The sequence below is a fragment of the Thamnophis sirtalis genome, unplaced genomic scaffold (assembly GCF_051295495.1).
Source record: "Thamnophis sirtalis isolate CommonGarterSnake01/CBP01778 unplaced genomic scaffold, rThaSir2_p1.2 scaffold_4, whole genome shotgun sequence".
Lineage (NCBI taxonomy): Eukaryota > Metazoa > Chordata > Lepidosauria > Squamata > Natricidae > Thamnophis > Thamnophis sirtalis.
This window is the reverse complement of record NW_028261384.1, coordinates 103,409,503-103,548,669: the sequence shown is the minus strand read 5'-3', so window position 1 is coordinate 103,548,669 and position 139,167 is coordinate 103,409,503. Positions and strand designations below refer to the sequence as shown.

At 39.8% G+C, this 139,167-nt stretch overlaps 1 protein-coding gene across 1 annotated transcript; it reads left to right on the top strand.

Moving 5' to 3' along the window:
• The first annotated feature begins 21,374 nt into the window (after window positions 1-21,374).
• Window positions 21,375-89,538, top strand: MPP2 (MAGUK p55 scaffold protein 2). The gene is made up of 13 exons (XM_014061052.2): window positions 21,375-21,572; window positions 31,153-31,262; window positions 49,918-50,036; window positions 54,494-54,646; window positions 67,335-67,484; window positions 69,939-70,166; window positions 75,685-75,816; window positions 77,978-78,083; window positions 80,908-80,976; window positions 82,437-82,598; window positions 86,166-86,368; window positions 86,874-87,002; window positions 88,127-89,538. The coding sequence occupies exons 2-13, from the start codon at window positions 31,232-31,234 to the stop codon at window positions 88,301-88,303; spliced, it is 1,659 nt and encodes a 552-aa protein (XP_013916527.1). The 5' UTR covers window positions 21,375-21,572; window positions 31,153-31,231; the 3' UTR covers window positions 88,304-89,538.
• Window positions 89,539-139,167: the final 49,629 nt, after the last annotated feature.

The following is a 139,167-nucleotide window of genomic DNA, read 5'->3' as shown; positions in this document are numbered from 1 at the left end:
AAAATTTTGTCTCGGTGTTCATAATTTATTTGGTATGCAACACACAAGCTAGAACTTGTTGGTTTTGGCTGACTTGTGACTTACTACATTATTCCTTATGAGAAAAATTTGTTTGGGCTTCTCACTGTTTTTGGTACTCATTCTGGTTCTCAGAGCCAATTAACAATGAGTATCAAGGTACCACTGTACTGGAGATACAACATCACTTTTTCCTGATACAGAATCTTTTTGCATTTCTATATTTGAAGAGATTTTTTCCCCCTTTCAGTTTCCTTCAGATATGGGAAGCGATCCAACTGCCAGAAATGCTGTGGAGGCTTGTATACCAATTTGGATTGTTTGTTCTGAAAGGTAAGTTTGATATTTGAGGCAATTTGACATTAACTTCTTTTCATTCTAAATATTAGGAGCAGTTTTGGGAAACGGAATGGCAGTACATAGGTTCAATCTAAGCTGTCCTCCTTCTTTTTCGTATTTTGCACCATTAGGGAAACAATTATTTTTTCCCATGTGGGAATTAAAGGTCACAATAGAAGAGTCAGAACAGAAAATGGGCCAGGATTTTTATTGTTTGCATTTTCTTTGTTTTTAAAATAGACTAAATATTTTTGTGACTTAAAGCTATGTTTTCATACTTCAAACAATTGGTGAATATACCCTCACTTTTGTCAGTTGTGTCCAGAGATTGGAAAAGAGAGTTTTAAGGTGTAGTTGGGTAGTAGAGAGGTAGGGAAGTGGGTAGCCAGTTAGAGACTGACAGAGAGATGGATAGGCAAACAGATCAAATATAGATCACCTTTGCTTACTGATGATAATTGGGACCAGAAATTATGTTGCTAAACACATGATAGTAAGGTACAACACAGTGGTGGGATTTAGCCAGTTTGCACCAATCTGGGAGAACTGGTTGTTAAGCTTCTGAGCAGTTTGGTGAATCAGTTGTTGGAATCATTAGTTGTTAAATTATTTGAATCCCACCACTGGTGCAACATCATGTGATCACACTGCCCTATAGGCAGGGCAGTGCATAGGAAAATCCCATGTAGCACAGCATCCCATGGTCATATGATTGTCATTTGTACCTTCTTGCTTGCTTCTCAGTCACTATTGCTTGTTGCAGGTCAGGAGTGAAGATCATGAATGCTGATCACATGATTACAGAACTCTGTGATGTCATTATCATGAGGAAACTGCTGAGTATCCAAATTGCAATCAAATGGGAACACGGTGAGAGTCACAACTATGGGGACTCATCCTAAGTAACCCTGGTTTAGCTCTGTCATAAAGAGGGAATGTTGTGAGACTACCTGTAGAGAAGTTTAAAATTAGGTTAGGTGATTTAAAAGGCATTGATTCAAGGTATTCCCAGTGAGCATAAATTGCTTGAAAACCCTTCTCCCAAATCTGTATTAGCATCATGAGGGACTTTGGATAATGTGTGTATATCTAGCATTCTGGAAGAATTAAGCTCCTTAAGGGCTGACACTGAGTGGCAATTCTTTATTGGGTCAGCTCTTAATAGACAAGAACAATTTACTAGATTGCCTGGAATAAATTACTCTTGTATAATTACTAGAAATGGGAAACAGTGCTTCTCTGCCCTTATTGCATTGCTTAAGGTGATTCAGTGACTCCTGGGTAAGGAGGGGAGGAGCAGAATATCACCTGCATAGGGCTCTGCAGAAGAATTAGACATTAGACCAAATAACTCAAATCTCCATCTAGTTGAACTCAAGTCTTGGTTCAGGTCTTAGAGAAGTACCTGGCTCAAAATTTTGCCATGCTATCTGGGAAGAGTTTGATCCTGTTGGGCCTAATGAAGTGGACAGAGTCCTCACAACTGTGAATTCAGTTACCCACCTATTAGATCTGTGTCCCTCTTTGATGATGAAGGCTTTCCAGGAAGTGATGTGTGGCTGGCTTCCAACCTCTATGAACTCCTTCTTAAGAGGGAGGATAATCCCCCTGCCCCTTAAAGAATCCCTCTCCCCCTTCTCAAAAAGTGATCATATACACTATTATACTGGATAATTTTGTCCCATGTCCAAGCTTCCCTTTTTAGGAAAGGTTGTTTAGAAGATGGTCACTCAGTAGCTTTCGGATGTTTGAATAAATGAATTAATTATTTGGACCCCTTTCTGTCCAATTTCAGACAGAGATTGGAACAGCATTGGTTGCATGTCTTGATGACATCTGGAATGAGCAAGATGGGGATATTTCATCCTTTCTGGATTTTTTTAACCTCTCAATTATTTTTAATGCCATCAACCATGGCATTTTTCTGAATTGACAGAGAAAAATTGGGAGTAGTGGGCAGCATTGTATTATGCTTACTCTCCTCATTTTTCCAAAGATGGTATTGTTAAGAAGTAGGAGGTTCTGCCCTCAACCCCTGCTCAGTGAAGTCTCTCTGTTCCTGTCTAATCTATATGAAGCCATTGGATGAGATCATCTATTATTATAGGGTGAGGTATCAACAATATGGTTTATAGCTATGCTCCTGCTAAATTAAGCAATACTATTGATGTCCAGTCTTCATTTCTAGAGACTGTGCAGGTATAAATGGGGGGGGGGGAAAGGCTTCAATTCAGCCTTGGCAAAATTGAGCAGTTTTGGGTTTTGGGGTCTTCTGGTTGCAGAGATTTAACAACTCTTATTCTGAATGAAGTGGCATTGCCCCAAACAGACATTGTGAGCAAACTGGGAGTCCACATGGACTTTGCACAGCAGCATGATATGCACCAGTTGCACACTTTCCTGGACCAGGAAGCATTGGTCTCTGTCAAATATATCCTAGCTATCTCTCAAATTGATTACTGTAATGCACTGTACATAGGGCTGAGCTTGAAGAGCATTCAGAAACTATAGCTGGTACAAATTGTGGTTGTGTGTGCAGTTATGTGCACTCCTTGAGTAGGGCACCATAAACCTTTGTTCTATAAGCCATGATGACTGCCCGTATACTTCCAGGTGTTATTGATGGTGTTGGTAATGCACCTGGTAATTCATGGCATGGGAACTGGGATATTTGGGATATCACCTTTCCCTAGTTACATTTATCTCATCCCATCAGATCCAACAGAAGAGGCATTTTATTGGTCCCATCCACTAAGGAATATCATGTGACGGGATCTAGGAGAATATTTTCTGCCATCAAGCTCATTCTTGGAACATTATTTTCCTACTTTTTGGCTTTTATAAGACTTTTTAGCTTTGCTATCTTGCCTAGGTAACTGATAGTGGTATTGTGGAACTTGCAAAATGGTTAGTAAATTGGATTTCACTCTCACAGAATACATTTTTAATATTTTATTAAGTATGGTTTTTAAGGTTTTAATTATGGCTTTTTTCTATGGTTGTGTTTATTTCAGTGCTTGCTCTTGTGCATGCATGTGTTTTAACATTGTGAGTTCCCTAGATTCAATGTGTGAGACAGATGGCTATATTAATTGGGTGGATGAAAGGAAGGCGAGAGGGAGGGAGGGATAAAGAGACAGACAGATATTGTAGTAACTCTACTATAGTATACACTTTCCAGATGAAACTAAAAGTCCAGTTTCAAATCTGTCAGTGACATAATAGACTTCATAGATGTGGCTTTTAGGAGGAATGTAGAATTTCCTGTCTGTATCGTCTTGTAAGATTTTTTTGTCTCCAGGAACTGATTCTCAATGGACAACTGCAAGAGAACTTGGTGTTTCTTTTTATCCTCCAGCCACCACTGTTGCTACCTTGGAATATCATCTTTTACACACTCTTCTTTTTCTCCTCCTATTGAACCCAATCCTGTCAATAAAGTGAGTAAGATTCCTATTGCAACTTAATTTTCTCTTCTTTTTTTTGAAATATATTTTTATTATTTTTACATTTGAAGAAACAAGGGAGAACTAAGTAGTACAAAATATTTATTGAGTATTTGCTTTTATTTTGTGATAAAGGGAAATACAAATAACGAATGAGAATTTAGTGAGGCTCAATTGTCAGTGTGGCAGCATTATATTTCAGTCTCAAATATAACTGAAATCTTCCATTTCTTCCTGTACTCATTAATATTGTCACAAGTCAACAAGGAAAAAAATATTTCTTCTTTTTTGTCAGGATGTACAATCAAGTGGGTTGTTTTTTAATTTTGTTTGTTTGCAATTTATTTTAATACAAGAACATAGAGGCATATAAAATGTAGGTGTATGGCAGAAAAAAGGGAATATGACGTCTTTGCCCCACAATTACAGTTATAATTTGCTGCCTTGAGTAATTTATGAAAATAATACAGATGGATTTAAAAATAAATAAAAATAAAAGTTATTTTAAAAATAGGGTCTTTGAGGTCCTAAAGTCACCCTTAATGAGCACAGAGTGCCTGCAGGATTCTATTCTTTGTTCCACATATGATTTATTTAGTAAGAAGTCCCTACCTAAAGAAATCGAAGGAATGCTATATTGCAAAAGTCAACGCTGTTGACTGTTTTTTATTTTTAAAGAAAGCCTCACCAGTAACAGCACTTTTGCTTGAAATCTTGGAAAACAATAACAACTGGAGAATATCAGTTTGCATGTTTTCCACAATAATTGTGGTGTTGTAATTTGTTTCAGAATTCCATGCTCCAACCGTTCAGTTCTAATAAATGCCCAGGAGGTGGAACTAGCTGATTATTATTTCAGTCTTCACTGCAATACTGAACCAACTGTATTGGTTAATCAATTGGTAGTAAGGAGGTACGATGGACATTTGTTAATTTCATAGCAGATAGACCATTCAAGCCCAGCTTCCACTGGAAAAGTGTAGACATTTTAGATTAAGTAAGGTCTAGAAATGCAAGAAGATTCTTAGAAGTTTGGCACTCTGATGAAGTATGTATAAAAATAAACTACATTTATGAATCATTCAAAAACCAAAGATCAAAGATGGGGCAAATAGTTCTGAGAATATCCTTATCAGGGGTGAAATGCTACCAGTTTGGACCAGTTTACCCAAACCAGTAATAAAAAAGCTACTGGTTCAGATGAACCGGTAGTAAAAAAAATGCTATTGGTTCAGGTGGACCAGTTTTTCCAACAATTACCTGTGATGCGCAATTTATATTGGCTAGAAAGCAGGATTTCCTGCTTTCTAGCTAATCTAAATTGCATGGCACAGTGGATTCCTCCCCCTTGCTGTTCTACTTACCTTTCAGGCGCATTCAGTAGCAAGCTCCGCCCACCCATGTCATCATGTCCATTTTTGACGCTCTGCACATGCACAGAAGGTCCTGCACATGCACACAGGATCTTCCATGAACCAATAGCAAAGGAAAGTAGATTTCACCCCCTCATCCTTATCACTCACTCACTACACAATAATATGCCCGTCAAAGAAGAAACAATATCCCCAATCAACACATCCTACCCAAATCCATATAAGACTGGTAGAACAAGTTACTAACTTTACTTCCAAACATAGAATATTATTTTAAAAATAATAATATTTTATAGAATATAATTAAATATAATTTAATTTATGAAATGTTTGCAAAAAAACCAACCAAGCTCAGAGAGCATTTCATTTCAATCCTGAGCTACAAATATTCTCCTTTAATTTATGGGCCGTCTAACCACCAAATGATTTTGAGTGACTAACAACTAAAAAAACAATGCAACTAAATTGTGAGGCTGCCCAATTACTTTAAAATATATGCACAATAAATCAACCAATCTAAAGCAATTAAAAATGTGAGCGCGCACACACGTCCAACAGAAGCCACAATAACAACAACAGTTTAAAAATAAAGCTGGGAGCTTCATGGACCTTCACATTCACTCAGTTTTCTTGGCATCAATACATAAGTGCATTGCTCTCAGTGCAGCTTTTTCCCACTTCCTGCTCTTCTTCTGAAACTCCCCAGTCTCCTGTCCCTGCTTGGCTTTGGAAACCAGATAATATAAAGATAGTATAAATGTAGCAGATGTATAAAAGCGACACACTATTTGATCATTCAAAAATCATTTCCTTACATGCCAGAAAAAAAATAGATTGACAAGTGCCTCTAAGGTAACGGTTCCCCTCACACATATGCGCTAGTCGTTCCCGACTCTAGGGGGCGGTGCTCATTTCAAAGCTGAAGAGCCAGCGCTGTCTGAAGATGTCTCTGTGGTCATGTGGCCAGCATGACTAAAAGCCAAAGGTGCACGGAACGCTGTTACCTTCCCACCAAAGGTGGTCCCTATTTTTCTACTTGCATTTTTACATGCTTTCGAACTGCTAGGTTGGCAGAAGCTGGACAAGTAGCAGGAGCTCACTCCGTTACACGGTGCCAGGGATTCGAACTGCCAAACTGCTGACCTTTCTGATTGACAAGCTTAGCGTCTTAGCTACTGAGCCAATGTGTCCCAAGTGCCACTAGAAATACCATAATTTAAGCCCCTGAAAAAAAGAGGGACAAACTGGACACCTTTAATACAAAACATCCCGTCGGTTCTTGGCAATGTTGGAGCACATAACCAGAATTGAAGGGCTGGCTTTAAGCTAAGACTGAACAGGCTAATGAGGGGTGCCATGACTCCCCTCCTTTCAAATCCTTCTAGGAATGCAAATCCTCACATTTTGTGAGACGATTCTATCAGTCAATGTGGCCTAGGGGCATCATGTATCTTTGTGCCCTTATGTAGCATTGCTAAAACATATTGTGGTATTCTGGTAAATGTTGAATGCTCCTTGCAGAAAAATATTTATAAAGTTAAATATGCAGCAAATCAAAATGTACTCTTTTCTTTCACTACATTGTAACCAGGCTTGGCATTTGAGTAGCAATTTAATACATGCAGAACTGGACAATAGCAGAAAAATAAAATGTCTTTTAAAAATAAATGGAGTAGATTAACAAGGATTTAGAACATTCAATCATGAAAATTATCTTTTGGGAAATTCTTCTCTCTCCTAGGAATTTATGGAAAACCCATTTGTTTCAAATTATGTCATCAACTTTTCAACTGCCCATCCTAAGATACACCCTGTATCGCCATCTACCGTTTCGGAGCAAAAAAAAAAAAAAAGCAGATTAAACTTAATCTCATGAAGAGGATCAACGAAGAGAAGAATTTAATGAGAAAGAGGCCATCTAGGCACAGATTTAGTGCTGTGCAACCAAGAATATCCTCAGATCAGTGTGCTTTACTTCAAAGCAATCTATACTACAAACTTTCCAAAATTAGGGAGGACTACAACTCCTATCTCTCTTCCTTGGCAGCAAGGCAATGATGGGGATCGTAGTTTGACGTGTCTTGAGGGCTTTAGGTTAGAGAAGGCAGGGCTCTCCACAGTGTAACTCTGTAGCTGTCTATTAATGGCTAAACCTCCTAGGAAAGTAGGCCACCTATGTGATTACTGGCTAAATTACCTATTTTCAATTCTTGCTCTCGTGTTTCATATTAGAATTGAAGAGAGTATGAATAGAATTGAAGATAGCATCATGCATCTAATTTTCGTTTCATGAAATTTCAGAAATGAGAGAACTCAAGATTGTTTTATATTGTGCATGAAACACTTACTTATACCTGTGCCGGATTCAGCATGAAAAGATATTGGCAATTGGGGTTAAGTCACTGTTTGCCTTTGTTGCAAGACATACCAGAAAACACATTGCAAAACCGAGGGAGAGCTCACTGGCACAACATGATTATTGTGTTTTGGTTTTTATTTTATGCTTCTAAGCTCAAAGCCAAAAGCAAATAATGAGCGAGAATTAAGTGAGGCTCAAGTATAGCTTGTCACTGTGGGAACACTGTTTCTCAAGCCCAAGTACATTCAAACACAAGTGAAATCTAACAGGCTGACTCAGTGCTTCAAAATCCAATCTCAATTTTATACACTTTTATTACAGAAACAAAATCAAGCCCTCTTCTCTCAGATCTTTGAATGACAGAATGACAGGCTTGGAAGGAACCTTGGAAGTCTTCTAAATCCCCTGCTCCAAGAGGAAGCCCTGTTCCATTTCAGATGAATGGATGCCCAATATTTTCTTAAAAACCTTGCATGTCCACAACTTCTGGAGGTAAGTCATTCCACTGATTAATTGTTCTAACTCTCAGGAAATTTCTCTTTAGTTCTAGGTTGGTTGTCTTCTTGACTAGTTTTCATCCGTTGTGCCTTGCCTTGCCTTCAGGTGTTTTTAATCCTCTCTTCTTTGTGGCAGCCCCTTAGATAGTGGAACACTGTTATCATGTCACATGTAAAGGACTACATGTGGCATAATAACAGTGCTCCAATGTCTTTTTCATTAAACTAGACATAGTTTAATGCAACCATATGTTTTAGCCTCCAGTTCCCTGGTCATCTTTGTTGCTCTTCTCTGCACCCTTTCTAAAACAGGGATGTCAAACTCAATTTCATTGAGGGCTGCATCAGGATTGACCTCAGGGTGCCAGGGTGGGTATGGCTAGGGTGGACATGGCCAGCTCAACATCACTCATGTCAGGGGTGCCTGTGGGGGCCCAAGAGCTCTGCCAGCAAAAAGGGGCTCCCGAGCTCCATTTTTGGCTGTAATGGCCTCCTGCAACCATCTGCCAATGAAAATGAAACTCAGGAGGGCCTCACACAGCCCTCCTGGGCTCCATTTTTGCTGGCAGAGGCACTACAGGCCAGTCCTTTGCTGTTTCCAGGGCAGCCTTGTGGGCCAGATCTTAGCACCTCACAGGCCGGAGATGGGCCCTGGGCCTTGAGTTTGACACCCCTGTTTTATATTATGGCAGCCAAAACTGGATGCAATATTTCAAGTGTGATCTTACCAAGGCTTTATAAAGTGATATTAGCACCTCATGTCATCTGGATTTTACCACTCTGTTAATGAAGCCTAGGACTACTTTGGCTTTTTTGGCAGCTGTAGGATGCTGGCTCATATTTAAATGATTGTCCATTAGGACTCCAAGGTCCCTCTCATAGTTATTATTATTAAACCAGATTCCATCTATTCTATACCAGTGCATTTGGTTTTTCTTGCATAAATGTAGAACCTTAGTTTTCCTACCATTGAATTTTAGTTTGTTAGATAGGGTCCAGTTTTCAATTCTGTCAAGATCCTTCTGTATCTTTTGGAGTGTTATTCATGCCAACTTGGTATCATCTAAAGTTTGATGAGTTCCTTCTTCTATACCCCCATTTAAATAATTTGTGAAGATATTGAAGAGTATGGGACTAAGAAAGAATCTTGGGTATCCCATTACATACTTCTCTCCATGTAGATGCATGGAGGACTACACATTGAGTGCAGTTGGTCAGCTAATTACAAATTCATCTACTAGTCCAATCCACATTTTTCTATCTTAAGTAGTGGTCTACTTTAACAAATGCCTTACTGAAGTCGAAGTAAATTATGTCCACGTTATTTTGCTCATCCACTAACTTTGTCACGTTGTCAAAGAATGCAATAAGATTAGTCTGGCATGATCTCGTTTTTGACAAATCCATATTGGCTTCTGATTATAATTTTGTTTGCCTCTAGGTGTTTGCAGATTTATTGCTTGTTTATCTTTTCCAGAATGTTCCCAGGTATTGATATCAGGTTGATAGATGTGTAGTTTTATGGGAACTACATCAGCCCCTTTCCAGTCTTCTGGTAGTTCCACAATGTTCCAGGATTTTCAAAATATGTGGTTCAGTGGTTCTCAAATTCCATCCAACAGTTTCATCAGAATCATGGATGTAATTCATCTGGTCCTGGTGATTTGAGCCTATCTAGAATAAAAGGTTCTCTTATCATTTTCTTACTTATTTTGTGTTCCTAATCTGCATTTTTTGTGATAGCTTGGACTGTTTTTTCCTTTTCGTAAAGACAGATGCAAAAAAATAATTAAACAGTTCTGCTTTCTCCCTGCTACTCATCACATTTTTGCCATTTTCTCCCATTAATGGACCAATAATTTCCTTGACTTTTTCCTTGCTTTTTTTACATATGGAAAGAAGGCTTTTTTGTTATTTTTGTTACTAATACAAAATTGAAACCTGTTGTTGAAACAAAATCAAATGTCTGCAGAACATTGACTTTAAAAAATGCCTTAGTAATTCTAATTACTTTTTGGAAATTTGGATGATATGGTTCAGAAGTAGAAAACTCCATGTTCTAGTAGCCTAGTAGTAGTCTAGTAGCCTAATTAGGAATATGAAAAGATTATGCTCCAACCACAGCTATAAGTGAAATATACATTAGTAGTGAATAAAGTAATAACAGGGAACTGACTATTTTATATCCATGTCCCACTTATGAATATTTTAAATGGATAATAATCAAGTTTAATACTCAATATGCATCAACATAAGATTTAGATTTAGATTTAGATTTTATTAACATTTGTAGGCCGCCCTTTTCCCTGAGGGGACTCAGGGCGGCTCACATAAAATCAGGGAGGGGGAACACAAACAATGACATAGACACATATAATAAAAGTAATAAGCAACATACATTCATCATTCGGGAGGGGCGGCTATCCTTGTCCCCAGGCCTGACGGGCTAGCCAGTTCTTAAGGGCTGTGCGGAAGGCCTGGACGGTGGAGAGGGTACGAATCTCCACGGGGAGCTCGTTCCAAAGGGTCGGGGCTACTACTGAGAAGGCCCTCCTCCTTGTAGTTGCCAGCCGGCACTGGCTGGCCGATGGAATACGGAGCTGGCCCTAGAGATATTCTATGTAGATGTTTAGTTCTCTACTTAGGCAAAATGTCCATTTGAAGATTTTTGATCAAGGTTGTAACATTTCCTCATCTATGTGACTGGTACATTTATTATGAACAAAAAGTATAAACATCATTAATGTAACTCAGCATATGTCAAAGTCCAAAACCATGTAAATATAATAAGTAAAATTTACTTCTGTTTTCAATAGGGTTGCTATGCCAGTAAAAATAAAAGTATTAAAAATAGTAATTTTATTTTTTTTAAATGCAATATTGAAACTAGATATGGTACAAAAATTAAAGATGCTATTTGAAAAATAATTGGGATAAGCACATACCTATTCCAAATATTTGATCATGGCTTTTAATTCAAGCCTCTTATCCAGTTGATATTTCTAATCCTGACAAAACTGGGACTTTCTGAACATTTCAAAATGCTGAGAACAGCTTAAACCAATCAGGGCTCACCTTCCAGTTGACCAAGAGTCCATGTTTACTTTGTGTTTGACAACAACTCCTCTCCCTATACGAGTGCTTGTTATAGTGAGGAAGAGGATGGGAGTGGGAAGAATCACCAAAGTGCTATTTATCTCTTCATTCTAAAATTGAATGGCGGCTGATTCTCTACTGGCCTTCTCATCACCAGGAGGAAGGTACTTTGCCTGCAGCTTCTGCAAAGCATTTTATATTCCACCCCCCCTCCTACAATTGTGGGCATTGTACAGTTGAGCCAGAAATAAAACAGCTCAGCTGGTGAACACAGATGGTGACATGCAATTGTGGAAGTCTGGAGCTGATTTGGGGGCAATAGAATAATCTCTTGTAGAAATGCCAGTTCTGTAGCTTAGAGCAATTAGAGCAATGCTTTCTGTAACTTCACAAACATGCAGAAATCAAAATAGAGCCCCTAGAAGCTGACAAAGGCCACAACTGGGAGACTGTTGGACACCTGACTGCAAGCACTGGGTTAGGGGGTAGGCAGCTGTACCAGGTAAAGAAGCAGCTCTTCTATAAGATTGTCCATTTCTTTGTCATCTGGTAAACACAGATAGTGGCATGCAATTGTGGATGTCTGTAGTTAGTTTTGGGACTATGCAGTGAACTCTTATAAAAATGCCTGTTCTACAACTTAAAGCAGGGTGTCAAACAGGTTGGATTTGGCCTGCGATTGGTCCGATTCAGCCCAAGGGCTGTTGTGGAAAATGTGAGGGATCAGCCCGCGTCACTTTGGCCTGGTCTACCCAATGCAAAGAGGAAACATGCCAGCAGTTTGGGGAGTGGTATCAAGCTGGCCACACCCACTCAGATGGCCTGGTTGCCCACCCAGTCAGCCACCCCCAGTGAGTGATGTCAAGCTGGCCACACCCACCCAATCAGTCACACCCTCACAGCCCCCCTGTGGTCAACCACAGCCCTGATGTATCCCTCAATGAAATTAAACTTGACACCCCTGGCCCAAAGCAATAAAAGTAATTCTTTCTGCAAACTCATAACAATACAAAGCTTGAAAGTATCACCAAAAGAAATACAAGTGAAATCTAACATAGTGGTTCAAAATCCAATCTCATTTTTATACAGGTAGTCCTCAATTAATGATTGGCTATGACAAACCTACCTGGGAGATACTTATCATCTGGATTTGAAGTTCCAATGATCAATTGCTCCCTCCCCATAGTCACATGACCACACTTTGGGTGCTCAGCAACCAGGCTACATCCACAATGTTTTGCAGTGTTCCATATTTATGTGAACCATGTTTTACAATGGTTTGCTGAACATTTTTCCAATTTTCAGCAAACTCAGCTCATAGGTTTGCTTAATGACCACAATATTCACATGACCAACATGTTTTATGATTATCACAACTAAAGACTATAAAGAGCAGGTTGTCCATTATAGTTGTAACTCAAGGACTACCTGTATTCTCCTATAAGGGAAATAAAGGTAAGTCCTTTCAAGGCCCTTAATAATTATGTGGTAATCCTAAAGACCTTTTGGAAATCTGGATGATATGATATGGATACTGTCTACTAGACAGTAAAAATTAATTAAAATATTGATTTCTTTACTTTTAACCAAGCCCCCACCCCCCATATTACAAGGTGGAGCCTGCGTTACAACAAAAAGATTGATTTAAAAAAAACATGAGAAAACATTGCACAGAAACCCTATTAAGAAAGGGTATAGCCAAAATTGGCAATTAAAATAACTGTAGTAACTTCCATTTGTATCCAGTGGAAATAAATGTGTGTGCTTTCTATTGGATTGGGTAATGGATAGGCACACACAGGCTTAATGGTAACAACAGCTCTCTATTGAGTACAACATGTGAGAACAATCCAGCGAAGATTGAGTCTGACAGCAGCCCTTATATAGGGAGCTGGCAGACCCTTTGACCAATAGGATTAAACCTCTGTTCCCACCGGAACAGATGACCTTGGTGGAAACCACTGTAGTTAGAGTAAATATCTAACATCCTTACCCTCCTGGATGGAACAATCCTACTTGTAATGTAGTCATGCAGGTAGGCAGACTTTTGGGTAGCTCTGCCTGACCTGTGCAGTTCAGTAGGAGGGGTTTCCTTGGACAGGTCGAACAGACCTGTTTGCTCTGCAGCTCTGTTTGGTGGAAGCTCCTGGAACCTTTCACAGGCCGCAGCTGGAGCTTCTAGAGTCGGTTTGCTCAGAGCTTGCTGCGGGCCTGCAACAAAAACAGATAAGTTTCCTGGTACCCTTGGGCTTGAGCTGGCCATGGAAGGAGTGAGTGTTTGCTCGTTTGGGTAGGGCTTTGGCTAACTTGTGCAGGAGTTACCTCTAAGAGTGGAGTTGGAGAGGCGGCCACGGAGTTGGTCAATATGCCTTCTCCAATTCCTACCGTCCTCGAGCTCTAAGAGGTAAGAGCGAGGGCTGGTGATGCCTATCACTGTGGCAGGAATCCACAGAGTTCCCACAGCATAGTTGTGGGCATATACCGAATCCCCTATGCTAAATGTATGAATCTTGCTTGTGGAGTCTGAGGGTGATGAGGCAGAATAATTGGGATGTAGCCGGTCTAAGTGGGACCTTAGCCGGCGACCCATGAGAAGCTCGGAGGGGCTTCTCCCTGTAGTAGCACTGGGTGTGATGTGTTTGCCAATCTCCTGGGCCCATCCTCGATAGGGCCTCTTTTGCAGATCTCACCATTCTCTCTGCCTGACCATTGGAGGCCATATGGCATGGCGCGACCAGGGCATGCCTGATTCCCTGAGCTGCTAGGAAATTCTCAAATTGCATGGCCGTGAATTGGGGCCCATTGTCCAAGACCAAGATGTGCGTGGAGAAAAGTCTCCGTAGCACCTTGATGGTCACTTCTGCCATAGTGGAGGTCATCAGGACTACCTCTAACCATTTTGAGTAGGCATCCACAACTACATGAACTGGGCCAGCAAAGTTAATGTGCACCCTAGACATGGTGCTTAGCAGGCGCCTCTGGGGGAGTTGGTCTGGACTCCTGGCACAGTGTGCAGGTAGCCACCCACTCTTCAATCTCCCTGTCCATGTTAGGCCACCACACGTAACTCCTAGCCAACGACTTCATCCTGACAATTCCAGGATGCCCTACTGCAATGCGCAATTTGGGTGGAACAACTATTCGGTCCCCCCACAGTAAACAGCCATTAACAACCGATAACTCATCACGTTTGGCAAAATACATTTTAAAATCAACCCCAACAGGCTCCTTGGGCCACCCCCTCCACACCTAGTTCAAAATTTGCTTGATGGTGGAGTCCTTGGCAGAGTGACGGGCAACATCACTGGATGAGACAGGCCCAGTCTCAAGGCAATCAATGTGGAGGACTGGCATCTCGAGGGTAGGGTCAGCGAGAAGTTCAGGCAGCGGGTAGTGGCTCAACTCATCAGCATGCCCTAAAGTGGAGCCTGGCTGGTGGATGAGGCAGTAGAAATAGGTAGCTAGGAAGATGGTCTACCTGGTCATCCATGGAGAAAGTGACACTGGGGTAGGTTGGTCCCCATCCAGTAAGCCCAACAATGGCTTGTGATCCGTAACCAGTTCAATGTCCCAGCCATAGTCCCGAAACCTCTTTACTCCAGCCACTGCAGCCAAAGCCTCATGGTCCAACTCGCTGTAGTTCCACTCAGTGACGGACAAGGTCCTAGAGTAAAATGCAATAGGCTCTTTGGTTCCATTGGGCATGCAGTAGCTGAGGACAGCACTGATGCTGAAGGGGGAAGCATCACAGGTCAGCACCAACGGCAGGGTCTGGCTGTATTGGACTAAAAAGGAGTCCACTGACAGGAGTCATTTTACTGTAGCAAATGTGGCAGCCTCAGCTCTGCCCAGGACCACTTTGCGGTCTTAGCCAGAGGACGGTGTAAGAGCTCAGTAACAGTGGCTTTCTGTTTAAGAAAGACGCTGTAGAAATTAAGGAGCCTGAGGAATGCCTGCAGCTTGGTTTGATTACAAGGTGTGGGGGTGTCCTGAATAGCTTTAATTTTTTGTGTAGTCGGATGAATCCCAGAACCATTGATTAGGTACCCTAGGAATTCAACCTTTGGCACATTAATTTGGCATTTCTCTTTTTTGAGACGATGGCCTTTGTCTCTAATTCGAGCCAAAACTGTTCGTACACGTTTCAAAAGTTGTGCCTCATTTGCAGCCGATACCAAGATGTCGTCAAAATAGGGGACAATTCCTGGAATCCACTGCAAAAGCCATTCCATGATGTTTTGGAACAGTCCAGGGGCGATACTAACGCCAAATTGCAGACAGTGACATTTGAATGCACCCCTGTGTGTCCCAATGGTTTGGGCCTCCACCGTAGCGCCATCTACAGGCAATTGTTGATATGGCTGCACCACATTCAATTTTGCAAAGATTTTTCCTGGGCCTAATGAATGAAGTAAGTGCTGTACAATGGGTACAGGGTAGGCACTTTGTTGTAGCACTTCTTTATTGTGCACTTGTAGTCCGCGCAGATATGGACAGACCCATCAGATTTGACAGGTGTCACTATAGGGGTCTCCCAGCATGCACGATCAACTGGTTCTAGGATTCCCTGGCTCACGAGCTTGTCAATTTCCCTGTCAATTTTGGGGCAGAGAGCAAAAGGTACTCTCCTGGGTTTTAGCCTAATTGGGCTATGTTGAGGTCCAAACTAAAGGAAAGTGGAGTCCCCACATACTTACCCAGACCGGTGCTTAAGACATCCTCGAACTCCTTAAAGATGGCCTCAGCGCCATCATCTTTCAAGGCATTGATACCGGTCACTTCTAGGCCCAGGGCTTGGAACCAATCTAGCCCTAGGAGGCTCTGCAGGTTGCCGCTGAACCCTGTCACTGGGAGTTTCCCACTGAACTGCTTGAATTTCACCTGGAAGGGTCTTGGCCCACGATGGGGACCCGGTTTCCCTGGTAATCGCGTAGGCGGATGTCAGGGGTGCATAGATGCTGCTTCTGTAGGCTAAAGATAGCCTGATTAAGGGTAGACCACAGCAGGATGGTCAACGATGACCCGGTGTCAATCTCAATCTCACATGGAGAGTCCTCAATGAGGACTGTGACCTTCAGCTTTTTTGGCTGCCTGGTGCGGACTTGGCCGATTCACGTATGTTAGGTGGCTCTATTGTCACCCTCTGAGCACCATAGTGGCTTCTGCCAGGCCCCTGGGTTGGGCCTCTGTTGGTGGCTTGTTACGCTTCTAGGCTGCCAGGTGGTAGCAGGGAATTCGCTCCAGCAAACCTTGGCGATGTGCCCCTTTTGCTCACAGCGCTGGCAGGTTGTGTCGTGGAAACAGCAAGCCGATCTGGTATGGTCTCCTCTGCAGCTAGCGCAAGGCGAGAGATGTGAGTTGAATTAGCACACTGGCTGGGCACGGCTACTGTGCATGCGGCAGCTGTTATCTTCCTCGCATGCTGAGCTCTCGGGCTCTGCAGCCTCGCGATGTACACATGTACTCTTTCACTCGTCTTGTGGTATGTTTTGGCGCTGCAGAATCTCAGTAGATTTGGCAGCTGATTCGGAAACCCTGGCCTCATCCAAGGCGATCTGCAGAGTGAGGTTAGATTTAGTGAGTAACCTTCTCTGCAGGGTAATGTCCTGCACGCCACAAATTATGTGGTCCAGAATCAGCTTGTCCAGGTCTCAGAATTCGCAATACACTGTGGCCTTGTAAAGCACTGCAACGTACTCATTAATCGACTCACCCTCTTTCTGGTTTCTGATATTAAACTCATGCCAGTGAACATGCATGGATGACTTGGGCACATAGTGGGTCCTTAGTGTCTACTGCAGCACGGACCAGGCGACTGCTTGAAGCGGAGTCGGCTCAGAAAGGTTTTTCACCATCTCGAACACTTCCGGGCCACAGTATCCGAGGAACATGTTCTTCTTGAAGCCTTCAGGAAGGCCATGAGGTCGTTTGCCTCAAGGAAGCAGTCAAATCATAGCATGTACGATTCCCAGTGCTCAGTGACTGGGTCATATGGAGTCGGTGGGGCATGCATAGCCATTTTGTGTACAGAGGGCGATTTGAGTTTGCCGCTCAAAAATGACTGCTCGAAGCCGCGCTGAGCTGGATGTACTTGCTGGATTGCTACACTCTTTTTGGATTGCCTAATTGCCTTCCAATCCCACCTTCGTCACCAGTATCAGATTGGGTAATGGATAGGCACACATAGGCTTAACGGTAACAACAGCTCTTTATTGAATACAACAAGTGAGAACAATCCAGTGAAGGTTGAGTACGACAGCAGCCCTTTTATAGGGAGTTGTCAGACCCTTCAACCAATAGGATTAAACCTCTGTTCCCGCCAGAACAGAGGACCTTGGTGGAAACCACTGTAGTTAGAGTAAATATCTAACACCTTCCAAACCTGGGAGTTACTGTATATGAATGGATGAAGATGTAAGCAGGGTGGGGATTTTTTCATACCAATCACTGGGCTGTACTGTGCTTCCTATTTATTTTCTCAGAATGCCTCCAGAAATGACTGTAGAAAGTGCCAAGTAAAGTGTCTTGGGATCATAGTCCTTTACTTCCAGTCAGGTCTTAAACCTGAAACCTGAAATCGAATGGCAAGTATAAAATTGCAATTTAGACAAAGCAGAAAGTGTAGATCACTGGTATTGGGTGAAATAAGAAATTAAAGCAAGAGCATCAAAGGTAAGACTAAGGGAGCAGCGATGGGAATAATACCAATATTTATCATAGCATTTTTTGCATGTTTGCAATTCAGGAGGCAAATCAGCTCCAAGGCTAGAAAAATATCTTCAAGTAGGATATTGAAATAATTCCTGGAAAGCACATCCTTTAATGCAAGAATGTCAGCTTACAGCAAAAGCATCCTCATTTGCTTGATAGTGAACCCAAGGTCATTCTCTCAAGATGGCTCTTGACAACCTTGCATGCCTGGGAGAATATTTACATTTTTCATATGACTTTACAAGATTCCAGCTCCCATTCCACTCCAGCTTTGAATATAAAAGATTTGATCACAAAGAGTACCTATTTGACAAGAAAGGAATTACCAATGACATTTTTTAAAAAAATAGACCTTTACATCTAAATTGAGCTTAGGGTGATTTGCTTCTCTCGGCATGCAGAGTCCACAACTGAATGATCAAGTGACTGTTGGCCTAAAGTGTTTAGCCTTGGTTTTGCAATCAAAACATCAGTTCTTATTATTTGTCCGTTGATCATTTTTTCTGGAATTTAAAAAAAAATCTAAACTGGTTTGGCAGCCTGAAGGGGAAAAAAGGGAAAATCCCTAAGCTAGAAAATGGCTATGGACCTTTGCCTTGTAGTCTTCTTTCAAATGCTGCATAAATTACTGGTTTGTGACTGTAATAAATATATAAGTGCTGCCATTTTATTCAAGTGGACTGTTCAGTTGCCTCAGTTCCATGTTCCAAATTACACAAGTCATAATGTCTTAGGCAATCATGTGGAGCATGTTTCTAATCCTTACTGCTGCCCGCAGAGAAGTTGAGAAATTATCCTTCCCTTTTCTGTTGTTGGGTTATTGTTATTTTCCCCCTACCAGAACAAAATAGATACCAGTATCAGCACCATGGACAGAGTCAGGAGGAATGTATTTCAAACTACCAGTTTCTGCCCCCATTTTACCCACGCCCACCCTTTGGCAGGCACTCTTCCCTCCAATTTGAGCCTTTCCCCAAGAGTTGAGGGGAGATTTTTTTTAACAATCCTGCCTTTATTATTTTTATAAATAGTTCAAGGTATCAAGCATATCTAATACTCCTTTCTCCTCCTATTTTTCCCACAACCACAGCAACCCTGTGGGATGAGTTGGCCTGAAAGAAAGCAACTGACCCAAAGTCACTATCTGATTTTGTGCTTAAGGCCAGAATAAAAGTCACACACCCTGAGTTTCTAGCCAGCTGCTATTAGAAGAAAGTTCTGGTCCATTCGGTGGCTGACTAAATGAGCACAGTGCAATAAAATGGAGGTAGACTTTATCTGACAGCAAATCAAAATTTACAATTCAGCTCTTCAAGGGAACCATGAAATCAGAGCAGTAATATTTATAGTGAAAATTGGCTTTGATTGTGAAGTGTGTAGATACGTTGATTGAAATGTTTTTGTTCTGGGGCTGCATGGTTAGGGAGTGTGGATGTTTTCTAAGTGTGGAATCTTCTCTAGGTGTAGAATTTTTATGGGGAGTGTTGGGGAATCTGACTTCAGGTATTGTGATTTAGGAGGTTTCCATATCAAAATACACTTTTTAAATCTCTGGCTAAGAAAGAGGGTAGGAAGTCTCTAGAGCTATGATGGTGAATCCACGGCACATGTGCCATAGGTGGCACACAGAACCCTCTCTGCGTGCATGCCAGCCGTTGCCCCTGCCAAACTCCACCGCACATGCATGCACACCTCCCGCCAGCCAGCTGGTCTTCAGGTCTCTGCCACCCATGTGTAGAGGCAGGGCACATGCGGGGGATGCATACGTACATTCATGGGGGGATGCGGCACATCCACAGGGGGCACTCATATTGCATTTGAGGGCCTCGTGTGGCACCCCCGCACCCCATTTTTGCTTCCAGGTTGGTGCATGATGCATGGTGGGGAGCGTGTGCATGTGGAGAGGGAGGGACACATGGGGTGTGTGTCATGCACAAATTGCATTATGGGTGAGGGTGCACCCGCCCATGCACACACACTTTCGGCATGCAACAACAAAAAGGTTAGCCATCACTGTTCTAGAGAGTGTCCTCAAAAATAAAGCTTGATAGAAGAGAAGATGCGATTTTGTTTTCTTCTGTCAGCTGGACTGATGGACTACTTCAATATGTCAATCATCTTGACAGCTTTCAATCAGATCAAATTGTTCTTTTCCATGACCAAAGGGTCACAAGAGTCTTATTAGGGAAGTGCTTGTCCAAATTCTCTGCGCCATTAACAGGTAGTCCTCAAGTCGCAACAGTTCATTTAGTGACCGTTCAATGTTACATCACTGAAAAAAGTGACTTATGACCATTTTTCACACTTATGGCCTCAGCTGCATTCTCCTGACCATGTGATCAAAATTCAGAGGCTTGGGTACTGGTTTCATATTTATGAGCATTGCTGTGTCCTAATATCACACGATCATCTTTTGTGACCTTCTGACTAGCAAAATCAATGGGGGAAGCCAGATTCATTTAACAACCATATCAGTAACTTAATAATTGCAGTACTTCACTTAGCAACTGTGACAAAAAGGGTCATGGGGAAAACTCACTTAATAAATGTCTCATTTAACTACATAAATTTTGAGCTCAATTGTGGTCGTAAGTCGAGGACTATCTGTACACATGGCCATGAAACATTTTGCCCCTTGATTTTGCCTTGCATATATCTTCTTTTCAGGTTTCATCTCCAGCACAATTTATTAATCCTTTCTTGCCTGGCCAGTAGCTCATTTTACAGCCTGCTAAAATTATTAAATCTATTCTATCTTTATGAACTAACCACGGACTCTGTATGTTGCCTGGGATTTTTGCACATAACTTTCTGTTCTGGTGCTTTTCACAGCTCAATAACATACGGATATTCAGATGTGACGTTTTATCTCGGTTGGAGCAGAACGACGAATATCATGTAGAGGTCTGCCCAAGTGTCAAAGGTTTAGAGGTTTGGACAGGAGGAAAATGGTGCCAGGGATATTCTTTTCATAATAAAGTTTGTTTGGTTTGGACTCAGCAGTAGGATTTGTAAACTCAGCCAGTTGTGCCTTAATAATAAAATCTTGCTTAAAACAAGCATTAGGCATAACATATTATAGGAATTCAGCCTATTTGACTGTTTTCACACCTTATGCCATACCTCCATTTATTAATAGGTAGACCAATATGATGCAACTGGTTGGGCTTCCACTAAATCAAAAACAAACTAATGTTGGTATAATTGCAAGTGGAACCTTATCTGTGGCTCTCTTTGTTATCCATAAACTTGTTACCCAATCGTTTATAGTACCCACACAATTTTGGATGGTCTTAGGACAAGCGATGGTGAAAAAAATAGTTGGCCAATTCAGGCGTCAATATCCCTGCAAACTCCATGAAAAAGAGACATGGCAACTGTGCCCCCAAGATAAGTTGTTCAAAGGCACTTCTAGACTGTGGCCTCTCCTTTCAGCCAAATTTAATGTTTGAGCGATATCCAATCAAAACCCGATCGCTCGTACTTTGCTTGTGAAATAATAAGAAAAAAGAAAGCTTTCCCCGCAAGCCGTGGCTTGGTGGGGCCCATCGCATCTCTCTGTGAAGTGCTGCCCCTTTAAAGCCCCTAGAGGAGACGTCAAGAATGATCCGAGCCGCTTCCCAGTCAAGCCAAGGCAAAGCTCAGCTACGAAGCCGCGAATCTCCAAGATCAAGAGAAAGAGGGGCACTCGGTATTCCCACCCAGTCTCGGCTCTAATCGCCGCCGTAAACAGGTGAGTGAGGGCTGCCAGCTTCCCCCCCCCCTTTCTTTCTTTCGGCACATCCATTTCCCCCTTTCTCTTTCTTTCTCTCGTCTCCCGGCTCCTGTATTTAATAAGGGGAGTGGGGTGAAGCGGTAAGCCACTGTAAGCCTTCCCACGATTTCAGTGGACCTCGGCGCTTCCTTTTCTATCCTTCCCACTCCGACCCATTTCGCTCCTCTCGGCTGGAATGTCCCCTCGCCGTCGCCCCGGTTGTTCCTTTGCATTGTGTCACCTCGCCTCTAACCCTAAACAGAATCTCTTATCTTGAGATTTAGCTCTCGATGAAGATCTGCTCTCTCCACTCTCCACCCTTCTTCCTCCCATTCCTCCTTCTTTCAGATCGGTTCGCCCCAAAACCACGCGGATCCTTTCCGATCTGTCTTTAAAAAAAAAAAGATTGGTATTAATGGGCGGATTTGCCATACTAGTATTGGATTCTCTTTCCGCCTTTCGTTTAGCCTCGAGTAGCGTTGCGCGCTTGAGGTCTTGAAGGCTTCTGTGGTTTCATTTTTAAACTGTTCGCGGATTTAAGTGTAGTGCAGGTTAGAAGAGACTTGAAATGATTGAATATAATAATTTCTCGGATTCATGGTTGGAAAAAGAGGGGTGGAGATGTGTGTTATCCACATCATAGAGAATAGCTGGGTGTTCGCATGTGACGTATTTAACTATGGTTAATTGAACCACGATGAACATAAGCCAGATTTCTGGGCTTTCATAACACATTGAATCACAAACAAATTGGATTAGGCGATCAGCATTATTAAGTCAAAATATGGGTAGCCAGGGGTATGGCTTAGTTAGTGTATTGTGCAAAATGGCAATCATTGTCTCACTAGGTGGGTATATTTGTAGTGCGATCCACCATGTGAGTCTACTTTGAATTAAGTCTCAGTGGGAATTGGTTTCACAGGAATAGGAGTAATGCTTCGCAGCTTGTTACTGGCATGATGATGATGATGATGATGATGATGATGATGATGATGATGATGATGATGATGATGATGATGATGATTCCTTTCAAATCCAGCTGAAAGATGTTCTGTTACTGGGGCATGAATGAATGAATGAATATTTTCTTTTTCCTGGACAAAAGTATTTATTTTTGTGTAGGGAAACCATAATATGCCTTTAAGCCACCTAATCTTCACCACTCCCTGGGTATTTTTAAGGGTGGTCCCTTTCTTTAAATTGCTTTGCCTTATTTCATCATAGTGTGGTGATAGACAAAATGGATGGCAGGTCTTCTCACATTATTCATCTTGCTGGGTCTCTGCCTTATTTTAGAATACGGCAACTGTGCAGTATTTTAGTGTTTTGCAGCAAATTAACACAAAGTAGGTGGTGATCTGCATTTCTGAATTTGAGATGGATTACCTGTTTGGATAGCTAGGATACCAACATAGCACATGCGCACACATCTCTCCCCCCCCCAACTCTTGAGATTTCAAAAATGCTGGAAAGCTGTTTAGACTTAATGAGAAAAAGAAATTACATTCTATGTTTCCCTTTTTCTCTCACTGTATGTATCTAGGAGTGTAAAAGATGCTGTTTTTTATTTTAAAAAAGAAAATAAAAGGGAAAAAAAGAGAAAGAAAGAAAGAAAACAGTGCCTAAAAATTAGGAGATGTGCTCTTTTGCTTTGTTGCTTATATGGCTCTTTCCTCCCCTCTCTCCTCCTCCTCTTCCTCCTCCTCCTCTCCTTACAACAATCTTTTGAGGTAGGAATTGAGAAAGTAGTACTGAAGTCACTTATTGTAATTAGATTCTTGGCTCAGTAAGTATTTGAACCATGGGCTTCTTCACCCAACACAAAAATTCAGAAGTAACCAAGCCTCTAGTCTCCCAAGTGTTTTGAATCGTCTTCTCCTGATTCTTGGTCAAAGACCATGCTGATTTTAGGAATCTTATCACATCTGGAATGTACTGTATTAAAGTGAAGCTGTATTAAAGTGACTGTTATTGGCTAATGATCAGTCATACACAAGACAAGCTGTGCTAAACGGTGATTTATCTTGCACATTTTTTATTTTAGATTTTTTAATCCTACATTTATTATTTTTATAAATAACTCAAGGCAGCTAACATTTCCTCCTATTTTCCACCAACAACAACCATGAGATGTGCACTGGGCTGAGAGAGAAAGTGACTTGCTCAAATCAGCCATCCAGTTTTCATGCCTAAAGTGAGACTAGAACTCCCAATCTCCTGGTTTCTAGCTGAATGCCTTAACCACCAAACTGATAATTTGTCACTGTTAGATATAATGTAAGGGCCTAATCTCTGTTACATCATTTACATAGTCCATTTAATTCATTTTAGTTTCTGACATAAGTATATAAAGAACCAACATTTACAGATAATGTGTTACTTATTTGAATGATATTCAGCCAGATGTGCTATGCCATGGACCATTCTGAACATTCTGTCACTAAATATTTATTCCAAATTGTTCTGATGACAAAATGATTAAAGTTGCACAGATTGTATTGTTAGGGGGGGAAAAGTAGATGACATTAACTTTGCAGATTCATTTTACATTTATTTGGCATAATAATGAAAAACCTGACTCACAACCATGTGTAAAGTGTCTTTGATTTGCAGCCAGCCTCCCCCCCAAGCCAGTATAATTACTCATGATTATTAAGGCTTAATTCATAATAGTTTATCTATGTCAATGCATCATCCACGAATTCACATTTTTGTGAGTATGAGAGGTAGTAAAAAGTGGTTTATATTGTAAAATGTACACTTTTACATTATTATTCTATCCCCTACTCTCAGATTTTTAGTTGCTGTCATAGCTTTTGAGAATTTCTTTGTATGGGTCAGGGCGAGGGGAAGGAGGCAAGAGGAGAAAAGCAATTTGATGTTTAAAATTTTGGAAGATAAGAGAGTATAGCTATATTTAACATTCCTTTTCAGCATGTGGAATTCCAGTTGTAGCCAAATTTTGAAACGTACTTAAGATTTTATTTTTGAAATGGCCCTGAATGATCCGTATTTTCTCTCTTTTTTTAAAAAACAAATCCATCACAGTAAAAAGACTGTGTCTGTGTGTGTGTCTATAAAAATAGAAAGCTACTAACATTGCACTCCATGGAGGCGGAATGCACAGCATATTACATAATATGAAATGTGATGATAGGCTGGCACACCGAAAAGATTAGTGGTCTTTTTGCCCCCCACCCCACTTGTCACGTGAACTCATTTCTGCACAATGCACAAGTGTGTTGGTGCTGAGGCTGATCATTTTGAATGGATATGTCATAATGATGTTGATTTCCTTGGACTATTGATTTGGGGCACACGAGATTAGTGGATGAATAGATTATGATGGTCTGTGTATGCATGAAAGATATAGAGGACTGTTTTATGGAAGATTGATGCTTTCCTAAAAGCAACATGAGTGCTAGTTCAAATTCCTACCGCAATCTTTCTGTCCCTTAAACATATTTATTACCCTCAGTCAACCAACCATGACTGCCCAAGGTGTTCATACTGGGAACAGCTGCTTTGAATGATCTCTCTTAATGATCCTTCTACCTGCTGTCAAATAGAGGGAAAAATCTATTGTTACCTATGCTATTTACATACAACCTGTACAGGAGATGCAAAAGAAAGTATAAGCCTAACCCTTCTCGGTTTAAGATTTTTGGGTGCTGGCCTTAAGAATGATGATAGCCATGTTTTTTCCTTCTAAATTGTTTAAAATAAAAATGTCTTTTGGAATCTAGATATAGATTGCATTGCATTCAGTGAGGATTTCTGCAATCCCCTATAATCTCCTTCTACCACTCTTTCTCAAATAATTATTTTCAATCTTTCCCTGAGGACACTCAAAACAGCTTCAAGAGAAATAACACACACACACACACACACACACACACACACACACACACACACACACACACACACAGAGTTAAAAACAATAAAGTTAATCATGCAATTTAAAAAGCATAGCTGACAAGGAAAACCTGAAGCTTTGTTTGTAGAAGAGCAAAGCAAGGATTAAGTCCAGCTACCAAGGAAATTATTTCTCTTTCCAACCTTTTTCCTTCATTGAATGTTTTTTCCAGTGATCTTTTTGAGATCATTTTAATTTATTTATACCCCATTGGGGATAGATTGTCATGGGAGAAAAAAAATCTATCTATGAGGTCACTGAAAACAACCTGATGCCATACAATCAATTTACATCCCACATTTCTATCTAACAGGAATGTCATAAGCATTTATCCCCTTCACTATATGAAGTTAAAGTTTTCAAACAAAAACATTCCTCTTTGTAAATATTCCATCTTCCACAAATATATTCCCATTCTACAGTATGAATTCATTGAATGTTTTCCCCCAGATTCTTCCTCCATCTAAATTGGAACTGACATTGGAAATTGGGACTCCATTCTACCTAGGTCATACTCCAAAATTTAATGCCAGACAGGCTCAGAGTTCCCTAAGATTTACTGCTGAACATTTTTTGTTGAAGCAATTCCATAAGAGTTGCTTACTTTGCAACCTAAAAGCTTATGTAGACTACAAGTGCAATATGCTGTATGAAAACATTTTTATTGTAGCAACAAAAGCAAGGATTTTATAAGATTTGAAATGCAGCAGGCAAATAGACGCTATTCTAATTTTTAAGGAATGTATTGGGCTTTATTCTCCCTGCTTGCCATCCTCCTCCTCTTGCTTTTGAGATTTGTGTATCTCTAAAGCATCCCTAGATGATCCTTATATGGGAAACGTAATTTGTGTCAAACAGTTTTCTACCCTGGAATCTGTAGTTTCTGTTTGCCTGTATCTAAGATGTGAAAAAATTAGATCATGTGGAAAGCCTAAAGACCAGTCTAGAATGCTATTAAATGATCATAAATCACACTGCAAACATCTGAAATAAGAGGGTGGGATCAGGGATGGGTTCTGGCAGAGACTACTGTTGGTTTGCTCAGGATGCTCTTGATGCGTGCTGTGTGTGCATTCACAGTACACCTAAAATTGCTCTGCGCATGCACAGAAGCAAAAGACAAGATGGGGAACCAGTTCAGGGGCATGGCAGACCTGGGTTGCTGTCGGTTCCAGTGACCCAGGCTGCCAAGCTACTACTGGTTCGGCCAAACCAGTCCGAACAAGTAGGAACCCACCACTGGGTGGAATATCAAGAAGTGATTGAGCTCTCAGTTACATTGTATGTTTTATAGGTATGCATTAAATTATAATATGTGTCTTGTTTTCACACAATGGTTAACTATTGTAATTTTGAGCATAGTTTTCACCCTCCAGTTCCAAGCATTTTCGTAATTTGGGGTGAGGGTGGGGTTCTCCTGCAGTGTTCTATCTATCTCCTGCTAATCTTGCAAAAGACTGCCTTCAATTTTCCCCACTCTGAAAGAGAATGTAGTGGAATAAAATGGCAAGGTAAAGGTAAAAGTTCCCTGCACTTGCGTGCTAGCCATTCCTGACTCTAGGGGGCAGTACTCATCTCTGTTTCAAAGCTGAAAAGCCAACGCTGTTTGAAGACTTCTCCGTGGTAATGTGGCCGGCATGACTACATTCTGAAGGCGCATGGAATGCTGTTACCTTCGCACCAAAGGTGGTTCCTAGTTTTCTATTTGCATTTTTACATGCTTTCAAACTGCTAGGTTGGCAGAAGCTGGGAAAACGGGAGCTCACTCAGTTACGTGACGCTAGAGATTGGAACCACCGAACTGCCGATCTTTCTGATCAACAATCTCAGTGTCTTAGCCATTGAGCCACTGTGTCCTTAAAATGGCAAGAGAAGCTGGTAATTTTGAAACACTCTCTTCAGGGTCTGAATCCATGCTGCAGGCAGAACCAGGATTAAAAAGGCAAGGCTAAGCATTTGTTGGGTTTCTAAACAGCCTAAGGATGCTTGTTAGAGGTGGCTTCTTTTTCTACATGTAAAATCCCAGAAAATAGATATGTAAAATAGATACAGTAAAAGAAATCTTGGTTTTATGTCCTTGCCTTGTCTCTTCACATTTAGGCTGAGCTATCAATAATCCTTATTTGAATGTTTTTTTTAATTCTTTTGTACAGTTTTATACAGATTCTTTTATACAATTCAGTTTATACTTCCTGTAGGGAACGGCTGCATCTCACCTCTTAATTAGGACTAACTCCATTCCTAATGTATTATTGATTGTCGAATTATTGATTAACTGCTGCTTGTGGGCATGTCAGTTCTCTGACTAATATTTTCCTCCTGTCAGCAGATCTGGCTGAGATTTCTCTTGTGAACAGTCAATGAGGGTTGGGTTAATAATGGAGCACATTAGAGGAGATCAGCCCAATCGGTTCTTTTGTTCACCAAAAAATCATGCAAGGAATGTTGGTTAAAACTTTAGAATCTATAAGAACATATATATATATATTTCAACACATACAGTAGCTGGTTCATTTGCATCACACCTAGGGATGCATCATGAGTTAAACCTCTAGGTCTTAGAAAAAGAGACAATTTCTGAAAAGATATTAATATTCAGTGTAATTTGGTATTGTGTTGGCTTTGAGAGATTTTGGTTCAAATCCCCATTTAGCTGTAAGTTCACTGGATGGCTTGAACCAGTTGCTCTCTGTCAATCTTCACCATCTCCTAGTACTGAAGGAAAAAAATAGAACAGGCCAATTGTTTGGAAGAAAAGATAAATAATAATAATAATGTATGTTTCAATATTTTTCTTAGTGTCTGAGAGTGTGATGGTCTGTGGGAATAGTCTTAGGAGACAGGAGGGAGAACTGCATACTGGATCACCAGCATGTAAAAGGTGTCTCAATTCACCCGAAGGGAGGATGGTGTGGGAAACATTTCAGAAGGGATCCTTCCTAGTCTTCTGAAATGTAAAAGCAAAGGAAGCCTGGGGGGGATGGGAGGGGGGAGAGAAATACATTCAGTCTTGTAAAATTCTGTTAATGTAACTTAACAATAAAGAAAGATAGTATTCCTGATTGTGCTTCTTGTCTGGATAACCTCATGAGTTATTGCTAGCATCAATCTTGCAGAAGAAAGAAAACAGTTTGATTGCTTTGGGAAAATTGAACCAGTTCATCAATCCTTTGGGAAAATATATTTTTAGTTCTTTGACAATGACCCTTACATGAAGCTAGGCACAAAAGGAGCAACCTTTCAACCCAGCTGGAAGGATTTGCCTCAAAGAGCTTACATCCAAACTACATTGTACTCCATTACAGCTATAATTTTAAAGTCCAATAAGAACCAAGACTTCCTTTCTTCTGTCTAAGCTCTATCTAGTGCAATAAATAGTTATACACAGGAGAAAGAAGATTTGGTCTTTACTGGAACTTTAAACTACAGCTGTAGGGGAATATAATGAAATTGGGATGAAAGCGCTATTGAAAACATTGAGACTTATTATGAAATCAAACATAATAATATTACGCTGCTTATAGTCAGAATATATAAAGTGATAAAGTTTAGCATCCTTTCAGAATAATGATATTTTTTGTTATCATGACAGATAATAAAACTGTTGATTGATTACATACCGTTGAGTCAATTTTCATTTCCCCATGATGATTTATCCCTGTAATTTCAAGACTCCCAATAGGATACTTATTGCCACTATAACTGAGTCCTTGTTGCTGCTGGTCATCCTCTTCTTCTGTTTCATTGCACCTTTCCTAGTGCTAAAGTTTTATTTAGGGAACTAGATCTTTGCATCATTGACTGAAGTAGGATAATTTGAACTTGATTATTTGTATCTGGAGTGAGAATACTAAGTTGATTTATTTGATGATTCGTTAGCATGTTTTCTTGGCTGTCCATAGTATCCTCAGGAGGCTTCTCCAAGCCAAAGTTCAAAGGTGTCAATACTCTTACTATCCTACTTCTTTAAAGCCCAACTTTTGCTTCCATAGAGTGTCACAGGATGATTGTAATTAGATGCAGCACTGCATCTGAGTATCTTTTCTAAGGCCTTTATAGTTGCTCTACCAGGTGCTAGTATATGGTGTATTTTTTGATTGCTTATTCCTTTACTATTGATAGCTGATCCTAAAAAGCTACTTTGCTAGTTCCAAGGCTGGTGGTTCTGTTTGTTGTCATTAGTTGGTCTTCTTTATATTTAATTTTAGTCCCATTTGTTCTACTACGTTCTTTTACTAGTATTAGGGCTTGCCAGTGCTTTGCATTTGTAGCTATTGTAAATGTCATCAACACATTATAAGCTCATGGTGTTCCTTTCTCCAATTTTAAAGCATGCTTAAAATTTCCAATTATGCAGTTAGTCCTCTACATATGAACATAAAGGAGCCTGCTGCATTTATGTTGTTGTAATGGTCATAAAACAGGTCAATCATGAAACTGATTAAATTTTATGATCTTTTTTTGTGAACAAAAAGTTGTAAAATGACCTTGGCAAATGTTAAACAAATGCTGCAGTTGTTAAGCAAACCAATAGTCTATTATAGGTATGGTTTTGTCAAAAATTGTAATGCTGCAAATAACCATAAAAGGCACTGTTAGATACTAGCTTCAGTTATAGTGGTTTCCACCAAGGTCCTCTATTCCGGTGGGAACAGAGGTTCAATCTCATTGGTCGAAGGGTCTGACAGCTCCCTATAAAAGGGCTGTTGTCAGACTGAACCTTCGTTGGATTGTACATACTTGTTCTGTTACAATAAAGAGCTGTTGTTGCCTTTAGCCTGAGTGTGCCTTTCCATTACCCTATCTAACAGCCACCATAGTGATGTGTACCTGAAGTTGGGTCACATGACCACAAAGTGGATCTGATCTTCAGACACAGATTTTAAGTCCCCATTTTTGAGTTGATTGTAACTTCAAATGGTTGCTATATAATCTTTCAGCATCAACTTGCAAAAAAATGTCAGCATACAGTTCAGTATATGTATGTGAATAATAAACTATATTTATTATCTGTATTATTGAGGTCAGAATGTTGCGGGGGGGGGGGTGGTTGGTAAGAGAAATTGCATTTTTAAAATATATTGGCCACAAAGAATGTGAGATTAGTTAAATTAGAGGGGATTAAATGTTTATCTCTTACAAGCCTGGCTTTGAATCTCTCTGTGTTTTTTCCACTGTTGTGATGTTTCATTATGGTTGGCAATTCTCTCTTCTTGGATGTAGTCTTCATCGTTCACAGCTGCACATTTGTTTAGTTCTTTTACTGTTGGAAACAACTCCACAAATTTGAATGGGGCAGATGGTAGATTACTTCATTTAGGTGGGCTGTTGATAAAACTTGCCATAAAACTTTGCAAATTCTTCATAACTGGGATGGGAAATTTTCAGATTTTAAAAAATTCGAATGTGGGAGAAAGTGAAACTTGGCAGATGATAAGTATCTCCTTGACAATTTAGCTCTTCTTATTCCTCTTTTTATTACCTAAAGAATAAAATGCAAAAAAAAATCACCTAATTATTTATAAATAATCTCTGAACTTGATATGGGGTTTCAGAATTAAGTGGGTGTATGATACTGTAGGCCATGGGATATTTCTGAGATCATCTTTTGAAGAAATGTTATTCATTTTTTTCTCTCTGCAGGATCGCCACAGGTATTCATTAGAAGAAGAATTAACTATTTTTTAATTCTATCACTGAGAAGACTTCTCTAGTTGTCAAAATGCCTGTTGCTTCAACCAACTCTGAGACAGGTAAGAACTTATTCCTATCTCTGATTCATATTTTTCCAACCTGGTATTCTCCAGAAATCTAAAGCTAAATCTAGAACAAATCTGGAGGGCATTGGGTTGATTATTGCACTTTCTATGAGATAAAGCAAAGGTATTTTATATTGCTCCAGTAATTTCTTGCCAGTGTCAACTGGAGTTACAGGAGTTCAAGTTGAACTTGCCCTAAAACTACAATGTTCCTAATTCTGAGCAAGTTGATTGAGTTACCCTATTTTCTGCATTTGCTAAAACACTGAATCACAGACTAATCCAAATTAGGTATACTTTAGTTGTATCAATGAACTAGTCACAAACTGTTTTATTTCCAACACTTATTGATATTCTCTGGTTAGTAACCATAATAAAGATATGTATAAACTAATAAACTAAAGATAAGATTGGCTGGGTTCAGCTAAAAATTAATCAAATTTAACAGATTGTTCAAATGCAGCTGCTAGGTCTTTGACCTGGATAACTGAGTTGTATAAACTCAGCTATTCTGCTTTTACATTTTGCATTAAGGTTTTGCCCTCCCTCCCTTCCTCCCTCTCTCCCTCCCTCCTGCCTTCTCTCTCTCTCTCTGTTAGTCTTTTTCATCTGGTGGAGGCAGCCAGCCCCAGAACTCACTAGATATTTTGATTTACAATTCTCAATAGCTCCAGGGATTAAGGATTATGGGTTTGTTCCTAAACATAGTAGAGGAGACACACAAGATGGTAAACCCAATCTGTTGCTTTTTAACTAGGACTAGGAGAGATTTGGCCTTAACGAAACCCAAGCAATAGCCAGGGGTAGTGGGCTGCAGAGATTAAGGTTTTTGACTAGAAGAGAGGGAGACCCCACCCAAGTCAACCCTTTGCCATTGAAAGATTTGAGGTCTCTCTGTCAGCATCTTGTAAATTTGTTGGCTGTGGAGATAAAATTTTCTCTGTATAAGCTATTTTCAGGGAGAATATTAACAAATAAATAGTTCTCTGCAACATTGGATCCACAATTAGTTATGCAAACAATTTATGTCTAGATAAACAAAGTGCTGATAAAATTTTGTAGCGGGGTCAGCTTTCCCTGGATTTGCTGCACATTTTATTGTTGACGGTCTTATTCTTTGGATCAGAGGCATATAGCTTTATCTCTTCAAGTTATCATATTTCCCCCTCTGTCTCTTAATTGCTGCATTGTATACTTTGGGTACACAATGGGTAGAATTATTATTGGTTTTTCATCATATACCCATATTTTTTGGAGTATAAGACACACCTTTTTCCCTCAAAAAAGAGAGTGAAAATCTGGGTGCATCTTATACATTGAATACAGCATTTTTGGCCTCCCAAAATCCTGCCCCTTCATGAAAATGGTGATGCATAACCTTTAGGAGGTTTATAGAGTACTCTTGGGGGCTGGGGAGGGCAAAAATGAGCAAAAACAGGCCATTTTTTGCTCATCCCCCCCCCCAGCCCACAGGAACACTCTATAAGCCTCCTAAAGGCTATGCATGCAATTTTTTGTTTTATAAAAAACAGACCCTTTTTCACAAAGGCCATTTTTGGGAGGCCTGCAGAGTGCAAAACCTTTTTGTAAATTGGCCTCTTCAAAATATTGGTGCGTCTTATACTTCGGTGTGTCTTATACTCCGAAAAATAGGGTACCTGTTTAATCTCAATTCATTGACACATGGACACATGCTCAGCCTTGTCCTGACATTGTGCCCCTTGCTCACACACAAGCAAAGAACTTCTTTTTTATTATAGGATAATAATTTGAACATCCCATTAGTTAGAATTCACCCAAGACATCATCATCCAATGCAAACAACTGTTTCCTGCATTTGGGGAGAGCCTTTTACGTCCAGGAACTTAAAATGAGTTTGAGAGGGAATGGAAACCTAATAAGCCTTCAACATGTCTCTGTGCATTCTCAACTATTATATTGGAATTAGGTTATTGTCCATTAGTTTTAAGCCTGGAACAAGATTTGTTTATTAAAGAAATATTTACTTGCCCTTCAGGGATGGGCAGGTTTTTTTTCCCCTTCCAGATAATAATAATTAAATCTACATTTCAGCTTTCTAAAAAGAACTAGCAAAATAGCCCCAATTCAGACACTACATGCAGAAACCAGGTGAAATTTTACAAATTTTTCTTTAAGAGGTAATCAAGCCACTTTCTAAATATGATAAATTGATTGAAGTGGGTTGGTTTTGCATCTTCTGAAGTAATACTGGAATATTGAAAATACTCTCTTCATAACTCCTGATTTACTACTGATTTTTGAAGAGGAAGAAAATATAGAGGGTTAGACTCAAAAGCCAAAACGATCCTTTCCAGATTTATAATTCTGTGAAATTGCTGGTGTTAATGGTAGTGGTATTTGGGATTGCAAAAAACAGACCTGCCAATTGCTTTACTTAACTTGAGAAAGCTTCTGAGGAATTTCTGGTTTTTTTAAAACCAGGGTAGGGAACAGGATACCAATAAGTTTCAATAATGGCATTAGGGAATGCACGAAATAAAAAAAATGATGTTTTGTTTTAAACCTGGAACAAATTGCATTATGTTTTGGAAGGTTTGTCAAAACATCCTGGGTAGGCAGCAGATTGGCAGTTCCAGATTTTGGAGATTCTTAAAAAAGTGAATGGACCTTGTTCTTTTCTTCTATGCTCTGCTGCTTGTCTTGAACATTGACTAGCCTGTCCATCTTCCCAGTGCCTTGCTTGTCCTATTTCTCATTAACCCTTGCCATTTCCAATGAAGTTGGCTTTCAGTACAAACTAGAGATAGTCCTCAACTTTCAACTGGTTGCTTAATGACCATTCAAAGTTATGTTGGAACCTCCAAAAGGCTTGATATCCCCCTCATGGTTATGTGACTGCATTTTGGCCACTTAGCAACCAGCCTGCATTTACAGCTGTTTGAATACACTGCAGTCACATGACTCTAATTTACAAAGATTTTGCTGAAAGCCAGTGTTTACTTTCAGTTTTCAGCAAAAAAATAAAACAAAAGCCCAATAGCAAATGATGGGTTTTCTTAACAAGCATTTGGCATCCCAAACATTTGAGATCCCACTTTAGGATTGTCATGACTTATTACTGTAACGGGCAGGCCAGTGGTGAAATTCATTTATTTATTTTTTACTATCGGCTCTGTGGGCATGGGAGGGAAAAGATACTGCAAAATCCCCATTCCCTCCCCACTTCAGGGGAAGGATACTGCAAGATCCCCATTCCCACCCCACTCCACAGGAAGGATATTGCAAAATCCCCATTGCTTCCCTATTCCAGGGGAAGGATACTGCAAAATCTCCATTCCTACCCCACTCTGGATCCAGCAAGAGGTGGTATTTGCTGGTTCTCCAAACTACTCAAAATTTCCGCTACCAGTTTTTCAGAATCTGTCAGAACCTACCTGCTGAATTTCACCCCTGGGGTAGGCTCCATTACAGTTGTAAGTTGAGGATTATCTATATCCAATTAATTCTCCCATACCTAGCTAGTTTGCCCCCTGCGGTGCATCAAGGATAGGCACACAAACCCCTAACAGAATGAACTAGTAATTTAGGTTGTCAATACTGGATTGTGTTTAGCATGCGTCTAGCATGTTCCCTGACATTGTATGGCATTCAGTCAATCAGTTAATCAACTGCCATAGCAATCAGTGCCTTTGCCTTTTTCCTGCCTAATTCAGAAATACATCTTCTAGAGACCACAAGATTTGGTCTAGGTGGCCCAAATTTACACATTTCAGTTGGTTGTAAATTGCTCAGTGACCATGAAAACTCAAAGAAAGTGGTAACTACAAGCTGTGGCCTGCTCTGGCCACAATAGATCTCTAAGAATTCTCATGGAAACTGATCTGAACTGCCTGTGCTAATGTACAGATTGGTACTTTTCCACCCACACTTTCCAAATGTTCTAGTATGTTTCTTGACTAAAAAAAACACAACCCCCAAATTCTGTCGGTCCATCATTGGTGAAAAAACACAAAAATATAGTAAGGAAGACTTTTCACACAGATTTTACAAAAGTCATAGAGAGTTATAGAAATAGGACAAAATAGATTTTACTTATGATTCTGCAAAAATGGATTGACTAATTTAATCATGTTTTTTGCATTAAATTATAGAAAATAAATTGATGATGATGATGGATGAAAGTAACATAATAATAAAAGAAATACAATTGTCAAAATTCAATATGCTTCAGTTAAACCAAAGGATTTGGTAAAAACAAATATAAAGTCCATGTATTGTTTTTAAAAAAGAGGACAAAAATTTGAAACTATAAATCATTACATTACTTTATAAAAGTCTATTATTTATTTAACTGGATGAGTTGCTTCTCTTATGCTGTAATAGCCATAGCACTCATATACTGCTTCACAATGCTTTATAGCACTCTCTACGTGGTTTACAAAGTCAGCATATTGCCCCCAACAATCTGGGTCTTCAAATAAATCAAAGAAACAGGATCAGATTGCTTGGAAAAATCCTCTTTTGTTGAATCACAGGGAATCAGGTGACATATAAATTTAGTAGCTTAGTTATTATTATGATTACTATCTTTTTAAGAGTTCTTATTAGCTTTCAGGCATGGAGTAGGGATACATGTTAAATTTCTATGTTGCCTATTCGGAAGGATTGGTCCTTTTAATGTTGTTTGTTTGCTTGATTGATTTTTGTGCCATCAAGTTGTTTTCTTCCTATCCTGCTTCTTTGAAATCCATAGAGAATATCATAGTTTGCACAATTCTGATCTTTGTAGGTATGTTGCATAATACTTTTGTTAAAATCAATTGGCTTCATTAGTCTGACAATATGCAACCATGTGTGGCAAAAATAATTAGCACTTATTTCAGTAACACTCTTGATTACTGTCTTTTCCCTCAGGTGTCTTGCAGGCTCTGAGCGTGTGCATGCATATGTCTCTGAGCAATGCAGTGCCCATTAGCCATGCATATAAATAAAAGCTCCAATGTTGCAATTCATTTTCCATGTACTTACCAAGAGGAAATGTATGCCAACTGCAACAATTTTAAAATTACATAGTGTAAGAGACTGGGCAGGATTCGATATTGAATTAATAACACATTAACATACCCTTAAAAAAACATATTATATTGTAGAGTGAATAGATTTATAGAACTGCATTTTGGAGGTGCCTGTATCTACCTTCTGCTTAGGACTTTCTATGTTTGACTTAAAAATCTGTCAATAAAGGTTTACAGTTTGGGTCTCATATTTTTTATTTATGAAATATTTGGAGATGAACTAAGGAATCTGCATTCTAAGAACCATACTGTGAGGTCAGCTCAGTTTGCAATCACTTCTAATTTGGACTGTGATCTTGTTTAACCCAAATATGATTTGATTTGACTGAGGAAATAAATTAGACCTATGAGGAAAGTTTCATAGGTACATTACTGAGTTTAATTTCAAGATACATTTTGAGTATTGTAAGAGATGGGACAGGCTGTACCTTAGTTTGAAAAAGGGGGGTTATTTCAACTTTAATCTAAGTTTATTCAGAATTGTGAGAATAGCTGAATAACCAAGTTTGTACAACCTGCTAAAATGGGATTGAGTAGTTTATAGTTCAAGGTATTGTAAAAAAAAATCAGCTATCATCACAGCATCTGTGAACCATAGTGGCATGTTAAATAAAAATAATGACTTCTTTGAGGTTAGCATAATATAGAAAGAGGGTGATTTAGAGGTGGCTTGGGTGTCAGTTTTTGTGTTTTTCATGACTCATCTATTGTGGGAGCAAATGTTCACTTGTGTAATATGTAATCTAGTTTTGTATCTACTCAGAAATATGCAGCAGAAGAAAAGTGATTATGCGTAAGATTGACACCTTGAATATCCTCACTGCAAGGCATACCGAGTCTCGGTGGTGCAGTGGTTAGAGTGCAGTACTGCAGGTTACTTCTGCTGACTGCCAGATGTCTGCAATTTGGTAGTTCAGATCCCACCAGGCTCAAGGTTGACTCAGTCTTCCATCCTTCCGAGGTCAGTCAAATGAGAACCCAGATTGTTAAGGGCAATATGCTCTGTGAACTGCTTAGAGAGGGCTGTAAAGCACTGTAAAGCAGTATATAAGTCTAAGTGCTATTGCCATTGCTATTCAAAGAGGCTGCCTATCCCAGAACAGCTTCTGCTGCTATTATATTTACAAAATCATTGTAGATCATCCTAAGTTTGACAATGAAAATTGTCTTCAAAATTGTGGCTTCAACTGTCACATTCCTGCAAGTGGTTTGTTTGTCTGTTCCTTCAAATGAAGGAACAGACAAACCCATATGAACCCCATATGAAGTTCATAACTCTGAGGCAACAACATTATTCTTGGCTTCCACTCAATTGTGTCCAATCCTCAGGAGATTGTCCAAGTCTTGCAGTTTTCTTCTCAAAGTTTTTAAGAAATTACTTCTTTTTTAGAGCTGAGAGAAAGTGACTAGCCCAAGGTTACCCAAATTGTTTTGTGCAGGAAGGACTAGAATTCATGATCTCCTTTTTCTAGCCTGATGTATAACCATTACACCAAACAGTTCACTAACAACATTTAAAAACCACATTAAAAAAATCATGAAACAATATAAAACCCATACAAGTATAAACAGCAACCAAGGTATGAGAAACAACAGCAGTAACAAACACAGGCACAGCATTGGTATACCACACCTTCAGACCCCAAGCCTGGTTACACCACTCATTTAAATTTGAAGTCTGACTTTACTGATTACATAGGAAACACAATCTAAAATCCTAGTGATGCTGTGTAGGATTGCCATCATTGATATGTACACAAGCATGAAAGTGTTGGAAAATATGTCTGAAATAAGAATTATCAAACTGAGGATAAAGTTTGTGTGCTAGATTCTGTATTTACAATGTGAATGCATATATTGTCACAGCTGCTATTTTTCAAGTTGGATAATATGTTTTTATCTTTCCTCTCCCTGAAAAAGTTGAAGCCACACATCTTAAAGTTGTTGAGGTTAGGAAACACTGCCCTAAAATATTGTTTCCTTGCATTATTAAAGTCTTCATCCTGATTCAGCTTTTCCTGTCTAGGAAGAAAAAATGCATATCTCAACTCTAATGCACATACAGCTAAATGCTAAGACACCAATTTACGTGTGAAGAGCTCTTTCATATGCTGGTTTATCTCATTAAAAATATTTGAAGATAACACATCCTTTTCCAATCTGGTAACACAGGTGTTGTTAAGAATTGAAGTTGATGTCCAGAAATCTGAAGGGTGAGAAAAAAGTTGTAAAAATAGTTATGCTGCCTAGAAATGATAAAAATTTATCCAAGACCTCTGAAATTATTAGGAATAATGGTCCATTTATTTTGGTTATTTTCCTAAACCTCCCTCTCATCCATTTTCCCTATGCTATATTTTGGTTGGTCTTTTCTTCTGATAGACACCCTTATAAATAATATGTCTTATATTACAACTATAGTATATAGTTTTTTCTTTAAAGACTTCCCTAGGTCTGAATTTGAACTCTTAAAAGTCCTAGACAGAATGGTCATTGATTGGCTGGTAATTAGGTGAAATGTTAATGTAATACATTAAAGGAACACAGGGTTAGAGGGAATAAGAAGCTTCAAACTTGCAAAATGCAAAACAATGCATACCACAGATCGGTATTTCTCAATGTTGACAACATTAAGGTGTAAGGACTTCAGCTCCCAGAATTTCACAGCAAGCATTCTGAGTTGAAATTCAGACACCTTAAACTTGCCAACATTGAGAAACACAGCTCTAGACTGTGCAATGGTAGTGTTCCCTAAAGGATGCTGTTTTTCCTTACAAATAGTAAAACATAAATGCGTCTGTGTTTAAATACCTCATTCCCTCTGTAGAGAAGTACCGGTATATTGCATATGTTAGAACTGCTAGAATTTTCATCAAGCAACAAGTTAGATGAAAGACTATGCCCAAGAATTCAGTCAGTATATGTCATTTGGCATGAAATATTTCTGGGACAAACCTTTTTTTAAGGTATACTGGGTCATTTTAACTGCAGTTTCTTCCTTTGCAAAAAAACCCCAACCAATCTTTGTCAACTACTTTGAAAAATAGTAAAATTATATCAGTTATAGTAAACAGTTTTGACAATATTTAAATGTTTGCTTTCTCCATCCTGGTTTAATATAACCTTAGATGCAAATCTTTTCTCCTGTTGCCACAGAAACGAAGATGTAATTGGGTGAGTGCTGGAGAAAGAGGGACCAGCATCTTAGCAGCTAACACTTTTCAGTGTTAAAATATTGAATCAAGCAGTGCTCAGACAGGAAGCAGCTGAGAATTCTTTGTTAATGCCTCTATTGCACACTAACAGAAATTACTGTCACATTTCAAGAAAAAGGCTTGCTAGTATTATTTTCATGGAACTTCACATTACTGTTGAACTGTTTCAGACTGTTATTTCAGAGTGTCAATTGCCTGCTTAGGATCTTGAAAGGAAGGTAGAGAACACAAAACAAGGACAGTTATTACTGGTTTGGAATAATTTTGTTGCCTGCTACAGTACATTTAATTTGACACCTACATATCAAGCACAGCACTCCTAAATTGTTGGATAATGGTCCCCTGTCATGAAAGGACTATAGATCAGATGTACAGTAAATGTTTTGAATGCAGAGTCTCAAATCCAGTGTTTTGCTTTCCTAATTAAAAGGATGAGATCGCAGGTGATTAGAAAATCCTTTGCTGAACTGTGCTAAGAGTTATGATTCAGCAGATGTTGAGGGCCACTTATTTTTCATCCCTAAAATACAATATACTATGCTAGATAAACTGAAAGTTTAATTATGTACAAGGTAACTTCCTTTATTCTTTTCTTTTAATATAAGCCACTTGATCAATTATCACTTCTATTTGGCAAGATAGACTGTGGTCCTATGAAGAGTTACGTTGATGTGGCTAAGGAAGATATTGTGTAGGACGATGTGGAAAATTATTGACTACCCTTGAAAATGAAAGTTTGATTGAGCCAGGTCAAGTTTGATTTGAGATAAGACAGAAGCTGACCCAAGGAGAATCTTTAGTTAAAGGTGCATTTTTCTTTCTTTCCTCCATGCCACTTCAGTGTCTGTCAACGAATGACTTCTCTTGAGCAATTGATGTAGAATATCAGTATGCCTTCTACATGCTCACATATCATCTTTCATCTCTAATACCATACGCAGAATCAGTGTTACTAAAGACTACTCATATAAAATGGAACTCTTTGGCCAAGATGATATAATGCCATTCTTCACTGCCCAAGACAAGTCTACTAGAATGGAAGTTTAAGCACATTTTGATTTCCTAAAGATAATGAAATGAATGAGGGAGAGTTGATGGAATTCCAAGAGCACAGTGCATGTTGGAAAGTCAAACAGAATTCAGCTCAAACAGAGCAACAATATAATGGAGAAGGAATGGTGGAAAATGAGAGGAACTGATCCTGCCCCAGCAAGATTCTATGGACTCCCCAAGACACAGAAAATAGGAGCCCCCCTCAGACCTATTGTAGTGCTATGAGACACTCCTTCATACAAACTGGCTAAATGGCACAACACCTAAGCTTCCTGACCCAACCCTCGAACAGCACAGTCACATGATCCACACAATTTCTGACAAAACTACAAGGCTTAAATGTGGCTACAGATGAGATCATGGTCTCTTTTGATGTAGTGTCCCTATTTACATCCCTCATTCTCCACTTAGCATATGAAGTAATAAATAGAAAACAAGAAGAAGAACAATGCAACACAGATCAAAACAACTTAAGAAGGACACAAATCATGAGGCTATTCTGTCAACACACCTTCTTCACATTTGGAAAGGTAATATATGAACAAATAAAAGGGACACCCATGGGATACCCAATATCAGGAGATTGCAAAAACAGTCCTGAGTGAACTAAAACTCTTTCAGAACTACACTTCCAAATTTTGGTGCTACTGTGGATGACACATCTGTCAGCATCAAAAGAAATGCGCTGAAAGACTTTCATGACATACTGAACTCCATCCTCTCGGATATACAGTTCACAATGGAGGAAGAAACAGCTAGACCATTACGGTTTTTAGATGTGCTTGTCAACAGACAAAAAGACAGAAGCCTAGAAACCACAGTTTATAGAAAGGCTACCAACACCACACACATTCTGAATTTCAACAGCAATCATCCACTGTGACACAAAAACACTATACTGTACAGCAGAACGTACTGTAACACCCTGCAAGCCAAACAGCTGGAGAGCAGTTATATAATGAACAATTCAGGCAGAATGGGTACCCACAATAATTTGTTACAAGGTATCTGCACAACAACACGGTGTGGAGAGAAAAGAAGAAATAAGACACAAGACCAACTACATGGCACAACCTGCCATATATCAAAAACATTTCAGAAGCAGTAGAATGCAGCTTCCGAGATCTGTAAGTGGGCATTGCACACTGCCCAGAGGCTACCATACGAGGACAAATTATGCACTGGAAAGATTGCTTGGAAGTGGGAAATAATTCCAATGTAATCTACTAGATGCCCTGCATGAATTGTCCCTGAGATTATATAGGCCAGACAGGAAAGAAGCTAACCACCAGATTGCAGGAACATAAACGAGTGGTCAGATGAGGAGATCCAAACTCATTGGTAGTCTTACATTGCAATAAACAAGGATATACATTCAATTTTGCAGCTAGTAAGATTATTGGACAGGCAAGCACAAAACAGGCAGGTAGGTGATTGAAGCCTAGGAAATAGGACCCTGATCCATCAACAGGAGTGCTGATTTACTCCCAGCTTATCAAGTACTTAGGAAGCAGGGGCTTGGCAGCACAAGGAAACAACAGCCAATGACTTAATAGCCAACCATCAACACCCCAATCTACATCTAAAAAACTGCATGCAACAACCACCATATAAATATCACACAGATAATAGCCCAGAGCATACAGAGAAATTCCCTGAAGATGGACTCCAGCATGAGTCCAAAAGCTCAGAAGGCAGAATCTCTGGTCCCAACGACTGGCCCAGATTGGATGTTGGAAAATAACCTTTTTCAATGTCCATCAACTATGCAGAGTATGGTGGTCAATCAGCTCAGGGATAGTCTAGAACAGGGGTCACCAACCTTTCAGACCTCAGGGACCACTAAATTCATAACATTAAATCCCACGGACCACTTGGGTGGAGGTCTTGCTCCAGGATGACCAGTGGGCCAGTTCTGTGATTAGAGCTCTGGAATATGGGACAAGCCGGACAGTCATGGCTAGAAATTTCTGCTTGAGAGGGTGGTACGTGGAACGTTGCAAGGGGTACAACATGCAAGCGCAGTCCTTGCCAGCTGGAACAAAGTAATGGTGCTGTTGTGGCAAGAGGATTCAGTGGTGCAGATGGGCTGAAGCAATGTTGGTGATGGCTGGAGCCTTAGTGTGTGGAAGTGAAGTATTCTGCCTTCATCGCAGTATATTTGTGCCAGCTGGTGGCGCCAAGGCAGCCCTCACCTCCCACTGCTTCAGGTTCGGAGAGGTAAGCCGCATCTGGGAAGCATTACAGCAGAGAGAAGTGGGCGGTGCAGGCTCTGTCTGCACAGCCATGAAGTGGGATTGGTGTGACCAGTTCTTGCCCACAGCATTGGCAGCCACAATTGGGTCAGAGCCGCCACCACGGCTGAGATCAGGCCAGACTCATTGAGCTGGACGCACTACCAATACACCACTGCCTGCTTCTGCTTCACCTTTGCCAGGGTAGCAGGTGGTAGAAGGGCACTGTCCTCAGCCAGCTGATCCCTTCCCACCACCTGATTTGGGGTGGATGGTGCTCAGCAGTCTCAGGTATGGGAGGCAGGTGGAGAAGTTGCGCGGCTCGCTCGAGTTGTGAAAAACCAGTGAATTTGAATGGCCTTTACATGGCTGGAATGCCTGAAGGATCCCTGGTTTCTGAGGCTGGTGAAATTTAGCATTTGGGCTCTTCCTTTTTGCGCTTAAGTGAGAGGCATGCAAAACTTTGGCCGGGGTCCTCAAGAGACGAAGTTTGGAGAGGGCCAATCTAGTGCCCAAGCTGGCTACAACACAAATGTTTATTCTCAGCCGTATTTAAGATTCCTTGCTACCATGAACAGCAAAGCTAGGGTTGACCCTGGCCACTTCTCTCACTGTAGTGCTTCCCAGCCATAGCTTACCCCACTGAACCTGAAGGGGAGAGAGACAAGGGCTGCCTTGGCACTATCAGCTGGATCAAATGTACCACGATGAAGGCAGAATGCTGTTGCTGCACAAAGGCAAGTGGCACTCCACTCCTGCACACTAAGGCTTTGGCTATCGGCACTGCCATTTTGGCCCACCTGTGCCACCACCTCCCCCCTTGCCACAACAGCACCATTACCTTGTTCTGGCTGACAAGGGCTGTATTACTCCTTGCAACATTACACCACACTTTACGGCAGAGAATTCTAGCCCCACTACGAGCTGCCCGGCCGGTCCCATATTGTAGAGCTTTAGTCACCGGACTGGCCTATTGGTCATCCCAGAGCAACTCCTCCACCCGTGTGCACCGGCCTGCAAATATATTGTTTTCTGAAGACCACCAGTCTACAGGGCCACTGGTTTGTGACTGCTGGTCTAGAAGTACTCTTGAAAAAGAAGTATTTTTCAATTTTTGTCAGACTTCATACATACATTTCATTAGCACTTAGAATTCATCCCTCTCTTGTTCATCCAAAGTTAGCTAGTAACCTCATTTTCCAGGTGAAAAGAAATAGAAAGGTGTGTTGTTTATATGTGATAATACCATCTGGTACACTGTGTACTTCTTTGTATGAAGTTATAGCTGAGATCAACATTAGCTTTGTTGCTTACCAAGGGTTGATGAATATTCTATGATTTCCACATAAATGTAACCTATTCTTTAATTATTTCTTGGATAAAAGTGTATTTCCAGTTTGAAACCAGATTCATCTGAATTATTTCATTCTTTCATATAGACAAGACTTCTTGCATTCTTTCATATACATGGTGTTTGGGAACCCATTAGTCACTATATGCTATTTACCACTAAATTCTAAATTTCTTGTGGAAATGTGATCCTGAGAACCTAGACATGTTGAACATACCAAGGTTAGCCGTCTAAAAGTAGGCTGTTTTCAGCAGGTGGCATTCTCACATAACACATGAGGGTATGGTTAGCTTCCTTTCTTTGTGTCTCTTTGTGTCTCCAATGAATAGTTAGTGATCATTGTAATTATTCTCAAGACCTTAGGTGATGCTTTGTGATGTCCTTCAATGCCTTAGGGATAATTACAGTGACAACCATCTGGTGTTCATTAGAGAAATATCCCTCTTCTCCTGCCCCTCCTCATCTTCTTCCTTAGAAAGATTTATTATGCCTTGTTGGAATGTAAGAAAGGGAAAGACAGGATGAGACTGACTGGCAAATGCCATTAGTTTTCTTTGAAGAGAAAACATATGTACAAGGGCCTATGTGCAAGGCAATTCTGGGTTTATGTACAAAGCAATTCTGAGATCTGATCTCTGTATAGAAATGAATGTTGTGCAAAGCCTCTCATTCCCCTAGAACATGGTTGTCTAATATTTTGCCTTCCCTGGACCACATTGAGTGAAGCTGAGTTGTCTTGGGTTGTATATAAAAATATAGTTAATGTATATAAATTACATATTAATGTTAAAAGTTTATAATCTTGTGGGTCCACATTACTAGTTGTGGCATGCGAGCATGGGTTGGACACACCTGACCTGAAAGGAATGGATCAGTTTTCTAGACAGCAGTAAGCTGAGGCAAAAGTTAGAATGATATATAACACCTGGACTGCGTTTTGCATCATAGCTAATGTGCTACCCTCATATTCAGTAGAGAATTCTATTCTGTCATCAGACTTGAAGTAAAATCAACTAGCAATCTGCTTGATTTGGGTAGGTAAAACTAGGAAGAACATCATTCCTTTATCCTTTTTCTCAATCAGGACACCCAGCAAAATGTAAAGTTTAGCGGTTTTATGTTCTCTTTTTGTTATATTTTTATTAACCATTTTTAAGAAAGAAGAAAAAATATCCAACCTGTTGTTAACATTTCCATGTTAGTAATCAGTAATTGAATTATATGCTAGTAGTAAAACATTTTATACCACTTTTCTGTAAGTATATTTTGTGTAATAGATTACTTTCACTGAAATGGTTACAATTGCACACCGATTACATCTAAATTCTGCACCCATCTAATCATACAGTTTTTAACTTGTGTTGTCATTTCATCAACAGTTTATAACTGTTGAAAAATGCTCTGAATTTTGATTTATAAGACATCCAAATTCTATGTGTTTCTTTGGGTTTCTGTATCATTTAAAGCTATTTCACCCATTTGAAGAAATTGAAACTGCATGTGTGATTCTGATAAATTTGCGGATTAAAAAGTTTTCATATTTGTCTTATTAATGAATGTAGGCAATGTGATTTGTTACCTTTCCATTGAGAAAATAGGCATTTTCCTTTTTAGTGAGAATATTGAGGCAAAAGGTAAAATTGTGTACTGATTCTTTTTTAAAAGGTTATTCAAGACTTTAGTATACTGCTTATTATTGCATAATCTCTTATAAACCATATATTTCTGTTTCTATTAGTTCAATGAAATGTAAAATTTCATTCATTCACTCACTCATTTTGTATGACATCCATCTCATACCAGTGACTTTGGGCAATTGACGCAAGAGTTGGTCATGTATATTTTTAAAAATTCTATCTGCAAAAAACACCAATATATATTTACAGAGCAAGGTTAACCATTCTCCTTCAGGTCTGCAGTAGAAAATTTAGAAAGATGGGAACTGATTTCCTGATGCCTGGGTTGGTCTGATTTATGTGGCATTATTTTTTGCCAACTCCTAGCAACCACATAGATCTCCCCCCCATGGTGATGTATCAATAACCTGTTCTTTCAGGTCCACTGACAATATACTCATTGCCACTGTAACACCTTGTTTCTGATCATCCTCTTTCCTTTTCTAAGCCTTAGAAACTTCCCTAGTCTTTGCACAATATGTCTGAAGTAGGATAATTTGAGCTTGGTCATTTGTATCTCAAGGGAGAATTCTGGATTGATTCTTCACTAAGCCATTTGTTTATTTTTTTGAATGTCCACAGTATTCTCAGGAGTCTTCTTCAATACTTTGGTAGTTGTCTACACTTTGGTAGACAGTGTTAGTACTCTTCCTATCCTGCTTCCAAAGTCCTTCATTGGATTTCACTACTTCACACTGCTACAAAGGAAAGACAATTAATACTTCCATACTCTAAAACTGCTCTGAAGAAAATAGAGTATAAGCAGAAAATAGAATATGTGGAAAGTATACATTGCATTGAAATGTATATTCAAAAAGTTGAGAGCAAGTTGCATTTACTGTCAAAAAAGGCAAAGGAGCAAGAGAGTTTTATTAACAATAAAGTGGCTGCCACAATGTATGTCCAGATAAGTCTGCTCACTTCTTTAATCCCTTAAATTTGACTTTCCTAGACTCTGAGGAGCAGAATGGATCAATTCGCTTTGGCCATCTTGCTGCTATCATCTTGCTGTAGCCAACCCAGTGTGGCCATCTCACTGCAGCCATGTCTCCATCAGGCCAACTCACTGCAGGATACATGGTGAGTTGTCCTGTGGTGAGATGGTCACACCAGTTTGGCTGCAGTGAGATGACCATGATGAGATGTATGCAATGAGTTGGCCTGATGAGTTTTCCAAGACCCCCCGGGGAGATAGAAATGCTTGTAAGTTGAGTGATAATCTATAGCAGTGTTTTTCAACCACTGTGCTGCGGCACACTAGTGTGCCGTGACATAGTGTAAGGTGTGCCGTGGGAAAAACACCCGCCGGGTGTTTTTGCCTCGGGACATCTCTGTGTCCCGAAAGTTGCTTTCGGGACACAGGGATGCCTCTATTAAGTCCCTGCAGCCCCGCGTTTACTTTAAAAACGAGGGGACCGCTGGGAGGTAGCGCACGCAGGGACGTCACTGACATCCCATGCGTGCGCCCATAGCAACAATCGCGGAGGACCGGAGCAGCGAGGAGAACGCGCGCTGTCAACTTGGTAAGTGTTACCAGTGGCGCGTCTCCTTCGGTGTTCCGCTCCTCCCTTTTCTAATGGTGGTGTGCCTCATGATTTTTTTCATGAAAAAAGTGTGCCTTTGCATAAAAAAGGTTGAAAAACACTGATCTATAGCCTCTAACTTTCTTCTGTCTTTGGAATGATAATGGGCTCATGTTGGATCCCAGGGCACACTTCAAAGAACAGTAATTTGCCAAAATCCTATGCTTTGTTTGCTACGTCCTAATTTTCCTGTTAATTTTTGTAATTAATGTTTGAAAAATAATCTTTGAAAAAAAATTAAGTGAGGCCCAATGATTCACTCTGGAAATTGCATATGGACAGAAGTGATGCTGAAGAACATTGTTTGGAAAAGGCAAAAAAACAATAACTTTGATTTATTGTCCAAAATGATTTCTTTCCTTTTATTTTTTAGAAAATGCAACCTGTTTTTTTTTGTTTCTTTCCACTGCCTTTGCTGTTGTGCTTTCAATATTAAGATCAAATACACTTTCACGCAGAGAAACAAATGAGATAAGATTAGCAACAGATGCATCACTGGAAGAGCTTCAGTAATTAATACTTGTCTTTAGATGTGACTGTTGCTGGTTTTTAAAAAATAATTTCCCTCGCAGCTTTGGAAGACTGCCCTGTTGACTGACTGAGAATAAAATCTTAGCTATTAAATCCTGTACAGATGAATTTGTGAAATGGAGACGAAGCCAATGCCTGTGGCACTCTGCCAATGTTAATCAGGGTATAGGAAGTGTGCTTGTTTGCATGTGGAAAAAGCAAAGGGATTGCTTATCTTAGTTTCTGCCCTGGATATGCTGATAAGAGGAGGGGATGTCAGTTTGACCTAATTTTTCCAAAAGAAGTAGAATATTAAAAGACTCTGTCCCTCTAGCTTTGGATATATCTCCCATCTGAATCATTCAGCATAGGCTGGAAAGGAATAAATTCAAGTGGGCAGCTTATACATTGAATATGATCTATATATCTTTGTGGGTTGGATAATATGCTGCAGAGCAACTTGACTAAATCTGATTCTGAACCCTGATAATACACCAAGATTTATAAAGTCACTTAGAGCTTTATTGGAAAATCAACATCCAGGTTACACAGGTAGCTTTTGACTGTTGAAGATGCTTAGCGACTGTTTGAGATTACAACTGACCTCAAAAAAGGAGACTTATCACCCAGATGCAAAGCTCGCGTGTTCAAGCCCCCTGACTGAACTTCAGGCACTCAGTAAATGGCCACATTTATGGCCGTTCTCAGCATGCCACAGTCACATGTATTTAATGATGTTTTTATGAAAATGAGAACAACTAGTTTTTGGCAAAATTGTACGTGCAGTGAACTGTTGGCTTGCTTATTTGACCATCATCAGAGAATTGTGAAAAATATTGCACAATTGGAGTTGGTCACATGCCTGGTCTGTTTTACAACCATTATGACTTATGGCTCCATTATGGTTGTATGTTAAGGTCTACCTATAACAGATTCATCCAAATGAACGGGTGATCAGAAAAAGTGGTATAAAACATAGTACTGTAATTATAATCAGCATGGTTGGAAACACAATGTGCAATCTTGTGAATACTTACCTAGCTCTCATTCTTTACTTTCATAGCAAGATTCAAGTCTCTATAGTCACTGAGCTGAGTCATTTATTATTACTTCAGCAATCAGGTGTACCAACCATTTCCAGTGGAGCAATTTAGTAGGTGAGCTTGACCAAATGCAGAACACAGAGGCAAACTGCATGACAAATGATAATAGCAAAACCATGGATTGTTCTCAAATCCTCTTAAAGCAGCTTAATGAAATAGCTTCAGCAAACACACAGCTTTTTCTGGCAACAGAAGTTAAGGGAACATGTTGAGATGAACTATATCCCAAAATGTTAGGTTTTCATTCATTCGGCTAGTTAATTTAATTAGAAAAACATGACTTTTAGAGACAGTGTGATGCATCAGTGAAAGCATTAGACTGAGATTAGCAAGGAAGAAGTTCTGATCTTCATTCAATAGGGAATTTATTTTATAATCTAAGCACAAAGGCATCTTTCTCTGCAGCAGTTCTTGAAGTGACCCTGTAGTACTTGAGAATCATTCTGGAAAAACCTGAAGAAAAGAAGTGCAATTTCTTTGAAAAATCCTGAAGTGCTGCTCAGAGGTGGGGGGGGGGGAGATAATCACAAATTGCCTTCTTTTCTTAGTACTAGTGATTTCAGAACAATGCTGTTGACTGGTAACTTATAAGAAGAGACTGAGTATTTGTGAATGAGTGACTCATAAATATTTATAAAAATTGTATAACTCTTCCTTCCCACCATACATATTTCTAAGAATTACTTCCACTTTCGCCTTGTTTTCTACTGCCTGTGTGGTTTCATCCCTGTTCTACATATACAAGACCTGTTATTTTTCATCTCCTTTTCAGTCTCTTGAAAGGTTAGAGTGGATAGACGAACTCTCTGTTTTTCACTATTTTTATTTTAATAAGACTAATATTAGTACTATCATTTCTCTACACAGCTATGCAGCAGGTCCTGGACAACCTCGGTGACCTCCCCAATTCCATGGGAGCTGGAGATCTGGATCTCATCTTTCTCCGTGGCCTCATGGAGAGTCCAATAGTAAGGTCATTGGCTAAGGTACAGTTAAATGGGTAGCCAGGGACGGGATTGTAGCTGAGCAAAACCTGCACCTTCAGTTCCACTCCCTTCCACAACATCACTTACTCTTTCTTGGTCTTGACCATAACACATTTTTCCAAATAGGTTAGTTGACAATTTCCTCTGTTCCTTTGTCCCTCCTCTATCCTTCCTTCCTCATGAATAAATTTGTATCTGTTATTCATTAAAAAAAATCAAGTCCATTCCACTTTATGAAAAGAATTATTAACTTTGATAACTGCTTACTGAACAAGCACTATTTACAGCTGCAGAATCTATTCTCAGTGGCAGGACCAACCAGGAAAATGTGAATAACAAAACAAAGAAACCTACTTCTTGGAACAAAAAAAGTTATAATGTACTGTCCATATGCAAAATCATGTTTAAATAAGAGTTTCAAAGAATTCAAAGAATCCTGGATGATTCCAGATTGGTGATTCTGCAGTATCTCTTTTCTTCCTTCTCTCCTGGGAAATTTCTGTAATGTTTCAGAAATTCTTCCTAATTTTATCTAAATCTTTCCTTCACACTAAGAAAGACTATTGATTCTTGCTTGCCTTTTAATACTTGCTCCATCACTTCTTTCTGTTCCTTCCTGGCATCTTCAATATTTACCATTAGATTCCCAACATTTACTAGCATAATTTTATTTATTTGTAACTTTAGTGAAGCTTCAATAACTGGATGGATAGTACCAACAGCTGCACTACTTCTAGTTTGTTGGCAACCATATGGAAATGGTTTGCCATTGCCTTCTCCTGGGGTCTGTTTTACACTTAGTTTATTTTATAGCCTGTGAATTCTTGATGGGCTCCCAACCAAGTACTAACCAAATCTTGGTTTTTTTGAGATCAGCCAAATCATTTGGTATGGTTTTAGTCCACGCTGTTTTGTTTTATGTTTTAAAATATTTTAATTTTATATCTTGTAAGATGTCTAGAGTCTATTGGAGTAGGTAGCTACAGTACATTTGATAAACTATCATTTTCCTCTTCTACCATCCTGAATGTTGGCTCATAATTGATTGATGAAGTGATTGTGTGCCATCATTTTTTTATTTCTAGCAATCACAAAGGTAAAGTTTTTCTGTGAACAGTCTGTTCTTCCAAGTCTTCCAATGGTGTGCTCTTCACACTGTAACTAGCCCATCCACCTTGCTGCTGTCTATCCACTTCTCTTTCCTTCTATCTTTCCAAACATTAGAGACTTTTCCAGAGAGCTAAGTCTTCACAAAATGTGTCTGAAGTAGAGTAATTTGAAAGTGGTCTTTTGTATCTTGAGTGAGAACTCTGAATTTCAATTTGCTACCAATATTACAATTAAGATTAGAATGGGAATGACCATCTGTTACGATTTTTAGCAGTTTTCACCATTAAATAGGCTAGTTGGGACTGCTGGAGCTATAATTTAGCAAAATTTGGAGAGATACTAGTTCATACTAGTTCTACTTTCTTAAGATAAACTTTCAAGCAAACTGGATGATTCCTGGCCAAGAAACAATTAGAAATGAATTGTTGTCTCTCCCTCTTTTTCCATTATTCATTTCTGCCCTTCTTGCTTCCTGTAATTAACGTCCCCAGATTTGCACTTATTAGAACCCATAGGAAATACAATATAATGAAAGAAAAATAAACTCATATAAATAATGCATGGTGGAAGGCAAGCAGCAGTTCATGTATTGGTGGGCTTTAAAAGAATGTTTGTAATTCTTAACCTATCAGCCTGAATTCCTTAGGCCAGTATTTCTCAACCTTGGCAACTTTAAGATGTGTGGATTTCAGCTTCCAGAATTTTCCACCAATGTTGTCAAGACTGAGTAACATCCTGCCTGCCTTTTTTGAAGAAAAGTATCATTCTGGTGTTAATATGGAAACATACTAAGTACAAATATTTTGTTCCAATACAATTTTAAAACCTTTTTGTAAGTAAACGTATATAGAGAATATATTTATTCCAGATTTTGTATACTGCTCTCCCTAAGAAGACTCCCAATGATTTACAGTATCATACATAAATCAATAAAGTAAATGCAAAACACTGATAAAACTTAATAAAATCATCAGCCACCCTGATGTCTGTTATTCCAGCATCAATGCTTACAATTCAAAATTAAAAACATGAATGCCTTTTTAAAGACTATCAAGAAAGGGGGGAAATCAAGGGGTAGGCTATTCCAAAGGAGAAAAAAAAGAAAGAAAAAAATTTGTCCCATGTCCCCCATGTTTCCTGGAGGGACCCTCAATACCCCTGCTCAGAATTATCAGACTGGTTAGATCAACTCTGCCTGAAAAAGATGGTAGTTTTTTATGGGTTCAAAACCAGACATTTGAACTGTACTCAGAAGCCTGTTAGTAGGCCAGGTTTTATGCAGTCTTCAGATACAGCCTCAACTTGACTTTGTTATTGTACTCTAATCAGTAATGAGGGAGTATGCTTATTTCCACCAAGGCTTCCAATTCCAGCTCACTCATCCTCAGAGTCTGCCAGCTATGGCTTCCAAACAGTACTCCTGAGTTTTGCAGTACTCTCAAATGTGTGGCTGCTTTTTTAAGGAGAGTGACGCCACATCCGGTGGCACAGCTGAGCTGGGAGAAAGCCATTTGGTTTTGAAATAAACAACACCCACGTTGCAGAGATTCAACTTAAGCCTCTTCCTTCCCATTCAATTCTTCACAGACTTCAGACACCTGATCTAAGGCCCTTCTTGCATTTGGTAGTTTAACCTGGAGTAGAAACGAATATTTGCATATCATCAGCACACTGATACCTCACTGTGGGATGAACTCACTCAGCTTCTTCAAGCAGACATTTGTGTATGTTGTGAGGAGGCTGGGAAAGAAGTGCAAAGGAGAATAAATATAAACAATCAAGGGATAGTTGACAGTTTATCTCTTAAATTGCAGTGCGACATGAAACCTGGAAAGAAGCATTTTAAACCATTTCAAAAAGAGTCTGTCTGTCTGATCTCTCTCTCTCTCCCTCTCCCCCCCCCTCTCTCTCTCTGTGTGTGTGTGAGAGAGAGAGAGAGTGAGTCACATTGTAAGCTTGAACATGAACTTTAGCCCATGTTCAGTCAAGCTCACTTCCAAACTTCCTTTCATTTGATAAACCAAGCAGCTTCTCAGAATAAGCAAAAAGAGAGAAGCCATTTCAGAGTTTGATCTGCTGAATTGCTAGTGAAACCCCTGAGGCCTCATAAAATCTGTCTCAGTCCATGAGGCTTTAGGAATGGACTATTTAATTACTCCTTTGAACTTTCAAATATTAGCAGGGGTGATGGAAAGTGATCCAAATATGGCAAATAATTCACAATTACATCTTCGATTTTCAGATTACATGCCAACTACTCTGAGATGAAGTCTGAATTTATCATCTGGCTACCACTGTGAATCAGGCTAGAGATTACTTGGAACATGTTCATGTTGGCTGTGCAGGCCCTGAGCTCCTAAATCTTCAGGGCATCCATCCTCATCCCAAAGAAGTCAATAAGCCTACACACTAGTATTTCTCAACCTCAGCAACTTTTAAGATATATGGAATTCAACTTGCCAGCATGCTGGAAGTCGAAGTCCACACATCTTAAAACTGCTAGAATTACTGGCTTAGAAGACTCTAAGCCCATCCCAGGAGTTTTCCTATTAAAAATAATGAAAGCGTTCTGACAAAATGATACCCTATGTGTGTTTTAGGCGATCAATTTCCTAATCTTCCAGCATTATATGGTTGGAATGAAGAATTGGTCTTTATTCAGCCAAATAAGTGCAGCATCATTCCACTTCAGTGTATTCCTGCACTGATTCTGGCAACAAAAATGGTTCCCAGAAGTGAGATTGGATTCATATGAAGCCTGCTCTTTTTACCCTCCCCACATTTCCATGAGTGAAGCTAAGCCTCTATTTGCCAGTCTATTATTTTTAGCTCCTTCTCTTTTGTGTCTGTTTCCCTGCTTGAGGCTTATCTAGAGCAGCTATTCATCTTTCATACAGCAAAGACCTGTTTGATTTCTGGCTACATGCCACCGAGGTCCAGGAAAAGCTCTCAGTTGTCTCACTGTTCCCCTTGCTGTGTTTCTGAGCAAGTGGGTTGTGTGTTTCCATACAGAAGAGTAATTACTTGGTTTCTTTTTCTTTATAACATGCACAGCCCAGTCTTTGTCTTCAGAAAGACTTGACAAAGCTTGACGGGCACCCACTGTGTAAAGCTATTTAACTCTAGAGATGTCTATAAGCCTTTTATGCTTATTAAAACAAAAATCAACAAACCTTAAAGTGGTGATCTTGTAATTTTTAAGGAACCCAAGGAACATAACTTAATATCCTTACATTATCTGCCAGGACACAAGTCTGTAGTAGGAGGACAAAGGGTTAGCATGGGTTAATCTGTTTATGTGTCCCTTTAATCCCTTCTTCTTTGCCCTTTCCCCATCCACCTTGCAGGCTCATGAGCGGCTGGAGGAGACAAAGCTGGAGGCTGTGCGGGACAACAATTTGGAGCTGGTCCAGGAGATACTTAAAGACATCACACACATTGCTCAGCAAGATAGCACAGCAGCTGAACTGGCCCGCATCCTCCAGGAGCCCCATTTTCAGGTAGGAGGGGGAACCTTGCTGGGGAGGGAAGGGGGGAGGAGAAAATTGGGGAGCAGAAAGAGAGAGAATTACAGAAATTTTATAAGCTTTTTTTGATTTGTTTGTAGAGTATTTGGCACTGTCTTGGCAGGATAAGGAACAAAAATGGTGCAACTAGGCAAATGTAGATTCTGGACTTCATAATCTCACAGGGGACTCTCTTGGAATTTTATTACATTTAGAAGACTTCTGTTCCTGCTTAGAAACCTCCTAGATTTTGTCCCCAAAGTCTATTCAAAAAGTTTACATCTGTATATGTATTAATCAGAGGGAAATAAAAAAGGGACAGAAAGCAATGAATACTAGCCATTGTGTTTTGTACTAAACTGAGGGTGTTAGCATTGTCTATCATTGAGTTGGGAATTGCAACTTACTGCAGCATTTCGTTTGTTGGGATTTTATAAGAAAGGATACCAGACTAGTTCCTTTTTAAAAAAAAATCTGAAACATCTGGATGATCAAAGTGATTAATGACCTGCATTTACAACATTCTCTTCAGTGGCAATTGCATGTTTCCCCACCCAGGTGCTGAATTAAGAAGAAGTATCAATTTTATGTAACTTCAGGTTGTATCATTTATTCATGCCTGTTCATTGACAAATGTTATATTGCAACTATTTGTTTTATATATATTTAAAAGAATTGGCTAGATTTATGTAGCTGAAGAGATTTTTTATAGATTGTTTATTATCTGGTAAGTGTGTAATTTAAAATATTGTTATAAAAACTTTAGAGTAGATTTATTATTAGTAAATTTCAATCACACCTTTCTCTGAGTAAAGTGCCTTGCAGCTCATTAGAGATGAATGTGTATGGAGAGCTAGATATGTTCAGTTCTTTTTAACGTGGTCTGTTCATAAGGGTCCATGTTTAACCATGATGATGCCAAAAGGATGAAATGTGCATGGTGACTTCATGATGCAAGCTCTCCCCCTTCTCACTTATGTCATGTTGTTGCACTGCACACTTTGTCACTTGTTCTCTCTGCTCCCATTGGATATGTTTAAATCTCTTTAGGATGGCTGTGTGACCTAACTTATACTCTGCTTGAACCACTGTTCAGTTGTCATCTGGCTTTTAAAAAAGATTCATAATAGAAGTCAGAAGATCTTGAATTGTCTGTCAATATTTAGCACTTCAACAACAAGCTACTCAGCTTGGTCCTTCTCTCTATCATGGTACTAAAGTTGTAGCCCCTAATTCTGAATTTGAATCTATGCACATATATATTCATAATATTTTTTTAAAGTAATAGCTTCTTTTTCTGCCATTTGTTATAAGTCTTCTTCTTCTCCTCCTCCTCCTCCTCCTCCTCCTCCTCCTCCTCCTCCTCCTCCTCCTCCTCCTCCTTCTTTTATATATTCAGTTGAGTGGAATGGCAGATTATGTGGATGCATGGATGGATGGATAGATAGGCATGCCTAGATTCTTAATTCTTAGTCTGTGAAAAAATATAGCAGTACAACTTTCTTCAACCTGATGCATTCTAAATTCTTGGACTATGATTCTAATCATCTCCAACCCATAAAGCTACAGCAACAATCACCCACCTTAGTGACACAAATTTTGCCCAAATTTCAATATAACTTCCTCTTCCTTACACAAATGTTAAATAAAAACATTGGGACAAGATAAAAACTTTTATCAGAACTAAAAATTCACAGGGATTCGGCCGGGCGTCTCTCTCAGCAAGACAGATGGGGGAGGTGTGGGCTCCGAAAAACCTCATATAAATTCTGTCTGACAAACCAATGCCAAGATCCTTTTGGATCAGAACCTCCCTGTGGGGTGTGTGTGAAGAAGGGGCAGCATCTCATCAGACCCAGAGGGAGTGCAACAGGTCTCTTTAGGGCATAGATTTGCCCTCTGAATCGGCATCAGGGGAGGCAGCATAGCAATGTGGCTGCACAAGAAGCGGCTGGCTTCTGGCCAAAGCACCAAATAGGAGCATGTAGGAGATGGGAAGAAAAGCCTGGTAAGAAGATTTAATTAACCAACAGACATAAATCAGAATTTGGAAATGGCAAAGAACTTGAGAGTATAAATAATATTGATGGGCAGATTAGATTTTTGGCAGAAAGAAAGAAAGAAAGAAAGAAAGAAAGAAAGAAAGAAAGGGAAAATGAAGGGTTACATCATGAGCCCAAAAAGAACTACTTTCCTTAAATAACTTGGAGACAGAAAGGAGAAGCAGAGAAGTGACAAACCCATTCAAACACAAGCTTGGAATTTGGATTTGGATTTGACAAAACCGTGTCTTTAAAAGAGATAAGGAGGCTTCACTCGAGTTTCTTCTAACTAACATATCTTAAGCAACTCTAATTAATGAGATGTGGAATGTAACAAGGGGAAAAATCAAGAAAAACACTATTTTTTCACTTATAACCTAATCTTGTCTGCTGCAATTAATGGAATGTGAAACCTTGAGCAGGAAGTTTTAATTAACCAATTGTTATAAATCAGAATTTGGAAAAAGCAGGAGGCGAAGAGAAACATACCAAGGAGACTTGTTGTGTTTGAGTTCATTCTAATTAATATATTTTAAGCAACTCTAACCAATGAGAGGTGTAAAGTAACAATGAGCAAAAAATAAAATAAAATCAAGAGCTGGGAAAATATGAAGTTTCTTTGCCGGAGGGAGATCAAAGGATCAAGATGGCTTCTTCTCTTCTTCCGCTCCACATTAGCTGAATTAGCTAAATTTAAGGTGGACCAGAACTCTGAAATAAGAACTGTATAACTAACTGTAATTTTGGAACTGGACATTATAGAAAGGTGGGAATTCGAAGAACTACGTGAAATTATTAAAAATATGCATAAATCATTAAAATCAAGTCTAAATAGAATTTTGAAGTTAGATATTGAGGAAGTGAAGGCAGAAGAGGTGAATGAAGTGATAGAAATGGTGGAAAATAAAAAAAACAGTCAAAACATTTCATTGGATTTGAGAGTGGTATAGGAAAAATTGAAAAGGAGGGATGTGTCCCAACAAAAGGAAATAAAAAGCAGACAAAAGATCTCACTGAGTTTGATAGTGACACTGGGAAAACTGAAGAGGGGGGTTATGCCCCAACAAAAGGAAATACAAAAGATTTCACTCGGTTTCACAGTGGCTTGGGGAAAATTGAAGAGGGTGAACATGTCAAAAGACTTACTAGGAAAAAATTAGATAATTAGAAATTGTTATATGGGAAATATAAAGCTGAGATATGTGGTTTACTCCTATATATGATAATTAAACTGAGTTATTAACTGATTGATAATGATAATGGAAAGATAATTAAATAAAGGTTAAAATATATGGAATATGGATATATGAAACTGTTATGTGGAGAATACAAAATAGAAGTATGTGATTCACTTTTATACATGATAATTAAACTGAGTTATTAATTGATTGATTATGACAAATGGAAGGACAATTAAATATAGGTTAAAATATATGAAATATGGACACATATATGGACACTCTTAAGATGATAAAGTGAGGTTGTACGGCTTGTTATTCTACATAGTAGATTAATGGAATTGTAATGAACATTGAACAGTAAGGATTGTTATTTAAAGACAATTAAGAGTAAGCTAAGTCAAGATATGAAAAAATGGAGGGGGGGGACATGAAATATATTCATAATGAAAAATTATTGAGATTATAAATACAGAACTACAAATTTGGGGTGTGTAATGATGTATAACTATAAAAATATAATGATGAGAATAGCTGGGAATCATAACCAGGTCTACATCCTAGCCAAAAATAGGCTGTGTGTATGTGTGAAAAATATAATTACTATATCTCTATCTCTATCTCTATCTCTATCTCTATCTCTATCTCTATCTCTATCTCTATCTCTATCTCTATCTCTATCTCTATCTCTATCTCTATCTCTATCTCTATCTCTATCTCTATCTCTATATCTATCTATATCTATATCTATATCTATATCTATATCTATATCTATATCATCTATATCGCTCTATCTCTATCTCTATCTCTATCTCTATCTCTATCTCTATCTCTATCTCTATCTCTATCTCTATCTCTATCTCTATCTCTATCTCTATCTCTATCTCTATCTATCTATCTATCTATCTATCTATCTATCTATCTATCTATCTATCTATCTATCTATATACTTTTTTTCTTTTAAAAAAAGAAGGAGGAGGATATATGTTAAAATTAAAGATGTATATTTAAATGGAAGTATAAATACTATCAACATAAAATGGAGTTCGCTTAGAGGCTGAAATACACCAAGTAAATGAGATGAAGAGTGTGGAATAGAGGAAAGAGGTAAGGGAAGAAGAGAAGGATAGGAGAGAGGGTAGGGAGGGGGAAGTGGAAGAGAGAAAGAAGGAGTGGAAAGGGGAGAGAGGAGAAGGAGAGAGGAGGGGGAAGTAAAGAAGTGAAGGATGACAGAGGAAAGAAAAGAGGTAGGGAGGAGGAGAGAGGGAGAAGAAACTGATGGATAGGGTATAAATACAGCATATGGAGAGCAGAAGAGTCAATAATTGTTTTGGGGGGTTGATGATAAAACGAATTGATGTAAATATTTAACAATATAATATAATGTTGGTTATGTAATAGTATATATGTGGCTATTTGTTGTGAAAATGAAAAAATAAAAAAACCTTTTTTTTAAAAAAAGAACCAAAAATTCACACATTGTGATGAATGTATCTTTTTTTATGTATACTGAGAGCATATGCACCAAAGACAAATTCCTTGTGTGTCCAATCACACTTGGCTAATAAAGAATTCTATTCTATTCTATTCTATTCCATTCCATTCCATTCCATTCTATCAGATCCATCATAATATCATCTCCACCTAATCAGACCTGGGCATAGTGTTATGCATTCTGTTTAATATTTATGCATTAGCCATGTACTATGGCCGTATTATTATTATTATTATTATTCTCCCCTCTTATTGGTATTATTGATATCATCCTCATCCTCATCCTGTTGCTTTGGATATTCATTGAGAGCCACTACACCAGAGACAAATTCTTTGTATATCTAATCACACATGGCCAAATAAAGTATTCAATTCAATGCAAATGATAATATACATTTAAACAGTATGACAGAATTCAATAATGGATTGGATGTCAATAACATGTTTGTGTTAATCAGGTCAGGATGGGGAGGTATATGATGGCTTATTGAGTTAAACAAGCACATGGGTGATGTACTTGCCTATGCCAACACCATCTTCCCAATACACTCCCCACTTTGGAGCAACAAAGTGTTCTAGCATCTTCATTAGCTCCAGTTCTCATGTGTTTATTTTTATAGGAATAGTTGTAATTTTATTTTCTTGCTCATTGTCCTATTTCCAAAATTCTCTCTTTTGACTTCTATATTGACTGTTTAAACTTTGAATGAAGTGTGGTGGTTACACATATTTCACAATAGGAAACCAAGATGACTTTGCTTAATAGGAAGAGAATTATATAGCTGCCCCATTCAGAAAGATTTTTTTTCTCATGCCCCCAAAGTAGGGAAAAGTAAGCCATACAAAAATGTTAGTTCTGATGTTTGTAATTTAATGGAAAAACCTTATAGTATTCTTTAGAATCTGAGCATTCTATTTCTATGTTTCCACTTTTGTCTATGTAAAAACATGTCATTGTCCCCTGTCAGTAAATCTAGAGGGCATTAAAAAATACAAGTTGCGAATTAACATAAAGCTTTTATGTTTTATTTTCTTCCTTTCAATCATATTGGATTCTCAGAACTGACTAAACAGGTCCCTGCAGCTTTTTCAGAAGTCCCTCCTTCCTGGGTTTGAAAGAAAGCGGCCAGCCCACAATCACCCAGCTGGCTTTGTGTGTAAACAGGGACTAGAACTCACAGTCTCTTCCCTGGTGCCAATACATCAAACTGGCTCTCAAATCTAATATAAAGCCTGTTTATTTTTGAGATTCCATACATGGAAAAATAGCTCTAATGACTTTGTGAAATCTTGGGGTTTTTTGTTTTTTTTTTAGTTTCTGATATAGGATCCTAACATACATTGTTTTCATGCTCTGTAGGTAAAAGTTCCCAAATTAAATTGCTTTCCCAAATAAAAGCAATTAGTTTTCAGACTAGGGAAGTATTGGAATATAATCACCCAACCCAGGGCATGACTTTGTAAGTTTTATTATTGCAAATATAAAAGAGGGCAAAGGCTTTTATATGTGGTGTCAAGTAATTTATATGTAGTTGCTGTGAGTTAATACAATTTTGACCATGGCCTATTACAGTGATGTTGCGTGCCGAAAGCAATGCACGCACACGCACACACACACACGCACACACACACACACCTGCGCCCCCTGTGCATGAATGCATAACCCCACACACTCCCAATGCCCCTGTGCATGTGAGTGTGATCCCCCCCATGCCCCGTTTTGGGCCTACTAGGTCTCCCTGCAGCCTTCTGGGAGCAGAAATGGGCCACAGAAGGGTTTGTGTGCTGCCCTTCCATGTTCCCCCCACGCTGCCTCTCGGATGTGCAGCAGAGGCACAAAAATCAGCTGGCCAGTGGGACACGGGCAGGCATGTACAGTGAAGCTGAGCTGGGGTGACTGCTCACATGTCCACAGAGGGGGCTCTACGTGCCATCTGTGGCATGTATGTTCTCCATCACGGGGCTAGAAGAGTTGCAATTACGTACATTCTAAGTGGTAAACGAGGCTTTCTATCAAGTTAGTAATGTGAATGCTGTTGTTTTGTAAGAGTAAATTAAGATAATGGTTTGGAGAGGATTGGAGAATCTACTCTGCTTTAATCTATGCAAAGGATATCCTTTTACTTGGGTGGAGTTCAAGAGATAAATCTGGGATACAACCTGGGAGAATCCCTTACTTCTCCCATAAAAGGTCATTTCTCAGGAAATACCATCCCTTTACCCACAATGAAACCAATAGGATTTTAAAATATGCTCACATGCGGTATTTTCATCCACCTATCTAATTTTATAGAATGAATGAGCACAAACCAGGACAAACAAAAAGGATATATTTTTTTCTCTCTCTTTTTCCTGCTGTTCCCCTCCGATAAGTATTTCATTGCAGAGGGTTTTCAAATGTAATGAAAGATGGTTCCTAAGTAATGGCTTCACTATTCTGCAAAATACAGCAATCTACCCCAAGACTCAATCTTCTACTTCATCAAAGAGATTCAAATTGTATATAAAGCCAGCAATCATTTAATATAAGCAGGCAGAAAAATAATTCGGAAGAGCTGAAAGAGTATTGTGTTGAAGCAGAGGCTTCAAAGATTCTGCAGTAAATCTAAACAGTTGAGTGAAAACTACTTAGAAACTAAACTGCACTGAATGCAGTGATACATTCAGGTAGGTCACTGCAATGTGAGTGGTCATCAACACTTGGCAGGTTCAGTCTATTGTGGCCCTAAGCAGATTATTTTTCAAGTATATTTGGAGAAGAATGTCATTTCTGGACCATAGAGCAGTGTTTCTCATCCTTGGTGATTTTAAGATTTGCTGACTGGAGAATTCTGAGACTTGAAGTCTACACATTTTAAAGTCATCAAGGTTGAGCAACACTACAATACGGAGTGGCATGTTGCCATTGCAGATGGAAGTAGTCAGTGGTCTCCAGAACTGGTCAGAACCTGCTGAATACCACCTCTGCTGCAGTGCCAGCAAAAACAGAGCTTGGGAGGGCTGCACACAGCCCTCCCGAGCTCTGCACACAGCACTCCCGAGCTCTGGTGGAGGTTTGCAGGAGGTCATTGCAACTGAAAATGAAGCTCAGGAGCAGGCTTTCTCTGGCAGAGAGCTCGGGCCGCAGGCACCCCTGACACAAGTAATGTCAAGCTGACCACGCTCTCTCCTGGCCACCCCCCATCCCCCCCCAGGTCAAACACAACCTTGTTGCAGCCCTCAATGAAATTGAGTTTGACACCCCTGATCTAAGTTATCTTAGTTTTGTTGATTGAGGTGGATTGGTCCTGGCATCTATTAACTAAATACATTTTCAAAGGGGAGGACAGTTCCCTGCTGAGGACTGTTCTGATTCCCATGTGTGTATGGGAATGTAAGGAAGGCCCCTGGACATTAACAAGACCAATATCTACTGTGATTTTAGTTAATTGAGTCTTGGTTCTACTCTTCAGTTTAATGTCTTGGTTCTACTCTTCTATTTAACTGTAGCCTTTGGAGTGCAGAATTATAATTTAGCACCCATAGCTTTGGTTTCCTGAATGGTGGGATGAGTATCTGTATCGGGGTGAAATGCTACCGGTTCGGGCCAATTCGCCTGAACCGTTCGCTAAAAATGCTACTGGTTCACCTGAACTGGTAGTAAAAATATGCTAGAAATCATGTGGCACAGTTGATTGGCACAGAGCTGATCGTCGGAACTTTTTTTAAGTTTTTTTAAAGCATTTTTTTACTACCAGTTCAGGCGAACTAGTAGTTCCGATGAACCGGTAGTTCCAATGATCAGCTGTGTGACGATCAACTGTGCCACATGGTTTATATTATATTATACTATGGTAGTAAAAAACGCTTTAATAAAGTTTTTAAAAGTTCCGACGATCAGCTTTGCGACAATCGGTTTTGCCACACAATTGATATTAGCTACAAAGCACGAAGTCTTTGTAATGAATATAAATCGCACGGCCCAGCTAGTCCCCTCCCCCGCTGTTCTACTTATCTTTGTAGACTCAGAAAAAGCTTCTTAATCCTCCCTTTTCAGAGCTGCACGGTAGTCCCTGCGGTGTGCGTGCACGAGTAACGAACCAGTAGCGAAGTGAAGCGGTAGCAGACTTCAGAGCATTTCACTCCTGATCTGTATCACAATCTGATAGCAGTAGACTTATATACCACTTCATAGGGCTTTCAGCCCTCTCTAAGCGGTTTACAGAGAGTCAGCATATTGCCCCCAACAATCTGGGTCCTCATTTTACCCACCTCGGAAGGATGGAAGGCTGAGTCAACCCTGAGCCGGTGGGATTTGAACCGCTGAACTGCTGATCTAGCAGTAGCCTGCAGTGCTGCATTTAACCACTGCGCCACCTTGGCAAGCCTCCCTGGAAACAAAATCACTTACCTTACTGTTTCTCCGCCATCAGCATGGTGATAGGGTACATCTCTGTCTATGTTTTAAAAAAAATACAGTCCATGGCCACCAAAAAGCAGAACCCACTTCTTCATAGAGTGCAAATTCCATTTGTAAGACTCAGAGACGTCACTGTGTTCAAGTTCAGGCTATGGAATTGGTAGGTTCCCATGCATCCATATTGTGCAATGGCATATTGGTCAGAATGAGCATAACCAATGATGGACAAGAGGAGAATACCCAAAGACTAAGCTATTCCCCTCTTTGTGTGAGACATCCTATATATTATATGAAACCTCTATTTCACTCATTCTACTAGGCCTCTATTCAGAAGTTGCCAGATCCCTGTGGATTCTCCTGCATTCCCTGCACATTTCCAATAGCAGTATTCACAAGAGAGGGGTCAGGCCTTGTAACAGCTTGAGAGTAAGCTCTAAGTAAATCTCCGGACTGTATCATGGCAGCTAAGATTACTACAGTCTTGGTTTTTGTGTGCCACTAGCAACTTCAGAGTCATCTGTTGCTGTGTGTTTTACTGCAGACAATAGCTATTTTATAGCAACAAAAGAGCTTGAAGCAAGGCATGAATTAAAGGAGCGTGGGAATCTGAGGTTCCTGCAGAGGTTAGGAACTCTTTCGCCGGAGACTACCTAAAGAACAACAAATGTCATAAGCATATTTTAGAATCTGGGTAAATAGTTGCAGTTTGTCCCACTGCCAACTACTAGCTACAAGCAAAAACAACAGCACTAAAGCTTAAGTAACTAAGGCAATAAAAAACAGCATGAAGGGAATACACAGAACATCCAGCGTTTAATTTTCCATTGGGATTCTGGGGGCAAAAGCCATCAAGGAAAAGAATGAAATTTGAGTGGTCAAGAGAAGTATCAGAAAGATCAAATGGAGGAACCAAGATGGAAATCCTTTGACAATTGGATCAAGCTTCATTGAGAGGAATTCCACTGGCCTGGATAGATGGCAGAGTAGTCAGCTGAATCAATATCTTCTTTGCAATCCTTGGTATTTATCACAATACAATGTAACACCCCCCCCTTTTTTTTTTAAAAAAAAAAGGTCATCCTAATGTGGGAGCTGCAAAAAAAAAGCCCACTTAAAAGTGCAGTTTTTAGTTCTGCTTCCCAATCCCACTGTAAGGGATTGGAATTGGTTTCTGCAATGGAAGAATGCAGTGACTTAGTTAAAGCAAAATATTCAGCAACCCACTGATGACAACATATAGTCCTCGGCAGTGGTGAGTTCCTGATTCCATTCCAACTGGTATGGTTGGAACAGCACCGGCGTCACTCACATGCACGCTCGCAGTGCAAGCGGATGCATTGTAGCTGGAAACAATGCTTCCACAAACCTCTGTGACACTCCAGCTGCTTACCGGAGCATCGCACAGGTGCTATATGCGCCATGCATGTGTGAAGCACCGACAGCTTCAAAAGATAGTAAGGAGCTCGGGCGGGTGGGTGGGCCCTCTGAAGCAACATACCAGAACGGTACCCGGTGCTCCAGGCAGGATCTGGTATGCCTGTACCAGGGTGTACCACCTTCATCCTACCACTGGTCCTCGGGAAACTCTTCAGAACTTGCCTATAATAGCTGGATAGAGATAAAAAAGACAGCAAAAATTGTGGGTAAATTTCAGTGTATATATGATGGTCCATGTAGAAAAACATGTAAAAATAAAAATCTAGTTTTCCTCTAGCTACTTTATGACCTTTGGATGCTACAAGAGTTTCACAAGTCAAAGGAAGTCTTTTGATACAACTCCTACAAGGGGAGGGGGTGTAATCAGGAGCTTGTCCCCAGGACAACAGTAGCTCTTTCACAAGATTGAAAAGTCCTGGAATCCCTGGGATAGCCAAGCATGGTGCACTGGTGTTTCTGATAGATGAAAGGAAACAGATACTGTATTGTGCCTTAGGATATAGACAACCTAAAAAAACTAGACCAAAGATCCACAAAAGAAAAGTAAGATGCATTTGGAGGAACAGAAGCAAGGACTATGCTGGGAACAATATGGAGAATTGGAATCACAAACTGGTTTACAATTACAAACAAAATGGAAAAGATATGCCTCTTACTGAGTCACCATTCTGGACTTCTGAACCAGCAGAGTGGATGTTGTACTGTGTCAGGAAGTAGGTATTAAAGTTCTTTGAGTGAAATAGGAGGCTGTTAGAGGAGTCATTCTCCTCCTGTTATTCCTGAGAAATTGGATACAGATAGTCCTCCTTTAACATTTGCATGTTCAATGACCATTTGAAGTTACAAGTGTGGGGTACTATAAGATACTTGTGGTTGAGGCTCTTGATCACCATGATCCCGCAATTGCAATTCGGCTTGCAATTATGACATCACAGTATGCCTTGATCACATGACCACTATTTGCAACCATTACTGTTGGCTTCTGACAATCAAAGTCAATGGGGAAGTCTCCAGAAGGTTGCAAATGATGATCACGAGACATGCAATTATGTGGGATTTGCCTAGCAAGGACAACTGGAACTACCGAAAGTGGCATTGTAAGTCGGCGCAGATACATGATGTTGTACCTCATGACCATATTGCTTATTGAAACTTCCAGTCCCAATTGTTGTCACTAAACAAGGACTATTTGGGAAAATTGAAGGAGTTTTTCCAGAGGGACTTTAATTTTGATCAGCACTCACCTATGCAGAAGGTCCTCATCATGAGAGGTGGTTATCCACAAAGAGGTAGGTAGACTGGCAAAAACTTCCAGGTTGCCAAATGACTAATCTTTGGTGAAACAATTTCACTGAAGCACAGATGGCTCAGTGCAGTATAAGATGCAGCAAGATTATCCTTAAAAAGGGGGCAACAATGCAATGTCTCTAACTTGTAAATTATGTTATTAAATTACAATATAAAGTCCATATCCATGCACAATATATATTGAATCTATGCATTACATTTAATCTAATAATGGATTTGATTTTGGTAAAATTAGTCAGGATAGCAAGAATGAGAGCGGCACTACAAATGCAGTAGCTGATTGAATTAAAGCAGCCTTTAAGAACAGTCACTGTTGGAATGTTACTTTTTTCTGGGTGTAAGAATATCTTCCCATGTCTTTGCTTCACTTGTTGCTCATTTAATGTTATAATCAACATTTCTTTGTGCCTAAATGTTTTCTGACTGGGATAGCAGCTTACAGTATTTTCCTGGGGAAGTGATTTGAGAGGAGAGATGTATTTTTCTACTTTAATGCTACTCTCCTAGTGAATAGCTATCGGGATTTGATGGACATTGGCATTCAAGACCATTTGGAGATCCACTGACATTGTCCATCTTAGCCTTAGTCTCTCTTTATCTCTCTCTCTCTCTCTCTCCTTCCCTCCCTCCCTCTCCCTCCCTCCCTCCCTCCCTCCCTCCCTCCCTCTCTCTCTCTCTCTCTCTCTCTCTCTCTCTCTCTCACACACACACACACACACACACACAGTATGTATTTGATTGTCTGGTTTCTCATCTCAACTGATTATACCTTTCCCCTTTTTCCCCTCTGCTCTGTCACTATCACTTTATTTCCCTTTTCTCAGTCCCTTTTGGAAACCCACGATTCTGTTGCCTCTAAGAGTTACGAGACTCCACCACCCAGTCCTGTCCTGGACCCCATGTTCAACAACCAGCCAGTTCCACCAGATGCTGTACGCATGGTGGGAATTCGTAAGACTGCTGGAGAACACCTGGTGAGCAAATACCTTCTACAGGCTGAATTTTACACCAATTGTTGGTTTTTGTATAGTATCAGACTAAATTATGTGCAAAAACATAGAAGAAAATTGTTGCCCCGAAGAGCTTACCATCTAAGGTTTGATAGTATGGAGAAACCTATCAGATACGCGAAGAAAGTATTACAAAAAAAGAGAGGGTGATATAAATCATCTTATGTTGTTTGACATGAGAATGAAAATTCATCTTTTGTTAATGATGGAGAGGTCCGAATCTAATTGTTTAGAAATAAATTGAATTATTCCCCCCCCCCCGTTCTTTGTTTTCCCACATCATCAGACAGTGCAGTCTATTCCTGAGCTAAATATAAATTGATACAAATTGCTAGCTAGGTATCCAGGTGCATAATATGGGAAGAAAATGTAGAGAGGAAATGAAAGATCAAAGAGTGGAAAGAATGCTTAAAAATTTTAAAATATCTGGCTTGAGAAAAGAGAATAGAAGGAAAGGAGATTCATCGTTATAATTTCAGCTTCTAATTTTGCTGTCATCTAACATTGTTTTTAAAGTGTTTCTGTACTGTTTGTATTTAGTTTTACTTATGTAGAACATTTTAAATGAACATATACTCCCCATAGAATTCCTGGCTGAGTTCACCACAGACCAGCTGATGCCTATAACTTCTATTGCTGTGAAAGTGCTTTGGAAAGTTCACTTTTATGAAATCCTGTAAAGCAGGGCCCCAACCCTCAGTCCATGAACCAGCACAGCATGTCAGAAACCAAACCGTGTAGACCAGGGGTGAAATCAACTTAACATCACTACCGGTTCGTGAATGTGAGCATGCTCACAGAGTGTCAAAAACGGGACGTGATGATGTCTGGGTGGGTGGGTGGAGACTATCGGAGGGAAGGGAGAGGCAGCGGGGCAGCCAGGTCCCTTGCCCTCAGAGGGAGGAAGGTCCAGTGGGAAAGGGGCTTTGGTCTTTCTGCCTCTGACAGATGGAGCTTTACTGTTCCGCGGCGAAGATTCTGTCCCTCACCCTGGAGCCTTCATAATGGCGGGAAATTGTTCTCACTCAGCCAGGCTTGTGCAGAGGCTTCCCTCTCCGGGCCTGTAATTGTGCGGTGCATGCACGATCCTATTTTTTCCATGGCGTAGGGCTGCAGCCGTAAGACAAAGAATGCAAGGGGGACCATGGATGCCTTCTGAAGAGGACCTATCCCCAAATAAAGCAGATGTGGTGGCATCGGTCTTGGGATATTCTACAGAGCCTCCCCCCCCCAGGGAAAAACGTCATGGGGATGTCTGGGTTTGTGGGCAGAGCCTCCAGCCGCCACCACTACCGGTTAGCCCGAACTGGATAGAACCAGCTGAATAGCACCACTGGTGTAAACAAGCCCCATCCACAGTATGCAGGCAGCATGTGAAACCACACCCCTTCCAGTCTGCAGAAAAACCTGGTGCCCCAAAGGCTGGGGATTGCTGCTGTATAGCATATTAAATTTTTAGTTATGTAGTAGAATATATTAACCATATGTTATTTTAAGCTTCCTATTCAAGATGTGTTGGCTATCTGCCCACATTTCATGGTTTGTTTTTAAATTATTACTATCTTATATTCTTTATAGATGTTGTAACATGCTTGAAAAAAATTTAAAAAGGAAAATTCACCTTTAAAAGAAAAACACACAATATGAAGCTTGGAGAAGCTTAGGACTTCTATATATTCTTCTTAACCAGTTTCAAACTGTCCACCTTCCCAAATATATCAAATTGACTGAATTTTGTAATAGAGTAATAGATGCTCTTGATAACTGAATAGAATAGGGGAAACATTATGTAAATATTAGAAAAGTAAAGAATCTTGACTCCCCCACTAAATCCTGCTGAGGTATCTCATTGTAGCAGGGGAGTTTTCCAGGAAGAGATAAGTAATGGATCATTGAGCATATCCTACCCAAATTCTCAAGGCATGAATGGCCAGGTTCAAATTGACCTACCATGGACACATTATGTAAAGACCTAGCTCCCTAGGGAAGGGTCTCATGTTGAAAAGTGGAAGGAAAGAGAAGAGAAGGACTAGTAGCAAGGTTGGTAGATTTAGTTACAGTAGTGATAGGTACACCATTGGAAAATCTGAAGGACCAGGCTTGGGACAGATGTTTGTGAAGAAAATCTATGTGCTAAGAAGTGTCCATGACCTGATGGCATGTAATCATCATCACCATCAAAGATTTTTGAATTAAAGTCAACTCCCGGAGACTACATGGCCTATCCATCTTATTTTCTTAAAACAACAGGAAACTGGTGTGCCATTCCTTCATTCAAGAGGTAGGCTTTTTAAAAAATTCCCAGCCTAGCCTATAGCCTGACCAGGTTTGACTTTAGCTTAGAGTCATTTTTTTCAGATCATCCAAGCTCAGCTGTATGACTCTGGTGTTTGTTTGCATTTGTTTCTCCCGTCCCAGGGTGTGACTTTCCGTGTGGAGCGTGGTGAGCTGGTTATTGCACGTATCCTACATGGTGGCATGATTGATCAGCAGGGGTTGCTGCATGTGGGTGATATTATCAAGGAGGTGAATGGGCAAGAGGTGGGCAGTGACCCACGAGCCCTCCAAGAAGTGCTAAAAAACGCAAGTGGAAGTGTTGTCCTCAAAATTCTGCCCAGTTATCAGGAGCCACATCCACCACGCCAGGTAGGAGAACTCACCCCACCTCCTAAGTGTGATTTTGCTGGTTGTGATCATTCCTAATTAGCGTAAAATACGGAACGTACCTTTGATTTTTTTTAATACACCTAGAAAAGCGAAAACAAACTATGTGAACCCCTATAAAATAAAATAAGACATTAAAGACCTATTATAATAAACAACAAAGAAAATTGCTAATTCAGTTTTGACACTACTAATTATGTTTATTTAAGAAGTGCTACAACTCACCTTTAAAACAAACCTTGACCACATAAAATTATATCGTCCAACCGATACTCTAAAAAGAGGTCATTCAAAAAGCGAAAGTTGACATTTTTATCAAGCCAACCTTTGGTATCCATTACACATATGTCTTTCCAGGAACATGTGATGCATTTTCACAACAGTTCCAAGCATGGTTAATTCAAATTTCTTAATAAATAGACAAATTGCATTTTTTTAAAAAAAAATATAATTTAGCCAAGCAGCTTAAACAAACTTCCTTCAAAAAATTTGGTTCACCATAGCATGAATAATCAACCAAGAATTAAAAAACCCAAGGAATAACTCCAAAGCAGAGTTTGACAATGTTTTTTAAAAGTTAATTGATCTAGTGATCTGACATATAGTCCTTGCCTTACAACCATTTATTTAGTGAACATTCAAAGTTACAACCGCACTGAAAACAGTGATGAATGATGGTTTTTCACACAACCATTGTAACATCTTCATTGTCACGTGATCAAAATGCAGATGTTTGGCAACTGGTTCATATTTATGATGGTTGCAATCCTGGGATCATGTGATCACCTTTTGTGACCTTCTGACAATCAAAGTCAATGGGGATGCCAGATTCACTTAAGTACCATGTTAGTAACTTAACAACAGCAGTGATTCATTTAACAACTATGGCAAGAAAGGTTGTAAAATGGGGCAAAACTCACTTAACTGTCTTACCTAACAACAAAAACTTTGGTCTGTGGTTGTAAATCAAAGGCTACCTGTAATTAATTTTATGCTAAGATTATAAGGAGTGTAATTGTCTCTTAAAACCTGAGGTCACTGATTTTGTAATATAGGAAACTCTAGTTCTCTGTTCTAAATGTCTTGCACATTATTCATATCTATTTCATGAGGTTTAAAAAGTGTTGATTACAAAGGTTCCTGATTTATCTTCTGAGAAAAGAAATGTTATCCAGTACATCCAAGTTCACAGGAATTTCCAAGGGAGCCAATCTATTTGAGCTCAAGAATGTAACATGTTTTTTAGCTGATTGAATTGCTATTCAATTATTTCTGAATTATCAAAACTTGTTAAATAGTGGGAAAGTAATTCAACTTTTTTTTTCTCCACTTGATTCACTACATTAGAAATCTGATGCCCTTCAAGTGTCTTTATAAACGTTTCCTAACAATTTTAAATTTAAAAAAATAAAAGTAAAAAGTACATCACTATAAATGGAGGTTGAACAAAAGAATGTTGCTCTTCTCAGGGTTGGCATGGAGTGTAATTCTTAAAATGAGCTTAATCAGGAAGAGAAAATGCCAAAGACTCCATAACACCTTAATACAGAACTTGAATGGGATTATGTGCTAAACCAAATGAAAGTGACATATCAGAAATCAACATGTTTGTTCATCCTAATTGAAGTTGAATGCTATCATTTTTCATTCCTGACAGGTTTCTGCTTAGGGGGAAGAGAAACATCTGGGGACTTAGCCTGCCCTAGTCCTCCCCACCCTGTTTTCCCTTAGCCAAGATATTTTTCATTCTCTTCCACCACATGGAGCTTTCCTTATGTCATTTGGAGAGATTTAAACACGAATTAATGCATGAGTGCTTTGGGCAAAGTGGTGTAAGAATTTAATAAGCAGATGTCAACTCAGTTATATACGGCCCACTAATGTCATCATGACAATGAAAAACTACAGGTTTCCCATACATTCCTTTGCTAATGTAATCCTAGATGAGCTGAAAGCTGCTATGAGCAAATTCTTGCTTAGTAGTAAAAACTTTAAAATCAGCTGTTCTTCTTTGGCATAAACCAGGCTGATGCTAATTTTCATGTGAATCTCTGAATTGTCTCATAATCCTTCAGAGTACTGAAGAACGTGGAAAAAACCTTACAGTCTCCTCTGGGTACTTCAAAACTGATCAATACTGGTTTGTTTGCCATATAAGTGGGTACCACTAACTCTGTAAAAGTTAGCCTTAAACCTATATCTGTCCAAAAGGAGTTGGGATTACAAATCTCAGAATTCCCCATCAGCATGACCAAAAGAAGTTCCTTTGGAACCTTTGGAAGGAACAGGTTGAGAAAGATTGGAACACAAGATTGGGCTATAAAATCAAAATAGTACATTGCACCAAGAAAAAGTTAAATAACAATGGTTTATTTAATAAACTACAATTGGTAAAACTGAAAAAGACCATAAATCAAAACCAGATAACCATACTGCGGCAAGCTCTTGTAGAAATTTGTTTCTTGTCTTCCATTCTCCAATTATATCCAATCCAAACTTGTTAAGTTACCATGTAAGTATATTACATGGAACCTGTAAACAAGTGCTGTAGAAACCACAACCCATGTTCTTTTTTACTGCCAATTCTACAGGGACATTAATCATCAACTGATTACCCCTTTTTATTTAAATTTCTGGGAACCTTGATAATATTTATTTGCATTATTTGTTATATAACCATGATAAATTTATCTCTCAAAAAAGAGTAAAAATTTGCCACATTATGTGTAAGATTTGTCATTAACAGCTAATAGTAGCCATTGATACTAGGAGTAAAATTTGCTTTGGGTTTTTTAAATGGATATCTTTTTATTAGACAATGACTGAAATCAAGTTTCTGAGTACAGTATCTAGATCAAATGTACCTAATTTTTTAAGGATCTGGACACGTGCTATGGGCATCACCAAAATTGGTTGGAAGGTGACGGCTCTGAATTTTTTGGCATGGTAGTTATAGCCAAAGGGTGAACACCAGTTTATCAAAAAAACAAATATATAATCTTTGCTATCCTTTTTCAAATGTACTATGTCAATCTGAGTTTACTGTTATCTTTTGAGAGGAGGAAGTCAGGTAGGTCAGAAATAATCTACAACTGTTTTCTTTCTAAGCATGATTATCATGCTTTTGAGTTAAAAATATTATCAAAGATTGGATCTTTACTTTGTACTAGGACCAAGTATCTTTTCTTGTATAGAAAAATCTATATACTATTAAAGGTAGGAGGAAGAAAGAACCATATACATTTCATGAGATCTGACTGAAGATTCATTGGTGTCCCCACATGCCATATTGAGGACTTCTGTGCTAGCTGCTAACACTCTCTTCTTGTTTCACATTAGTGAGCCTAACAAAAAGGTGACAGCTAATTAAGGGGCATGGAAATCCAGCAAGTTTATGCATGTAAATACATTTGTAAGGCTATATTTGTGTGGAGGAAGCTTCTCTAACTATAATTGAGTACCCTCTACTATTGTGGAAGGGTCACTTGAGAATGGATAATGTATTTAGCTTTGGTGCTTCAACCTTTTGGGGGAAGGGGATATAGATGAGATGGATGAAATGGTCATTGCCTGCCCATCACAGAGGGGGATTTGAATTCCAGTTTGGAGAGACAAATGTGGATGTAGTTTACAGTAGAGGAAAAAGCCAGAGAAGAGGTTAAATGTGGCTTCCACCTTCGGTTGGTCTTCTGATATCAATTGCCTTTTTCCTCACTGTGGCCTTCTGTACTTTGCTAAGGCCAGCAAAATTGTCAAGGCACAGCTACATGAATTAAGTTTTGCTAAATTAAAATTAGTTTCGCAGTGAAAAATATGTCTTGTCATTTTCAGATTCTGCCTACGGCTTCCCTGCAATTTATGCTTGGACAGTGACATTAGTCTAATTCAATGCCTCAGACCAGGCCTACAGCACACATGTACAACTATTTTTCAGTCCATAAAACCCCAGTCTGCATTTTATTTTCCAACGAGCTACACATCCAATTCTCTTTTACTATACAGACGGAATTGAATTCTTAATGCTTTACATTGTAGAAATGTTGAGGGGAAATCCAGAAGTGGAGATTTGGGGAATAGAGGGACTGAAATTGCTTTCTACCTTTGTTGTTGAACAAGTATCGACTCTCAAGAGTTCCTTCATAAATTCCAGTCTTTATTCCATCTCTACAAGCTTTTGTATGTGGAGGAAGGGAAGTGTGAATGAAATGTCCTGTACAGACAGGCTCAGATATGACTGTTTCCCCGGAGACATCAGCAATTTTGTGCTGGCCGGAGTGCAAATAAAAGGAGTCTATGATGCAGGGAAAAAAATAAATAAAAACCCTACAAGTGCTTTTCATTTGCTGCCTTCCACTGCCAGGATCCATTGTTCAAAAAGAAAAGAAAAAGACAACTGGCAGAATGGATCCTATATTGGCCATGCTCTTATTTTGTGGACTTTTTGATTGTACGTAGGCTATGACTTTGATTGTTGGATTGTCGTTTTCAGGTCACAAGAGGGCTGTTGTTAGCAATGGAGAAAAGTTACATCAATCCGTCTGCATAAGCAATCTGAGCTATTCCAATGTATTCAAATGAAGGTGTAGCTAAGAATATGGCTTAATTGTTTGACTGCACACTTCTTTGGATTTTGAGATGCAATTCTGGGGCTGTGTAAGAAAATCAGCTCACAAAAAAATGTGGATCAGGATGTATTAGGAAATTATACAGATATCAGTCAGAATAAACTTGTCCTTGACTATATATCTAACTGAGAAAATACAGACATAAATTATGCATTGCTATTTCTGATGCTACTATGTTCAGTTGTAAGCAATTTATTAGTAAATTGTGCCAAAGAAAAAGCAAACAGGGACTCCTCTCCTCTCGCTTTCATCTTTCAAACAATTTTACTACATTCTGTATTCCTAGCTTTGTGGAGCCAGTTGTTCAATGTACTGTGAATCTGATTCTTGATCTTTTCTTCTGATCAAAAAAACATAATTTCCATGTTTTGTTTTGTTTGTTTGTTTCAAACTTGATAACTTAGAGTTCAATGACTCTTGATCAGTTCTTTGATTCTCATTTTCACAATTCTTTTTATCCAACTCACACTACTGGAACTAGGGATGAAGATAATATTGTGGCCTTAAAGGGAGTGAAGAGTTTACTCAATCTATTCATATTTGTTGATAAAAATTAGAAATGTCCTCTTTGTATATGGAATGGAATGGAATTCCTTTTTTCTGTTCTTTTTATATTTTGACTTTTTCTCTTTTTTCTTCCATTTTTACTTCTTTCTATTCTATTTTCTTTCAGTTTCTTTTAATTTTTATTATCATAATAAAAGTTTTTAATAAATTGTACATACATACATACAGTACATATCCATATCCATATCCATATCCATATCCATATCCATATCCAAATCCATATACATATACATATACATATACATATATATACATACATACATACATATATACAGTTCTTCTCACACAGATTTCTTTCCCTCCCTCAGGTATTTGTAAAAGCGCATTTTGACTATGATCCTGTCACTGACAACCTCATTCCCTGCAAGGAAGCTGGTCTGAAATTTGTAGCTGGGGATCTTCTTCAGATTGTCAACCAGGATGATCCCAACTGGTGGCAGGTATCATCAGCCTTATGTCTGTCAATGAACCATGTGTAATATGAAGACTTAATGTAAGACAGAACTAGACAATTGACTAATGCAGAGTGTCTTTAGAATAGAACAGCTTCCCAATTATTCTTCCAGAACCCACAGCCATGCCAATGTCTTAGAGTCTATGTTTCGTCCCTAAACTAGCATACTATTTTTAGGTGCAATGGAGAGGATCCTGATCAGTTGCTAGTTTACTTAGTATCTGTACCTGAAATAGGTGAAGAATGGGGACAACACACATTGTTTCAGACAGCAAAATATTTTGAGCCCTTCTTGGTAATTTATAACTGTTTACTAAAAAGCTTAGCACTACAATAAAATTAACAAGCTTCAAGTCAAAGGAGCATAAAGGCAGTCTTCTTATGTTAGCCTCTTTCTACAGTTGTATCAAGACTGTTGTTTTATCCGGGGGTCTCCAGCCTTTGGGCCACAGCCTACTACCAGATTGTGGGCTAATTGCCATCGGACCGCATGAATGGCCGGCTGAAGTGTGCATCTCTGCGTGCACGCACAGTCCCACTCGCAGGAGCCTCTTGTGGGTGCTCATGGCCCCACTCGCACAAGTGTTGCTACAACCTCAATATGCACACACATGCACATTCATTTGTCCCTACCACAAAATAATTCTGTCTTTCACCCCTTTCCCCGCTCTGGGCTGCCAAACCAGAATGATTGGGCAACTCTGGTTTAATCGATCTTGTTAATGAGAGAGCATTTCTGGTAGAACCAGAAAAACAAATTCACAGTAAATTGAAATCTAAATGGAATGAAATAGAACCTATAATCTCCTCAACCCATTCTCACTTAGTTAAACTGCTGATGTCTCCACCATCTCCCTTTTTTTTTTGTGCTGAAGTGATAAAATTCCTGCCAAGTGTCCTACCTTCTAGCTCTCCATGCTGCTTCCACTGCTAAAACCAGAACTGGAGTGTGGAAAAGAGGTTGCCATCAATATTTGTTAAATGAGAGTTTATGCTTTTTGTTAAAAGTGGTTCCTAAGTTTTCCACGTGACTCTTGAATTCAAATTTGGGTTGATTATTACCTATGGTGCATGTTTTGCTTGATTCTGATCACAGCAAACAATAATGGAGCTCTAACAAAAAATATAAATGTGATATATTTTGATATTGATACATGCTGAATTCTGCCTACTACTTGGTGGCAATTTTGGGGGTATCTGCCATTGTAGCAAGACCACCCTTGTTCCCATTTGACCACACCATTATTCTTTCTTTCCATGTGATCTAGATGCAGTGAGAGAATAAAATTGTGGGTTCATAGAACATGGGCAAGAATGAGAAATTGTCTCCCAATGGTAGAAGCACAGAAGGAGACAGAGTATCATATCCCTGCTATGACAGCAGCCCTACTATTTAAAAAAGTTCCACAGAAGCAGCTACTTTATAATGAATTTTCTTGGAATTTAATAAAAAACATGGGGAGCCAATGCAAACCACAGGAGACCAAACTGGGCAGGGATAGATAAGGCACTCTTTTAACTACACACACCCTTGAGAATTTTACCAAAACTTACCTTAATTGTTGAAAACGTTTATAAAGCACATGATATAAAGAAACTCAAGAAGTTTCCTTAGTTGATTAAGAAGTTTCTAGTCAGCCCTGGAGGCCATCTTTTTCTTCAGCGTTGCCACACTTGGTGGATGGACTGTGGGAACTGGGGTGCGTGTGAGATGTATGGCCATAACAACATTCTTTCACTGGGCATCAAGGACGTTCAGCCTGCACCTGGAGAGGTGCGACTGAGAAGCAACTCCAGTTAGGATGGTGACCTGGTTGGACCATGTGGTGGACATGTGGGTGCTGGGGAAGGGACTTTGACTTTCCTTTAGGTGGGGAAAACCTGGGAGGCTTCAGATTTGGATTTTCCCAGATGTGCCAATATGATATCTCTAATAAAATGGAACTTTGAGGAAAATGCCTGCCTTGGAGTCTTACTTCTGTCGGGGTGTTACTTGGAACCCCAACATTTCCTTCATTATATGAAATGAAAAAACTGGAAGGAAGAATTTATCTGCCTGGCACTGTCCATTTACACAGAGGAAATGCTCATTGAGGGCCCTACTTGACTCTTACTTCAGATGCTCAAATGTCCCTTTGTTTTTGTAGGCCTGCCATGTGGAAGGTGGCAGTGCAGGGCTGATCCCAAGCCAGCTGCTGGAAGAGAAACGCAAAGCTTTTGTGAAGCGCGACCTTGAAGTCACACCATCTTCAGGTAAAAGGCACAGGCCCATTCAGCCGCAGAATTGGAACCACTTAGGTACATGGAAAACAAGATTCTCCATCACGTCGACAAGGCCAACAGAAAATTAGTGCCACACATTGATTTTAGAGATCAGGCTACAAGCATGCGTGAACATCAAAGGGTAAAGAACCCAAGAGAACCTTGCTGCCTCAGGTTTGATCCAGTGACCAACCAGATGCAACCCAAAAATTCATAAGCAGCATATAGAGCATCCTCTACTGCTACTGTCCAATAGTTTGGGATTTAAGATATATTGCATTACCTTCTGATCTGGAGATTGTATAAAACTGTCAAGATCAGAAGTCAGTGTAATAATTTTTCCTCCAAGTTTTTCCCCCACACTTTCTTTCAAAATTGTCTAAAGAATTGATGGCTATCACAACATCTTTGGCAATGAATTATATAGTTTAACTGATGCATTTCACCTAAAAGTATTATTTTATCTGAAAGAAGGATTAGTCTCTTCCCCACATAGCTTTTTCCTCTTCAATGAGCTTTGCATTCAATGGAATTAAACTCAGCAATCCATGGACTAAGTCCAATAGTTTAATATTTACACAAGAGCATTTCTTCTTTTCAAACTTTCTTTTTGGGGAGACTTTGGGAAGAATTCAGGTTTATTTTTCTTTTAGGTAAGTACAGTTGCATGAAAAATAATGCCTTCAACACCAAGTTTCATTTCTGTATTTCTATTAATTTTTGTTGCTTCTTTCTTTCTTTTTTAATTTATTGTGAGTTTATGTTGAACACCACCCTATTGGAGCTAAGCAGCCTTATAAAACATTTTGTAAATAGTGAGTAAATAAAGCCACCAACAGATCATAGTGCTGATGTGCTTGAAGCTCTGTTACCTTTTTAAAAAAATCCCTTCTTGAGAAAAAATGTTTGTGTTACTGTAGTTCATGAAATGGAAATCTCCAGTGCCTATTCATCAATGCATTTAAAACAGTGATTGAATTTTTGACTACTGAAGGAGTCTATTTGGGACAAAAATATATAAAAAGAATGAACTGGGAAGAGCTGATCTGTGATCTGTTGCTCACATTCTGACATCAGAAATAACAGCTTCAAGAACTGAAATCTACAACAATTGCTGTTGTCATACAATGAGAAAGGAGGTGATAAATTTTTTCTTAGCATTGTGACAAACCACAAAACATGGGCTCATGACTATGATTCAGACATGAAGTGTCAGTCCATATTGTTATTCAATGGATTTCCATGAATTTGGAAACACAATCAACTCAGAGGATTATACTGTAATAGTTGAATTTTTTAAATAATTAAGCAGAGTTTAATGAAAAACAAAAGAAGAACATATTTCTGCAACATGATAACTAGGGCTGTTTATGAACCATTCAAGAGGCAACTGCAAAATTAGATCTTACCCAGTAGTGGGATTCAGCCAGTTCACACTACTTTGGGAGAACTGGTTGTTACATTTCTGAGCAGTTTGGTGAACTGTTTTTTGGAAGAAATCATTAGGGCAGAGAACCGGTTGTTAAATTATTTGAATCCCATCATTGATCTTACCCTATCACCTATGCAGTCCAGTCTTGGCACTATGCAGTTTCAAATTTTCCGCACAATTAAAGAAATACCTTTATGAGTTTCTCTTTGTCCTAAATGAAGTAGTAGAAATGATTGTCTGGACATGGTTGAAGGGACAAAATGTGAAGGATTTTATGATAGTCTTAGGAAACTTGTCCAGTGTTGGCAGATAGGACCAGTGATTATGTGGAAAAGTAAATACAGATAACAAAAGAAATAATGTCAAGGATTGTTTTCCTATTTCATTTATTAAAATATTTCCATTTGAAATTATGGAAGTGAAAATATTATTTTTCATTCATCTCTTTTTATTTTTATTGGTTTTGAGCCTTTCCCTCCCCCGCCCTCCTCTTCAGTTTTGTGAATTTGAAGCATAGTCTGGATTTCTAACAATTTTAAGGGGTGGGATACTTTCCCAGATAGTAATATGAATTATTTTATTTATTTCAAAATATGTAAATCACTATCCACCTACAGTTGTCTTTAGAACAAAATGCCTCTTAGATCACACCAGTGGTGGGATTCAAACAATTTAACAACCGGTTCTCTGCCCTAATGACCAGCTGGGTAGGCATGGCTTGTTGGTCATGACTGGGTGGGCGTGACCAACTCAACATCACTCACGCTGATGGGTGCTTCATCTTAACTGTTACAATGTAATAAGGGTTAACTGGAGAGGCAGTTTCTGTTAGCAGAGCAATAAAGATTAGGCTAGAAACAACACCGGAATGTTTCTTTCCTGCCTTCCTTGCAGGATTAGCTTTGTAAAGTGGAAAAAAACAAAATGAGATTTCTTCCAACAACCGATTCTCCGAACTGCCTAGAAAGTTAACAACCGGTTCTTCAGAATAGCTGCAAACTGGCTGAATCCCACCAGTGGATCACACTAAAGACACCTTTAGTTAAGATTTTGCTTCAGTATTCCAGACTCAGCTAAGATCATAGAATTTTAATGGCTCATTGTTTCTTGCCAATATCACATCATGTAGAAATAATTTAGAGATGTCACTATTTGTTTTATCCTACCTCCCAAAAAAATAAAAAACCTCAAACACATAGAAAAGATTTGAATTGACAGCTCTTTGACTATAAGCTGAGAACAATTACTGTAATTAGACCATTTCTTAAACAAGTTTTTTTTTTTGTTATTAATTGTTTCCTAGAGCTATATCATTCTGGAATTTTACTTGTCCTTATTCCACCTTATTGAATTTGTTTCATGTTTCCTTTCTTCTTCTGGCAGGGGCCTTGTGTGGAAGCCTTAGTGGGAAGAAAAAGAAAAGGATGATGTATCTGACCACCAAAAATGCAGGCAAGTGTGGTACTCATATTTTTCTAATGAATGATTTATTGTATGAAGCAAATATAGTTGCAGAAATCCCTGGTAAAGCACTGAATCCTGTAATCTTCTTCATCCTGGCCTGTTGTTCACCAAAGTGCTATTTTGAATGGACAAAAGGTAAGAAGAGCCAAAGTTTTCTTTCTTTGCACTGTATTTATTTATTTATAAACTTACATGGCTGCCTACATTACACAAAATAATCCTAGGTGGCTTGCAATAAAACAATAAATAAAGCAAACTAACTTCTGGACACTACTACATATCCCACGTATAGTAGCACAATATCACATATTATCCCCGTACACTTTCCCTTGTTGGGCTTGCTTCTATCCTAGTCCAGACGCCAGCTAAAGAGCTAGGTTTCACAGCCCTCTAAAGCAAGGGTGAAATCTACTTACCTTCACTATCGGTTCGCAAAAGTGAGCATGCGCGCATACATATAACCTGTGCATGCACAGAGGGTAAAAAACGGATGTGATGACATATGGGTGGGTGGGCAGAGCCTGCTACCGAGCACACCTGCAAAGGTAAGTAGAACAGTGAGGGGGAGAATCCATTGTGTCACGTGATTTAGATTATCTAGACAATCAGCTTTGACGCACAATTTATATTAGCTAGAAAGCAGGAAATCCTACTTTCTAGCTAATATAAATCGTGCGTCGCAGCTCATTTTCAGAAATACTAGTTTGCCGGAACCTTAGCATTTTTTTACTACCGCTTCAGGTGAACTGGTCCGAACTGGTAGCATTTCACCCCTGCTCCAAAGGATTAATAGGTCAGGGACCTTCCAAAAAGGGGAGACTGTTCCAGAGGGTTGAGGGAGCCACAGAAAAGTCATATTTCTGAAGTCCTGCCAAATGACATTTAAGCAAAATGACCAGAAGCCTGTCTACCTTGTCTGAGCTGTTGAGATGGGCAACACTCTCAGGGAGAAAACATGATTTCATGCCATTCCAGCTTTAAATATTTTTGTACAGATTTTTCAGAAGAACAATATGTTCAGAATGTATTATTTTATTTCTTCTACTCCATATTTGCTTGCTGAACTGTGAATTTTTAATAGCTAATTTGGGGGCTGGAGAGGTCTGGTAGGGCTGGCATTCCTAGTAAATGAAACTGATGGATTTGGGAAGTTGGAATAGAAATTTGTCAAATGGTAACTTAGCAACCTTGTCTCCATTTTGATGAATCAGACTACTTCAAATAAATAATTCCTTCATATATGAAAAATAAGATTTTTAAAAAATCAAGTAAACTTATTTTGGAAATTTCTTCAAATTTGTCCAAACATTTTCTTTGGAAAAACTGCCAAGAACTAGGTTTACTCAGCCCAGCCTAGAGAAATGAAGTCTATAATTCCTAATCACCCTCAGAAGGTCACAGGAGCTCTGCAGTACAGTTAACAGCAATATCTTTCCTCTTCTTTTCAGAATTTGATCGTCATGAGCTTCTGATCTATGAAGAAGTGGCTCGTATGCCCCCTTTCCGCAGGAAAACCTTGGTGCTCATTGGTGCCCAGGGGGTTGGACGGCGAAGCATTAAGAACAAGCTTATCATGTCTGACCAGTCTCAGTATGGAACTACCATCCCATGTGGGTCATGGCTGTGGTGCAATTTGGAAGAGGGTGTCTTGGCTAGATTTGCTCTCCTTGGATTTCTGAGTACTCTTCTGCTATATTTTAGTAGCATTGTTGAATTGCAAGGTTGGGCAAAGAGAGCTTAAAGGACAGTGAGGGCTAACTTTTTTGTAATCCCGTGCCAAAAGCATGAACCTGCGTGACTGTATCCATAATACAATGTGCACCTGACACAAACACACGCATCCCATTTTGGGCCTAATAGGCCTCCCTGCAGCCTCCTGGGGCCAGGAGACTGCGAGGGGAGTGCCACATCCCCGTGCTCTCCCTTTCCCTGGCACATGCACATGCGCACACAAAAAAAACCCATGCACCCTTGACCCCCCTGCTCCCCTGTGTCTCCTGCATGCACCCCACTGCATATGCGGAGCAAAGACCTGAAAATCAGCTGGCCAGCTGGAGGTGCATGCACGCATGCACAGTGGAGCTGAGCTGGGGCAACAGGTGTCATGCCTGCAGAGAGGGCTTTGCATGCCATCTGTGGCATATGTGCCATAGCTTTGCCATTACGGTATAGGATGTTAGCCTGTGATTTTCATCCAACAACAGATTATTTTCCACTTGAGGAATAAAAGTTGTCTGGAGTTAAGTCTTACTTAAATATTGACAATGAGGCAAACACCCTTTATTACCCTTGACTATATGGGGCTCAGGGCACGCCTGTGTTTCAAAGGGTGGCCCCTGCTTCCAAGTCTCTGCATCTATGGGGTTAAGCAACAAATCCACCTTCCTCAGAAATAGCATCACTCATGTTTTGTGCACACTTGTTTATTCATGGAAACCTTTTCTTCATGTAATTTCTTGATGGGAAATACTAAGCAATGCTAAAGTCCTTTTCAGGGGAAAATATTTTGATTTCATAGAGAGGCAGGTTGAGAAGGAATTATGTACCTGAAACAACCTGTGGATGGAGCGAAATGATTTATTCTAGTTTCTCAGTTCTCTTCCTTGAATGGATTACCTAAGTTCTTACGGTTCCACCAGAAAACCGTGTTCGACTAAACCACGCTCGACGAAACCACGTAGCTGATGTCATCAACAGGGCGACAACAGCGCGGAGACAGAAGCATGCTGTAAATGCTAAACCTAAAATTAACCCCTAAACCTAAACCTAACCCCCCTAAACCTAATCCTAAACCTAAACCTAACCCTAAACCTAACCCTTAACCTAACCTTAAACCTAACCCTAAACCTAACCCTTAACCTAACCCTAAACCTAATCCTAACCCTTAACCTAACCCTAATCCTAATCCTAACCCTTAACCTAACCCTAACCCTAACCCTAAACCTAACCCTAAAGCTAACCCTAAACCTAACCCTTACCTTAAGTTGAATCGGCTTGCTTTCAAAGCGCTATTTAAAGCGCCCTTCTTTCTCCGCGCTCGCTGTTGTCGCCCTGTTGATGACATCAGCGACGCGGTTTAATCGGGCGCGGCTTAGTCGAGCGCGGTTTTGTCGTGCCACGAGTTCTTACAAAGTTCTGTATAGTACTATAGAATAATATAGTAGTATGTGATGCTTAGTGTACCTGGAGAGAATACGTTCAAGTCACAAACACTCCCTGGGTGACTTTCAGCCAATTCCTATCTCTCAGCCTAACTCCCTTCACAGTACTGTTGTGGAGAAAAAAATCGGGAGAGATGCCTGTAAATAGCAATAACAATAAGCATCTTAGACTCATGTATTACCCTATAGCACTTTACAGCACCCTCTGGGCAGTTTGCAATTCAAGCATTATATGCATATTACCCCCCCAACAGGTCTTCGTTTTACTGACCTCATTTTACCAGGATCTGATATTTGTTCTTCAATTGCTCAGCCGTGGGAATTTGCTAAATTAATGCTGGCTCTACGTTTTGGCCTAGTTTTTGCCATTCTTTCAAAGCAGGAGAGGAAAGCATTTAAAAACCTGGAATGTTTTGTTTCTTACTGATGTAGTCAGCCCCCTTGCCCAATTACTTCATTTGTCTTAATTTAATGGTTATGCAACATGAACTGTGCTTTTGAAAATGCTGTGCTAGCTTGTTTAAGCCCTGGGAAGGGAGGGAGAGCTTTAAAGTGCTTTAAAATTGTGCATCACACCCATTGTTGGCTGGTTTGACGAGCATTTGAAAGAACTTTCCTTTCTCTTTTGTTATGCTATGAGAGATTGCAAAGCAGATTTTTTAACTTAAATAAATTTTGGGTGTGTCTACAACCACCTTGGGATGTTGAACAAGGAGGGATTCCCCCAGCCTAGACTTTTTTTCTCCCCTTTGGAAGCCGTAGAGAACTTTTTCTTATTTTCAAAATGTATAAATCTCCTAAAATGTTCTGAGGACAATAATTGCCCCAAGTTTACCATGAAATGATTTCACTCAGAAAATTGTGTAAAGGCAACATGGAGAAAAGGAGGACATCACGAAAAGTCCTGTGAAGCTGCATGAGTCGCCCAAGAAGCATTATACCAAGAAATAAGAGAGAGAGAAAAGACAAGAAGGAATATTACATCATAGGGATCTAGAGATTATACCCAAAACTCTATAAAGGTAGTCTTTAGAATAACAACAGTTCATTTAATGAACTTTTGAAGTTACATTGGCATTGAAAAAAGTGTCATGACCATTTTTCACACTTACAACCATGGTAGCATCCCCCTGGTCACATGATCAAAAGTCAGATATTTGGCAACTGACTCATGATGATTGCAGTATCTTGAGATCATGGGATCATCTTTTGCAACTTTCTGACAAGGAAAGTCAATGGGAAGCCTGATTCACTTAACAACTGTGTTAGTAACTTCATAACCACAATAATTCATGTAGCCCACCGTGGCAAGGAAGGTCGTAAAACAAGTCAAAACTCACTTAACAAAGGTCTCACTTAACAACAGAAATTTGGGCTCATTTGTGGTCGTAAGTTGAGGACTACCAGTACTAAGTCCTGATTCTTATAGAAACCCAGTGAAGGATCTGCAGTACATAGAGATATAGAGAAACAAAAGAAGATCCAGGGCCAGGGAAGGAGTTTTCTTCTGGACCTGGATCAAAGTGGGTAGGGGAGAGAACTCTGCATGACTTCTGACCTTTCATCATGATTAGGAGTTAAAGATCATCTCCATTTTCAAAATCATAAAATGAGAACCATTGGATTCTGAAGTGGTGCCTGTTGAAGTTTCACGAAAACACCAACCCTTTCCCCCCTTCTTTTTTATGACACTGTAACCCCTTAATTTGGGGTAGAGTTCAGGTGACTGAATGGAGTGTTTACTGGCTGGGCGCCCTTTCTGATACCTATAGATATTTTCTCTGTGCGCCTTGAGAGGGAAACATCTGTCTCTACCTAGAATTGAACTCTCAACCTTCCGAGTGGGAAGCGAATGTCTTTACCGTCAAGCCATCACACTGCTGAAAAATACCAAAAATTGTGGCATCATAAAATTATGTCACTTTAAAAAAAAAAAATTTGTAGAGTTATGTTCGGTCATGACAGTTTCCAAAGTCTGTTCTAACTAAATCCAGTTTCTTAATCTATTTCTGGCAGATACCTCACGGAGGCCCAAGGAGCATGAAAAAACTGGGCAGGTCTACAGCTTTGTGACTAGAAGTGAGATGGAGAGAGACATCAAAGCAGGCCGCTATCTGGAACATGGTGAATATGAGGGGAACCTCTATGGAACTAAGATTGACTCAATCCATGAGGTTGTGGAGTCAGGCAAAATGTGCATCCTGGATGTTAATCCACAGGTAGGTAATCTTTCACCATACACTGGTTACTTTGGTAGAGATTTGTCTATTTACAGGATTTGAGATACTTTGGGTTTCTGTAAGTTTTAGAAATCTAAGTATATCTGTATAAATTCTTAATATGCCAAATACTTCAATTGAAACTATGATAAATAGGGTTTCCCAAAATTCAGTTTCCTCTTATTGTTGAAATGTTGACAATTGTACTGCCTCATGCACATGTTCCTGTAAAAATCACATTTCTACACATTCTTCTCCTAACATACATGGAGAAACAGCTGTTTGCTAAGTTGGTGTCAACATTTGTTTATTTCAGAATACTGAATTAGTGTTGTACTAACCTGGAAAATGGACTAATTCTGCAATCAGATTAAATCCAGAATAAATGTGTGACTACAGAAAGAATGAATGGTATTTCTATTTTGTATAGTGCCTAGCATGCTAGTGGTCTGGAAATATGGGAATCCGTAATAGCAATTATTCTCTTTGTTGGATATTTGGATAGGCTGTGAAGGTGTTGAGGACAGCTGAGTTCGTCCCATATGTGGTGTTCATTGAAGCACCAGATTTTGAGACTTTACGAGCTATGAACAAAGCAGCTTTGGAAAGTGGTGTAGCTACTAAGCAACTCACGGTGAGTCTCCATGAGAAGGTTTCAGAATGATGGAAGTGAGAAGAAATGACAAGTTTGGGAATGGAGCTAATTAACCATGCTAAATTCTATAACTTTACATAGTACTAACACTCTTGTGCTGAACCTTTAATTGGGCAAATGATGCTGGGACTTGGTCACATGATCCCAATTGTTAATGTTCCATGACAGTTTCTCAGCCATTCATGCAATCCCTTGCTCCCTCTCCCACCCCCAGCAGCCGCCACTTACCTACTTCCTGGAAAGGGAAGAGCAGGGAGGAGGGAGGAAGAGAAAGTCCTGTGCAGTTCCTCTTGCACACCCCCACACACTTTCCCTGACCTGAGCTGTGATTATAATTAAGTGGCCTATAGCAAGGGTGGCTTTCCCTTTAATTGGCCCAGAAGCTATATTTAACATTTGCAAGGCTGAAAGCTTCAGTAGGTGAGGTGATGATGCAAAATGATTGGGGCTATGTTACACACGAATGAAATCAGAAATTTATTTTTATTTCTTTATGAGTTTGGAGAGGAGGTATTGTATGTATATATGTATGCATGCATGCCTAGCAGTGATGGGTTCCTAACGGTTCGGACTGGTTCGGCTGAACTGGTAATGGTTTGGCAGCCCGGGTCACTGGAACTGGTAGGCCTGACATGCCCCCAAACCGGTTCTCTGTGCGGGGCCTACAGTGCCGCCATTTTGTTTTTTGCTTCTGCACATGCGCAGAATTTTTTATTTTTACATTTAAAAAAAATATTTTAAATTAAAACAATATTTAATTTTTTATTGTACTGCGCATGTATGTGCAGTGCCCATGCGCCGCATGGCCACAAGCAAACTGGCATGAGTGACGGACTGAACCCACCCCTGATGCTTAGGTGTGTATACATACATACATACATACATACATACATACATACACACACACACATGCACACACATATACATACAAACACATACATACCACACTCAAACAGAGACACATATATGTTTATTCTAGGGATTGTCTACAGTTTTTGTATATTTGTACTTCAGAATAGATTGAAACCTACCTACAGAACTTGTAGAATGGTCGCATTCCTCTTATTTACAGCCTGCTCTGCTTTTTTTCTGTGTTTAACCAGGATGCTGACCTGAAGCGAACTGTGGATGAGAGCTGCCGAATCCAGCGAGGCTATGGGCATTACTTTGATCTCTGCTTAGTGAATGATAATATGGAGCGGACATTCCAGCAACTTCAGGTGGCCTTGCAGAAGCTGTACAATGAACCACAGTGGGTTCCTGTCAGCTGGGTTTACTAGAAAGGAGTTCCCCTCTCCTCTCCATAGCCTCTGAGCCTTGATTTTCCCCACCTTCTACTATCTCCATTTTTGCCAGGGGACCCTAGACTTTTTTTTTTTATGTGCCCATGTCCCTTTTCAACCATCAACCTTACTCAAGTGTCTAGGCTGTGTAGATTAAATTCAGTTGGCTCTATTCTAAAGAAAAGGTGTTTTCTCGTTCTGTTTCAGAACACCTTCAGCCTGCCAGGAATTTTTTTTTATTGCCATAAGTGAATGGATGTCCTTCATCTCCTTCTCTCTTTTTTTTACAGTAAGTTGTTTAAATATGAATTCAATCTGGTGAACACAGAATTGGAGGAGGAGTGGAGCAGAGCTACGCAATACCCACAATGCCTTGCTAGATTTGCTACTCCTGATCCTCTCTTTTGTAATTCAACCATTGTGAGATGAGAAGGATATTTCTCCAGTCACAGCTAACTCACTGCCAAAATCCCTGTTTTTCTAGATGGACCACAATTCTGATATTGCCAAAAGAACTTGTCAGCCTGAGATAACTGGATGTCTTGCTCACTGAGATTGTTGAACCAGGGCAGAATGTCTGGCCCGCATTTTAAGGGGATTTATGGATACATCCATTAAAGTTTATAGTGGGAATTTATGAATGATTGGTCTTTTGGCAGGAACTTTGGTATGGAACCCAATGTCCTGGAAACACTAGGGCAGCTATAAGAAGCAAGTGATGTGTCTCAGTTTTGCTATCTATAAAATGGGGCTAAGTATAATGGTAATTATGTTTACACTCTGGTATTATTTGTAAAAATGGTGCAAAATTTCTTGCTTGAAATTTTTGGAAAGCTATTCCAATTTATAGCAGACAAAGTGGATCAATGATCTAGCTGAAATAAAATTTCCTATGTTCAACTGAGATTTCTTCCTTATCCTACCAGCCTTCTGGAAACTGACGTATTAATAGCAAAGATGCTTGATTATGAAATTAAACATAAATGATTATTTCAGTAATTAGTCAACCTGGGTGCTTTTCCAGGTTATCGATTTCATCCTCCATAATTCTCAGTCCTATCATGCTGACTGGAAAATTCTTGGAGTTGAAATCTATACATCTGGCAAATGCCCACATTGGCAAAGACTGACCTGTATTAATCATTGATCCAAATCACTGCTGCTTCACAATAATTGTATAGATAGTCCTCTACTTACAATCATTTGTTTAGTGAACAAAGTTACAATGGCAATAAAAAAGTGACTTATGACCATTTTCACACTTATGACCATTGCAGCATCAATATGATCAAAATTTTTATATTTGGCAACTAATTCATATTTATGACAATTGCAGTGTCCGAGATTCATGTGACCATCTTTTGTGACATTCTGACAAGCAAAGTCAGTAGGGAAGCCAGATTCAATTAACAACTGTGCAACTGCAGTGATTCACTTAACAACTGTGTCAAGTAAGATTGTAAAATAGGGCAAAACTCACTTAACAACTGTCTTGCTTAGCAACAGAAATTTTGGACTCGCCTGTGGTTGTAAATTGAGGACTGCCTGTAATACATGCTGATGCATACCATAAATCGCTTCCCCACAGTTTCTATATCCATTCAGTTCAGGCCTCTCAACTTTCACCATCAAAATGCGTCAACTTCAGAATCCCTTAGGCAGCACAGCCATTACTAAGAATTCCTCGTGTTGAGGATGGCTGACTCGGTTCCTTGGTTGTGCCAATCTTGCCTTCAGTGGGGTTCTGTTGGGTTGGAGAAATGCCCGTGAGAGACCATTCCGTTCTTCTCCAATTTGGCTTTCACCACAATGCTAGGTTCAATGCTTCATGATTCTAGGGTTCCTGAGAGAGCAATTACCACTACCTCACATACTATGGCAGCTGTTAAATGGTGGCAGAAGCCTCTGCAGACCAAGGGTAAGACCTCGGGCTCAGCTTTTCACTGCCAGATCTGGAAGGGCATTTCTAGCAATTCTTTTATATGCATTTATTTCTTTATTTCCCCCTGTCCTCATTCTGATTCTTCCACATTTTAAATGATGCTTGGAAAAATGCTGATTCTGCCTAAATTGATTGGAACAGGGACAGGGCAGTGTAAAGGGGTGAAATTAACAGCCCTGATGGATCTATCTTAGTTAGTCTAGGATTCTGTGTGTCACACAGCGGCCATCCACTCAGAATTGATCTCCCTCTTCCAGGCTTCTCTAGCAATTGATCTCTAGGGTAGATTGCCCCGAATGCTGGAGGAAGCATGAATCTGTCTTCTTTTAAAACGATTAAATTATGGCTATACCACATCTGACAGCTGCACACTCTGTAATTTAGCTAAGACTTTGTGTAATTTCACTGCACTGGTTCTGAAGCTTCCCTGCATTTGAATTCAGAATTCCCTTTTCAACTGGAAAAATTGACTAACATGGGTGACTTGGTTACTTGTACACCTGGCCACCTCTCTCTTGTTAGATTTTCCTTTCCTGTAACCAGAGCATATATTTTGTAAAGCAATAACTCCATCTGCTGGTAATCAAGCCTGGTGGGCCTATCATTTTAATGCCCTACAAGAACTGTTCAGGGAATCCATTTGATTCACTTGACCATTGTGGGGACAGCAATGCATTAAAGCAGCTTTATATTTAAGTATTGACCGCAGCTCAAACTCCCCCCATCTCCTTTTTGAAAGTATTTCCGTATGGCATTAAATACACATAGATCAGGGAAAGGGGTAATGCTGGGGACAGTTGGTGGGTGGATCCAAATAATTAAATGTTCTGTTATTGGCCTAGCAGGATGTCCATTTCATCAATGTGGAAACCTATCTTCATAGCAATCTTTTTCTAATGTGGCCACAATATATTCTAGATTACCTCATTAATGATTTGGGAACCATTATTCTAATCCACATTTTCTTCCCCATTTGCTTTGTAAAGAAAGCATGACAAAAAAACCTCTCCAAAATTTATTAGATTTATCCTATATTCCATTCTTATTATTACCACAACCACCACACTTTGAGTGTGATGATTTGGGCTTTACTCTGTGATCAATACACAATAGATTTAGTGATCTACTGAGGTGGCCCTCTGAAGTGGATTAGATGAAGGAAACCATTGGTGTCTAAATGGAGCATCCATGTTTTTCGAGAAAGGGCCTATAAAGATTTGGCTTTCTTGTCAAACAGCCCCACATAAATCCCGTTTTATGTTTTTTCCCTTCATGTAACTTCATTTTCGTTTTCTCCTGTGCTTAAGCCCTTTGCATTCCCTCAGTTTTGATCCTTCCATCTGTGTGTCCTCAAACTCAAATATAACATTTATCTGGCTTTTAATTCTTGCTTCCAGCATTTTTTTTTTGTCTCGGTAATTACAAGGGCTAGATTTTTTTCTTCCTTTCTATAATATTAGTCATTAAAACACACCTATAATATACATAGTCAAATAAGAAATTATCCACAGAACAGTCCTCTTTGTTACTATTTTAGCGACAATTTATTTAGGCACTTTCCTTTCTACATACATTTACATATGTTGCCAGTGAACAACATTAACATTTCTAAAAATTTTGCATATATATGTATATGTTGCATATATATATATGTATGTATGTGTGTGTATTTAAAACTGCATATACTGTGAAATAGAATTCCTTGGAGCTGTCATTTCCTGTGTTCTTTTTTTTCATGTTTTAATTTCTTTTTAAAAAATCTTGCAGTTATCTTCCCCTTGAATAATCTGGTGTGCTTTTAAAACCAGAACCATTATTTAAAAGGTAAATAGTTAAGTGTCTATTTACTGTCTGTGCTAGACAAGTTTTCTCAAAAGTGTTGTTACTTCCAATAGCATCATGTACCTGCAAATGATTATTTGTATCTTTTTTTTAACATGTCTTGAAGGCTTGGCTTGGCAGAATATCCTCTTCTTTATAAGTGTTTCTTTCCTCTTGACGCTAGGCAAAAATGTATTCATTGTAGATAGCCAAAGGAGAAATTATCCAAGTTTTTCTATTTTGAATTATGTTTTATTATAATTGGATATTTATTTGTAAACAAGAGCAATTCACTGAATATAGGAATGTTTCAAGTTTATTGTGCATTATTGCCAATCACATGAACCTAATTTGAACTTTCAGTGCAAATACTTGATCTTTGCTACTCAGTTCTGACCTCATAGTTAGTTGCTCTTGTATTGGTTTGGGTTTTTGCAAATTATTCAGATCCGTGTTGATTTGTTCAAGCACTTTGGAGTGAAGATGGTTTGTGGTTCCTATTCTCTTTCCAAAGTGCTTCTTCTATATTTCTACTAGAGCTTGGTTTGCCTACCCTTGTTTTTAAAAGTTATGTGATGTGCTCTGCTTGTTCAGTATCTATTTTCCTAGCTGTTTTTACCCCTGGTTCATTACAAAATGGCAGTGGCAGTCACAGGGGCCTTTGCAGAAGAGCATTAACTAGGGAGCACCATATATTGTTCTGGTGAGAAGCAGAGATAAGTAAATTATGCTACCACCCAAAAGTCGTAAAAACAGGAACAGCCAAAAATATCAGTTTCTTAAAACAAGACACAGTAATTCAAGAAAGAATTTTGCAGAGCATTCATAGTACTTCTACATAGCCGCTGACTGCCATGTATAGAAGTGGCTTCATTCTGCTCCAGAAGATATATATGTGGTGTATCCTTCTTCAAATTTGGCTAAAGATTCTCCTTACCTGGTCAATGGGTGGATACATAAACAGAAGCAGTTAGTCAGTGCCTTGCTTTCCTTGTTCCATCATGGTGTCAATTTTTTGCAGCAAGGAAAAATATTGTTTTAAACTTCTAGTTAGATACTACAGGGAAGTAGCCAAATTTTCCTTCATTTGCAATTGAGAACAAGTGAACAAGGGCACCACAGCTTCAAAAAAGGAAGCAAGAATTCTGAGTAGATAGGCAGGATGAAGTGCCTGTTTTTGCCAATGAGAAACTCACAACAGCTTTAGAGGAATTACTGCAAAACTGATGTCATTGGATTTCCTTGCAGCTTCCCAAAGTCCATGCTTGAGATGTGGAATGTGGCAATGTCAATAATTTCAGACTGGTACAGTCTTGGGAGGGATCCTTATTGTCCACAATAAATAGATTAGATGGTATATAAATGAAAAAATATGCATAAATAAACATGATATTTATGGAGGTCCACTAGTTATAGATTTTGGGGGAAATAGGAGAAGGAAGGTGTGCTGGATATGTTCACCACCATTTCAAGTTATTTGTGAAAATAATAAAGACAGTCTACAAATAAATAAAATAAAATAATAGCTGCTTTCAAAATGTTCATAGGAATAATGGCAAAAAGTTGGATAATAATAAAATAGGAGGAGAATAGAGTCAAGAGGCAGGAAGTAAGCAAGAGTAGACATTGCAGTTGGCATCCATTTACCAGAAACTTTTATTCCTAAACCACATGATTTGAAATAAAAATGTTTGCATTAATGAACATCAGGATCTATACATGTTTGTGCGTCTCCAACTTCCACTGAATCATCCAACAACAATAGTCAGTTTGGAATTGCATTCTAACAGCATCTGCTGAAGTGAATACTCTTCCTCCCCAACTCCGGGATTAGATACTCAGCTCTATTCACTCCTATTCAGAATTAATTCAAACTGAGTTTAATGGGTCTTCAAGATATGGTTATATTGGAATTACTGATGAATAAGTAACTGGATTGGATTGGACACCCATTGTATGGAGCTCACTGTGGCTCCAGAAATAATTGTAAATCAGATAAAATGTGAACATTATTGATCTAGATCAGTAAAGAGGGATTAGGAACCAAAATTATTCCCTCCACTTCTTAATGTTTTCTATCTCTCCAAATAGTTCATCAGATCTTGTGTTGCCATTTTGGCCCTCTTTTTAAAAGAGAAATTCACACTTTTTTTTAGTAATTATTTGCATTGAAATGTACTTTCTTTGAGAACTCTGATACTGTTGTGTATTTTTCCTCTTGATTATATCTATTATAATCCTATAGCTACTAAATGAAACAGCTTCATCTTTGTTATATTTCTGTTTACAAATTAAATTTCAGAAAGAAAAATACCCCACAATGTTGTGCTTTTGTGTCTTCTTCTGACTAGTTGGCACTAATTTTTAGAAATCATGCTATGAAATGTTGGCCCTTTTATATTTTCTTGGCAACTACCATAAATGTTCATGATGCTGTCTCATATAATCATCCAGATACCTACCAGCCTATATAATTTTCCATATCCCAAATGGAGAAATTAAAATGGGCATGTATTTTCACAATTGTGTCTTAGACATGGTAGGATTTGAAAATTTCTCATAAATGAACTTCTAACCTATCCCACATTTTCATCATTTATTAAATTATATTCTGCTTTTCTAACTACTGTAAATAAACAGTAAGGGAAGTGTGCAAAAATAAAACATGGAATATAAAAATATCAAGAAAATTTGCTTAATAGTTCATTGAAAGAATGCATTTTGCCATGTTGCTAAATCCTGTGAGGGAACGTTGGGGTGGGTCCTATGCAGGGGTGGGTTCCTGCCAGTTCTAACCTCTTCTATAGAAGAGGTTCCACAAATCTACAGTGCCGTTTAGAACTGGTTCCAGCTCCCTCCCTGCACCCGTCCGCATATCATCAAGATGAAGATGATATGAGGAGGAATTCTGGGAGATGAAGTCCACAAGTCTTAGAGCTGTCAAGTTTGAACACCCCTGGGTTTTTTTCTAAAGGGTTAGGGGTGCAAGGGTCTTGTAACTTGACAGCTTTAAGACTTACACACTTCAATGCAGGAGTTCCTGAGCCAACATGACTGGAGGAGGAATTCTGGGAGTTGAAGTCCACAAGTCTTAAAGCTGTCAAGTTTGAACACCCCTGGGTTTTTTTCTAAAGGGTTAGGGGTGCAAGGGTCTTGTAACTTGACAGCTTTAAGACTTACACACTTCAATGCAGGAGTTCCTGAGCCAACATGACTGGAGGAGGAATTCTGGGAGTTGAAGTCCACAAGTCTTAAAGCTGTCAAGTTTGAACACCCCTGGGTTTTTTTCTAAAGGGTTAGGGGTGCAAGGGTCTTGTAACTTGACAGCTTTAAGACTTGCGTGCTTCAAATGCCAGAGTTTCTGAGCCAATATTTTGGTTGCTAAGCAAGAGCATTGTTAAGTGACTTTCACCACATTCTACAAATTGGCCACTCTCACCCAGTCACATGGCTGGCAAGCCACCCCCACCCAGTCACATGGCTGGCAAGTCACTCCCACAAAGCAGGCCACACCTACAGAAGAGATTCTAAAAAAATTTGAAACCCACCACTGGTCCTGTGTCAGTATTTCCTAGCCTTGGTGGCTTTAAGATGTGTGGACTTCAACTCCCAGAATTCTGGGAGGTGAAGACCATGCATTTTAAAGTTGCTAACGTTGAAAAACTCTGGCATTAGGCAGTGGACCACACAGAAGAACTCCATGTTTTGCATATCAGACAATCAGCCTTTTTCAAATAAATCCTTCCTGCTGATCTAAGAAAGTGAACAGATTACCATTGGGAGAAGTGATCCTTCAATCAGGCCCTAAAACACAAAAAAACTCAATACTTTAAATTGTACCTGTTAGACAACTGGCAGCCAATTCAGGTGCAATGTAATCTCCATGTTTTGCATTTGCATGCACATTTTGTACCACATGCAATTTTCAGACATTTCAAAAACAGACTCACAAAACACACATTAAGGATTCACAGTAAAGATTTCCCCTGTCCATTCGTGTCTGACACTATACGGCAAAACTCATCTGTTTCTTGGTGGAAGGAGACACTGTTGTCTGAAGATACTTCCTAAGGTCAGGTAAGTTGAGATGCATGGAACATTGTTAATCTTCCCACCAAAGTGGTACCCATTTACCTACTTGTATTTGGCCATGCTTTCAAACTGAGTTTGCAGGTGCTGAGGCAATTAATGGGAGTTCACCAGTTTTATTTCTCTCATCTGGGCACTCCCTAAAACCACTATTCATTCTTCAGGACATGGCAAAATTGTCTGGATGAACCAGCTGTGAGTTGGATGAAATTGAAGTTTAGGGGCATTTTAAATCTTAACACTGTCATATATTGGTTACATCCTGCCATCAGGCTCTTCTCGTTGGTCCTTAAGGCATATAAAACTGCACATTCTCTTATCTTTAAGACAAAGGATTAAATGTAATATCAAAGCATGCATTGTGTGGCACATTTTAACAGTTAAATGATACTGTGAAATATCAATCTCCTGTTTAGTCTCTGTGTTCTCCTCCTTCTGAACAGAGAAAGCAACTCTCGTATTTTAAATACCGGTTTGTATCAATTCCCCAGAATGTTCTCTCCCTAAGGGATAAGTTAAAATCTGAGTTCCTTTTATATTTTGTTGATACTTTACTGTCTGTTGATTTTTTATTCGTTGTGGAACTACAACATAACATAGCCACTGAATAAAATGCTGTTTCATAAGAAACCAGGTTTATCCCACTGGCTTTAGTAAAGAAGTACAACAGAATGGATGTGGGCTTCTGCATATAGTATACAGGTAATCCAAGTTCATTCTCTTAGTGACTGTTCAAAGTTGCAAAGGTGTTGGATAAGTAATTTATGGCCATTTTTCACATTTATGATAGTTGCAGCATCCCCACAGTCGTGTTCAAAATTCAGATGATTGGCAACTGACTCATATTTAGTATGGTTGCCATGTCCCGGGGTCATGTGATCTTTTGACAATCAAAGTCAACAGAGAAGCCTGCTTCACTTCACAACTATGTCACTAACTTAACAACTGCAGTGATTCACTTAATAACTGTGACAAGAAAGGTCATAAATGGGGCAAAACTCACTTAACAAATGTCTCACTTAAGTAATAGAAATTTTGGGCTCAACTGTGTGCGTACGTCAAGAACTACCTACAAATATAAGCCCTTTCAGGCTGTCTCCTGGCCCATCTTGTTCTTTTTCTCTCTCTGAAACTAGGCAGAGTTCCAAGCACATGGGGAAGTGTTTTGCATAATTACACTTGAACTTCGTTATGAAATTATGATGCCTTTATGTTTTGCAATTTCTGAACTACAATGTGCTCCCTTAATAGCTGAATTTTTCTAGCGCATTGCCTTTGCTTTGTTACAATAGAGCAGGAGTCCCCAGGTCCCAGGCTGTGGCCCACTCCCGGGCCTTGAGCCTTTTAGACCTGGGCTGTGAAAGTGGCGGGAGAGCACAGGCACGCATTCGCACTTGCCAGTGACGTGCAGGCAGGGGAGGCAGGGGAGGCAGAGCCTCACCACTGTCATCATGAAAAGAAAAAAAATGTAAAAGGAAAAAGGCTGAAGTAGTTGCTGCCAGAGTCACAGTGGCTGACTCTGCTTAGTGCTTAACTGTTTAAAAAGTCTCTAAAAAATTGTCCTCTGCAGCTTTTGCCCGCTTTCTTGAAAGCGGCTTCTGCCTCCCCGGTGCCATGTCCGACCGCCTCTATGTTGGACATAGCGGCGGAGCAGCCAAAAGCCGTTTTCTTTCTTTTTGCCTCACCAGCCATAAACCTCACTGCACGTCACTGGCACTTGCGCAAGCAGTAGGCAAGCACGAGCATGAGTGCTACATTTGCGCAAGCAGCATACATGCAGAACAATCCCTCCTCCCCCCTCCAGCAACCCACAAAGCGAAAAAGATGGGGAGCTCTGCAATATATGACTCCTATCATAATACTGATATTTCTGAATTTTCCAACAGTAGAAACACCTTTTATTTGCAGTGTACTCTTTAATATCAGGATTTACGAGCTCAGATAATGCTGATCAATGTATGAAGAAATTGCCTTTGCGATGGTGGTTTAGACATCACCTAGTACAAGATTTGTGATTTATTTGCACAGCTATTTCCCTTTTGGAAATAGTGTTGATGTATATGCATATGGAGTATCTCTCTCTCCAGAGATTGCACTTCATTCCCGGTGTTTTTATCTAAATTACTACTTCTCAACCTTGGCAACCTTAAGATGTATGAACTCTCATAATTCTGTGACTTGAAGTTCATGCTTCTTAAATTTGCCGAGGGTGAGAAACACTGATCTACATGGATTTAGATATAATGTGGTTTTTGAACTGCATGGCAATGACGATACCCTTTTACTTTCTCTTTCAGCAGTTTCGGCATGAGGGTGATTTGATTAGCAGAGACACTAAAGATAAAAAAAATGTCAGCCCATGCAGAGAGAATAGAAAAGGCAATAGCATTTTTATTTTTAAATTCTTTATCTCTAGACCAGCAAAGAAAAACTCTGCAAGATTTCTACAATAGATGCTCAAATGTTCAAAATGACCAAAAACAAAACCTTCCCACCCCTTCTCTTACTCTTTTCTACCTATGGAGGGTTTGTTAACTGCAGCATAGGAAGATGGTGCTAGATTAATTATGCTTAACAAAGAGAAGGGCTAGGGATGATATGAAAGTAGTCTTCCCATCTCTAAGGGGCTGCCACAAAGAAGAGAGGGTCAACCTATTCTCCAAAGCCCCTGAGGACAGGGCAAAAGGTTAGGGATGGAAGATCATTAAAAAGAGCTCCAACCTAGAACTAAAATGACATTTCTTGACAGTGAGAAAAATTAATCAGTGAAACAGCTTGCCTCTGTAAGTTGTGGATACTCAACCACTGGAGACTGGCCATTTGTCCAGAATGCTTGAGCAAAGGGCTGAACTAGAAAACCCCCATTCTATTCTATTCCATTCCATTCCATTCTGAATGATTCCTTACTTCCTGGATACTTTTTTAATCTATGTGCCTTCAAGTCAATATTCACTTCTGGCAAGTCCATGCAATTTTTTTGGCAACATGGTTTGCCATTGCTTGCTTCTTGGGGTTCAAAGAGAGTGCCTGGCCTAAGGTCATCTAGCTGGCTTTATTGAAAAGGATGGAGAAGAATACACTATCTCCAGCTTACCAGCCTGGTGCTTCAACCACTACACTAAATCAACTTTCTTTTCAAATAATAGCACTTTTCATTCTATGGTCAGCACTTTACAGAATTTCCAAATGTTCTTCCTCTGTGGCATAAGGCAGTTGGAATGTCCACCTATTCTACATCCTTTTTCTAAACTGCTCACTGTCTCTATACAACCTATTTGCTCCTCAGCAAGCCTTTCTCCTAAATCTTTCTTCTCTAAATGCTCTTGGAAGAGATCCGTTGTGCCATTTTGGAGTCACTCAATATTGCATTTCCCACCATAAGAAAGATAAAAAATTGGTTCTACCCTGGGGTGAGATTCAGCTGGTACAGAGTGGCTCGGGCAAACTGATACTTCCATCAATCAGTTGGCCCCACCCCTGCACAAGTCTGTCCTATATTTCCTTTGTTTGAAGCCCAGCTGATAGGCGCGGCAGAGCGGATTGCTGCACCTCAGCTGTTTTACTCACCGGAGCTGCAGTAGACGGTATGTTTCAGAGCTGTTTTCAAATGCACTGAGTATATGCAAAGTGCATGCTCAGGGAACCGGTTGTTACACTGGTTAAATCCCACCACTGGTTCTACCTGAAATGTCTCTTCAGGAGGATAGCCAGTTTGAATTTGCAGATGATTCTGCTTTGAAACAAGCTGTAGATATTCTAGGGGGAGGGGGACATTCTAATTATGAGACACAGAGCAGTTAACATTCAAATTGACCCCACAAAGCCACTTTCTAGGTAAATTCTATGTATCCTTTAAGCCCAGAAGCTAAAGAAAGAATTAAATCAGTAATTGAAGTACTCATAGACCAGGGCATAATTGTATCCATTAGAAGCTCTCACAGCACCCTCATCCTCTTCATTTAGAAAGGCAGTAATAAATAGCCCTTTATACAGGACCTAAAAATAATGAGTTAATTGTAATGCCCACTTTCCTGTGATTCTGGACTCTTAATACTCTTCTGGCTAGCATCTCCCCACTTGCTGCTTGCTTTTCAGTCATTCATCTTTGCAGTCATACCCTGATTATCTGTTTCCATCTTCCCTCTAGGGCGCATCTTGGCCATCTTACATGCTTTAGAAAGTAAATGCAACCTTGCTTTTTCCATGTTGTAGTCCTCATGGATATAAGAAGTCTTCAACTTAGGATGACAATTAGGAACCTGTTGTATACTGAAAGAAAGTCCTCACAGTTACGAATGACAGCTCGGTAGCAGCCAGGCACGTCTTAGCCAATCAGACGCGCCTGTCAGTTGCCGAGCTGCTGGTATATAAAAGGCAGGCTCTTCCAACTGTCAACTGATTCTTCAACTGGCAGCCGAACATACCAGTCTACCTGGAACTGCTTCGCTGCTTCTTCTCCACAGACTACAGGTCTAATCTTTGTTACAATTGTTTCTACCGTGCTCACAGCCGGTCTTCCTTAGATACTTTGTTAATAGTTACTGTTATATTAAATTGGTTACAGAGTTACCGAACCAGAGCCTCTGTCTTCATTCTTAAGTTACGATACTGGCGACGAGGACTGGGGACCTGTAACCTGAAGAAAATTCAACAGACACTTCTCTTCAAACCAAGTAATTCTTTATTTTTCTTTTCTTTTCCCTTGTAATGGCTGGCATGCCAACTTTTGCCCCTTTTGGGGTGGGAAGTGAGACGTGGGAAGCATTCCTTGAAAGATTTGAATGCTTCCTGATTGCGAATAACCGTCAGGGCTACTCGCAAGCAAGAAAATGTGGTTTTTTCCTAACTGCTTGTGGTCCAGAGATGTTTGCCACCGCAAGGTCTTTTGCCGCTCCAAGAGCAGTTTACGACCTATCCTGGCAGGAGCTAACGGACGGTCTCCAGGCGTATTATGCTCCTACTCCCTCGCAAATTGCAATGCGTACCGCAGGCGTGTTCAAAAGCCTTCAGAAACAGTTAATCAATTTCTACAGGCTCTGCGAGTCGCCGCAGCGCAATGCGAGTTTCCTGATTTGGAGGCAAACCTAGCAGAACAGTTTGTCTGTGGCCTGAAAGACATTTTCCTTAGGCGCAGACAATTAGGAACCAAAATTTCGGATGCTAAGCAAAGCAGTCTGTTAAGTGTGTTGGCTGCTAAGTGAATCACATTATCATTAAGCAAATCTGGCTTCCCCCATTGACTTGACAGAAGCCAGCTGAGAAGATCACAAATGACAATCATATGACCCTAGGATGCTGCAATCAGGGGTGGGCTGCTATCGGTTCGCTGGGTCCAGGAGAACCCCTAGCTAATGTTATGGCCGGTTTGGAGAATCTCAAATTCCTATCCCTGATTGGCTCCACCTACTCATCCCTCCCCTCCTCTCCCCTCCCAGGAGTCTCCATGCAGCTCGTTTTGGATGCGAGGTAAGTGAGGGCTCACGCGGAAGCTCAGGGAGGGGGGGAAATGGGCCTCCTGGCCTCCAGAGGGCCTCTGGAGCCCAGGGAAGGCAGTTTTTGCCCTCCCAAAGGCTTAAGGAAAGCCTCTGGAGCCTGGGGAAGATGAAAATCCCCCCGCCCATGGTGGTGCAGTAGGCCAACTAGGCCACGCCCATCATGGCCATGCCCACCCAGCAACCAGGCATAAAACCAGTTGCTGACATTTTTGAAGCCCACCTCTGGCTGTAACCATTGCAAATACATGCCAGTTATCAAGCATCCTAATTTTGCTCAACATGATTGTGGGGATGATGTCACAGTCATAAGAGTGAAGACCCGCCATAAGTCACTTTTTTCAATGCTGTTGTAATGCTGAATGGTAGTAAGTTGAGTCACTGTCCTGTGACTGATGTACATTTTAAATTCAAATCTTTCCCCTTTAACCCAAATTAGATAATTATTTTCTTCGTTTGTCTTTGCAGGCTCCCCAATACCTACTAGACACTTAATTCCTCATTAATCTGTAACTTTCTCTTGCTGTGGCTAAAATAAGAAACTCTGGGGGTGGAAGGGGAGGGAAATGTTGAAGGGCTATAAAACTTGACCAACAAAAGCTGTTTCTTTGTGAGTCAGATATACTGACTACTAACCACACTGAAACCCAGATGGTGACTCTCTGGCGCTTTAAGGATAGGAACCCTAGATGTCTTTTTTTTTTGTTACACAACCTGTAACTACACTAATTGGAAACAGTATAAGGTGAATTTAAGGTAAAGGTTTCATTTAGAACTCACTAAAAACTAGTAATAAAATTAAAGAGGCAGCAGCTATAAGAAAACATGCATTCCTGAGCCGACAGCTTTGCCTCCTCCCAGCTGGCAAAAGATTCGTAGTGTTAACAGTGTATAAGTGCATGTTTTCATGGAGCTTTGTGCAATGTATTTGTGTGAAGGTATAAATAGTTAAGCGTGACAGATGGAGCACATGAGGCCTTCTCTGAAGAGGCCATAAATGGGGAGAGATTTATTTCAACTTATGCAGCAGATAAAAGAATGGAAAAAGGAAGAGTCCAAAGTCGATTGAAGAGGGGGGGGGGGGACTTCTCAAAAATGTGAAATCGTTTCAAAAGAAAAGATGGGCTATAGGAACTAGATGAGGGGAAGATACTCAGGTAAAAAAACCATGAAAAGAATATTAAATTGAGTCTAGCCAAGCCATAATGTGAAATTATAGAAACCATAGAATCTCCCTATATCCCACCACTTTCCTTCTCTGTTTCTGGAGTACTATACAGGTATTCCTTGAGTTACAACCGTTCGTTTAGTGACTGTTCAAGACCACCAGTACACTGAAAAAGTGACTTATGACCATTTTTCACACTTACGACCATTGCAGCATCCTCAAGGTCACAAAATCAAAATCCCACAGTCACACAGTCGCCTTTTGAGACTTTCTGACAATCCAGGATCATTTAACAACTGTGTTACTAACTTAACAACTGCAGGGATTCACTTAACAACTGTGGCAAGAAAGGTTATAAAATAGGACAAAACCCACTTATCAACTGTCTCACTTAGTAACAGAAATTTTGGGCTCAATTGTGGTCATAAGTGAAAGACTACCTGTATCTCCTTGAATAGAGATTTCAATGTGCTTTTACTATAAATAACTCACTTGCACATATAAGGTCATATAAGGCACATATAAGGTCAAGCTATGATGTAGTGATTAGATGCCCACTTCTTAGTTTCATCTGGATGACTCATTTTTTTTTCCTTTTGGATGATTTGCTCTTGAAAAGGACACAATAATGTTCCTGCCCAGCTTCTGGTTTTCTGAATTCTCTTAAGCTTCTACAACGTCTGATTTGCAAATTCACCAGTTTTAAATTATAATGTGAAGTGCTAAAATTAATTTTCCTCAGGCTTGACTCAACTAGGAAATTTAGCAAGGCACAGGGAGTGCCTTGATAGGCAGAATAGAGAATTGATGATTAGCAGTAGTCCACATTATTGGAAGATTCGTGGTTCTATTTCCTTTCATTCCTTAATTAGCAAATTAATACCTCTGAACTGTGGCACTTCGATGCAGGTTTCACAAAACTCTGTCTCCCAATCCTGATTCTTCTTTACTCGCTGGTCAAAAGATCAGAAATCAGATTTTGCAGGTCTCATGACGCTGGAGGCCCAACATTGCGATGTCACAACGTGCGACCTCGACACTCCAAGACCGTTGTTGACACTTTTGCCCCTGGACGGTCCATAGGGACCTAAACCATCCCGCAGAGATGGTGATCAGGAAGACGAAGCCTTGCTAGTCTCAGGGACATCGCAAAGTCCCTGATTGACCCAAGGGAAGCACTTCAAGTCGGCGGTAAACAGGCAGCCCCAGGCTGATGAAGTCAGGATGGCTCCGGAAGGAAGGAAGTGAAAAGAGAAAGTGAGTCCATCTGGTGAGGTATTTTTTCTATTTTGGGAAAGACTGCCCAAAAGAATTTTTTTAAGCCAAATTAGATCCTTAATCAAAAGAATTAAGCGGCGAAAGTAACTTATATTGGATTGCTTTGGAATTTTTTTTCTTTGTAACTATACTTTGTGGATTGAAGTGCTCGCAACGTTTCTCATTTCTCCTCTTAAAGTGAATGGATTGATTTCTTCCCTGCTTTTTGTTGTTTTATTTTTTGACTTCTGGATTAAAACCTTCCCTTTTATTTTAACAATTCTTCCTATTACTTATTATTAAATTTCATTAAAGAAATTTAAAGAAATTTGTTTCTTATAAGCCAGAGATAAATATTAGAAAGTGAAAAGTAGCAACACTGCCACTCGGAGGTCAGAGGCTGGAGTTTTTCAAACAACGTATCTCTTCTCCTTCCTTCTTTGATCTTACTGAACTTGTTTATAGAAACTGATAAAGAGCAAAGGGCATGAATTGTTTTTGCAGGTGCCTTTGAGAACTATTTTGGCAGGGGAGAGAAAAGTGGGGGGAAAACAGAACCCTTCTCCTTTCAAGAGCCCCATAGTGCTTTTATAACACTGTCTGGGTAGCTTACAAAGCCAGCATGCTGCCCTCACTAATCTGGGTCTTTATTTTAGCAACCTTATAAAGATGGAAGACTGGGTTAACTTTGGGCCCCAACAGGATTGAACTCCAGGCTGTAGGCAGAGTTTGCCTGCAATAGTGTGTTCTAAACCACTCTAAGGAGCCATGGTGGTGCAGTAGTTGGAATGCAGTATTGCAGGCAAACTCTGCCCACAGCCTGGAGTTCAGTCCAGCTGAATTCATCTACCTATCTGGCTCCAGAATGAATGCTGTTGACTATATGATTATATCTATGAACTTTCTCCCTTATGCTAAGGCCCTAGTAGCCACTTCTAGCAATCATTTTTCAATCCTGTGCCAGTTAAATGTTTTTACTCAGGGGACACATAATTGGGGACTGTTACCAGCTTCTTCTAAAACAGACTCATGGATTTGAATGGGAGACTCAGTTCATTTGTTATGAACTTTGTGACTAATTTGATTCCATAGTTAATGGACCCATAATTCTAAGATGAAGAAAAGGGTGTTTTTCTGAATCTGAGCCTTCCCTCATCTATGTAGAGAATAACAGACAATGGCTGTCAGATTTTTCTACTTTTTAAAAATCAAGCCCCCCCCCTCTACAGAACTATTCCCACCACTCAGCGTCATTACTATCAGGCGTCGGCCTTGGCATAATTTTTCAGTAATGAGGCAAATGGATATGAGCTTATTAACCAAGATTTTGTAATAAGGATCTCTAAAGCAAGAAAACTTAATTAAACATAAAAGAGATGAAGACAAATAGGATCGTTGTGATTTCTTAATTTCAGGAAGAGATAAGCATAGTGTCAGGCCTGGAAGCCATCTTTTGCATTGGGCCTTCATGCCTGCTACACTTAATGCTATGGGAAAATGGGAGGGGGGTTATATGGAGTATGGGAGATATATAGTCAAAATAACATTCCTTTCTCAGAGAGTCAAGGACATCCTGCCCTGCACCTGGAGTGGTGTGACTGGGAGGCATCTCCAGTTGGGACAGGGTCTCATTGGACCATGTGATGGACAAGTGGGTGCTGGGCAGGGACTTGGACTTTATTTTGGATGGGGAAAACCTGAAAGCTTTCAAATTCAGGTTTTCCCAGATATGCCAATATGATATCTCTAATAAAATGGAACTTTGAGGAAACTCAAGCCTCAGTAAGGCAGGACATAAAGTGAGATTTTGACATAACATGAAACAGAGTCAGACTATAAGACCTCCTGGGGGCCCCATCTATCCCTTCTATTTTGTTATACATTTATACAGAGTCTTGAACCAGAAACTTGAACTCTGGAAATATAGATGTCAGACTACAGCATCTGTTTTAAGGAGGCCAAGTCAGTTAGAGGTCTCACCTACGAGTCAGGCATATAGCTTGACCACAAAAGCCAGTATGTATTCAGTGCTTCCTGCTTGCCTACTGCAGCCTAGACACGAAAGGGAAATACGGTAGAATTCGCTTCTTTGCTTAGAATTAAGGAATTTAGCCAATAAGAATGCTTTAAAATATTTCTGTGTTTTCGATGCCTTGAATACAATATAAAAATGTATGTTTGGATTAGAACGCTGTTCAGATGTTAGAAATTGTTATCTCTATCGGAACCATTTGGCCAAATAAAGCTCTTTCTTGATCTCGTAGTCCAAATCTCCTGATTTTCTGCAACATCGGAGTCTTCTTCCGTTAGGTGTGTTACTTGGAACCCTGACATTAACCTAAATTACACATAGAGCTACACCGTTTTCTTAGTTTCGTTTATGAATCAGAATGTTAGATTTCTTATACAGGTCGTTTTCCACTTACAACAGTTCATTTAGTGACATTTTGAAGTTACATAAGAGCTGACAAAAATGACATGACCATTTTTCACACTTAGGCCCATTGCAGCATTCTCATGATTGCGTGTTTTATATTCAGATGTTTGACAACTGACTCACATTTATGACACCTGCAGTGTCCCTGGGCCATGTGATTCCCTTTTGTGATTTTATGATAAGCAAAGTCAATAGGGAAACCAGACTCATTTAACAACCGTGTTACTAACTACAGTAGTTAATAAATGTGGCAACACAGGTCATAAAATGGAGCAAAACTCACATAATAAATTTCTCACTTAGCAACATAAATTTTGGGCTCAGTTGTGATAATACCTGTAGTATGGTTCCTTTCAATAGTCAGTTTCATTATAATATTACTATAATATTGTGTTAGTATATTTTAACTACATGTGAAGAAATACATGATCATTTCCATGGCACTAGTTTCTCATGGTTGATAAAAGTCATTTTGTTTACACAGCTATATTAACTGAAGCATCATGTTGTATTGAATATTAGTAGTGCTCTTATTCATTTATTTATTACTAGCTGATAACCTGGTGTTGTCTGGGTATTTATTTATCCTAATCCATACATTTGTCCTCAAAATAATTCTGGACCAAACATAATTTCTAATGTTGGATTTTCCCCTTACCAGAGCGAGCCCCCTTGAGGAGTACTGTTTACCATTGCAATTCCACTGCACTATACAATAGAAGCCATTTGAAGGCACAACAGACTGTATCTTAACAGAACACACACTCCGAGGGGTGTCTTACCTCCCACAGTATTTGTTTTTAGAGAGTAAGTAATCTCTGTACCAAGTTTGGTTGAAATTGCTCGAGGCATTCCAGAGTTATGCTGAAACACACACACACACACACACACACACACACACATGTTGCATTTGTGCTGATAAATAAATAAAGGGAGACAAAACATGTAACAAAGGCAAAGGTAAAAATAATGGCTTTCTGTCTGGATGGCCTTTTGTGATGAGCCGATAGACAGAGAAAGGAAGCAGTATGCTTCCTCCCATATTTGGGCATACCAGGGGTTGTGACACAATACGTATATATGCTGGAACATACACACACATAGCCAACTCTCGGCAACTCTGAGATGTTTACAAATTCTTAAAAACATAAATACAAAAAAACAGCACAAAGATCAAAGATGGCAGAGATGGCAAATGCAGATGGGAGCAAACAAAAAGAAGAAAAAGGTGGCTAAAGTCACACCCATCAAAGGTCTGGGTCAAATGCCAAGTTTTCAGGGTCCTTTAAAACACCTCTGGGATGGGGAATCTCAGGGGGAATCTTAAGGTAGTTCTGGCAATGAATTCTGGCTCAATCTTATTGTAAAGTCACATCGACAGAATATTTCAGGCCTGAGATTATCCCTCCTGTTCATTACTTTTATACTCTAAAAAATAGGGAGGATTCTTCCTGAGACAGGAAGATCTGGTGTAGTAGGCCCCTGGTGGGGAACGTTGGCCCTTTTATGACTTGCGAACTTCAACTCCCAGAATTCCTGACCAGCAAGGTCATTCCCACATATCATGACATCTTAGGAGATATGAGGAAAAGCCAAGGCTAGGCCATGGTCTAATAAGAGAAATCCAAGTCCAAAGGAGTGGGTGGAGGGCAGAGAAACTATTTCAGGAGGGATCCTCCCTAGTTCTCTGGCTAAAGTAAAAGCAGGGGAGGGAGAAACTGCTTTTCAGACTTGGAAAATTGTGTTAATATAACCCACAGTAAAGGCATACTAGTACTCGTGGTATTATTTTCCTGTCTGGGCTGCTTTGAAGGACTGATTGTGGTACAAAGAAGGCCCACTTCCTGGGTCCCAATAGATGGAATTGTTTCAACAAAGGAATCTGAAGTGCACCAACTCTGTCAGATTGCATCAGCCTGTTAGATATTATGAGAGATAGGCAGCCCCACAAGTACACAGGCTAACGTGGCTGAGATGCTTTGATATTACATTACGTTTTATTTCTATCCTATTTGCACACTGTCCTGGCAAAGGACAATTACAAATGTTTTAATAAACAACAAATCATCTTTTCCTAGGTTTTTTTTTGCTTGTTTCCAAGCCCTAACATCTGAAATTAACTGGAGGATTGTAGGGAGATTTCCATTTGTATCGGCCTTGACTTGCCACCATCCATTTAGTTGGATGACCCCAATTTCTAAGATTTCCATTTTCTTTCCATCTATATATTTAGCCAAGCAGGCATGAAATTTGCTTATGTAACATCTTTCCCCAAGAGCAGCACTAGTTAAAAGCAGGATTGACACCAGTCTGTTAGTTCATTGGGCAAACAAGGTGGACTAGGAAGGCCGGAAGGGAAACTCACTCCATGATGAATACTAGGAATCGCCTTCAATATCTGCCTCTAGTGGTCTTCAAAAGACACAAAAGTCTGCACAATGCAGCTGAAGATGTGAAAGACAATAGGGAAGAGTTGAATGAATAAGGACTGATCTGCTCCTCCTACCTACTGTTTGGGGGCTGGAAGGGCTGACATCACACAGAATCCATCTCTGGTCTACTGAGAGGATAACTTCCCTTTGCAATTCGTGCTGGGCATCGAAAACAGCATTTCCTCCCTTCTGTGAGCACAAGTAGGGCAGTCCAGTCCATGAGTAGCCCTTGGTTCTGACTTGTGCAAATGCCTCCCTTCCATTTGGCTGGTGGATGTTCTTCCCAGCTCTACCCTCTGCCTTTGATAGTTGGTTGTATTGGGCTGCTAGTAGTGGAATAGTTCAGTAGATCAGGTGGACCAGACCAAGACATCAATTTCACAAGAAAGCTAAAATTAATTGATTATGATTGGCCATTCAGGTAGTCCTGGACTTACCTGGTTTGCTTAGTGACCATTTACAGTTACAATGGACCTACCCGAGTGGACTTATGACCTGGATTCAAGGTTCTGATGATTGGATGAGCCCCCTTGCAGACATCTGACTACACTCCAGGCATTCAACAACTGGACCTTATTTATGCCCATTTGCCGTAGTCTGTTGTCACATGGCTGCATTTTATGAACATTTTGACCCAAACTAGCATTTCTGTTTTCAGGAAAACTGGGCCAATTGGATCCACTTAATGACCACAGCACTCATTTAACAACTATGGCATTCCTTAATTGACTGCCACAAAAGCAGTTGTAAAACTGTGCCAGTCATGTGGGCGATCCAATTTATTATCATCACAAGTTATGGCCATGTGGCAGGCTGTAATGGTCATAACTGAAGGATTACCTGTAAGAATAGACTCTTGCAAGTCTTATTGTTCTCTTACTACTTATAGTTCAGTGATTTAGGGAGTCATTTCTGAATATTTTCTTTCTATTGTGGTGACAATATGTTTCACCCGCTGTCATCTTAGTGAAAGATCTTACATATCTTCATGAAAGTCATCTTATTCTTTACAAATGGTGAAAAGCTGGTTATTTCTTTGTTTTAGCTGGGTGACATTAACTGTTTTGCCAATTTTATTCTATAGAACCAGATGACTGGAAGCTGCTTCATTTCTCCCACTTCTTACCAGTCCCCAAAAGACACAGGAATAGAATGAAGCAATTGGCACTTGCTTTACCAGATTATGTGGGAGGGGAATCCATTAATTGGGGACTTCGTTAACCACAGTCTGAACAGAACAGCTGGCCAGCATTGTGGACAAGTGGAGGAAATAATTGCAATTATTTTCATTAATCTAGAAATGGTTTTTTTTTAATTGGTTTCATTATCAGCCAGTTTATGAATGAGAAACAAGTAGCTAAAGGGTAGAATGTGAAAAAGTCTTAAGGCAAGCTTGCCTAATGGCAAAGCACATATTTTGCGTGAAAAATAAATATTTTAGCTATGAACATAAGACACTAACACGTGAAAATATGGGCCAATGTCACCAATACAGAGTAGAGTTAAGCTGTATTCCTGGCTCAGCTATATTAGAGCTGAAACTCCCACAAAGTTGTATCCTTGTTATTTTGGGTGAGATGCTGTGGTTTCATTCCACTAGAGGGAACCCTCACCTCGCCACTCCTAGTTGCAGGTCCATCAAAAGCAGTGTTTCCCAAAGTGTGGTACGCGTACCCCCAGGGGCACGGGAAGAGTTTGGTGGGGGTACGCGTTGCACCGGAGTTTGGTGGGGATCACGTGGGAATATCACAACAGGAGAAGGTATCTTTAATGTTATGAATACATTTATGCAAGAGAACAAAATTGATTGGAATAGATGTGTTGGAATAAGCACAGATGGAGCAAAAAGTATGGTCGGAATTAATAAAGGACTCGTTGCAAGAATTCAAAATGTTGCTCCAAATGTCATATCCACACATTGTTGCATACACAGAGAGGCTTTGGCAACACGTAAGATGCCCGCTGATCTACAGAAAGTTCTGGATGAAAGCGTGAAAATTATTAACTACATTTTTTTATGTAGTTATGAGGGGTACTCAGCGTTACGAAAATTATAGAAGGGGTACACATATGTCAAAAGTTTGGGAAACACTGATCAAAAGAAATGATTTTTCAACTGTTTCTTCTGGAATCAAAATCAAACAAGCAGAGCTGAAATTCACCAGTGGCAACTCAGAATTTCAAAACCGGCATAGTAATCTCCTTCCTCCTTTCCTCTTTTTCTGTTTGCAAGACCTGAGACATTGAGATTGGGAGGGGGATATCACAAAATGTCAATCTAATAGAAGTGCCACAATTTGTGAGAGTTTAGCCAATTCTAATTTTAAGTCAATAATATTTAAAACTCTGGTGCTGTGGCTATAATTTTGACATATTATAGTGCCATCCCAGTAAAATAATGAACAGAAACCAAAATCAGGGTCCTGTTTTCCATAAAACTGCATCAGGTTGGACTACAGAACAAAAACTGAGAAATTAGAAACATTGGTTTCTTCCAGAGATAGTTTTACTGAGCTTTCATATCCATCAGGAACAATACAAACAACTAAGGAATTCAGTACAACTCATGTAATTATATGTATATAAATAGCAAAACCAATCTCTCAAACTGAACCTTTTGTGCCTGCACTTTCTGATCCAGTAAGTGTAACTGATTATAGCATTACTTAGGAAACCAAAAGGAAGGTAGCGTACTCATAACTGGATCCCTTTTCTTGTGAACTTGATGAGAAGCAGATGTTGATTAAAGAAACATTTTATGAAGGCTGATTCCACAGCCTTGGTCTAATCAGAGGGGGAGGAGAAGGATTTACTTGTGGGAGGAGAATGATTTATTTGTGGCCAAGCTCGCTTGTTTATTTGTATTCCACCATTATTAGCTTTAAAAATAACTCAAGACAGTCAATATATCCAATAAACCTTTTTCTTATTTTCCTCCCAACCACCACCCTGTGAGGTGGGTTGAACTGAGAGAGAACGTATCCCTGGAGATAGTGTTAGACTGAGAGATCTAAATTTCCCCCACATGTGCTGGCCTTGAGCATCATCATTTTTTTTCTCCTAATATTTCACCTTCCAGATAAGTTGTTAATATAAAGTGGAAGTCTGTGGAAGTCTGTGGAAGGGCTTCTTCCCCCAGGCGCATTGCACAAGAATGAATGCAACCTCCTATGAATTTTGCTGTTGGCTGGATTCACCATCTTATTCTTTACCTGGTGTTGGAGGTGGCATGTGCCTGTATTTTCTGGCTTGTTTTTGAACTTCCTGGAACTTTTTTGTTTTTGTTATATTGTAGACTTTAGGAGTCAGATGACACATAAATCAAATAAATTAAACCAGATCAGCCTCATTACCTGTCAGATCTGTCAGAAGTACCGTAGATATACTAACACCAACATCCTCCTGTGCAATTTAATAACCTCCCAGCCTTTCCAAAGCTTTTCCACAATCACCCATGGAAGGACCCATGCCCAAAGTTCTGGTAGACACGTTAGGCCACCCTCCAAGCTAAAGGGAAAAAAAACCACTCTGAAATAACTCCAACTTGCATGTAAATGTCTTTATTAAAGAATTCAGCCAATAATAATTACATTTTTTGGGGAGTGGGGATTATTAAATGGGACAGTGATACATATTTTAGAAGAAATTATAAGAAGGGGCAAAACCAACTTTCACTAAGGGAGGATAATGCCCAGGAGGAAAATTCAGATTTACGGGTCAATGATTTGGATGACCAAGGTCTATTCCTCTACTACATATTCAGCATCAGAGTAAAGTTACAAGAAGTTTGGGATACGGAGTCATGCAGATCTGGTTGTAACACATGTTCTGCTCATATCCATGACCTAACATAAAGGAAAGGAAAGTGGCTACTTTTACATTTTATATAGAAGCATACATACATTCTTGAGATAATAACTGAATATAACTGGATTATCCATCTAAATTTAAACTTCTGGGCAATTCCAGGATGACATCAAGCAAAAGCATTAGACAGTTGAGGTTTCATTCTTGGGCATAAAGATAGGAACAACATGAACATCTGAAGGGGAGACACAGTGCATGGAAATTTCTTCATAGGCAGGTGGATCATCCAGATGACATGGGTAGCATGGTTCTTTGCCTACAGCCTAGAGAAAATGGATAAAAAATGAATTAATTTTTTATATGGAATGTTCTGCAGCATATATACCTAGTATACCAAATCTGGGAAAGAGGTATTCTAAAAAAAGGACAAACAGCCTTTGACCAGATATGATACCTGATGCTCTCCTAGGAATCCCCCTCTCATTTGCTGACGAATTTCAGTGGCGCTGTATCTACATAACGCTTCCCTTTAGCCTCTTCTTAGTTTCTTCTTCTATTTATTTATTGCCTCCTCGGTCATAGCTACTGTTACAGTTGTGGGAAATGCTACCCTATTGGAAATTTTCTGGATTATTATGTTTGCATCCCAACTTCACTCACTGAGGGAATGCCACTAGTCAGAAGACCAAGTTCAGGCACAGCCTTATTGGAATCATGTTAATGAAAGAAGGTGGTGTTCCAACACATTGGCTTACTAATTTGTCTGTGGCTCCAGCTTTAAGCCCAAACATTTTGCAAAATAGCTGAGTAAACCAATAGAGGTTTAATTTTCTCTCCAAATTTGCTCAAAATGTTTTTTTTTTACCCCTCCCTTTGTTTTTCTTAAGGTGCCAAATGTTAGGCTCAGTTGTGGAGGACTGTTTGTATAGATTGTGCAGATTGTTCGGTAGCCTCTTAATTTAGAAAGTACAAGAATACAAGACAATCAGAAAAATTTCTTACATCCTAACCTTTAAAAAGCTTCCAAAGGCAATTACTCTTCCCCCACCACCACCCTGCAAGGAATTGGATCCCTTTTGACTTAGGCTAAGAAAAAAAAAAAACTTTAGAGATGGGTAAATGGAAAGATGTAAAGGGCTTGGGTGGGTGTGTGCCTGAAAAAGACAGAGGAAAATCTGCTGCAATTTAGAACAATTTCTCCTCTTTGGAAAAAAAAATGCAGGAAAAACATGTATATTAAGGATGTTTGTTCTAGAAAAAAGCCTGCAACTTAGTATATGTTAAAAATATTTTATGGAAATTTATTTTAAAAAAATACATCAGGAAACTGTGTTTTGCCAAAAGGCATTTGTCACAGTTTTAAAAAAAACAACCTTCGAGAAATTTACATAAGAAACCCACCAGGAAACTGTTTATGAAGTTTATAAGTGGTATTAACTCAAGATGCACCCAACAAATAAATACACATGTTTGTTACTGAGTTGTTAAACAGATTTTGGTAAAGCATGATGGACAAGAACAATGCTTTGCTAAACTTGAATCTTATCTAGCTTGGATACACTGACACTGATGTTCACTTCTTCCCTGGTTAAATTACTAAGAAAATATTATTTAGTGCATGATATGTTAGAGATGTGGTGGCTCAGTGGCTAAGACGCTGAGGTTGTTGATCGTAAGTTCGGCAGTTCAGCAGTTCGAATCCCTAGTGCCACATAATGGAGTGAGCGCCTGTTACTTGTCCTAGCTTCTGCCAACCTAGCAGTTCGAAAACACGTGAAAAAAGGCAAAAAAATTAAGAATCATCTTTGGTGGGAAGGTAACAGTGCTCCATGTGCCTTAGGCATTTAGTCATGCCAGCCACATGATCATGGAGACGTCTTAGGACAGCGCTGGCTATTCGGCTTAGAAACAGAGATGAGCACCAACCCTCTAGAGCCGGAAATGATTAGCACACATGTGTGGGGGAACCTTTACTTCTACCTATGTGAGAGAACTGCTGCTAGGAAGAAACAGATCTAATGTTGCACTGGTCATCCATGGTCTGCTTGGGCTTCTCAGTCAGGAAAGAGATCATTGGAAAACCAGAAACAAGATAACTTGTTCCTTACCTCATCATAAGATGGTGGAATTCTGAGTTGAAAGTTGTGAATCGAGATCACATCAGGTACAGGGAGTGGAGGTGGGGTGGGCAGAGTTGACCCATCTGGAAGGCGGATAACATCCCTTTCCTTATAGTAATAGATGCACATCCTGATGCAACAGCTGCCAAGGATAGCCAGAGGAACAAGGCAGATGGTAGGCCTGGGGAGGCAAAGAAAAGTGAAGCAAAGCAATATGGCAGATTCAATATGGCAGATTTGGCAGATTCAAAGGAAGATATCTGCAAATGTATTGATACTTACAGGTGCTGTCTGAGAACCCCAGATTCCGCTCCTGGAATTTCAAAGATCCTTCTCATGTCCTTTTGGGTCATTTATTTTAAATGCACAGGTCACGAGGAAATCAGCTAGTTCTTCTGTCCTAATTGCAGCATTTAACATTTGCTTCCTACGTGTAGTTCCTGGCTCTATCAATCTGTCTCATATAATGATTGTCCGTGACTCCCAACAATCACCACCACTTTTATCAAATGTACTACTTTTAAGCTAAGATTTGAATGTGACGTTTCATAAAGAGGGCTAATATTAAGGCAAATCTTAATTTATAAACTAAGATTTGCCTTAATACTTGTCCTCTTTGTGAAAGTTGTATACCAATATAAAAGCCCATGTGTTATATTATGAGCCTTTTTGAAATGTTGGCGGTCTTAAAAAAAGATATAAAGTGTTCGGATACAAGAGGAGAACCTCCAAGTCAAACATTTATCCCATCAAATTCAGTAAACACACACACACACATACCTCTACCCAAGACATGCTCACAGAAATGGTTATCCTACTTGCCCTTTACTTACACAAGCCAAGTAGGCACTTCTGGTTTACAGGTGCAGTTAAGACTGGCATCAGTAACACATCTTAGGAAAGAAGAGACAAAAGGTTTAAAATAAATTTCTTCCATCATAGCTTAATTATTAGTGCAGACCAGCTTTTACTAGTCTGATCCCCATTGTCTACATTAGTATTTCCCAAACTTGGCAAGTTTAACATGTGTGGACTTCAACTTCCAGAATTCACTAGCCAATATATAGCATGGCTGGCTGGGGAATTCTGGGAGTTGAAGTCCACACATTTTAAAATTGCCAAGTTTGAGAAACACTGGACTAGATGAATTAGAATTCAATTCCCATAATTCTTGGAGTGAATTCCAGGAATTCTGACACTGGAGTTCTGAAAACCCCTCTAACCATAGTAAACAATTATTGGTGTCACTGTGAAAAAGGGAAAGAGGCAACTAAGCAAGGTCAGAGATTTCCCATATTAGGATAAACATTTCTGGGAATGGAGCAGTTCAAACCAGAGAATAGAATAGTATAAAATGCAGGTAGTCCTTGAAGGGGGACCATAATTGAGCCTGACAATTATGATAAGTCATGATAGTTATAAAGCAGGTTCCTATGTGATTGGACCTGGTTTACATCTTGTTTTGCAACAGTCATTAAATGAACACAGTGGCCATGAAGCAAACACCACAATTGTAAAGCAAACCCAGTTTGTTATGGGGTGGTTTTGCTATGAAAATTAGAGTCAGTGGCGGGATTCAAATAACTTAACAACTGGTTCTCTGCCCTAATTATTTCTTCCAACAACCAGTTCACCAAACTGCTCAGAAAGCTAACAACAGCTTCTCCCAAAGTAGTGCAAACTGGTTGAATCCCACCACTAATTAGAGTCATAACTGCGAGGTGCTGCAAACAGTTATAAACATGGGCCAGCTGCAATACTCTCAAAATGCACCCGAGTGTGGATGGTGACGAGGCCAACATAAGAGTTCTAAAACAGTCATAACCTGAAGACCACATGAGGGATGATTATTTTACGTTCCCAGGATATCTTTTACTTAGGAGTCCTCTTGCAATTAACTATTTTCTTTTTTTTTGTTTAGTTTTGGTTGGCTACTTATCCATTCATCACTTGATCTGGCCTGAACTAAGAGGAAAGCAAACGAAACAAAGCAGTAACTTACAGGAAGTTCCAGCACTCATTTTTGTATGATGAAACCTAGAAAGGAATGAGTTGCAGTGTGAATGAACAGAAATTAGCATTTGTGCTGAAATTGGCCCTCCCAATTTCTCACCGGCTTCTCCTCCTGCAACCTAAGCTTTTGTTTTCAATCTTGTTCATAGGATGCTTCCTTTACTCTAGTGCTGCTGTGCTATTGCCCTTTCCAATACTCCTCTCTCTAACAACTCTGATCTTCCCTTGGTGCTCCTTCTCCCCAATATGAAAAGACCGGACAGTGCTGCCCTCTTCTGGCATTGTTCTGGCATACAGGAAGCCAAGGAAGCCACAGGCTGCTGGAGGAATGTTTGAAGAATCCAAAAATTGGAATACTCACCTTCACCAACCAAGTAACTAAGATAAATGGAGGAACTGCACCCTGAGATTTTTACTGGATGTTCTTTTTCCCCTTTGGAAAAGGAATTCAAGAACAAATGTTTGCCACCCCATTGAACATTTTTCAACATAACCCCAGATGAGAAGATATTTCCTCTGCTCAATAAATGTACATCCTTGAAAAGAAATGGTTAGTGAGAAAAATTGGATCTGGTTGAAAATATTCCATCCTATTTTATGTACCAATGTAAGGACAAAATATAGCTCAAAATTCAGGCCTGGTGCGTTTGTGTGTGTATCAAAGAATTAAACTAGTAATCTAATGAACTAAATAGAAGACCAGTAGCCAACAAATTATATTGGGACTTAACTGTTTTAGTAGCTTAATTTTACTACTAGCCAGTAAAAAGTTTCTTTTGTCCTACGTGCAAAGTGCTTTCCAACCAGAAGGTGGCAGTCTACTCTTACTAAATAATTTTATATGCGAAGAACATCGAGGTCAGAAACTTTTGACACAATTTTTAATCATCCAGCGTTTTCTCAATAGAAAAATATTGATCAGGCTACTACTGATCCTTGGTCAGAATTCCAAATTTCTTTGAAGTGTCAAAATCAAGTTATTTCTAATCTCTTCTACACTGATTGTAAGAATGGCGCGCGCGGGGGGGGGGGGTCCGTGCGCACAGATCAGGTTTTCTTAAGGAATGCTAAGAAAGTCCTGTGGATTTTTTTAAAAAGCCCAATCTTTTAATTTGGGTGTACTTTTCTTTCTACATTCAGCAACCTCAACCATCTTAGCGAGGCAAAAAATGACTGCCTTAAGAGATATGAATTCTTTAATAGAAACATCTTTGTTAAATAAAATCAATGACCCATTGAATCTCACAACAGTGACCAACAAATTAGCAAGTATTTCCTATTTTACTTCTCAAGCTAACATTCAAAGGCTATGACCCTGGAAATGATAATTGCTTTCGTGCTGATGAAATAAGGAGGCTGAGGCTGTCTTAAGCTACTTTTCAAGCTTAATTTAATTTTCCTAAGAGATTTGATCCTACTGCCCGGGACTTACTTCTCTTCCTCTTTTCTATTTCCCTTAGTTTCTCCCTTTCCAAAACTTTTCCCAGCTTTTTTGCTAAAAGCAGCTTGGCTTGATGGATAGTATCCCTATAACAATTAACTTTTTCTCCAGTCATTGCTGCTCATGTCTCTGTGGGGAGGGGGGGGGGTGGACGGAGAGAGGGGGAATAGCTTCGTAGCTCTCTGTCTAATAATTTTATTACATTTTAGAAACACAAAAAGTAGAAAGAAAATAGGTTTAGGTGTGTGAAAATATATAAAGAAGGATTTGTGTTTTCTTTTTCTTTATAATTTAGACTTCTTTATATTTTAGACTTCGTCTAAAGGCATAAGGAACTTACTTATAGTTTAAGACTAAAGTAAAATGCCCATTTCCCACCAAAAGAAAAGGAGAAAATTTGCCCCCCCTTTTAATTTTAACAATCAAATCCCTATTTCAAAATTTGATTTTTCTCCATCTCCTAGAAAAAGTCCACAAAGGGCTTCCAGTTACAGATAATTTTTTCCCATTGGCTTTTCTCTCACGAGGGGCGTTTATTTGATAACTTTGTAGCTCTAAATGGACTTTTTACAAATCCTCTGAAACAGCAACTACCGCCGTATCTTTTAGCAACAACTTCTCCAACTGTTTGCCTGCTACACGAAGATGCAATTCATCTTCCCAAAACCTCCTACCCCAAATTTCTTTCCTCCCATTTCCTTAATGTGGTGGGAGGCTTTCCCATCCATTCTGGAAACCTCCTAGTAACTTCTCTGCCAATGGTTTTTGATTTTAATTCTAAACTCAGTTGCTCTAACTTTCCTTACACAGAAAGCTAGCTAGATACCAATAACTTTGGATATTCTTTTCGTAGGCTCCTCCCAAAACGCATGCTTTCTGCCCCCACCCCCCCACAAGCATTTTGATTCCTTACCCCTGCAGACAATAGGCAAAGCCAAATCAGAATTATTCCACCTTGGATTTTCACTGATAGACCCATCTTTCTCTACGTTCACGCAGTTCGATGTCCCGAAGAAAAGAAGTTCTGGCACCAACAGGAGGACTCTTATCTCTGTTCTCACCGCCCTATGGACGTTGGTTGGCTGATGACTAGAAGATGAGGAGTTTCCACCAACACCTGCTCTGTTCACGTCCTCAGCTCATTGGTCCCAAGTGCAGAAAAAAACCCTGAAGCAAACATGGAGCTCCTCCCCCCAAAAATACTAGTATTATTAGAAGAATGTAAACCTATTGCAGAAATAATATCTATGGAAAGTTTCAAAAATCCAGGCACCCCCTATTCTTTCTTATATTTAACCCGCCCCACGTAAGACATATTTGACAAAGAAATATCTGACCCAGATAGAAAGGAAACAATCTTCTTTGAACAATGGTTAGATAAATAAAAGGTGGTCATAAAATATTTTATGCATTTTATTTTAAAAATACAATATTAGCGAGCCCATTTCACATTGTTCTTATCTCCCCTTTAGACCAAAAAAGTTTGTATTTTAATTGGAGCTACCACGCTTAAAAAAAAAAAAATGTGGCGGTTACTTTAAACATCTTGAGGGAGGATTCTCCTGCCCCTTATCTTCCTAATTAGGAAAGTTAAAGGCTTTTTTTTTATCCCAGAAGCCTGGTTGAATTTTTTTTTTTAAACCTAGCATCTTGATAATTGCTGAGAAAACGTTTGCACTTGAATCGCTTTCCAGGCCTCTGGTACAGGTATTAATCAAAATATGCGGCAAATGTTTGTACAATGTTTTTTTTTATTTTGGGGCAAAGATGAAATATGAACAAAAGCTAATTTTTAGAAGCTTTTATTAGCTAATTTTTACTCAGCTGCAATGCTTGCAACGACATAGCAGTGTAAGTAGAAAGTAATTATTTTATTGTAGCAAGAATGAGCAACAGTAGAATATAATAGAATAACAGAGTTGGTAGGGGCCTTAGAGGTCTTCTAGTTCAACCCCCATGCTCAGGCAGGAAAGCTATACCATTTCAGACAAATGGTTGTCCAATCTCTTCTTAAAAACTTTCTGTATTGGGGCATTCACAACTTCTGGAGGCAAGTTGTTCTACTGATAAATTGTTTTTTAAGTGTCAGGAAATTTCTTTTTAGTTTTAATTGTTTCTCTTCTTGATTAGTTTACCTCAGGGTGAAATGCTCTGGAGTCTGCTACCAGTTCGCTTCGCTACTGCTTCGCATTGCGCGCATGTGCACCACAGACACTACCTCGCAGTGCTGAAAAAAAGGTGGATTAAGAAGCCTTTTCTGAGTGTGCAAAGGTAAGTAAAACGGGGGGGAGTGGGAAACAGCTGTGTCACGCAATTTAGATTATCTAGAAATCATGTGGCATACCAGATTGTCACCAAGCTGATTGTCGAAACTACCTGTTTGCACGAACCGGTAGTAAAATAAAATGCTACTGGTTTGGGCGAAAGGGTAGTTCCAACGATTACAGTAGTGGGATATGCCCGGTTCGCCCTGGTATAGGCGTACTGGTGCCTGCTGGGAGCACCAGGTACCGTTCCGGTACGGTGCTCTGGAGGGCCCACACACCTGCCCACCCACCTTACCTGTATTTGAGCTGTTCGGGGCTTTTGTGCACGGAGCATACGGTGCCTACACAATGCTCTGCCGAACAGCTGGAGCATCGCGGAGGCATCATGGAGCATGATGGGTAAGTACGCATGCGCGTGTTATGCGCATGTGTGTGCGTGCTGCACGTGTTTATGTGGTGGGTTCCCGGCCCCGTGGCAGTGTACCGGTTGTAACGGGATCCAAAACCCACCACTGGACGATTAGTTGTGCAACAATCAGCTGTGCTGCACAATTTCTAGCAAATTTAAACCGCACGGCATGACTGATTGCCACATAGCTGATTGTTAGAACTACCAGATTGCCCGAACCAATAGCATTTTTTACTACCGGTTTGGGGAAACCAGCCTGTAGGAGTAGCATTTCACCCCTGGTTTACATCCATTGCTTCTTGTCCTGCTCTCAAGTGCTTTGCAGAATAGCTTGACTCCCTCTTCTCGCTCCCTGAGATATTGGAACACTGCTATTATGTCACCCCTATTCCTTCTTTTCATTAAACTAGACATACTGAATTCCACCAACAGTTCTTCATATGTTTTAGCCTCCAAGTCACTAATAATCTTTATTGCTCTTCTCTGCACTCATTCTAGAGCAGGGGTGTTAAATTCGCATCAACACATGACATATCGGGATTTTTTTCCCCCCTTTGCTAAACCAGGCAGGGGTGTAGCCAGTGTATGGGCTGCCCTATTTGATAGCCCTGTTTTAGAGTCTCAACACCTTTTTTACATTGTGGTGACCAAAACTGGATGCAGTATCCCAAGTGTGGTATTACCAAGGTATTATAAAATAGTATTAACACTTTATGTTATAAAACCTAGAACTGTATTGGCTTTTTTGGCAGTTGCAGCACCCTACTGGCTCATATTTAAGTGATTGTCCAGTAGGACTCCAAGATCTCTCTCACAATTATTACTATTGAGCAAGGTATCGCCTATACTGTACCTGTGCATTTCATTTTTGTTGCCTAAATGTAGAACCTTACTCTTTTCATCATTGAATTTCATCTTGTTAGATAGCACCCAATGTTCAAGTTTGTCAAGATTCTTCTGTATCTTAAGCCTGTCTTTTGGAGTGTCAGTTTACTTAACTGACTAGCAAAAAGTTCATCTATTTCCTCTATTTTGGGGAGTGCCCTATAGTATTACAGTACAATAGCAGAGTTGGAAGGGACCTTGGAGGTCTTCTAGTCCAAACCCCTGCCTAGGCAGGAAACCCTATACTGTTTCAGACAAATGGCTATCCAACATCTTATTAAAGATTTCCAGTGTTGGGGCATTCACAACTTCTGGAGGCAAGCTGTTCCACTGATTAATTGTTCCAACTGTCAGGAAATTTCTCCTCAGTTCTAAGTTGCTTCTCTCCTTGATTAGTTTCCACCCATTGCTTCTTGTTCTACCCTCAGGTGCCTTGGAGAATAGTTTGACTTTCCCTTCTTTATGGCAATCCGTGAGATATTGGAACACTGCTATTATGTCTCCCCTAGTCCTTCTTTTCATTAAACTAGACATACCCAGTTCCTGCAACCATTCCTCATATGTTTGTTTGTTTGTTTGTTTGTTTGTTTGTCTTGTATGCCACCCACTCCAGGAGGACTCCAGGCGGCTCACAAAAGACAAGGGAAAGTGGGGAATGAGACAAAGACAACATATTAAAAACAAAACCAACATTCACAATTTCCGTGGAGGTAGATGCTTCTCAGCTCCCCGCAGCCTGCTGGAAAAGTCAGGACGGTGGCTTTAGCCTCCAGTCCCTAATCATTTTTGTTGCTCTTCTCTGCACACTTTCTAGAGTCTCCACATCTTTTCTACATCATGGTGACAAAAACTGAATGCAGTATTCCAAGTGTGGCCTTACCAAGGCATTATAAAGTGGTATTAACACTTCACATGATCTTGATTCTATCCCTGTTTATGTAGCCTAGAACTGTGTTGGCTTTTTTGGCAGCTGCTGCACACTGCTGGCTCATATTTAAATGGTTGTCCACTAGGACTCCAAGATCCCCCTCACAGTTACTACTATTGAGGAAGGTACCACCTATACTGTACCTGTGCATTTCGTTTTTATTGCCTAAATGAAGAACCTTACTCTTTTCACCATTGAATTTCATTTCATTAGATAGTGCCCAATGTTCAAGTTATTCACCTATGACAATATCATTTCCCTTCCCTTTTGCATTATATTGACCCAAATGCATTCAAGACAGTTTTCATCATTGTTGTGCTCTAATTCTGTAGAGATGTAGTTTTTATTTTATTTTATTTTAGTTATTTCTTATGGATAATGCAACTCTACCTCTTTTTATTTTGCTGTTTGCTATAAATAATTTAAATCCCTCTAGTTGTATGTTTCCTTTGTGGGTTTCATCCCACCAAGTTTCCGTAATGGCAACAATATCTGTTGTCTGCCCTAAATAAACAGGGTGAATTTCTAATTCACCCTGTTTATTCCTCATACTCTGTGCATTGGTGTATAGACATTTGAGTGACTCTCTGTTTACTTTCTACATAACCTGTGTTGTGCCTACTTCCTTACGTTTGTTTTATTAGTATTCGTGGTATGGTACTCACTATTATAAGCTTGATTTTGGTTGTGTTGGATCGGGTGAATGAAGGCATACTCAGACTTCAGAGTAACAAACATCTCTTTATTAGCACAAGTCAACTATGTACAGTCCAGCGAAGGTTCAGTCTGACAGCAGCCCTTTTATAGAGAACTGTCAGACCCTTTCGAACAATCAGATTGAAGCTCTGTTCCCACCAGAACAGAGGACCTTGGTGTAAACCATTACCAATGTTTCTGGTATCTAACAGGTTGACAGCAAGGTTGATATTCTTACCTGCACATATCTCTATGTTACATGCCCTGGTAACCCTAGGTTTTAGACTGCTGGGGACAGAAATGATATGTATCAATTGACTCTCTGTCCCCGATGTTTGGTCTAAATGTTTCTCCAGAAAATCTGTGAATTTAATGCCAAGCAACTCAGTCCCTTTCTTTGATGGATGCAAACCATCTCTTTTGTATAGTTTTTCATTGGACCAGCTGCAGACATCATGATGAATATAACCAAAGCCTTCCCCTCTACACCACTTCTTTAGCCACACATTGAACTCTGCTATATCCTGGCTTTTTCCTTTTTGTTCCTTATATACTGGTAAAATCTCTGAAAAGGTAAGCCTACAGCCTATCCCTCTAAGTTCCTGCTCCAAGCTCTGGAAATCATTCTGTACAGAGAGTACATCTTTTTGGGACAGATCATTTGTGCCAAGATGTACAACAGGATCAACATCACAGTCCTTACAGGCATTCTTGACTATCTTAAAAATGTATCTCTTGTCTCTCCTGGCAGTAGCACCTGGCCAGTGGTAGGTTCCTACCAGTTCGGACCAGTTCAATTGAACCGGTAGTGGTTTGGCGGCCTGGGTCACTGGAACTTGCAGCAACCCAGGCCTGACACACCCCTGAACTGGTTCTGTGGGTGGCGCCATAGGCACCACCATCTTGTTTTTTAGTTCTGCGCATGTGCTGAAAAAATTTAATTGCACTGCGCATGTGCATGCAGTGTGCATCAAGCGCACGGTATGCACCTGAGCGAACCGGCAGTAGTGCCTGCTAGAACCCACCCCTGAACCTGGCAAATCCCTGACCTCTTTCAAAACCTCTGTATCCTTTCCTAAATTGACATCTCTTAAAATTAAGTAATTTATTATTTATCAGCTAACCAAACGAAAATGGAGAATTCTGAGCAATGCTTTTTAGATGATATTTCCACTCTGAATTTTTTTTAAAATGATAATTTCATTAAATGTTTAAACAAGAAAATAAAAACCAATTGAAACTAATAATTAAGTTAAGAAAAATAAAGAAATAGCAAACAAAACCAGAAGTGCGAAAAAAGAAAGGAGAAACATGAAAAGTGACTTACAATTTTCTTTTACAGTACAAAACTAATCAGTATAAATTTAAACTGACATCTTACTCTAAGGTTACAACATAATTTTCATTCTTCTGTCACCTAGAATTTCTACTTTGAAGCTTATGATAACAGATTTGCTTTTAAGAGACCTATAAATGAAAGAGAACCTCTTAAACTTCTTAACATACTGATGCCATCATCAATCGCGTTGCGCACCTTTCAAAATACAGAAGATCTAACAAAATGAAATTCAATGGTGAAAAAAGTAAGGTTCTACATTTAGGCAAGAAAAATGAAATGCACAGGTACAGTATAGGTGGTAGCTTGCTCAATAGTACTAACTGTGTGAGGGATCTTGGAGTCCTAGTGGAAAACCATTTAAATATGAGCCAGCAGTGTGCAGCAGCTGCCAAAAAAGCCAACACAGTTTGAGGCTACATAAACAGAGGGATAGAATCAAGATCACGTGAAGTGTTAATACCACTTTAAAATGCCTTGGTAAGGCCACACTTGGAATACTGCATTCAGTTTTGGTAGCCACGTTGTAAAAAAAAACATGTGGAGACTCTAGAAAGAGTGCAGAGAAGAGCAACAAAGATGATTAGGGGACTGGAGGCGAAAACATATGAAGAACGGTTGCAGGAACTGGGTATGTCTAGTTTAATGAAAAGAAGGACTAAGGGAGACATGATAGCAGTGTCCCAATATCTCAGGGGCTGCCACAAAGAAGAGAGAGTGAAGCAGTGATGGGATTCCGGCAGTTTGCACCACTTCAGGAGAACCGGTTATTAACTTTCTGAGCAGTTAGGTGAACTGATTGTTAGAAGAAATAATTAGGGCAGAGAACCGACTATTAAATTATTTGAATCCCACCACTGGAGTCAAGCTGTTCTCCAAAGCTCCTGAGGGCAGGATAAGAAGCAATGGGTGAAAACTAATCAAGGAGAGAAGCAACCTAGAACTAAGGAGAAATTCCCTGACAGAACAATTAATCAGTGGAACAACATGCCTCCAGAAATTGTAAATGCTCCAACACTGGAAGTTTTTAAGAAGATGTTGGATAACTATTTGTCTGAAGTGGTGTAGGTTTTCCTGCCTAAGAGGTTGGACTAAAAGACCTCCAAGGTCCCTTCCAGCTCTGTTATTCTATTGTATTCAAAAGTCTCTGGCTGCAAAATGCCTTAAACCCTGATCTTAAAAGCTGGTCATCTAGTTAAGCATTAGTTGCTTTGGCTGATCTCCTTTCACTGAGACAAGGAAAGAGTGATCCAAACAAGCTGTATTTCTGAAGCAGTTTGATAATTTGACTTCTGAAGCTGCCCTGAGCATCGGAGGCTGATAAAGCCTAGATGCCAGCCTGATAACGAAGTTGTATCATATCCCCTTAGAAATCATTAGGGTGGTAGGCAATTGGACTAGACCTATCCCAGTTTACAAGATGTCCATATGGGCTTTCTAGTTCCTAATTATTTAAAAGAGGAGTGTACAATTTTTGCCAGCATAAAGACCACATTGGGGTTAGTATGGGTCATGCTCCAAAAAAGTCAATAGGTTGTGGCACTGTACTTAAGATGTTGGACCGGGACAACAAAGATTGAGATAAAGAGGGGGAGCAAATACACCCTCCAGATCTCTCTATATATTTATATATATGTGTGTGTGTCTGTGTGTGGTCTTTGTGTGTGTGTCCTGTGTGTGTGTGTGTGTATGTTAGAGGGAGAGAGAGAGAAAGAGTGAGTGAGTTTGGGGGGGAAAGAGTGGGACTTCAATTGTGCAATCATAGTATTTGTCTGCATTTTTAAAACACAAACAGATACATGCAAACTCCAGGTGCCACTGCTACTTCTCCCCCCCTCCTTTGCTTTTATTCTTCCAGAAAGTCTCTTCTGAAATGTGTCCCACCACCCACCCCCTTCTCTGGCCTGAGATATCTTTTACTGAACTGGTTCTCCAGTCTGTAGCTCTTCCTGCCTCTCAAGGTCCTTTGCATGAACCGTTGCAGCCCAACCCCCCAAAAGAAAAAAATCCAACAGAATAGATTTTATTTGATGTAGTGTAGGAAGCTTCCAGACAGGCAAGGAAGGGAGTGGAGAATTGACCTTGAGTTCTTGCACAGCTGCAAGAAACCTAGGACGGACACCACCACCTCCCACACTTCCCAAGGTCCATGGGACCTTGTCTGTCTGTTCCAAGAGAAAGAAAGCAGCCTGAGCAAAATACTGTATTGGAGGCAGGATGCAACTAATGTGGCTAGTTTGAAATCTACACGTGTGAACCTGGTTGCTTGCACCTTCATCCACACATCCATGAGTATTATGAGAGTAGTTCTTAAAGACCACCACATAGGGGCACTACAGGCCTGATACTACAAGCTGCTTTGCTTATCATAATCTCTCCATTACCATTAGTCGAAATGTAGAGATGTAGGAAGATAGATAGATAGATAGATAGATAGATAGATAGATAGATAGATAGATAGATTAGATAGATAGATAGATAGATAGATAGATGACAGACAGACAGACAGACAGACAGACAGACAGACAGACAGACAGACAGACAGACAGACGTAGAGGTGGAGGTGGAGGTGGAGGTAGAGGTGGGTAGGTAGTGGGATTGTGTGTATATGTGTGTGAAAAAGAGAGATAATACAGAGAGAATGATACAGTGTAGATTATATGTAGGTAGGTAGGTAGAGTTAGAGGGAGAGGAAGAGGGAAAGTGCATGTGAGAGAGGGGCAGAAATCAGAAAGACAGAAAATGATAGAATGTAAATGAGAGGTAGCTAGGTAGCTAGTTAGAGTTAGAGGTAGTTAGAGGGAGAGTGACAGGAAGAGTGAGTGTGTGTGTGTGAAAGAGAGAGATAATACAGAGAAGTATAGAATGTAGATGATAGATAGATATGAGATATGGGATTTGATATGATATGATAGAAAAAAAGAGATTTACAAGCAATATAAGTGACCTGAGCTTATTAAGGAACCTACCACAAGTCAACACAAGGAATTAACAAAACCTTCCACCTAATCCCATGATGGCGAAGGCACACAAAGACATTTGTTAGAGCACACGAGGCATTGCCTTGTCAGCTCCAGTGCACAGCTGACGTTGACCTTCTTTTAAGGCCATTTGGGGACGGACTTCAGGTTTGCCTGTAGAGCCATTTTTTTTGCCCTCTGGAGACTTCAGGAAAGACTCCTGAAGGGTCCGGAGGGCGAAAAACGGCCCTACGGGCAAACTGGAAGACCATTCCCGAACTTTTGGTTTGCCTGTAGGGCCATTTTTCACACTTTGGAGGTTTTAGGGAAGCCTTCTGAAGCCTCCGGAGGGCCTCCAAGGGGCTGTTTTCACCCTCCCCAGGCTCCTAGAAAGCCTCTGGAGCTTGGGGAGGGTGAAAAACGGGTCCATCATGCGCCAGGTACATCATGCACTAAAAATGGGGGGAGGGTGGGGGTCAAGCACGCATAGCATTATGGGTGTGGGCATGCACGTACACCCCCCCCTGCCCAATGGGGAAAAGGTTAACCCATCACTGGCCTAATCTAAAAACTTTAATATTTTGCACCCCTTCTCCGCAGTCCCTTTTTTGAGGCAGAGACAGAAACTATCCTTTTTAGGAGCTATGTTATATTGTTCCTGAGCCACTTAAAGAATTTCAAGCACAGTCTCCCAGCAATCTGGTTACTAATTGGTCAGCTGCATTATTCCTCTTGGACTCTCCATAACAAATGCTGTGTTTATGTTCTCAGGACGATGTCCTGCTGAACACAAGTATTGCCACACACAGGCAATCCGAAAGTGGAAGATTTCTGGCCTGTAGCCCATAATCTGATAGCTAAATCTATCATTTTTCAACATTTCACAACCCCCCCCCCACTCGCCCTCATTTTTAGCAGGGAAACATGCAGTTTTGGGGTTTGTCAAGATTTGTCTGTCATTTGCCACCATTCAACAAAGCTGATACGACTGGGCAACCACTTGTTTATATGTGTCTATATATAATTTTTAAAAGGGTGGCTCGGTGGCTAAGCCCCTGTGCTTGTTGATCAGAAAGGTTGGCAGTTCAGCGGTTCGAATCCCTAGCGCTGCGTAACAGAGTGAGCTCCTGTTACTTGCCCCAACTTCTGCCAACCTAGCAGTTCGAAAGCATGTAAAAATTGCAACTAGAAAAAATAGGAACCACCTTTGGTGGAAAAGTAACAACGTTCTGGGCGTCTTTGGTGTTTAGTGATGACCATGGAGACATCTTCGGACAGCGCTGGCTCTTCGACTTTGAAACAGAGATGAGCACTGCCCCCTAGAGTCATGAATAACTAGCATATATGTGCAATGGGAACCTTTACCTTTACCTTATAATTTTTGTTTTGCTTCTATAACTCATGTATGACTTTGCCAAATATAAATGTAACCTGTGAAAATATTAACTGTTATACTTCATTAACAAATATATAACAATAAGTTTGAAATATAAATTATAGGTAGTCCTTGACTTACGGCCATTTGCTTAGTGACTCTTCAAAGTTAGAAAGGCATTGAAAAAAAGTGACATGGCCTTTTTTCCAGACTTACTTTGATCAACGTGTCCATGGGGATCTGCATGCAACAGTTATAAGGGTGAAAAACTCTCATCATTCACTTTTTTCAGTGCTCTTGAACAGTTACTGAATGAACGATTGTAAGGAAAGGACTTCCTGTATAATGGATGGAAGCAATTTATCTGCTTGGAGCACAAATCTACATCTACCTCCTCACAGGTAAGACCCATAAATATCAAGATACATTGCTATCTAAAGAGAGTTCCTAAGATTACCAAACTCTACATAAAGGTAAAGGTTCCCCTCACAATATGGTCATTCACAATTCAAGGAGGCGTTGCTCATCTCCGTTTCAAAGCTGAAGAGACAGCGCTGTCTGAGGATGTCTCTGTGATCATGTGGCTAGCATGACTAAATGGCGAAGACGCATGGAACACTGTTATCTTCCAGTGGTGGGTTCTGGTATGGTGAAATGGGGTCAAGTGTCCACCACATGAACACGCGTAGTACGCGTGCACACACACGCAATGCGTGCATGCATACTTACAACCCGCGATGCTCCACAATGCCTCTGTGACACTCCAGCTGCTCGGAGGAGCATCGCTGTATGCTCTGTGTGTGCGCACGGAAGCCCTGAACAGCTCAAATACAGATGAGCATGGGCGGGCAGTCGGGCCCTTCAGAGCACCGTACCCAAACGGTACTTGGTGCTCCCAGCAGTCACTGATACACCCGTACCAGTCGTATCCCATCACTGTTACCTTCCCACCAAGGATGGTTCCTATTTTTCTACTTGCATTTTTACATGCTTTCGAACTGCTAGGTTGGCAGAAGCTGGGACAAGTAACGGGAGCTCACTCCGTTACGTGATGCTAGGGATTCGAACCGCCAAACTGCCAAGCTTTCTGATCAAAAACCTGAGCGTCTTAGCCACTGAGCCACCATGTCCTTTTTCTACATATATTGGTGCTAATCTTTCTAACTCCATCACTTTTACTCAGAGAAGAAAAACCTTTGGAGAAGTACAACACGCTTAATCTGGTTCCTAAAGCAATATGTTTTCTAGGTTCGTATCATTCATTGCAACATATACTAACTGAACAGGTTACATTTGCAGGCCAGACCTCAGAAAAATACATAAAGCTACCCAAACCCATCAAGCTTTGAATGAACTGGATTATATGTTGTGTGAATCTCAGGACAATCATCCTGTGCACATCAATCATTCTGCTGTGTGGGAATGCTTGTGATTTCAATATGTGTTGGGCTGCACCACACATAATCCCGAAGCCCAATTCTTTAAGGAAAAAACACATCCTACAGACATGTCAATGACTACAAAGGTAGAAAATGACAAGAAATAGCTGATAAAAAGTGTTTCTAACTAGATTATTAATTATAGAAAAATAAGACTTGTGTTGGTGTCTTTGGAAAGGCACTGTTTTTTTTCTTGCCCTCTTTCCTAGCCTTTTGCAGAAATACTTTGTCCTTGCATTCCTTTTTTTATTATTTTTATTTTTTCAGTTGATAGCAAAACCCAACTACCCTGATTTGCTCTTCCTTCCTTCCTGGACTTCTGCAAACTACAAGGTCAGCCGTGTGCCTGTTTTTACTATAGCCTCACAGCTGCCACGTAAACTGAGCATTGAGACTCTGGAAATGATTTCTGATGGGTTTTGCAAGCAATTTCCTGACAGTAGTTGAGGAATTTATTTTTTCTATGCTGGGTGGGTGTTGGCTGATTTGCTTTTTAGGGAAAGGCCCTGGAAATAAAATTTAGCTGGAAGAGTCCTCCCTTCTACCCATTTGCTATTTTAGTTATTTGCATCCCATCTTTATTTTATTTTTTTACAAATAACTCAAGGCAACAAACATATCCAGCACACCTTCCTTCTCCCGTTTTCCCCAAAACAACAACCCTGTGAGGTGAATTGGGCAGAGAAAGAACAACTGGCTCAAAGCTATCCAGCTGGCTTTCATGGCTAAGGCAGGATTTGAACACATACCTTCCTGCTTTCTACCCTGGTGCCTAAACCACTAGATCAAACTTTTTTTTTTAAAGGAAGGTATCCAAATACCTGAAACTTTTGGAGGATAAAATTGTGGCCTTTCACAATTTGTTGCTAAATTCACACAACCACAGATAGCATGGCCAAGGGAGAGGAACTTGAGGTAAACCAACATGCTCCATCTCTGTGTCTTACCAAGTTAGAACACTGCCCCTCACAAAACTGCAGTCATCCATATTCCATAAGCTGAAACAAGCCACAATAGAATCTTGTGCGACGCAGACTATTTTTAATCAGTTCCAAGATTTTATTAGATTTTAGTAGAAAATTCATGAAGCCTACTTCTGAGCCAGTAGAAAGAACCCACAGTAAATGTTTCAAGATCTGGTTTGACCAAGAAAATGTTCATGCCAAAGCGTTAGTGACTGAGTCCAACAAGGCAGCTATGGATAACAATGATTTATTTAATTGATATCCCCTGGCTTTTATTATTTTTACAAATAACTCAAGGCAGCTAACACATTGAATAGTCCTTCTCCTATTGTTTCCACAACAGCAACCTGTGAGGTGGGTTAAGCTGAGAGAAAGAATGACTAGGCCAAGGTCACCCAGCGCTAAGGTGGATGTAGAATTCACAGTTTTCTGATTTATAGCCTTGCTCCCAAGACACTTTTCTTCCCAGAAACAGAAATATAAGGTTCACCTGGGTGTAAAGAAATAGGCACGTCAATTGGCAGAATGAGGCATTCTAATTCTGACAGTAAAAAAAGAGTGGGGGGGGGGCTGTTACTTCTGTATTTACAAGTCCTAGACTTAGAATACATATTCACTACAGGTCCTTGACTTACAACTACAATTAAGGCCAAAATTTATGTTGCTAACCGAAAAATTTATTAAATGAGTTTTGCCTCATTTTACAACCTTTCTTGGCACAGTTGAATGATTGTAGTTGTTAAGTCAGTCACATGGTTGCTAAGGAGCCGAGGTGGCGCAGTGGTTAGAGTGCAGTACTGCAGGCCACTTCAGCTGAGTGTTATCTGCAGTTCAGCGGTTCTAATCTCACCGGCTCAAGGTTGACTCAGCCTTCCATCCTTCCGAGGTGGGTGAAATGAGGACCCAGACTGTGAGGGCGATATGCTGACTCTGTAAACGACTTAGAGAAGACTATAAAGCACCATGAAGCGGTATATAAGTCTAACTGCTATTGCTATTGCTATTGCTATTGCTATTGCTATTGCTATTGCTATTGCTATTGCTATTGCTATTGCTATTGCTAACTAAATCTGGTTTACCCATCAACGTTGCTTGTCAGAGGATCGCAAAAGGTGATCACATAATCACGGGACTCTGCAACCATCATAAATGTGAGTCAATTGCCCTCTGATCAAAATTTGATCACAAGACCATTGTAAATCGAGGACTGTATTGTGTGTACATAGGAATTGTGATTTATATCCAACAATCTATAATTCTCTCCCTAACAGTCCCTCAGTCTCCAAACCAAGGGAAATGAACTTAATTGCTCATGTTAAAAGTGCCAAATTACTGGATACCTGATTAAGTATCTGGGGGTACAGATAACTAACAATATGAACTGGTCTCACCACATGTCATCCTTAGTGAAGCGTGCAAACCAGTGTCTGCATTTCCTGCATTGGATGAGGAAAGCACATCTTTCTCCTTCTATCCTGATCACTTTTTACAGAGGAACGATTGGGAGTGTTTTAACAATCTGCATCACTGTTTGGTTTGGTGGCTGCAGTGCCTGAGATAGAAAGTCCATACAGAGAGTGGTAAGGACAGCTGAGAAGATTATAGGAAGCTCACTTCCCATTAATCAGGATGCTGCTTTTAAGCGCTTTGTGCTTAGAGCTCAAAACATTGCTAGAGATCTTACACACCCACTTTACAGTCTGTTTCTCTTGCTCCCCTCTGGGAGGAGCTTTCAAAGTATTTCTAGCAGGATTTCTAGACAGATTTGTTCCCAATGCGATTGCAAGATTTGTTTCTCTTGCCATGTACATGTACATCCGAACTACACTGTGTTATTTCTCCATGCCATATAATATATGTGGGTGCATGCATAATTTTGCATTTATTTATTTATTTTGCCATTTTTATGTTTATATTAGAGGTGGAGACCCTTTGAGAGCTGTATGCAACATAATTTCATTTTAATGTATGCCGATTAGTGTATATTCAAAGTGACAATAAAGTATATTCTTTCTATTCTATCCCCCCAGAAATGCTGAAACAAACCCCTAGTTCAATCAATCAATCAATCAGAATAGAGCTGGAAGGAACCTTCTGGCCAAAGACATCTCTGTGGTCATGTGGCCGGCATGACTAAATGCCAAAGGCACACAGAATATTGACAGTTGCCTTGCCACTAAAAGTAGTCCCTATTTTCCTACTTGCATTTTTACGTGCTTTAGAACTGCTAGGTTGGCAGAAGCTGGGACAAGTAATGGGAGCTCACTCCGTTACACGACACTAGGAATTTGAACCACCAAACTGCCAATCTTTCTGATCGACAAGCTCTTTGTGCAAATTGAGATATAAATAATCACTCAGAACATCCAGTAGATTATTCTGGGGCAAGCATATGATACTTCCTTTGTAAATCAGTCTGCGTGAAAATGTCTACCCCTTAACATCTCACATCTATTGATTATGCACCATTAAGTTGATGTTCATCTTAATGAACACAAGAAATACCTCTAGGATGATCTGTCTCCAACTTGGCCCTTTGGGCTTCCAAAGTGTGTGTGTACCTCAGCAGTGTTAGCTGAGTCCATGCCCGTTGCTGCTGTCTATTCTCATCTTCTTTTTCCCCAGCATATTGGATTTGTCAAGGGAACAGAATCCTCACATTCTGCATCATTTGAGCCTGGTCATTTGTGCTACATATGAGATGCCTTAATTGATTTGTTTGACGAGGCATATTTTGTTACTGTTCTTTTCTTGACTCTCCAGTTACATTTTCAAGAGTCTTCTCCAACACCAAAGCTCAGGATGTCAATATTTATTCTATTCTGCTTCTTCAGAGTTCAGTTTTCATGTTTCAACACAATAAAAAAAAAACTTTCTACAAACAATGAAGAAAATACTGAAATGTTTGGGTTATTATTTGACTTTCTAAACTATCCAGCATCAGCAATAGTATTTTGTGTTCCTCAGTCTTTTCACAAAGCTAGCTTGAACATGAAGTATCTATTGTATTTTCATGTAGGACTCTAATTAATCTGTGCATTAGATGATTCCGAGCATTATTTTGCTTGGATGTAGAATTAAGAATATTGTACGATAGTTTGCACATTCTGTTAAGTGTCCTTTTTTGGTATTTGATTGTAGATTGACCTCTTCCACTGTGTCCTTCTCCAGATTTACTGACATCATTTGATTAGAATCTTGACTGCTTCTTCTTCTGTCCATATTTCTATGTGTGTTCCATCAGTTCTTGTAGACATGTGATCTGGGAATAACAGAGTGCTACTCTAACTTGAATCTTTTAGTACTACAAGTTCTTATAAGTAAGGAACATTTATAAAGTATCTTGGATGATATTTCTACTGTAGATAATTTCAGTATACTCTTTCTATAATTAGCTATTATCTAACTATAGGCGTCATTTAGTATATCAATTTGATTTTGGAACCTCCTTCTGATTTCATAGATTTCTTGGAAGACTTTCCTTGTTTTTCCATGTCTATTTTCATCTTTTGATGCCTTTACAGCTGTTGTTGTAATACTGCTTCTTGTCTCTTTTAACAGCTCACTGAAAGACTTAGTTAAGTTCTTTCCTGATATATTTTTTGGCTTATTTCTCTTTTTGGCAATTGTCACAGTTTGTTTTGACATCCAGTCTGTTTTCTTCTGTTTCTTGGTTTGGAGTCTTTTTTTCACATCTATCCTCAGCTCCTTTAGATTATCTTCCACAAATTATCTGGTTCTTTATCAAGAACCGCAATCAGGATTTCCAAGTGATTCCTGATGTTGCCTTTAAAAATGGTGGGCATACTATATACTCAAGATCGTATTGTGGAAACTGGTTGTTTTTCTCCTTCTTGGCTTCTTCTAAACTTGGAATTTACACATAAAATAGTTCATGTTTTGTTTTAAAATCAGCACCTGACCATATCTTTGATTCTGTAGCTAAGCTCCTCCACACCACTCTAGTTATAATGTAGTCAACTTGATTTCTATATACTTTACTTTACTTTAGTTTATTGTCATTGTACATATATACACAGTATACATATATACTCAGGATGGTGATCTTCATGTATACATGTCATGCATGCTTTGGTTTTTAAAGACAGGGTTAGCTGTAAATAAGTCATTTAGAGAGGAAGAAGTCAATAATTAGTTTTTCTGCTTCATTTCATTTTCTTAAGCCATATAATTCATGTGATGCGACACCCAGAAAAATACGGCATACTTCACTTAATCCTCCAGGGAAAGATTGAAGGCAAACAAGATACAGGCAAATCTAAGGGACTGGTTTGGTCAAAACTCAGCAGCACTTTTTCATGTGGCTGGTGATAAAAATAGGATTGCCAACATGATCACCAACATCCTATGATGGATGTGGCACAAGAAGAAGAAAGTATAATTTAACCACATTATCCCCTTTACTACTCCCAACTTTGGCATTCTTCTAATCACAAGCAGCACATCTTTCTTCAATGTCCTACTGATTTCAAACTAAATTGGATGACAAAATCCATCAGCCTCCTCTTCTGGTGCATCAGAATTTGGAACATAAAGGGCCGTGCACAAATTTTAATTGATAATATTTGATCATTGATGGCATTTGACGGCAATTTGATTGCATCATAGTCATATATTTTTCTTGCTATAACTACTGTATAAAAGCAATATTGTTCCTTCTTTTCATGTACCAAGTAGTAAACACTTTGACCTTGTGACCAAAATATCTAACCATTTCAATTTGCTAATCCCTAGATGTCAGTTTGTAGTCATTCCATTTCATGTTTAACTATGCTACATTTTCATATATTTAAAGTAAGGTAAAGGTAAAGGTTCCCCTCGCACATATGTGCTAGTCATTCCTGACTCTAGGGGGCAATACTCATCTCCATTTCAAAGCTGAAGAATCAGCACTGTCTGAAGACATCTCCGTGGTCATGTGGCCAGCATGACTAAACGCCAAAGGTGCATGGAATGCCTTTACCTTCCCACCAAAGGTGGCCCCTATTTTTCTAGTTGCATTTTTACATACTTTAGAATTGCTAGGTTGGCAGAAGCTGTGACAAATAATGGGAACTTACTCCATTACATGGCACTAGGGAGTCAAACTGCCAACCTGATCAAAAAGCTTAGCATCTTAGCCATTAAGCCACTGCGTCCCTCTGAGCCACCTGGTCCCTCTTCCTATATTCACACTTCTTAAATTCCATATTATGCTATCATTGCACTTTTGGATTTTCTTTCCCTATATAGTAATGAGACATCCTGAACATCACAATGCTCCCCCCAAAAAAATCATCAGCTCTTCCTCAGTAGCATATTGAGTACCATCTGATCTGAGCAAGCCTGATTATCTGGCACTTTATCATCAATCATTTTATATTTTCTTTCCATGCAGTTTTCTTAGTGAAAATACAGGAGTGTTTTACCATTTACCAGATGATAAAGAACTGATCACTTTGCTATTGTCATCAAAATGATCATCTGCCTACAGCATCCTTCCTATATTGTGGCTGCCCAAAATAGATGGCTGCTTGCTTTAACTGTTGCTGTATGTTCCATTCTGAGCTGTTTTGAAAGCAAGAAGAGAGAGGAAAACTGTAGTTCTGTTGCTCCAAGGAATGGGTTAGAACAATGATGGCAAACCTTTTTTTAAGGGGTGCCAGAATTACACGCACACACGCTACTGCGCACCCCTGCATGCCCACTCAGTTTCCCACCCAACTGCACATGCGCACGTGACACACGCACACCCGTGCATGTGCCCCCTCCCTGGGCTCCAGAGGCTTTCCTGAAGCCTGGAGAGGGCAAAAATGGCCTCCCCTGCCCCCCCATAGGCCCTCTGGAAGTCAGAAATGGATCATTTCTGAACTTCCGGTTGGCCTGTTGGGGCCTTTTTGTGCCCTCTCCAGCCTTCAGATGCTTTCCTGAAGCCATTTCTAGCTTCTGGAGGGCTTCCAGGAGGCTGTGGGAGGCCGTTTTTGCTTCAGGAGATGGTGGTTGTGAGCCCCAAGGCTCCCGGGCAGCCCATGTGCACAGGGTACTGGGCTGGCTCCGGTTGCAAAATTCCCCATTTTGCAAGGTGGCTCTCAAAGAGAATGAAGCAGCGCGGACGCTTCTTCCAAAAGCCGTGGCTCTTCTTCCTTCCTTGGCTGTTGGAAGAGCGCTGCATCCATTTCATTCTCTTTGAGAGCCACGTTGCTTGCTGTGGCACGAGGCGAGCGCTGCCAGGGAGAAACCTCTGCTAGGGATGGCCTTCTCCTCCCTCAGCCCCTGATTTCTCCCTGGAAGCGCTTGCCTCGCGCCCCAGCAAGTGGGGTGTGTGTGTGTGTGAGGGGGGCTGGATGGAACCAATCAGCTGGGAGACTGGCAAAGAAGCCTTGGTTTCCCCACTACCGCAGTTCTTGGAGGAAGGAGGCAGGGATGCTGGCTGGCGCTCACTTCCCTTACTGTTCACTGCCGCCGCTCCTGCCGGATGGAGCATTACCGCCCCCTCCCTGCTGGCTGCAGCCCAGGCCCGACATCCTGGATTTCCTGCTTTCTTCCTGGCTTTCTGGATTAATTGCCTTGCTCTTTTGCTTCCTGGACTCATTGATTTACCCTGCTGGATTTCTTGCTTTGCAGCCATTGTGCTCACAGCTCTTCTTAGCAGAGCTGTGATAGCAATAGCAATAGCAGTTAGACTTATATACCGCTTCATAGGGCTTTCAGCCCTCTCTAAGCGGTTTACAGAGTCAGCATATTGCCCCGAACAACAATCCGGGTCCTCATTTTACCCACCTCAGAAGGATGGAAGGCTGAGTCAACCCTGAGCCGGTGAGATTGAACAGCCGAACTGCAGAACTGCAGTCAGCTGAAGTAGCCTGCAGTGCTGCATTTAACCACTGCGCCACCTCGGCACATGATTGGGGCTTCCCTCTCTCCCCACTTGAGCGGGCTTCTTGAGTGGCCCCAGCCTTCCAGCCCACGGCTCATCTGCGGTCCGAAGTGCCTGGCCGGCTCGGGTGCCCCAGAAAAGCAGAGGCAGTGGCAGCCACAAGGGGAAGGGCAGCAGAAGACTTATAAATTAGTTGTCCTTTGGTGGTGGTGGGAATGGGCTTTTATTTCTCTTATGGAGGGACCTGGGTTCCGTGGCAGATTGATGCATGGGACTTAAGGAAAGTTGAGTGCCATTTGCCTTCCAGGCACAGGCACCCCTGTAAAACTGCCTATTAGTATAGTCTTTATTGACATTGTACAAAATAAATACAATGAAATTGGTTATTGAGATAGTGTTTAAGGTTAGACAGGAGTGTGTAATATTGCCTGGGACAGAACAACACTTAGCGTGCGGGGGAGAAGGTGGTATTCCAAAAATAGGAGGCAGAATCAGAATAATAATTTCATTGCATGATATTTTTATTTATTTTAATATATATAACCATATATAATATGGTTATTCTACAGTAATAAATTAAGAATTTTCCCATGACATTAAACCTGTAGGCTGTGACCCCACCAAGACAGTGCAAGTTAATTTAAAGAAAGGTCACACTGGTTTTTAAAACTGATCAACCTTGCATTTATTTCTGCTTTGCCTGGT

Bases quoted from the DNA above. Each gene is read 5' to 3' on its own strand.
- MPP2 (XM_014061052.2), top strand. From the start codon at position 31,232: ATGCCTGTTGCTTCAACCAACTCTGAGACAG. The intron at 80,977-82,436 runs GCAAGTGTGGTA...TCTTCTTTTCAG, and splicing joins TCTGACCACCAAAAATGCAG to AATTTGATCGTCATGAGCTT. The intron at 87,003-88,126 runs GTGAGTCTCCAT...GTGTTTAACCAG, and splicing joins TAGCTACTAAGCAACTCACG to GATGCTGACCTGAAGCGAAC.